The sequence below is a fragment of the Schistocerca gregaria genome, chromosome 7 (assembly GCF_023897955.1).
Source record: "Schistocerca gregaria isolate iqSchGreg1 chromosome 7, iqSchGreg1.2, whole genome shotgun sequence".
Taxonomy (NCBI): domain Eukaryota; kingdom Metazoa; phylum Arthropoda; class Insecta; order Orthoptera; family Acrididae; genus Schistocerca; species Schistocerca gregaria.
This window is the reverse complement of record NC_064926.1, coordinates 24947751-25091929: the sequence shown is the minus strand read 5'-3', so window position 1 is coordinate 25091929 and position 144179 is coordinate 24947751.

The window sequence follows — 144179 nt, the reverse complement described above, 5'->3', positions numbered from 1 at the left end:
CGATGTACTGTGGAGACCTCACGCCCCACGTGTTGAGCAATTCGGCGGTACGTCCACCCGGCCTCCCGCATGCCCACTATACGCCCTCGCTCAAAGTCCGTCAACTGCACATACGGTTCACGTCCACGCTGTCGCGGCATGCTACCAGTGTTAAAGACTGCGATGGAGCTCCGTATGCCACGGCAAACTGGCTGACACTGACGGCGGTGGTGCACAAATGCTGCGCAGCTAGCGCCATTCGACGGCCAACACCGCGGTTCCTGGTGTGTCCGCTGTGCCGTACGTGTGATCATTTGCTTGTACAGCCCTCTTGCAGTGTCCGGAGCAAGTATGGTGGGTCTGACACACCGGTGTCAATGTGTTCTATTTTCCATTTCCAGGAGTGTATGTAAGAACGCTGAGCGACAAGAAAGGCCCCAGTTCTCTCCAGAAGCTGATTAGCGCACCAGCTGTGCCGGGAGTCGCGTCGCATCGGTATCATTGATATAAACAGTCTCGGATGCAGTAAGAAGTTACTCTGGATACGCGTAACCATGAAATCGTTTTCGAGTGAAGTGTTAATTTTGGGATGACGTTAATGATCCAGCTTTAGTTTGCGTATGTCGTATTTTCAGGTGCTGCCGCAGGACAGACATTCTACCATTACTAGCGTGGCGTTTGATGAACATTATCATCAAATTATGGCGAGCATTCACTTAAACATTTAATTTGAACAGTTATAGTTGCATCAGCGCATTAGACTCTGAACTGCTCTGGTAGTTGGATTGTGTGGATTCTTTTTGGTCTGTCACTCAAAATATAGTGAACATTTTAGAGAGAATGGTTTTTGATTATGAATCCCAGACAATCTCCTAATTCCTCAGAGCTATTAGCTGTAGCTATAAATGTATTTCTCAGATGAAGTGGGCACTAGGAATTCTAATTACAGGCTTCACGTTTTGCTAATCACTTTCTGGTTGCCAATATTGTAGTTAGAGAGCCAGCGTTGAGAACGGCCAAAAACAGCATTAAATAAATAATAGGAACATTAATAATTATTCCACCCGCCGCCCCACACTATGTTCGACGAGAAGGCAGGACCCAGCACCTTTAACACAGAGTGCTAAATTAGTTGTTATAACTGGTAACCAGCAGTTATGTCTCTTCTACAAGGGCTAACCAACAGAGACTTTCCTGTCACTTCTGTGACAGTTTGCTATCTATACAATAAATAATTGCAAAGAGCAGGTTTTATGTATAATGGTCATAGGTACAGCATGCACTTGACACTAGGTTGGTAGTAAGACTCTATTTTGTAGACACTCTTTGTATTTGACATGCACCGAAGAATGGAGGTCACGAGAGAAGCAGTATGGCGCGATAAAATTCTGTGTTCATATGAACCTTACAGCCACCAAAATACATGTAAAACTGCAGCAAGCTTACAGTGAAGAGGCACAAAGTAATGCAACAGTTGCAGCCAAAGTTGTGCCGTATTTCAAAGCAGTATTTGCTGTCAGGAGGCTAGACGGAGAGCGGGAGAGGCGGGGTACAGAAAAGGAGAGAAGTTAAAAGTGCATCGGTGGAATAGAGGACTGTGTAGGGCGACTCAGCATCTCCCCTACATGGTGAGCAGCAACTACACTTTTCATAATATTATTAAAGCAGTGGTTAAATAGTTCAAGGAGATTAAGGCCAACTTGTCTGTGTTGAATAAGGTGGACTACGTGTTTTGGCTCCTGGTGCAGTCGGCCGTAAGGATCGGCAGGTGGCTTTATGTAACTTCAATGTAGTGTTGAAAATAAATTTCATATGGCAGTGTCTTCACAATTATGTAGGATCATACCCCCATGATACACGGTTGTTGCTGTTGGCTGTCATATTTTCCAAACTAAAGGCTGTGCCAGTAGAGACCAGGCACGAGGCGCTGATTATCTTTGCTGACTGAGACAGTGTGTGTCTGGAAACTATTATCACCAGTCACGAGTCAAGGCTCAGATGCATCATTATGATCCTGAAGGCAAACAAGTCAGCACAGTCTGGAAATTGCCCAATTTTCCAACACGAAAAGATAGGTGAAGGTTGTTCCATCTGCAGGGAAAGTGATGGTGAAGGCTGTCTTGGAATGCTTTACCAGTATGCAGTGCTCTCACATTACAGTTACAGCAGCATACTGCACATCGGTATTGGCTAAACTGATGTAACACACTGCAAGGAAAGGCCAGAAGTTTCTCTGACTGGATGGCAGCCCCACACCACAAATCAAGTCTTGCTTCCTGGAAAGACGTTCATTCTCAGATGAGGCAACTTTTCATCTATCATGAAGGGTTAATAGGCATAATGTTCAGATTTGGGGTTCGCAAGATCCTCACATTTTTATTTAACATGTTCGTGATAGCCCTAAACTAAACGTCTGGTATGGGCTAATTCACGACAGGACTGTTGAACCGTTCTTCTTTGCGGAACAAAGAGTGAATGGGTCTGTGTATCTGAACATATTGGAGCAGTTTGTGTACCCTCAGATACAAGACTTGCAACCCAACATCATTTTTCAACAAGATGGAGCTCCACCACGTTGGTCAACGACTGCTCGCAACTTCCTGGATATGAAATTTCACAATCGTTAGATCGGACATGTAGAGGTGTATTGATGATAAACAAATAAATTTTCTGAGATACTCTACAATGTGGTGCATTTATCATTGCCGGATCTGCTGTGGTTTTTCTTCCTGGGTCTTTAAAATCAGGGACTTTTGAGTGGGGCACCCTGTACATTATTTATTGTCCATGGTAGACAGTGCAGTGTTATCCACAAACTATTTCCTAACGCCATTCAGAGTGAACTTTCGTATGGTCAGCTTGCAGATTCGCTAACTACTTGTTATGGCCAACGAGTGAATGTGGTAGCAGCTAGGTATGAATTTTTTAACTGCAAGAAACGGTCAGAACAAACTTATTGCGAATGGGTAACAGATTTGTAGGGCATGACGAGGAAATGTAAATTCAAATGTGCTTGTGGTGCTTTATATTTGGATGTTATATTGCGTGATGTGATCGTGTACAGTGTTACTAATGTCAGAGAACAGATTTGGAAACAGTCCAGTCAATCATTTCAGCATCATTTCAGGTGCCGTGTCGGTCGAAAAATTTGAGTGGCCACAGATTCGTTGGGTAGAGTTGCCTCTTGGTTGTGACTGGCCCATTAAGCAACAACAGCTTGCGAGCGCCATGCCCAGTAAATGGTTCTCCATGCCACATAAACAGCTCGCTAAACAGGCCCACGGCAGTAAGTCATGGCCACGGTGTTATTCACGGCACAAGTGCCATGACTGCCGGTGCAGACAAGCACAGTGTTACGCCTGTGGAAAGAAAGGTCAGATACAATTGTATGCTTTCAGCGGAACACACTTAGGAATTTTGCCTACTCACACATATATAGTCACAAGGCCCACGTCATCAATGCCGTGAACTCCTAGCCTTCTGCAGGCATTAGTCAAACTGACAAAAGAACAGTTTCTTCAGTGCTATGCCGGTCCAGCGACCTTTTTGTTCATTTGTATATTAGAGGTAAACGAGTGAAATTTCAGTAGGATACGGGTGCTTCTGATACATTGCTGAATCGTAGCACATATGAAATGTTAGGCTCCCCGGGCCTATCTAAAATTAGCACGCACTTGACAGCTTACAATGGACATTCCCGTCCTCGGAAAATGTACTTTGCCTGCCCTGTATACCTCACATACGCTAACTAACTCTTACTGTGCTACAATAGTGATTGTAAGAACATTTTTGGCCTTGATTTATTTGATTTGTTTGGCTTTCAGATTCAGGACAATGTGTTGTCATTGTGTGCATTCAAAGGCTTCCAGATTCAGTACAATGTGTTGTCAGGGTCTGCATTCAATGCTTGCTGAAAGAATTTCCTGTACTTTTTTCTGGAGGTTTGGCGAGGCTCGCAATTATGTTGCACATACTACTATGAAAGACAATGCTCGTCCGGAATTTTGCCGGGCCAGAGCTGTTCCCATTGCATTACGGGACAAAGCCGACGCTGAACGTAAAGAACTGCTAGATAGCGGGGCTATTACGCCCATAAAAGCTAGTAAATGGACAAGTCCACAGGTTTTACTCCCCAAACCTTTAGGTTGCATTCACCTCTGTGCTGACTTTAAGTCTTATACAGTCAAGCCACAAACTGTAATTTAAATTTATCCATTGCCACGCCCAGAGGATCTCATGGACAGATTAGGCGCTGGCAGATACTTTTCAAAAATTGATTTCCACGACGCTTATCTTCAAATACCACTAGATAAAGCATCTCCAAAAGTGCGTGTTGTTATCACTCATTTAGGCTCGTTTAAATAATTGCGTTTGCTTTTTGGCAGTGCTTCCGCACCCACCATTTTCCAACGGCATTTGGAACAGCTGACTGCTAAAGTACCAAACTGTTCAAACTGTCTGGACGATACTGCTTTGTTTCGTGTGCGTGTTATCTTATGCAGGAATCGAAGTTAGACTGGAAAAGTGTGATTTTTTTTAAAACCTGAGTTACAATATCTCGGTCATCTCATAAACAGTCAAGGTGTACACCCTCTTCAGCGACATTTGTTAGCCATACGTGATCTGCAGTTCCGTGCAATGTCACAAAATTGCAATCAGTTTTAGGACTATTATATTCGGTTCATACCGAATGCTGCCCAAATCGCAGCTTCATTGCATCGTTTGTGTCGCAAGAATGTCCCCTTTGTTTGGACGGTGGTAAGAAGCTTTTCAATCACTTATAGATGCATTGCTCAGTGATCGATGCTTAGTTCACTTTGATCCTGACAAACCAGTTGTGTTCCAAGTTGACGCTTCCTCTTACGGAATCGGTGCAGTTCTTTCGCACACATTTGGTGATAAAGACAGGCTTATTGCTTTAGACCTCCCCCCATGAACCATGGACCTTGCCGTTGGTGGGGAGGCGTGCGTGCCTTAACGACACAGACAGCCGTACCGTCGGTGCAACCAAACGAAAGGGGGGGGGGGGGGGGGAGGTATCTGTATCTGTTGAGAGGCCAGACAAACGTGTGGTTCCTGAAGAAGGCAGCAGGCTTTTCAGTTGCTGCAGGGGAAACAGTCTGGATGATTGACTGATCTGGCCTTGTAACACTAAACAAAATGGCCTTGCTGGTCTGGTACTGCGAATGGCTGAAAGTAAGAGGAAACTACAACCGTAACTTATAACGAGGGTATGCAGCTAAACTGTATGGTTAAATGATGATGGCGTCCTCTTGGGTAAAATATTCTGGAGGTAAAATAGTCAACCATTCGGATCTCTGGGCGAGGACTATTCAAGAGGATGTCGTTATCAGGAGAAAGAAAACTGACGGTCTACAGATCGGAGCATGGAATATCAGATCCCTTAATCGGGCAGGTAGGTTAGAAAATTTAAAAAGGGAAATGGGTAGGTTAAAGTTAGATATAGTGGGAATTAGTGAAGTTCGGTGGCAGGGGGAACAAGACTTTCGGTCAGGCGAATACAGGATTATAAATACAAAATCAAATAGGGGTAATGCAGGAGTAGGTTTAATAATGAATAAAAAAATTGGAGTGCGGGTAAGCTACTACAAACAGCATAGTGAACGCACTATTGTGGCCAAGATAGATACGAAGCCCACACCTACTACAGTAGTACAAGTTTATTTGCCAACTAGCTCTGCGGATGACAAAGAAATTGAAGAAATGTATGATGAGATAAAAGAAATTATTCAGGTAGTGAATGGAGACGAAAATTTAATAGTCATGGGTGACTGGAATTCGACAGTAGGAAAAGGGAGAGAAGGAAACATAGTAAGTGAATATGGATTGGGGCTAAGAAATGAAAGAGGAAGCCGTCTGTTAGAATTTTGCACAGAGCATAACTTAATCATAGCTAACACTTGGTTCAAGAATCATAAAAGAAGGTTGTACACATGGAAGAATCCTGGAGATACTAAAAGATATCAGATATATTACATAATGGTAAGACAGAGGTTTAGGAACCAGGTTTTAAATTGTAAGACATTTCCAGGGGCAGATGTGGACTCTGACCACAATCTATTGGTTATGAACTGTAGATTAAAACTGAAGAAATTGCAAAAAGGTGGGAATTTAAGAAGATGGGACCTGGATAAACTGACTAAACCAGAGGTTGTACAGAGTCTCAGGGAGAGCATAAGGGAACAATTGACAGGAATGGGGGAAAGAAATACACTAAAGACGAATGGGTAGCTCTGAGGGATGAACTAGTGAAGGCAGCAGAGGATCAAGTAGGTAAAAAGACGAGGGCTAGTAGAAATCCTTGGGTAACAGAAGAAATATTGAATTTAATAGATGAAAGGAGAAAATATAAAAATGCAGTAACTGAAGCAGGCAAAAAGGAATACAAACGTCTCAAAAATGGGATCGACAGGAAGTGCAAAATGGCTAAGCAGGCATGGCTAGAGGACAAATGTAAGGATGTGGAGGCTTATCTCACTAGGGGTAAGATAGATACAGCCTACAGGAAAATTAAAGAGACCTTTGGAGAAAAGAGAGCCACCTCTATGAATATCAAGAGCTCAGATGGAAACCCAGTTCTAAGCAAAGAGGGGAAAGCAGAAAGGTGGAAGGAGTATATAGAGAGACTATACAAGGCCGCTGTACTTGAGGACAATATTATGGAAATGGAACAGGATGTAGATGAAGATGAAATGGGAGATACGATACTACTTGAAGAGTTTGACAGAGCACTGAAAGACCTGAGTCGAAATAAGGCCCCGGGAGTAGACAACATTCCATTAGAACTACTGACGGCCTTGGGAGAGCCATGTCCTGACAAAACTCTACCATCTGGTGAGCAAAATGTATGAGACAGGCGAAATTCCCTCAGACTTCAAGAAGAATATAATAACTGCAATCCCAAAGAAAGCAGGTGTTGACAGATGTGAAAATTACCGAACTATCAGTTTAATAAGTCACAGCTGCAAAATACTAACACGAATTATTTACAGACGAATGGAAAAACTGGTAGAAGCCGACCTCGGGGAAGATCAGTTTGGATTCCGTAAAAATGTTGGAACACGTGAGGCAATACTGATCTTACGACTTATCTTAGAAGAAAGATTAAGGAAAGGCAAAACTACGTTTCTAGCATTTGTAGACTTAGAGAAAGCTTCTGACAATGTTGACTGGCATACTCTCTTTCAAATTCTAAAGGTGGCTGGGGTAAAATACAGGGAGCGAAAGGCTAATTACAATTTGTACAGAAACGAGATGTCAGTTATAAGAGTTGAAGGGCATGAAAGGGAAGCAGTGCTTGGGAAGGAAGTGAGACAGGGTTGTAGTATCTCCCCGATGTTATTCAATCTGTATATTGAGCAAGCAGTAAAGGAAACAAAAGAAAAGTTCGGAGTAGGTATTAAAACCCAGGGAGAAGAAATAAAAACTTTGAGGTTCGCCGATGAAATTGTAATTCTGTCAGAGACAGCAAAGGACTTGGAAGAGCAGTTGAATGGAATGGACAGTGTCTTGAAAGGAGGGTATAAGATGAACATCAACAAAGGAAAAACGAGGATAATGGAATGTAGTCGAATTAAATCGGGTGATGCTGAGGGAATTAGATTAGGAAATGAGACCACTTAATGATGATGCTCGAAGTAGAGAGGATATCAAATGTAGACTGGTAATGGCAAGGAAAGCGTTTCTGAAGAAGAGAAATTTGTTAACATCGAGTATAGATTTAAATGTCAGGAAGTTGTTTCTGAAAGTATTTGTATGGAGTGTAGCCATGTATGGAAGTGAAACATGGACAATAAATAGTTTGGACAAGAAGAGAATAGAAGCTTTCGAAATGTGGTGCTACAGAAGAATGTTGAAGATTAGGTGGTTCAAAATGGCTCTGAGCACTATGGCACTCAACTGCTGTGGTCATCAGTCCCCTAGAACTTAGAACTACTTAAACCTAACTAACCTAAGGACATCACACACATCCATGCCCGAGGCAGGATTCGAACCTGCGACCGTAGCAGTCGCACGGTTCCGGACTGCGCGCCTAGAACCGCGAGACCACCGCGGCCGGCGAAGATTAGGTGGGTAGATCACGTAACTGATGAGGAGGTATTGAATAGGATTGGGGAGAAGAGAGGTTTGTGGCACAACTTGACTAGAAGAAGGGATCGGTTGGTAGGACATGTCCTGAGGCATCAGGGGATCACGAATTTAGCATTGGAGGGCAGCGTGGATGGTACAACTAGAAGAAGGAGACCAAGAGATGAATACCCTAAGCAGATTCAGAAGGATGTAGGTTGCAGTAGGTACTGGGAGATGAAGGAGATTGCACACGATAGATTAGCATGGAGAGCTGCATCAAACCAGTCTCAGGACTGAAGACCACAACAACAACAACAACAACATTGCTTTAGAGTCAAAAGTGTTGCCCAAAGCTCAGTGTGACAATTGAACAATAGAAAAAGAAGCATTGGCTATTATGTATGGTGTCAACAAATTCCACCACTATTTGTATGGCAGAAAATTCTACTTAGTGACGGATCACAAGCCAGTGCCGTCCTTGTTTCATCCGATGACGCCGGTTCCTGTACGAACTACCCCAAAAATATTAAGATGGGCTGTTGTTGCTGTCTGAATACTAATACGAGTGTATCATCTGACAGCTAAACACGGTAATGCGGACGCACTTCAGCGTCTTCCGGTTGACCCTGATACAGACTTTGACGCTTCTGCTGAACCTTGTTGTCACGTCGATGCTCAGGATTCTGATTTGCTTCAATCCTTTCCTCTGAACTATCAGAAAATTGCACTGGCCTCGGAAGGTAATATAGATTTGAACATTTTGCTAAAATGCATTCACAGATCTTGACCTCACTCTTAGTATAGTATAAAGAACTCTGTAGTGCGCCGATGCTCTGCATGTCGGCATAGCCTCGCTATACGGCAAGATGTGATTTTTGTTCAGAATGACAGTGGACAGTCACGTGTGTTGACCCCCAAAGATTTGCAAAACAGGTATTGCAGTTGCTTCCTCAAGGACACTGGGAGATTGTTCGTAAGAAACAGTAGGCGCGTTCACACTGTACTTCGCAGGGTGTGGACACAAGCGAAGAGAATGTAAGCGCAGCTGACGACTAGCTGTTGTACGAGCTCTGTAGTAGGGACTTAATAACTGTATTATTTCACTTGCATTACGAATTGTATATACTGAAGAGCTTGCTTTGTAATAAACTTCATTAGCACGATTTGCCAGAATTGCTGTCTAGCGATCCGAGAAGTAGGTTTCCTGGGCACCCCATATTCCACGAGTAGGCAGGACTCAACACAATAATGTTCATGTCTGGTTGCCAGCGGAAGCGTTTGAACTCAGAAGAGTGTTCATTGAGCCACTCTGCAGAAATTCTGCACGTGTGGGGTGTCGCGTTGTCCTGCTGGAATTGCCCAAGTCCGTCGGTATGCGCAATGGACATGAATGAATGCAGGTGTTCAGACAGGATGCTTACGTACAGGTGTCACCTATCAGAGTCGTACCTAGACGTATCAGGCGTCCCATACCACTCCAACTGCAAACGCCCCACACCGTTACGCAGCCTGCACCAGCTTGAACAGTCCCCTACTGACATTCAGTGTCCACGGATTCATGAGGTTGTCTCCATACTTGTACACGTTCATCCGCTCGATAGAATTTGAAACAATGCTCGTCCGACCAGGCAACATGTTTACAGTCATCAGCAGTCAAATGTCGGTGTTGACGGGCCCAGACGAGGCGTAAAGCTTTGTGTCGCGAAGGGTACACGAGAGGACCTTCGGCTCCGAAATCACATATCGAAGACATTTCGTTGAATTGTTCGCACGCTGACACTTGTTGATGGCCCAGGATTGAAATCTGCAGCAATTTGCGGGAGGGTTGCTGTTCTGCCACTTCAGTCGTCGTTGGTCCCGTTCTTGCAGGATCTTTTTCCGACAGCAGCGATGTCGGAGATTTGATGTTTTACCGAATTCCTGATATTGACACTGTGAAATGGTCGTACGGGAAGATGACCACTCCATCGCTAACCCGGAGATGCTGTGTCCCACCACGTTCAAACTCACTTAAATCTCGATAACCTGCCATTGTAGCGGCAGTAATCGATCTAGCAACTCCACCAGACGCTTTTTGTCTTATACAGGCGTTGCCGACGGCAGCGGCGTATTTTGCCAGTTTAAATATTTATGTATTTGAGTACGCATGTCTACACCAGTGTCTTTGGCGCTTCAGTGTGTATGACTTGTGCACAATTTTCTGGTTTCGTGTTTGACATTTTGTTAAAATTCCGTTTGTGGCCATTTAAATGAGACTATATCAGTGATTCTTTCTAGTGTGCTGATGTTAAAGTAGAACTGCTCATATTAGGCTGTGTTCAGAGCGGCACCAACAAAGAATCGGCAGTCGTAACCGCCAGAGGCCACCCGATGAAATCGGCCGACAAGTTGTTCACAGTGCGTCCGATCTTCTTCGTCACTTTTTGGCGGGATCGAGGAGGTTACGTGAGTTAGAATCTATTCTACGAAGGAGGTTAGTGGGCGGTGATGTCTGCTGCACTGAGATCGCGCGTGCAATGGAGAACAGATGTAATAAGATCGGCCGTCGTCGGCCGATGTCGGTCGTCGGCGGTATCCGGCGATGTCGGCGCCACTCTGACCTCAGCCAGTGAGAGTAAACCAGCTTTGTTTTGAACGCACAACGCGACTGCCGTGCTGGAAGTCGGGCCGCCTGTTTGACAGCTGCGCCACGTTGCCGTGCTGAACTCGTTGCCTCGGCTGCAGCAGCCCGTGGTCTCTGTGGGAGCCTGCTGTGTGACACAGGGGGGCCACGCCGGCGGCGCGTTATGAATGGGAAAACCGACCGGTTACAACTGACACCAGTGTTGTAATTCGGAATAACCAGTATTTTTCAGTATTTGTTTGGTCTCGGTTAGAACAGGTGCGTTTGTTTTTAATTTCTTACTTATAACAGGTAAAAAACCGAAATATGAATTAGCCACAGCAACAGCGCTAAAATTTTTGGTTTTTAAAGAAATCTCCTTTAAAGAACGGTTAATTTTTTTTCGTAAAATTTCCATTGTTTTTAAAATAGTGCTTTATTATAGAAAATGGGAAAAGGGTTCAGTGGTACCTGTATTACAACAAAGGCGACAGAGATGGCAACGAACACAAGGCATAAGAACTGGTAGAGCATTGCTGAACAGTGATGTACGTGTCGGCACGTGGCGCGGCCTGCTGGACGGCACACGGGCACGTGCAGACTGCCAGAGATGCTGCCACGTGGGCTGCAGGACAGCTTCTCGTGGTCATCAGTTGTACTACGGAACGGCACCATCCCCACACAGGAAGTATTTTACCGAGTGTGGCATCAGTGGAGCACAATGATCTACTTGCTTTAATAGACTAGAAAGAGGACACGCAATGAACTTGCGACATCGTATGGGGACAAAACTTACAATTGATTCATAGTTTGCAATAAAAGGTAGGTCATTGCTGCCTGTGTCAACATAGCATTCTTTTAAGCGCTTGGAGCCCTTGAAAACTGACAAATTAACATGAAAAATATTCTCCAACACTTTTCACCCTTTAGCACCTAATGCCCACATAGAAGTATGGTTCTCGATTCCAACATGACTTAAAGCAGAGTTTGAAAAAATTGGAATCAGCAAGAGAACAGTGGTAATATTTTGTAATATTCACCAACTTATCACTTTTCGAGGAAAGCAACCGACCGTGGATTTGCCTATTTAATTTAATATTTTGATTGTATGTAACTTAAGAATGAGCTCTGATTTCCCTTATTTTATTATGATGATCGTTTCTCCCTACTCCCTATGTAGGTCGGCGTCAACAAAATATTTTCGGATTCAGAGGAAAAAGTTGGTGATTCAAATCTCGTGAGAAGATTGAACCACAACGGAAAACCCCTTTGTTTTAATGATGTCCATTCCAGATCCCGTATGATGTCCGTGAAACTCTCCCCCTGTTTTCCGACAGTACAAACCGTGCTGCTGTGTTTTGAACTTTCTCGATGTACTCCGTTAACCCAGTCTGGTAACGATTCCAGACCGCGCAGAGCAGCATTACTACAAACGAGGACGGACAAGCGTAGTGTAGACAGTCACTTTAGTAAGTCTCCTGCACTTTCTAAGTGTCTTGCCAGTAAGACGCAGTCGTTGATTTGCCTTCCCCACAACGTTTTCTATGTGTTCTTTCCAATTTAAATTGTTCGCAATTGTAGTTCTTAGGTATTTAGTTGAATTTACGGCCTCAGATTAGACTGATTTATCACGTAACCGAAGCCTTAGCACTCATATGGATGACGTCACACTTTTCATTATTTAGGGTCAATTGCCAATATTCACTTCATTCAGATGTCTTTTCTAAATATTTTTGCTATTGGTTTTGATCTTCTCATCAGTTTACTAGACGATAAACGAAGCATCATCTGCAAACAACCTAAGAGGGCTGCTCATATGATCTCCTAAACCGTTTACACACATAACGAACAACAGAAGGCTCATAACACTACCGTGGGGAACGCCAGAGATCACTTCTGTTTTACTCGATGACTTTACGTCAGTTACCATTAACTGTCACCTCTCTGACACGAAATCACGAATCCAGTCACGTAACTGGGACGATATTCCATAAGCAAGCAACTTCACTAAAAGCCGCTGGTGTGATGAAGTGTCAAACGGTTTGTGGAAATCTAGAAACACGGAGTCGATCCGAGATCCTTTGTCAGTAGCACTCGACACTTTGCGTGTGTAAAAAGCTAGTTGTGTTAGACGCGAACGATGTCTTCTAAATCCGTGTTGCCCGTGGCCGGCGGCCTGTGTGTACGTGAGCCCGGGCCCGCCGTGGGCCGGCGGCCCCTGCTATCAGTGGGAAGATCGGCCGCTCCCAGGGCCGGCAGGCTGCGCCGCCTCCCACGCGCCGCCCCTCGCCGCCCGCCACTCTTCGGCTCGGCCCGCACCGCGCTTTCCGAGCCGCCGCCCACGCACGCCACCGCGCGACGCCGCCGGCGCCCGCGACCTCTCATTACGTCCGCCCCGTCTCACCGGCGCTCGCTTTCCGCCGTCCGAGCGCCTCAGAAAAAGAGAGTGTTTCGTGGCCCTGCTCAAAACTGGCAGTACCCGCAGTGAAAGTGGACGAGTCACACGGCGCGCGCCAACTACCGCTGCATGCGATCACAACTTACAGTGACCCCTAATTCGCTTCCATCGTAGGCTGTGCACCAACTGAAACTTCCCGGCAGATTAAAACTGTGTGCCGGACCGAGACTCGAACTCGGGACCATTGCGTTTCGCGGGCAAGTGCTCTACCATCTGAGCTACCCAAGCACGACTCACGACCCGTCCTCACAGCTTCAATTCTGCCAGTACCTCGTCTCCTACCTTGCAAACTTCACAGAAGCTTTTATGCAAACTTAGCAGAGCTAAGATATTGAACCAGAATTGAAGCTGTCAGGGCGGTGCGTGAGTCCTGCTAGGGTAGCTCAGATTGTAGAGCACTTGCCCGCGAAAGGCAAAGTGCCGAGTTCGAGTCTCGGTCCGGCACACAGTTTTAATTTCCCAGGAAGTTTCATGTCAGCGCACACTCCGCTGCAGAGTGAAACTCTCATTCTTCTGTGCAGCAGACGTCTGGGAGTGCGGAACGGGCAAACCCTGCGATGTGCTCAGGAGGGTGTGCTCTTCAGACACAAAGGAGTTTTTGGCGCTACACCAACCGTTGTTTCACTGTCGGTCCTTCGTATCCGGCCAGTAGATATTTCGGTAAGATATCATGCAGCTTCCTATTGGTTACGCAAAGGAGATGTGATAAAAGTTCAACATATCTTATACCAGAGGGTAATAAGTTGTCCCCTCCTCCTTATCTCGAAACCGGGTACATGTCAGAACCGCCGTGCACGATTTCGTACACAATGGTAAGGAAAGGAGGGCTACAGAATGATGCGTCAACTGTCGCCGCAGCAATAATGGACAGGATCATAAATTGTTAGTGAGCAAGTAACACGGCAGACAGAAGAGTTACTTAAGTTATATACCTCAAAACGTGTGGAAACTCATTACAAATGAGGCAGCAAGAAACAGAGTCCACCTATCGCAAGGTCAACATGGATGAAGCACGAACGAAGGTGCGGTACAGTAGTGGCTTCAAGAGCCAGTGAACCTAGTGGCTGCCGCCGACCGTCCTATATTGCAGCGGCAGAGGATGATCAAAGTACACTCCTGCTGAAAGTGTGGCTCAGCGGGCGCGCACCATTGGGTCCGTCAGATCCTGAGCGACCGCTCTCAACGTCGGACGCAGACTTACCATTCCTTTATCAACCTTGGTACGACATGGGATGTTACTGATACGTGTTACCACAAGAAATGGGCCGAAGAGTCCACGAGCATTTCCTGTGCATCCGAAAACACCTAGCCCTTGGCAATTTAACCCCAGTTAGGGCATAGTACACTATCTAACTGAACCCAGCCTATGTCCAGTTTACCTGTACAGGCTCAAAAGGAAAGAAAGCCACATCGGCTAAAGTAGTCATACACGACCATCAGATCACATTATCTTTAACTGTGACGCCTATAACTGAATGATGGAATCAATAGAGACTAACCAACAGCTTAAAAAAAAATGTTTAAATGGCTCTGAGCATCAGACCCCTAGAACGTAGAACTACTTAAACCTAACTAACATAAGGACATCACACACATCTATGCCCGAGGCAGATTCGAACCTGCGACTGGAGCAGTCGCGAGGTTCCAGACTGTAGCGCCTAGAACCACTCGGCCACCACGGCGGGCTCAACCGCTATAAGAACTTTTGAGAAATTACGGATGGTGGACAGTAACAGACAACGTTGCTGACCCCATTTCCTGGTATTAAAAAGATAACTGTAACAGGATACGTCCCATCCCTCTACAGCATCGCCGTAGAAGCGTCAATGTGAGAATTGCAGTGCGAGCGACTGCATCCTGTGTTGTGGACGATGTGATTGCGAGTGTTGCCTTAAATGACGCGGTTCTGCAACAAAGATGACAGCGCAACACGAGGCAGAAAGCGCAGAAACACGGCAGCCACACGTCGGCGTAGCTTCTAGTTCCATCTCGTCATGTCAGAGAGAGGTGACACATGAAGTGTAATACAGGGCAGTAGATAGTCCGTATCGCTTTCCGAGAATGTATTCAAACAAAAACTACGTGCCTGTTACAACAGAGATAAAATGGTATATATATTTATACTAACGGAAAAAATCGCAACACCCAAAGAATAATTAATGTGGAGTAATAAAATAATATTTAAGTAATTAACAATGCAAGATCACAGCTTAATGTAACCCAGAGTGTGAAATGCTGTTGCATTAACAACCTGTGTATTTGCTAGAATGTTGGACGCAATCATGCAAACGTGCAAGCACTGTGTTGCACAGGTGCCAGATGTCAATTTGTGGGATGGAGTGCCTGTTGCACTTGGTTGATCAATATAGGAATAGTTAACGCTGGCTGTGGATGACGCTGGAGTTGTTACCCGATGACATTCCACATGTGCGCCGTTGGAGACAGATCTGGTGATCGAGCGGGACAAGGCAACATGTCGACACCTTGTAGATCACGTTTGGCTCTACAGCAGTATGTGGGCGAGCGTTATGTAGCATAACAGGTCGGATCACCAGATTGACACATAAATTTGAGGTCAGCGTGCATGAGATAATCACGAGCGTTCTCCTGCTGTCATATTGTCACGAAGAAGTAGGTGTAATTAGGTGAATGACCAACACTAACTTAACGAAGTGTTATTCAGCACTTGCACATACAAGAGCTACAGAACATTCAAATACAATGATTCTTGACATTTATGGATACTTCTAGAATGTACTCGAACCGAATATAGAAATTAAAATTGTACAGCCCAGGTAAGTTCTGAACTCACGACCCGCCATGCAGCAGGTTAGCACCACAACCACTACACCACGGTGCTACTTTTTTTTAATTTTTTATACGGGTTACGAAACTGAATTGCATCTTGAAAACAATGTTAGAAAACTGTAAATTGTAATCCGAATTGATTACGGTGAAAATAACTCTCTCTATAATACTATTGACTGCATTAACGGAACGCAAAATATTGTTCCATTAGAATTTTAACAAAAGTGAAAGAGAAGCAAAAGTAAAAAGTAAGAGAGGAAAATAAACGTCTTCAGTGATGCACGTCTTTTGCATGAGAATAGTTTTTTCGTCCTATCCTTGTGCTGTGGCGTGACTCCTGTTACTTCTTGGGAAAACATGCTTTCTCGGGGTTCTGTTGAGGCCTTCACGGCTACCGTATCGGTCCCGGGGCACACTAAGTCCCCACCGTACTTCACCCTCAACAGCAATCCCCTACTTTGGCAGTCTATCTTGTTCGGTCGACTTCATATTATTAACCGATGCTTTGTTTCTGAAACAAAATTTACATCATATTTCCGAACTTCTTTTTATGCTCTTTGTTCCGGTATACTTTGAAGTATTCGTCTTTCATATATTCTCGATATTCTTGTAGATTGTCATTTCCTTTGTTGTTAACGACATAATTGACAAAATTTCCGAATAGCCACAAGATGACATTGTTTTTTCGTGGTGGAAAGGAAATTTCTTCTGGGAAGAGTATATCGTTTAGTGTGATTTCGCTTCCATCGGTCCGTTTGAGAAAAGCGACTTGCAATACAATGTCATTTCAAATATTCTTGTATCCATTACAGATGAAACGATGCTTTAAGGAGTCCAAATTGTGACATTTTTGTCACACATTGGTTGCTTGTAGTCCTACTGAATACAGTTTCTCATTGGTACTAATGATATTGTTGACAACTCTGTACCAAGACGCTTGCATTTCCGTAGTCAGTGTTTTGTTATTTATATTAGTCCATATTTTTTCCCAGTTTTTGTTGGGATACTTCAGCTCCATTTTATTTCGGTTTTCGCGTGATTGTAACTTCTCTACTTTATATTTACTGGTCCTCTTATTTTTGTCTGTTAAAATGCATGTCAAGTAGCTTAATTCTACATAAAAATCCTTAATATGCTTTAGGTTGTAATTTATGTTGTGGCGGCTGCATGCTTCCGGGTTTGAGAAGGTCAAATAGAGCGGCAGTTATGCTGTTCGGCTGTGTCTCTTCTTTTAATGAAGAGGGCAGTGTCTCTCCTCCGAAGGTCCGCCAGCCCCAGGCCTCCGTCTCCGGGTCTCGGTATAGTCGTTCCCACAGCTGCTCTAAAAATACGGCCTTTCCATACGTGTCGACAGACAGTGCTCATTATGGATTTCACTATGTCTGGAGGTGTTGGTAAAATCTGAGCGACATATGCAGCTTTCGAAAGAACTGCACAGTTTATTAGTTTAATTCTGAGCTTGATATTTAAGTCTCTCGTTTCATGCACTATTAAGCTGCCTCTGATTTTTCCTAACACCTGTTTCCAATTTGCAGCCGTTGTTCTTAATGGGCAACTGTAAAAAGTTATGGCCAAAGCAGTGTGGCGCTCCACCTTGTTTGTCCACGGTAGCTGCACATTGTCAAGACCCTGTAAATTTAAAAAGGAACTTTTCGTTTCATTTATCTCCGCACCAGTTGCCCTGCTATAAAGCAATAACTTGTCTGTCAGCTGGGCACAGTCATCATCGCTCCTTACTGGAACTCCCACATCGTCAGCGTATGCATTTGTAACCGTCTTCAGTCCAGGTATTGTTATGCCTTCCAAGGTTGTGTTCATAAGCCGTAAAAGGAGTTCCAGAGAAACCACATAAAACAACATGGAGAGGGGACTTCCCTGAGGAACTCCACTAGATATCAATATTTCATTAGTAAACTGTCCATTGATCGAGATTTTGGTTCGTATGCCTCTGACGATGTTAATTAAAACCGCTAAGTTGCCATCATTGAAACCTATGTGTTTCAAGGTTCTGAACAGATATCCGTAGTTCACTCTGTCAAACGCTTTAGCAAAATCAATGAAGGCAATGCCTCCATTCGCTGACGATGATGAGAAAATAGAAATAATGTCTCGATATTCACACACAGTCTTAAAAATGGTACGTCGAGGGGGAGACGTCTGGTGGCATCCAATGACTTTTTCTAAAATCGGTCCCATTTGTTCTTTAATTACACGTGCAACTACCTTGTAATCTGAGTTCATTAGACTCATCGGCCTCATTTTAGTAATATCTTTCGTGTCCGTACTCCTTCCCTTTGAAAATAGTACAGTTACACTTTCCTTGAAAGCAGAAGGAATTTCCTCTCCCATCAAGATGTCATTAACTACTTCCGTGAATTGGGAACCTATTAGGTGCCAAAAGGTCCTATAAAACTCCACAGGCAGGCCGTCTGGGTCTGGAGACTTACGTGAAGGTGAAGATTTGAGTATATCAAAAACCTCGCCATTCGTAATTTCTAACGTTAAGCCTCTGTTCTCCTCCTCTGTAACAACTGCCTCTATTCCGGAGTTCTGTAAAAACTCTTGTACTGAGTTGTCGTCAGTAGCATTTACAGAATATAATTGCTGAAAAAGTCTATGTGCTTCAGTCAAGATATCCCTTTTTTCTGTCAGGACTCTGTTATCTTCCGTTCTGAGGCTAGCAATAAAATTTCTTCTTCTGTTTTGTGTGTGTGTTATATCAAGTGGTAGATGGAGGTGTTTTCTGCCTCCACCGTCGTTCTAGTGTGTGATTTGATTTGTAGTCCCTCCAAATGTACCCTCTTGATACTTATCATTTTGGCTTTCACGTTTTTAATATTGATAAAGACGTCTTGAGACACTGGTTCGTCGTAAAGGTCTATTAAGTAAGAGTAGTAAAACTCCATTGTGTGTCTTGATCACATTGCCCTTTCTTTGGCGTAAGATATCAGCGCTGCTCTTATCTTTTTCTTAGCGGCCATAGTCCACCATTCAATAGTTGTTCTATATTTAGTACGCATCCTTATAACAGACTGCCAAGTTTCTTGCATCTTTAAAGCTAGAGCGTTTTCAGAGAGGGTATTGATATTTAATTTCCATAGTGGGCGACCCCAATATCTCTTTTACCTGGTTAATTTGATGCTGAACCGCACTCCGAGGTGGTCAGAGAAGGCAGCTGGTATCATCTCGATACTACTGACTTCAGTGTCTAAAAAGGGGGGGGGGGAGGGGTTACATATATTCTGTCAATTCTGCTCTGTGTAGCACCAGTGATATACGTAAAGCGAACCAGCGTCGGATATTTTATTTTCCACGCGTCAAACCACTTCATGTTGGTGACCAACGCCTGCAGTTCTTGGGTGAAGTTAAAATTTGGTCCCTGATCCTTTTTATTTAAAACGCATTTAAAATCTCCACCAATGACAATTTCTGCAGGGTTTTCTTCGAGTAGAAATAAAATGTCACTTTTAAAAATGGCTGCCCTCTCTCGTCTCGCATTGTTGCCTGAAGGTGCATATAGGTTTATAAAAGTGGTGTTAAAAATTTTGCAGCTAATTCCCCTCCCCGACTCTAAAAGGCACACGTTTGTCATCTCGATCCCTTCTTTAGCAAGGATGGCTGTTCCACATGCGTTTTCTGGAGCCACATTCAAGACGTCTTTGTACCCTGAAACATACAATTATTTGACATTAACTTTCTGCAGGAAGGCGATATCTGTATCTGACTGATACAGAAAGTCCTTCAGTGCAGCTACCTTTGCTTGACCTGAATTTTCTTTATGTTTAAGGTGGCCACGTTATATGTATGTTCCACTGTGAGACGCTACAAGACATTAAAAGGAGGACACGGTATTGGAGCCGCGTACAATAATTTCGGGTTAGATATATATAGTGTTACTTTATTTTACTTGTATTCCATTGACGGTTTTCCTTCTTTTTTCTATTTTTCTTTCTTCTTAGAGTTCAGTGTGACAATTTTCAATAAAAAAATTCTTCCTCAAAAACCCCTTCCACCCCCATTGCATCAGTCTGATCCTCCTTTTCGTCCGACCAGTTAAATCGTGACTCGGTGATGTCGTGTCCATGTCCTTATCGAAGTCGGGTTTCATTGTCCATATCTGATGTAGTATTGTCATGCAAGGGTTCATATGTTCCGTGTGGCGTGTCAGCCCGTTCTTGTCCCTTGTTCCGATCCGAAGATTCGCCGACCGCTTCCTTTTGTGTATCTTCGTCCTCCTTTTCGGTCTCCTGTATCTTCCTCAGCCGCTCTCTTAAAGGAGGGGCCAAATTCTCTGCAACTTGATGTGCTCTTCGTCTCTTTTTATTTTTTGATGATTTCGGTGAAATCGTCGGTGAAACCTTTGGTGAACTTCCTGGCGACTCCATGGAAGGTCGAGGAGAAGTCACCTGTCCCACCTTCGTGGCGGAAGATTTTTGAGCTCCGTTAATTTCGGAGACGGCCGTTGCTGCTGTTTCTACGACACGTGAGACGGGTGGTGTCATTGGTTCGTCTTCTTGCGCCCCTCCTTTTCCTTTGACGTCTCCTGAACCTGTCTGTGGTATCCTGTCATCTGTGTGGTTGTCAGTTTTCTGTTGTACCACTTCCAATTTATGTCCATCCAGTGTAGTTCCCTCTGGGATGTTGGCTCTTTCGTGTGTAACTACCGCGTCGTACTCTGCCATGTCTACATCAGGTATTATCGATGAAGCTTGTCGCTCGTTGGAAGAGTTGTCAGACTCAGAGGGTAAGCGCGGTGCGCCCTCAGTGACGTCATTACTGGCCAGATTCTGATTGTCCTCGTTAGTGAACTCCGCGGTGCTTCCCGTTTCCGTGCGCGCGTCGGAAGGTTCCGCCTGCTCTGCCATATTCTGCCGCGGCAGCATACGTCACTTGCATGCTAACAGCTTGTCCTGGGACAGCCGCCTCGTTAGTCGGTAACTGAGGAACCCGCCTTCTACTGCACTCACTTCTGACGTGCCCTGTGGCGTTACATAACGCACAAGTCCGTGGCTGCCCATCATAAATTATGAGAGCGCGATGGCCACAGATATTCAAGTAAGAAGGGATATGTCGTAAGAGCTCAATCTTAATCTGTCTAACTCCATTTAAAACCGGAAACATATATTGCTCCGACCATTTTTCTGAAATATTAGATACAACCCTACCACAGGGCTGAAGAGCAGCATTGATTGCTCCGACAGGGACCTCGAACGGCAGTTCGAAAACTCTCACTGTTCGAATGCCTAGCCCAGCATGGGAAACAAGAACGTCACTAACGGTTCCGTCTGCATGATTAAATTTCAATTTGCCACCACACTTGTCAACTATCGAGGAGCACAAATCAGAGGTAATCAATTGCAAAAAGACAGAATTGGAAACAAAAGATAGATGAACGCCAATAATTTCGTCTCCTGTGAACTTAACTGTTTCTGAAAGCCACCTTTTGATCTCAAAAGCCTTTGGTCTTTTACATGTCCAATCAAAAGTGAATCTAACCGTATCTCTTCTTTCACAGTTAATTTCGTTCATTGTGTCATTTTAAATCACTGAAAGATGCAAAGTAAACCAAGCGCTCTACTGACCTTCGTAACAGCCACACGGCCGCTGTTAACGCCAGCCCTCCTAGCGCTGCCGCCACACGTCCGTCCGGCTCGGCGGCCGAGCAGCGAATGTGCTACTCAGCTTCTTCTGCGACATTGCTCCGTCCTTAAGAGAACAGGGTCTCGGTGTTCCCTTAGTCCGGGAACGAGTCATTGGTCGTGCATACTCCGACTCCCAATGACTGATTCTCGCCCTCGCGGTGATCTTCTTTGAATTTCTTTTGCCGCTACCTCTTCATCACCTTTCCGCTTGTTGCCTGTTGCTGGAGCTTCGAATTGACCGTTGGTTGCAGGATCCTTGTAGGACTTCATTCGAAGAACGTGGATCGTATCTCTGGCCTTTCGTCGTCTTGTGTCTGGGTCGAAATCTTCAACTTCATAAGTAACATGAGATTTTGTCTTACAACCTTATAAGGTCCAAAGTCGCGCATGAGGAGCTTCTCAGAGAGGCCAACCTTTCGAACAGGAGTGAATATCCAAACCAGGTCATCAGGCTGGCAGACAACCACCTGCGATCGGTTTCTTGAGCCTGCAGCATGCGGAGTCGAGCTAACAGCCGAGCTCCCTCAGCTCTGGATAACACCTGGCCGATGAAGTCGTCGTCCACTTCATCAGGATGTAACGGAAACACAGCGTCCATCGGCGTTGTCGCCTCACGACCATGCCCCAGGAAAAATGGCGTAAATCCTGTGGTGTCTTGTTTGGCGGTGTTGTAGACAAACGTCACGTAAGGTAGCACCTCATCCCAGTTGCTCTGCTCAACACTGACGAACATTGATATCATGTCGGCCAAGCTCTTATTAAGGCGTTCAGTAAACCCGTTAGTTAGCGGATGGTAGACAGTCGTCATGTAATGATTAATGTTGCGCCGACGGTTTACCTCTGTCACAAGATTCGATTGAAAAACTTTCCCTCGATCCGTATTAAACGACCTTGGGGCACTGTGTTTTAATACAATCTCTTCTACGATGAATTTGGCTATCTCGAATGCTTCGGCTGTTTTCAAGGCTTTTGTAATCGCATAGCGCGGCAGATAATCAGTGCAAACAGTAATCCATCTATTGCTACTAGCAGACGTTGGAAATCGTCCGAGGAGGTCAATCCCAACACGCTGGATAGGCGTTTCGGCTGGTGGAATCGGTATGAGTCGGCCAGGATGTTTCTGAGGAACTGACTTTCTCCTCTGGTAATCTCGACAGTACGACACATAGTGACGGACACTCCTCAATGAACCTGGCCAGAAAAATCTCTTGCGGATCCTATCGTATGTCTTAATAAATCCTAAATATCCGGTCTGAGGTGTGTCATGGAATTTCTGTAGAACATATAGGCGCATGTGTGTAGCAATCAGTGGTAGTCACCTCTTCCCAAGCGGATCAAAGTTTTTCTTGCAAAGTCATCCGTGCACTACCTTAAATTGTCCTTTCACATCCTCTGACCGATTTAAGACAAGCATAATTTGAGATTCCTTGACGTCCTTCTTATGATGAGCAGAGAGAGATCCTTGACTGCAGCTAGACAGTCACTACCTTCATCAAAGTCTTGATGGTCTTGCACAGGTTTTCTTGAGAGACAGTCGGCATCTCGGTGTTTTCTTCCACTTTTGTATACTATGGTAATGTCATACTCTTGATGACGTAGTGCCCACCTGGTGAGTCATCTTGTTGGATCCTTAAGACCTGTCAACCAGCAAAGTAAATGATGGTCTGTAACAACTGTGAATGGCCTTCCATAGAGATACTGTCGAAATATGCACATGGCCCAGATCACAGCAAGACATTCTCCTTCTATAGTTAAGTACTTTCTCTCGGCTTTTGTAACTGTCCTAGATGCATAGGCTATAACCTCCTCTTTTCCATCCAAAGTTTGCACCAGAACAGCACCGATGCCATACTCACTGGCAATGTGTGTAGTTCTTTAGGTGCTCTCTCATCACAGAGACCAAGTACGGGGTCAGTCGTCAGAGCTTTTCGCAGCACATCGAAAGAATCTTGTTGAGCGCTACCCCAAAATAAATTTAGCATCGGCTTTTAACAACTCTTGGAGTGGCCTGGCTTTGATACAAAAGTCCTTTATAAAACGACGGTAATAAAAACATAAATCTCATCTCGTCTAGCATAATATTTGAGCGACCACAATCTATAACTGCCTGAGACGCTTTCAAAAAGTCCCATCCGAGAACGACGTTATGAATACAGTCTTGTTAAGACGATAAATTCTAAGGGCTGTATATGGCCACACGAATGACGCATCTTCCCGTAGGTTTTACATATTTCTCATTAGCCACCTTCAGCAGAGATGTTTTCTGTCGACGAATACGGATTTCTGCAAATGGCGACGACACTTCTCCGAAATGACTGAATACGATGCCCCAGAGTCCACGACAGTTTGGGTTGATCGGCCATCCTTGAGGATATCGTCCTAGTTTCCTATCATTTTTGTAGTGATCCATGGCGCACTCCAGGTCACACTCTTTAGTTTTCCAGGTTGCGGCAGCTAGGTGATCGGCTGGAGCTTCTAATCGGCGATGGAGACCTTGATCGGCGTGTTGGGGAGCGTCCTCTTCAGCGGCTAGCTTGCGGCGATGGTGACCTACGTCGTCCTATAACCACATCTTCTTGTTCATCTTCGTCGTCCCGGAGTTGGCGTCGGCTAAGATCGTTCTGCTGACTTCTGGCGCGAGCGTCATCAAATATCCGCCGCCTTTCTCGACAAAGCGCACCACATGTCCCAGTCGAATGGTTCAAATGGTTCTGAGCACTATGGAACTGAACATCTGAGGTCATCAGTCCCCTAGAACTTAGATCTACTTCAACCTAACTAACCTAAGGACATCACACACATCCATGTCCGAGGCAGGTTTCGAACCTGCGACAGTAGCGGTCGCGCGGTTCCAGACTGAAGAGGCTAGAACCGCTCGGTCACACCGGCCGGCTGTCCCGGGCGTCCGCAGTGGAAACATACTGGTCGGTTGTCCTGAGTCCGCCAGTCTTCCTTGGTGCACAAACAGGTTCCTCATGCGTCATTGTAGGAACGTAATCTCACCTCGGTCTCGGCTTTTTCACCGTTTCAAAGGGAAATGAAGGACGAGAGACTGGGTTCAATGTCTATTCCACTTCCTTCCTTAAGGCCTCTTGAAGCGTTTCGGTGTTGAGCTCGCCGTGAAATCCAAGTGCCTTCTGAACTTCCTCTCTCACTATCTGACAAAGAACACTTGTAAAATCAGTTTCCTCCTCCATCACAGACATTGATACGACGTTTGGAAGCCGTTAAAACTTCTTGCGTGTAATTCTTTTTTGGTGCATTGTCTCGATATACTGGCACGATTTTATGAAGTCGTCTACTGTCGAAACGGCCTTCAAGAGCAGGGGTTGATACATGTCCTCAGCAACACCCTTTATGAGATGTGCAACCTTATCTTCCTCCTTCATTCTAGAATCCACTGTTTTACACAACTCCGAGGCGTCTTTAATGTAGGATGCTGTAGTTTCTCCTGGACGCTGTGCCCTGCACTTTAATTTATCTTCAGCCTTGCACTTCTGTCGTTGTGTGACGCCGAAATACTTGCGCAGGAATACTTCCCAGCTTGTGAACTTCTCCTCGTTGTTCTCACACCATTGCTCGGCAGTGCCCACGAAGTAGAAAAAGACGTTAGCTAAACACACGGTGTCATCCCATTTGTTAAACTTGAATGTACGCTCTTATATCGTCAGCCACTTGTTTGGATCTTGGCCATCGTCACCATTGAACCCGGTGGCACACAGTCGCTGTCATCGTAACGTGCTCTTCTTCTTCTGTCTCTGATAGATTGCGATCTGTTGAATATGGCTCCAACTCGGCGGGGCCTGATGGGAGCCACTGTGTCGTCGATAATGTGCACCATCACAAGACCCAACACCCGGCGCCTCCATCAGAATAATGTCACGTAGAAGAAGGTGTAATTAGATGAATGACGAACAATAAGTTCACTTAACGAAGGTTTATTCAGCACTTGCGCATACAAGAGCGCGGAGCGAACTACCTCCAGCCACAACACATACGGTATACATACAGCTACAGAACATTCCAGTACAATGATTCTTGACATTTGTGGATACTTCTAGAATGTACTCGAACCGAATATAGAAATTAAAATTGTACAGTCCAGGTGAGTTTTGAACTCACGACCTTCCATGCAACAGTTTTTTTTCATTTGTATTTTTTCCATTTTTTATTTATTTTATTTATGTACATACACTCCTGGAAATTGAAATAAGAACACCGTGAATTCAATGTCCCAGGAAGGGGAAACTTTATTGACACATTCCTGGGGTCAGATACATCACATGATCACACTGACAGGACCACAGGCACATATACACAGGAAACAGAGCATGCACAATGTCGGCACTAGTACAGTGTATATCCACCTTTCGCAGCAATTCAGGCTGCTATTCTCCCATGGAGACGATCGTAGAGATGCTGGATGTAGTCATGTGGAACGGCTTGCCATGCCATTTCCACCTGGCGCTTCAGTTGGGCCAGCGTTCGTGCTGGACGTGCACACCGCGTGAGACGACGCTTCATCCAGTCCCAAACATGCTCAATGGGGGACAGATCCGGAGATCTTGTTGGTCAGGGTAGTTCACTTACACCTTCTACAGCACGTTGGGTGGCATGGGATACATGCGGACGTGCATTGTCCTGTTGGAACAGCAAGTTCCCTTGCCGGTCTAGGAATGGTAGATCGATGGGTTCGATGACGGTTTGGATGTACCATGCACTATTCAGTGTCCCCTCGACGATCACCAGAGGTGTACGGCCAGTGTAGGAGACCGCTCCCCACACCATGATGCCGGGTGTTGGCCCTGTGTGCCTCGGTCGTATGCAGTCCTGATTGTGGCGCTCACCTGCACGGCGCCAAACACGCATACGACCATCATTGGCACCAAGGCAGAAGCGACTCTCATCGCTGAAGACGACACGTCTCCATTCGTCCCTCCATTCACGCCTGTCGCGACACCACTGGAGGCGGGCTGCACGATGTTGGGGCATGAGCGGAAGACGGCCTAACGGTGTGCGGGACCGTAGCCCAGCTTCATGGAGACGGTTGCGAATGGTCCTCGCCGATACCCCAGGAGCAACAGTGTCCCTAATTTGCTGGGAAGTGGCGGTGCGGTCCCCTACGGCACTGCGTAGGATTCTACGGTCTTGCGTGCATCCGTGCGTTGCTGTGGTCCGGTCCCAGGTCGACGGGCACGTGCACCTTCCGCCGACCACTGGCGACAAAATCGATGTACTGTGGAGACCTCACGCCCCACGTGTTGAGCAATTCGGCGGTACGTCCACCTGGCCTCCCGCATGCCCACTATACGCCCTCGCTCAAAGTCCGTCAACTGCACATACGGTTCACGTCCACGCTGTCGCGGCATGCTACCAGTGTTAAAGACTGCGATGGAGCTCCGTATGCCACGGCAAACTGGCTCACACTGACGGCGGCGGTGCACAAATGCTGCGCAGCTAGCGCCATTCGACGGCCAACACCGCGTTTCCTGGTGTGTCCGCTGTGCCGTGCGTGTGATCATTGCTTGTACAGCCCTCTCGCAGTGTCCAGAGCAAGTATGGTGGGTCTGACACACCGGTGTCAATGTGTTCTTTTTTCCATTTCCAGGAGTGTATTAATGTACGAACATTCATAGTTAATCAAGCCTGCAAAACTATAACCGAATGAAGACACCATCGAAGATCGTAAACATAAATAACATGAAAATAAAGCCACCACTTCGTAGTCAGGCTTCCCAGCGACTGCGCCCACTGATAAAGATTGTTCAATATATGATCGTTTGCAGTTCGTTTTGACCTCATCTACGACTGCCTGGAACATCCCAGCTACACGGCGGGCAGTGAAAGGCACTCCAGAGGTAGTTTTCGAAGCATTGTCGATATCTGGTATGCCCGGAAATAGCATGATGTCTTTGTTGAGCCAGAAGTCAAGTAAATTCTTGCATCCGTCACGACAGAGGCACTGGACCACATGTCCACGTATCCAGGTGACAGAGTTGGTTCGAGTCGTGGGGTATAATGTCTCATCCGGAAACAATAACATGCGTGCAGATATATGCTCCGGCTTAACTCGCAAGAGATAAGCCAGCATCTGCCGCACTAGGTGCCAAACCGGTTCCGCCTCTCCACAGGTGAGGCGGTGCTCGTCAGAATCTACTGTATTGCAACCCACACAGTTGGGAGATTCCGCCATGTGGATATTGTAAAGACGTTCTTGCGTCACCAGCTTCCCATTAACGACTACGTACCATTGGGAAACAACATCATAATCAAGCATGGCATCGTGTACAGTCTTCTACACCACGCGCCACCGTACTTCAGGATATTTTGGTTTGACCACATTTAGGAGGCGGCGTTGCAGCATGTCGTGATACAGGCGTCGAGTTGTGGCCATTCGCGGTGTTGTGAACGCTACACAGTTAAGTATCATAACCAGTACACCACAGTGCTATTCAGCTTCTTTTGCGACAATATGAAATCGCACTCCAGACTATAATTCCTGGTCCAGTGTATCTAGCACACGCAGATGGGTTGGTTTCAGGTCCTCAACTGGCCTCCTTGTACCCAACATCCGGCCGTCACTGGCACCGAGGCAGAACCAGCTTTCCACTGAGCTGTCGCTCTCGCCCAACTCCATTGAAGTTGCAGTCAGTAAAAGGCACGCGGCAGGGAGTCCGGCTCGGAAATAACAGAGTTGTAACAGTTCCTTGTGTCACTGTGGTTCCAAATGCTGCTCAAATTGTTGCTAAGATGCGGTACGACGCGCTAGAGCCACATCATGGTCTTTGCTCCCGGTAGTTCCAAGTGGCAATCCAGAGGCCGCACTTTTTGCGACCGTAGATTGTGGTGACCACCGATGCCAGCAGTGGACAGTGGCCACATTCATGCAATATGGCAGAAGCAGCATCCAGTTTCTCGTAGCCCTATTACACGACCTCCTTCAAACTGAATGAGGTGTTGATAATGGCGTCTTAGTCCCCTTAAAGGCATTCTTTACTGTCATCAACTCACCACGTCCGACCTTACAGGTAGCTGACGCTCACGACTGCTGCAGCGTGTATTTTCATAGTGGCGCTATTAGGGCCGCTGTTAAGCGACTCGTGCGAAACCTGAACAGATATCACATTACTTATGTAGAAACATGCCTACGACATTTCGTTCATGTCACACTGCTTGTGGAGGCCCAGAACTCTACTCAACTATGTCCTATGTCCTATGCTTCTGGCGGCCGGCGCTCCACTGACTGCGTTCGATACCTCTGCAGGCCGCCACTCCACTGCACTTACAATGACATCGTTATAACTTTGAATGAACTTCGTGCATCTTCAGAAACCCTCGTGTGTAATCGGGTTTACGATATGCTCCCTCTTTGTTATTACTATACTGTGTTACTACCAGTCACATGGAGAAGGCGAAAAGATACACACGTCTAAATAATGTGACTGACTCAGTTATTTGTAAATTTGGCTCCGATTTTCTAATCAGTGAAATAACATCGCATAGCTTCCCAGTCGGTGATGTTTCATTTCGTTTTCTTCTCTGCTTGGCCATGGATTCTTCCGTGTCAGAAAACCACAGTCGTGCTACAGTGGTTTGAGAAGCATGAGGGTGAACTGATGTTGATGTCTTGCCCACCAGATTCGCCTGATCTCAATCCGATGGAACACACCTGGGGTGCTATCGGGCGCCTGCTGTGCGCCCGCAAACCACCGACCGCGTGAACATCTGATGCCACATACTCCGAAAACGTACCACGGAGGTCATTTCCTTACCGTGTCAACGTGCGTGGCGTAATGAAGTCCATGGTTCTCAAACTTTGTAAGTTTGTGATCGAGCTTCATAGCTTATTAATTTGACTGCAATGAAACGAATTGTGTAGCATGCTGCATTTACTCAGGTGTGAAGACGGACATCGTTGACGGAAATTAATTTCCTGATTGATAAACGTTTGTGGTTCGTGACTGGATTTATAATACAGTAATTCAAATAATTCCTGGATCACTGAAAAACCTCTCGCGACTATGTAGCAACACGTAAAGGTCATAATATTTTGGCTGAGTAGTGTGCGTGCTTAAAAATACCTTTTAGAAATATAACTCACTTCTATTGTACAGAACTATGCCGTCTGTGAATAACTTCACAGAGCTCCAGACGTTGTCTACCAGATCTAACATATAAGGTGGACCAGAACGATACCGACAACCTTCGACAGGTTGAAGTGAATGTCTTAAGGAACAAACTGGCACGAAACGAATTCCAGAAACGTCATCCCTTGACAACACAGATCTTCGAAGTTACATGGACAATGCGTACTGCTGAATTATGCCTTTGGTAGCAATCGTGAGTTTGTTGACGGATCGCAATCAGTCTTGTGACATGCGTGGACCCGTGCGACGCTATCCAACCCGTCACCGTGCGAGATAGCTCAGAGGATAACTGTTCAAATCCCTGTCCGGCCAACCATATTTAGGTCTGTCGCTATCATCCAAAAATAGCTTAAGGCAAATTCCGGGATGATTCTTTTGAAACGGTGCAGACGATTTCCTTCCCCATCCTTTCTCGCCCCGAGTTTAGTTCCATCTGTAATGATCTCGTTGTTGACTGTGTGTTAAACGCTAATTTTCCTCCCTTAAGAATGCTGTCAAGCGCGTTACGAGAAGTTCCCCTCGCCGCTTATCAGCGTATCAAAGTCACATTTGCTGCCGAAGGGTGATGTAGCGACAGACGTTGCCCCACATAATTTGGACGCTCTGAAGTTTCGTTGAATGACTTTTCCAGATATGTAGTCCTACCATGACTTCGTTCCTCGGGACACCCTCCACGGCTATCATTTTCTCACAGCGCGTGTACCATGAACGGTAGTGGCTCCACCACACTAGCACGTGGAGCGATGGGCGCTACTAACGCCTCTCACGGGGGCTGCCAGTTAAGAACAACCTGCTAATGTTTGCTAGCAGCAGATCCATTCAGTTTGTCTCTAAAAACAAGTTTTATTTACTGGACGATGGAGAGTAACTGTCTCGAAGAAGATCAGACACACAGCATTGACTTGCAGTCAGATGCCTACTGCCTTCTGCATCTCAAGAACGAACAGAGCAAGTTGGGTTTCACATCGTTGGTGCCTTCCGAAACCATCTTTCTTCCTGCCAGAGTAACTGCCCAGTCTCCAAAAAAGTAAAATAAACGAGCACAGAACTATCTCATAATTAGCGGCGCGTTATTATGATAACAGCTAAATGCTCGCTTGAATTTTAACCAGTTTTTAATCTGATCGCCAGGCGGAAAAGCTGTTTTTGACGTCAAAGTACGCAGCACAGGTTAACTGTAAGTGTGACCAACTCTCACTTGTTCATGTGATTAGTACTCACAAGCATGTCTTTCTCCTTTCTCTCTCTGTCTCTACCCCCGCCCTCTCTCTCTCTCTCTCTCTCTCTCTCTCTCTCTCTCTCTCTCTGTCTGTCTGTGTGTGTGTGTGTGTGTGTGTGTGTGTGTGTGTGTGTGTGTGTGTATCTATGCCTTTCGGAACGGTATCATGTTATACAAGGTTCATGCGTAATTATGTATTGTCGTCGGAAATGGCTTGGCTGTGCAACTTTACCTTGTCTTCTCTTATAGCTTTCCTAAAGTAATAGTCTTAACCCTAAAATAACTTTCGAGCTAGGAGACGCAGTTATTTAGACATTAGACTCTCGCTTGAGAGGATGCTGGTTCAAACTGTCGGCCGGCCAGCCAATAACTGCCGAGACAGTTTCTTTGAAAATGACGCGGCTGATTTCTTACACCGTCAGTAGTTTTGCTCAGTCTTTAACGATTTAACCATAACCTCACCCGTTCCTGAGTGGTACGCTGATGGTTTAAGGCTGTGCTCTGAAAATCTAAAGCACAGATTGTCTTATTTGCTGACTTCCACAAAACAAAAGAAAAACAATTAGTGGACGTAGCCAAGCAAATCTAACAGTACGAATTTACTGTCGTACATTCCATCCTAAAGATCTACACCCTGTAATGTAAACCGCGAAAATTAAGAAATATTTGGTAATCCGACAAAGCGCCATATACAATTCAAAATGCACTATGAACTTCGGAGATTGCAGGACTAATATAGTACTAAACGACCTCTGACAGTAACAGGTGAGCTTAGGGAGGAGTGTTTCTTACGTTCAAAATTGGATCCATTCGCATGGCCAGCGAACAGATTCACATGGTTGTTGTTGTTGTTGTTATTGTTGTTGTTGTGTTGTTGTGCTCTTCAGTCCGAAAACAGGGGGTGATGCAGCTCTCCACGCTACTTGTGCACTCTTATCTCGTGCAAACCTTTTCATCTCCAAATAATTGTTGAAACCTACATTCATTTCAACCTGCTTATTGTATTCCTCTTTTGATCTCCTACATCCTTTTTTTTCCGCACTTCCCTCCGTTACCAAAGTAAGTGCCGCAAGATGTATCCTATTAACTGATCTCTTCTTTTTGTCAGTTAATTTTTGTTCCCCAATTCGATTCTCTGTCTTCGGATTAGATACTCGAGCTACTCTTTTTCCATCTTCATAAATTTTCTTCTCTAATACTGACATGTACTGCAATTCTTCCTCTGTCAGACAGTGAATTATAGCTTTTGTAACGTTCCATCTTTCTGTTTATTTAGGTTTGATTTGTTTGATTGTTATTCTTTATTTCTATTATTCGGAATCTTTTTTTTATTATTAAATTGAGCCTGAAACTTACGTAATAAATACTTCGCGTGAAGTACGATTTGCAGCATAAACAAAAATTAATTTCGGAAATGTAATCCACTGAATATTAAAGTAAAGCTTTTGAACATCGCGCGTGACTGACTAGATACATTCAGAGGGTACGTACATCCGCGTGCGAGTGGTTGCGGTCTGATGAGAAATTTTCATTGTGAAATAATTTCGTCGTAACACACTCGGAGATTGCGAACGTACATTCAGAGTAGAGGCACGTACGTTCTATCATTCCCCGTGGCCTGGGTAAAAGAATGGCAATTATTTAAATCTAAGAGTATTTCTTTTGCATCGGACTAGTATTTTTATAAGAAAAAGAAGATTGCAGGTTCTGAATGTCTCGGCAAAACGAATCGGAAGTAATTTTAGCGGCCACGAAAGGAAAGTAGAGAGCACAATCACGTACCTCTATTGTTGAGCAGCGCCGTTTTGAAGATCTTCGGTTCCATCTAAAATTCGCCTTCTCTGCTTAACATAAATACTCCATAGGCATGGGAATAAGGCTTGTTGTGCGATGAAAATAATATAAAACACATCTTGCGTCTTTTAACTCATTCATTTACCACACACACACACACACACACACACTAGTAATTAGACAGTACGACATCCCACCAGCCCATCAGAACAAAAAGTAGTCGTTCATACAAGAAATAAAAAACGAAGGGCGAAATTGTTCCTATGTCTCTCAAAGATAAAAAGTTTACCAGATATTTCTCTGGTGTGTCACTGGAACAATTTTTCAGCACCTCTGCGATTAAATCACAATATTTTCAGTTCCTTTACATCGCCCCCTTGGGCGAATTGTCTGAAGAAATGTCAATTTTGCGGGCAATGAGCCCAAACACTTTGCACACTGGTAGTCCTTGACTGTTATTCACACGTAATGGGATTGCACTGTCAGTGTCTCTCTCCCGATCACTTCATTCTACAAACATGGTTTTGATGCCAGTTTTGACACATGACAATGAGGACAAAACATTTATATAAGGATACACAGAACACATGTAAAACACACATAAACTTACATACTATACACACAAAATTATTACATCGTCCTTGACACAAAATCATCACATTTGGATAATTGTTACATCCTCCTATTACCTTCTTTCTTCTCTCTTTTTTTTATTGTATACACAAAATTATTTTATTATTTCTTGGTACATCGCATTATACAAAGGTATTACATTGTTTTATACATAGTCTATCGCTATATAAACAGTCTTCTTTTACACTTGCTGCTCATAAAATTCATAATTCGTAAGTCTTTTTTTTTTTTATTAAAAAAAATTTTCAGGAAAGTCACATATTTATTAGAGTGTTCGGATCTAGATTGTGGGTTAATAGTCGTGTCTGGGGCAGCAAGAGGCGTTAGCTCTTGCTTAGAGTTGGTTCTGCTTTCCACTGCTTCTCTCTTCTACGCCAAGATCTGCTTAGTGACATCCTTTCCGTATTTTACTATTGTCTCGTCATGGGTAATATAAACATGTAACAAACAAAAATTCACATGGATTAATACTTAGTCTAACTTAATACTAATACATATATATACATATAAACATAGGCGTTGTTCAAAGGTAACGTGGGGCGTGAATCATGAGCTGGGGTAGTCAGACTTTATTTCGGGTTTCAGGAATCTGTGTTTCTACATGTCTTGGCACTTCGTTGGGTGTCCATTTAAACGTAGATTTTGCTTTGCATTTAAATTGTCCTTCTATGTTATGCCGTTAGCCAATAATGTGTCATGCACACAACTGTACTCGCAACAATCAGTTTGGTGGCGCGCTGCGCGCCGTGTGGAACTCGGCAGTTGCGCGGGCCCACCGCCGTAAAGCGATGCCGCGCGTCTCGGTCCAAACTTTTCAGTGTCTCGTGCAGTGTTCGCAGAGTTTGCAAAAAAAAAAACCAACCGCACTTGTTGGGAAGGGACCACTCGGTGCCTCCGAAGTCCACTGCACAAAGGTAAGTACTGCACTTCACTATTTGGCTAGCAACGGCACACTGTCCTATGTAGTGCACAAACACTTGTACCGCCGCAGTCTTCGTCGATTCACTATGTCTCTTTTACCTCGAAGGAAAAGGTTCGTGATATGAAACGTATTTTTACTTGTCTATTTGCATATAGCTCACAGGTTACTGACACTGAATAACATTGTCACACTGTCCTGTCCATTCAGAAACAAAACTGTAGCTCATGATATCACTAGCTTGTCTTTTATGATAAATGCCCACGTTCGTTATTTGTTCCAGCGATTTTTTACTGAACCTTGTCGGCGTACCTTTTTGCTCATAACATTTTTATTACATAAATTGGTAGGTGATTGTGTTCTCAGAAAGTACGTGCCTCTAATACTATATTTCGCGATCGTGACACTGTCTGACATCTCATAGAGCATAGGAGAACACGTTTGAGAACAACAGCACTTTTTTACTCTATGTCGTGCTACTGATGCACTTATGTATTGAAATAACAATACTAGGACATGATCGCACTATAAGTGCTTTTAGAAGTTGTCTCCAAATGAGGCAAAGTTTGTTCATTCTCTACCCGCGAGTTACTATGTGGGAGGGGGGATTCTTTCATCCTTTCGTCACCCAAGTTTGTAACAACGCATGGTACACACACATCATAAACATAAAGGAATAAAATAATAATAGGAAATGAGTAAACAGACATAAATAAATCACTATACATAAATTGCTAGTAGTACAAACAACAGATTAATAATGAACCTTGGCTGCTGTGCGCTACTGCCTCTAAAGTCTGTGCTCGCGTTTATGGTGTTTTTTTTGTGTTCATATTTGTGTTACTTCTTCTCCTTCCATCAAATATCTTCCGCTCAGATTGGTCAAAATATTATAAACACATAAAAAAATATAATCAATGTACTGCATCCCTCTAAAGTCAGCGTACATCCTTCGTATTTTCATACTAAAAAAATAGATTATTAAAATTCTTCGGCGTTACTGGGTATCACGTAGTGTGTTTCTCAGTGATCTTGGTAATGTTTTATTACGTCAATCGTCAGTCATAGTGACATTAATGTAACTTCATGACTTTTCCCCGCCGATTGAAGTCTCGCAGTATCTCGCCGAGCGCCACCTGTAAATAATTGTGTTTGTTTCGGCGTTACCTCATTTTTTCGGCTAGTTGGCTACCTGTAACTTACCTTATACATACTCCTTTATTTTTTTTAGGGACGGTGTTATGTTTGCTTCAGTTAACATTCACAGATTGTATCTCAACATCGTACTTGCATTCAAACATGTATATAAAGTTTAAAAAAATTATCTGTATGACAGTAAGATCACACAAGTTGTTATTCATGTATCCTATCTTTAGGTGCACTTCTCTTAGATCAAGTTACTGTGCGTATGGTATATATATATATATATATATATATATATATATATAGTACCCTACACTTTCATTAGCAGTTAGGAATCCTTTTTTATAATTGCAGCATACAAAAAAAATTTAAGGTCGTGTTTTGTGCGATATATTTATAGATAAAAACTCGTGGTGTGGATACGTCAAAGACACAAAATACTTTCTCAGCAACCTATCGTGTACTTGCGTCACAAATTTAACCTTTGTACCTTAGGGAGTCCAATATTTTTCTTTGTAACTTACCCTGTACCTTACTGCCTTGATACACAAGTGGCAAAAAAAAAAAAAAGAATAAATAATTTACATCTATTTTGCTGTGAGGTCTGTGCCAATTGTTCACTCCAGATACCTCCGTACATAAACTTAAAACTAAAATACCACTGTGACCAAACAAAAAACATTCCGTCAAAACTTACAAGTACACTTCGTGTTAAACATCGCTAGTCACCAACTGACGTGTATGTCCTAGCTTACCTGTGTCTTGCGTCCACGTTCACTGACAAATGTAAACAGGAACAGTGAAATGCTCTGATTCACTTAGCTGCATAAGATGTATTTTCTTTATCCTAATCGTGCTCGTTCCTTTTTTTTTACAGTAACTTATTTTATACTTGTGCATTATTAGATATGACGTATGATACTTAATTATAGTAGAATTTTCTTAAGTCTCTGTGTGCATACAGGCCTTTGATCTTACCACTGTGAGGGTATGCAAGTAAATAACAACCGTCGTGCGGAATATGTGCGATTACGTACGGACCAGTATATTTCATTTGCCACTTAGCGTTTTTCTTAGCTAGCAAGGAAGATTTCACGTGAGTTTTGAGTAACACCTTTTCTCTGATTGTAAATCTGGTAACACCATGTAGCCGTTTATCATAATGCTTCTTTCGGCATTGGGCCTGTTGTGTGATAGAGATTAATACTTGCCTTATTTTTTCATTTAGGTCGACGGGTTGTCTAGGTAAAGACGGGATAGGGTTTACCCATTCATTATTTTCTTTCTTATTGCATATTAGTTCTGACGGCGTAACTGCAGTGTCGTATATTGGGAGATTGCTTACCACCTGTTCAAAAACGTTTAAGTATTCAATCCATTTAGACTGCTTGTTGGCTACGTATGTCCTCATAAACCTATTCAATTCACGGAATATTCTTTCAATAGGGTTTGATTGCGGGCTAGACCAGGATATCAGTATTTGTTTAACCTGTTGTTCTTTCAGAAATTTTTTCCAAGCATGGCACGTAAAATTGGTTGCGTTATCTGTTAAGATCGCCTGTGGTTTCCCAACAGACGGGAAGTAGTCGTTTAGCATACGTCTGATAATAGGCTTAGCTGCAGTTGTTTTCGTGGCATATAATTTCACATACTTTGAAAATACATCATATACTCCAATAATATATTTTACACCTCCCCTGGCAGAGGGTAAAGGACCCATAGCATCTATGCATACTAGCTCTAGTGGGTTTTTTGGTAAAATAGGATGCAACTCTGTCTCGCAGTTCAGATTGACAGGCTTAACCTTCTGACAAATAATACAAGTTTTCAAAATTTGTTGTGTGCGTCGAAGCATATTGGGAAAGTAACAGTACATATTTAATTTCTTATAGCACTTGCGGGCACCGTAGTGTCCCCAAGCGTAGTGAGTATGCCAAATTAAACTTTTCTCATATGCTTCGGGCACACAAACGCACCATGTATCGCTGTACATGTTCCTCCTGTAAAATAATACATCCTTGTGTAATTTGTAATGTTGTCTTATGGGTAAAGGGGGGTTATTGTTTAACTGGAATCTAACTTTTCTCCACCGGTCATCTTCTTCCTGTAATTTGGCCATATTATTGCACATATCCAAAAAATATTTCCTGAATTTTGTGTCCTTGATGAGCATAACTTTAAATTCTGTGTTCTCTCCTACCAATTCTTCGGACTCTTGTGGTAATCTTGACAGTGCGTCGGCGATTACGTTATCCTTGCCATTCACATATATAATTTCAAAATCATAAGACTGCAAAAATAACGTCCACCGCGCAAGGCGATTGTGTAGCAACCTACAAGTGAGTAAAAAGCTTAATGCCTGATGGTCGCTGTAGATTCGTATATGTTTGCCAAATAGATAATAGTGGAATTTTTTAATAGCCCACAAAATAGAAAGGGCTTCCAATTCTGTTGTGGAATACCTGCGCTCGCATTCTGACAGAGTACGGCTAGCAACACTAATTATCTTAACATTGTCGGAGCTAGCGCCTATGTCCAGCTGAAATAGACAGGCTCCTAGTCCCGAAAATGAAGCATCCGCCGCTGTACAGAAATCTTTGCTCATGTCAGGATGTTCTAGTATTTTAGAATTAACCAAATCATGTTTTATTTTTTCAAACTCGGTCTGGCATTGAGGCGTCCAGATCCACTGTTTTTCCTTCTTTAAGAGGCCCAATAATGCAGGGCTATTGAGCAATTGGTTCGGCACGAACCTGCGAAAGAAAGAACACAATCCCACAAATGCCCTTAGCTGTCGTTTTGTGCACGGCGCGGGAAAGTTTTTTATGGCTAACAGTTTTTCTGGGTCGGGTCTTATCCCTGCCGGCGAAATTATGTGACCGAGAAATTTTATGTCTTTTCTCACAAATTTTGATTTGCTAAGGTTTGCTGTGACACCTGCCGCTGAAAACCTCTGTAACATTCTTTCCATAAGCTCTATATGTTCATCCCATGTAGGTGTTGCTATTAATATGTCATCTATATAAACTGTGAGTTTGTCAAGAAGGTCAGGTCCTAAAACAGTGTCGAGCGCAGTTAGGAAAACGCCGGCACTAACGTTCAATCCGAACGGTAGAACACAATACTGGTAGGACCTACCTGCAAATATGAATGCTGTATACTTCCTACTATCAGGTGATAGTGGGATTTGCCAATATGAACTACGGAGGTCTACACTAGTTAAATATTGCACCCCATGAAAACGCTGCAGCTGTTCTACCAGGTTTTCAGCTCGGGTGGTTACTGGAACTATAATCTTATTAATTTCCCTTGCGTCGAGAACGAGTCTCACCGAATTGTCGGCTTTCTTGACCGGTAATAGTGGACTGCAATAAGGCGATAATGAAGTCTCTATGATATTCCACGAGAGCATTTTCTTTATTTCTTGAGCCACTGCCTCTCTTTGTGACCAAGGTATAGAATAGGTATTCTTACAGAAAGTGTCGTGGGGCCGGACATCCATGCTATACTGATACGTCCTAATGACCCCGGGTCTTTTATCAAACACACGAGCATAGCGTAACAATACACTTCTAAGATCACCCTTCTGTTGTTGTGAGATTTCCGAGCATTCAGATATTTTCTGTTCAATTTCATGCTGCTCTACCTGCTGATACCACAGTTCACTCGAGTCGCTATTTCGTGAAGTATTGACCTTTAGGATTTGGATGTGTATATTTCGACAAGCTTTGTCGTTCCTACTCTTGACTTTTATTAAATCCACACTACAGCTCTTTCCGTTAATATATAAATGACACTTTCCAGATTCCAAGTCAATTTTAGCACACTTTTCCCTTAAGAAGTCCATGCCGAAAATGCACCGTTCTGTCAACCCTTCTACAACTAGAAAAATTGACTGAAAAACAATGTCTTCAATCTGCACTTCGACCATGGTTTGCATTTTAATTAACTTGGATTTACCGCCTATGGCTCCTAATATCCTACAATTTTGTACTGGATAGGTCGGTAAAGTCGTGTGGATATTAATCTCTTTAAATAGTGCCTTGGACATCACACTAATTTTCGCACCAGTATCTACAAGGATATGCGTAGGTACTTTTCCTACTACGGCCTGTAAATTAGCTTGTACTATACCATCACCTTCACATGACTGTGGTTCTTCCTCCTTGGTCAATAAATCACGCATATCCGTTTCATCTTGGTACCTGAGCAATTTACTTTCATGACAGCATGGATCGCCCCCACGGCAATCTATGGCCAACATTGGGGAGCATAATGAGGCCATGTTTAGTTTAACGCTCCACGGTTCATATCTGTTTGTGTTTCGTTTGCGACTTCAATTATGTTTACCCCTGACGTGTTGCTCCTTAGTTGAGTATTTCTGTCGTGGTTTTGCCCTGAGTTTAGCGGAATAGTGTCACCTAGCGTTTCTGATTGATAGGCTTGGCTGTTAGCAGGATATTGCCACTGCCTACTTTGATGATCTCCCGTGTGGTTGCGGCTAAATTCAGGCTGGAAATTATTATAACTATTTCCCCACTAGTTCCTATTGCCATTTCTGTACCAGTTACGTTTTCGGTCACCGGAATAACCAGAAAAATTCCTATCCCCGTTTTTTCTTTTTCTATTGTATTGCGGATGGCAGGTCTGATTGTAGCAGTTGTAATTCCCTCCCGAACTCGGGCCTGGCATCTGTGCTGTAGGGGCGCGATCGACAAAAGCCGGTCGCGATTCAGCCGCGCACGCTACATTGTTGACGCCGTAATGCGGCTGGGCGCTGTATAAGCTGGTTGCTACCGCTGCCACGAAAATTGTTTTGGTAGGCTTGATTTTGCCTAGCATCCTCATTAATTAAATCGATAGAATCTAATACAGATAGGAAATATTCGAGATTGCTCTCTGGTACTTGTACTAATTTTTCTCTGATACTGATCGGTAATTTTGCCTTCAGGATGCGCAGTACGTCTGTGTGTGTGACGGGCTCGTCCCAGAATCGCGTTTTGTTTAAGTATTTTTCAAAATACTTCCGGAGAGTGATCCAAATTTTGGATTGTATGGCTCCGGGTTAAACAGAGCTTTTCTCAATCTCTCTTGTACACCATGGGACCAATACTTAGATAAAAATGCAGCTTCAAATTGTTCTAATGTCTGACAATTTTCCGACATTTCCATTGCCCATATGGCACCATCCCCTTGAATATATCCAGTTACATACTGTATTTTTTGCTTTTCAGACCAGGTCTTAGGCAACACATTCTTAAATGACTTTATAAAAATTACCGGGTGGACGGATTTTTTTTTCTGGGATAAACACTTGAAACTGCCTGTGTTTTATAAGGCCTTCCTCTAACAGAACAGCCGACAAAGTTGGTTCGGTTGTCTGGTGTCTCTCTCGTTCGTCGCGGTAATGTTGATTACCGTAACGACCTTGGTTTGGTGAAAACATGGGTACATCGGGATAAAGATAACTGTTTGCTGCGTCGTCACTCTTACCTGTGCGTCTGTCATCAAATTCCTCTTCTGAATGTTGTTCTCTTTCGTTCTGTGTATGGTGTTTACTCTTTAGTTGCTTGTCTACATGTTTTTTCCAGTCAGGTAAGTCCTGTGTCAGAGTCTTTTGTAACTGAGCTAGGTCAGTTTGAAGTTTAGTTACAGACGTGTTTTGGGTAGTGTACACCTGTTAGTTATTGCTTTTTTCAGTTCTGTTTCTAATGTATGGTTGATATGTTTGTCTTTTTCCTCTAAAAATTCGTCAAACTGCTGTTTTTGTTGTTTCGTCATGTCATCAACTTTGTCTACAGCCTCCTGCATTTTGACACTAAGCTCGGTCTGTTGAAAACTCATAGCTTCAAAATTTTCGGTTAAGGTACGGATCTGTTCTGGCATATCCTTAACTGTGGATTTTAAGTTATCAATGTCTTGGCTCATGTAATTTAAATCTTCGCGTACTACCTCTATCACTTGATCTGCTACCTCTCTTTTAAGCTGGGTCAGTTGAGTCGTCAGATTATTTTGCATGTCGGTCAGGTTCTTCAAGTCATTGTCTATTTTGTCCATTTGTGTCGTTACACTGGCTATCTGGGTAGTGACAGCGTTTATCTGCGCTGTGACATTGTCTGTGTGAGCTTGCATTTGTGCTGCAACATTTTCTACAACTTGAGCTGCAAACTGCGACATTAAATTTGTCTGCATCTCTCTAAACATGCGTATAAGGTCTGTTTCTACTGGGTCTTGTGTATTGTCAGTATTCGTATTTGTTTCTGTAGTCGACATATTGTCGCCCGTCGCCTGCGACTGAGCACTGCCGGTAGCTGCGACTGAGTTTTCGGTATTCGCAGTACTTTCGGCCTCAAAGTTTTGTAAGGGTTGGACTATTGATTCCTCATCTGACGAATTATCCATGGTTTTTGTCTGAGATCTGAGTTTCACCATGCCGATTCACAACACAAAACAGCGTGCAGCCGAACTTCACTATCACTACAGCTAGTACTACACGAAAATAAATCACAGATGGCTTTGCACTCGTCCGTGAAAATTCACGTAGTAAAATATGTCTCTGGCAAAACAGAAGACTGATAAATGACTCTTACTTTTTTCGCGCTCAATCAATAAAAATTGTCCGCCATCTTGTGATGCATTTACATATAATTGAAAATGAACTAATGCAATTTTACGTAAACTAAAAAGAAATGGAAAAGAATTTGGAAAAAGGAATTGATGCGTTCTACGCAGTGGGTGTCGAAAAAATGAAAAAAAAAACTGTCCCACATTTACTTTCAACTAAAGCGAATTAGTGCTGTTGTTCTTACCTTACGTGTGTTTTCTGACGGTTTTGTAGTGAGAAGAATTAACATTAAATGGTCCAAAACTTTTTTCGAAAATTAGTAATTTCCATGTGGTTTTTCGTTTCTGGTACGTAGCTCGCATGACATGCAACAGAAACAATATGTTGTAGTGGCAATAATGGATGGCAAGAAAAAAAAACTTAAATATTTCAACTAACAATTCTACTGATTTTTACTGAAATTATGGTCATGGCACTCGGTCGCCATTGTAACGTTCCCTCTTTCTGTTTATTTAGGTTTGATTTGTTTGATTGTTATTCTTTATTTCTATTATTCGGAATCTTTTTTTTATTATTAAATTGAGCCTGAAACTTACGTAATAAATACTTCGCGTGAAGTACGATTTGCAGCATAAACAAAAATTAATTTCGGAAATGTAATCCACTGAATATTAAAGTAAAGCTTTTGAACATCGCGCGTGACTGACTAGATACATTCAGAGGGTACGTACATTCGCGTGCGAGTGGTTGCGGTCTGATGAGAAATTTTCATTGTGAAATAATTTCGTCGTAACACACTCGGAGATTGCGAACGTACATTCAGAGTAGAGGCACGTACGTTCTATCATTCCCCGTGGCCTGGGTAAAAGAATGGCAATTATTTAAATCTAAGAGTATTTCTTTTGCATCGGACTAGTATTTTTATAAGAAAAAGAAGATTGCAGGTTCTGAATGTCTCGGCAAAACGAATCGGAAGTAATTTTAGCGGCCACGAAAGGAAAGTAGAGAGCACAATCACGTACCTCTATTGTTGAGCAGCGCCGTTTTGAAGATCTTCGGTTCCATCTAAAACTCGCCTTCTCTGCTTAACATAAATACTCCATAGGCATGGGAATAAGGCTTGTTGTGCGATGAAAATAATATAAAACACATCTTGCGTCTTTTAACTCATTCATTTACCACACACACACACACACTAGTAATTAGACAGTACGACATCCCACCAGCCCATCAGAACAAAAAGTAGTCGTTCATACAAGAAATAAAAAACGAAGGGCGAAATTGTTCCTATGTCTCTCAAAGATAAAAAGTTTACCAGATATTTCTCTGGTGTGTCACTGGAACAATTTTTCGCACCTCTGCGATTAAATCACAATATTTTCAATTCCTTTACACTTTATTTCCTCTTCATGTGAAGTTTATTTCCCCTCGCGTGTTTTAATAACTCAAGGCGTCTTGGTTTTCTTCCTCTCTTTTATTATTGGTATTTTTCATCTCCCTCTGTGTCTCTCCTGACCATCGAAAAATCAACAGACTATGCTTAGCTGTTATTATTTGATTACACGAGTACTGAACAATCACTATCAATAGTCACATCTATTCAGTAATCAAGGTCTGTGTGTACAGAACGATTTCAAGTAGAACGAACTCATGAAAATAACTGCAGTAAAGGCAGATGCCAGGCTGACCTTCATTCAAAGAGGGTGTCAAATGAAACACTTTTCAGGCGTCTAGTTTCCAACCTAATTTTATTTGGAAACTAGTTTCAGCGTTTTACTTCGCCATCTTCAGGCCATGTGAACAGACAATAATGGTATCAGTATAAAATAGATAACCAAGAAATGGGCGTGCTGCAAGTCTTGTTTGTATACAGTGGTAAAATTAATAACGTAACAATACCAACCGGTTCAGGAAGTTACTTATAGTTACAGATAAATTAAGGAATAAAATAAGAGAACAGTGCACACCATGTTAACTTAAACTAGTGAGCAAAGTATATGGAATGCACTGTTCTTTTATTTTATTCCTTATTTTGTGTAATTATATGTAACTTCCTGTACTGGTTGGTACTGTTATGTTATTAAATTGCACCACGCCCCTTTTTTTATTATCTATTTCATACTGGTACAATTATTGTCTGTACAGAGGGCCTGAAGATGGCGTAGTAATACGCTGACACTAGCTGCCAAATAAAATAATTTAGAAACCAGATGGCTGATAGGTGTTGCATTTGACATCCTCTATCAAACAGCCGAATCCCGTAACCATTTTTAAAAAGATGAACATACAGACAATTCATTGGAAGAATCCTCAGTAAGTGAAGTCCACTCACGAAAGAGGTAGCTTAAGAAACCCTCGCTGAATCGACAGCTGCGAGTTACTGTCGAGTCTGGGTCGGTTACTCCGGTGGCAGGTCCTACACGAGTGGCGATGTGCATCAAGGTGTGGTGTTCGGTTCAAATTCCCACAGTCTACGTTCCTTGAAGAGTCACAAAATATATTGCTTCCTCCTACATACATCTCGCGAAATGATCACGAAGATAAAATTAGAGGGATTTCGAACTCACACGAAAGCCTGTTCTTCCAGCACATCATTTGCGACTGGAAGAGAAAAGGGGAGACACCTTCTATCACTCAACGAAAGGTGGCTTGCAGAATGTAGGTGTAGGAACAGGTGTCTGTAAATTAGCTCTAGTTTCCTGCTACACACAAATAAATATAAACTGCGTTATTTCTGTATAGCTACAGCTATTTTTTTTTTTTTTTTTTTACATTCTTCTCGAATGGGCGAACTAAGGACCTGGTGCGAGTTTTAATTCCTTATTCGTTTTTATTTTCTTCGACTGCCCTTTCACCTGTTCACTACGTTTTTGTTCCTGCCTTCTGATCACTTGATACCAGTTTTTTTTCACTCTTCTAACTTAATCCTTCCGTATTCGATACTTTTTCTGTAAACACTGCTTCGTCAACTTTTTCTTCAGCTTTTATATTGTTTTTTTTTCTAAATCCTTTTTTTACTTCATGAATCGAATTTACTGTTGACTTTTTATCCCACGAGTACTTTACGATATTTCTGGTTAATCTAATCTTGCATCCGATATAAATGTCCAAAAAAATATCAACCTTCTTTGTTGATTACTGTTGATAATGTTTTGTATATTGTGATAAATTTTATCAGCACTACGGAATTTCCAACTTTCCATAAATTTTGCTCAGAAAGTATAGCAGAGTCATCTGCAAATGTGTGACAATTAATTCCAGGTATGTTTGTATTTTCTTCCCAGCCTTATATTCATTCTGTGTTTCATTCCAAATTTTTACTATTTTTTCTAGAACCCAGTTCAAAAATGGTTCAAATGGCTCTGAGCACTATAGGACTTTGTGAGGTCATCAGTCCCCTAGAACTCAGAACTACTTGAACCTAAGTAACCTAAGGACATCACACACATCCATGCCCGAGGCAGGATCCGAACCTGCGACCGTAGCGGTCAGGCGGTTCCAGACTGAAGCGCCTAGAACCGCTCGGCCACCCTGGCCGGCCGAACACAGTTAGTGAGAGGTCATCACCTTTCCGTACGCCTGCGGTTATTTCGAATGGCTGAGATATTTCCCCGACATATTTTACTTTAGATATTGTGTTTCTAAGTGTTCCATGAATCAGATGTCCTAATTTAGACTTTACACCAAATTATCGGATTATTTACTCTATAGTTTGTCTGTGATAGGAATGACAGGCAATCCTGGCTGCGAAACTTCCTCGGCCGTCGGTATTCGAACGGCTACCTTGGTGCCGGCATCCGCCGTCGATTCACGGACTCACAGCCAGACCGGAGTGCGTCTGCTGGCGTCCTTCCCGCCACTAGCGACGGGCACCCACCTCGCTCACCGGGGAAGCGTGCCGGCTAACGCCGAACAAGCACGGCCTAAGGGAATGGAGATGTGTCTCCACCCGTCGAGGATGTTCATCTGTAAAATTCTGACTTGGTGTATAGTCACTGTTCGAATGACATCGAAGTTTTTCGTGGCGGCATCCTCGCATAAAATCTTCTCGGTACTCCGACCGCGTCAAATCGGAGTTAAAATTCTAGCTTTCGAAGAATTCTCTCCCGCTAAACGACCATCTTCTGACGAAGAAGAGGCTGTTCCTCAAGATTTATCTCGCATTTGGCGCTGTCTGAACATCGCGAAGATGTCTGAATATTTTTCCAACGAGGATATTACGTTAAATATCCTGCCGCCAATGATAACCAAGTAGCGTCGTAATCTGGACGTACAGCATCAGAGACAGCGCAAACTTCATGCCGGCCGTTTTGTTGATTGTGTGCGTGTGCAGGCTGACGAACAGCACGTCAAGTTACACGGTCGTTATTTTATCATCCGTCTTCACTCAGTTATCTACAACCTGCACCGAGACACAGAACTATGACAAAGATTTGGCTACGAATTGATATTTCTGTTGCATCATTTGATAATGTCGTCACTGTGGATTTTGGCACTGGACTTCTTCATTGTGGATCCACAAAAAATGGTGTGGCATGTCCTCTAATTACTGTTGTCAAGTGCGGTGTGTTTTAATCCCCCCACTGAAACTCCATATTTAATTATGGTGATGACGAATAAGAGAAGAACCTACGACAAAACAGTAACTTTAATTTTGAAACATATTTCTGCAAGTGGTGCACCTGTTAACTTACAATGTTTCCAGGAAATGGAAAAAAAAATTGTGGTAAGCTTCTATGTGACCAAACTGCTTAGGTGATCAGTCCCTACGCTTATTCAAGTAAAATCTATTCCTAACACATTTTCTAAATATCATGTACAAGTAAAATGTTTTTGTTTCTAGACACGCATTTCAACATTGTTACACTAGCAAATAAGAATTATTTCCAAGAATTGCTTTGACAAAGAAATATACATACAGAAGTATTGAGATATTATCCTACTAAATGGTACAAATGTTAAAGAAAGGAAAAACATCCAACATGATAATTTTTTATTCTTTGTTTTTATAAGGAGAAAATAAATAAAATATAGTTATTCTTTCATATTTATGAGGAGAAAATAAGTGGCATATTATTTCTTTATATACTGTCCATTTCAGAACTAATGACTTATTTTTATCGATAGTCTATTTTTTATTTAAGTCCATAGTCAATGACTGTTATTTTTTTTAGTTTATTAGCTGTCTGGTGAGCTTAACTTATTTAGTTTTTCACACGTTTCTTTTGCACAATTCCTACATCACATAATTTGATTTCACACATTCACATAATCCTATGAATGTTCAAGCATGAGGTTGGCGAATGTTTTTGCACGAACGTGATGGACTTGAACGAGATGGATGTGGGCAAGTATTTGATGTACAGCTTCGTTCGTCGTTCCTTGTTGGCTTCACAAAATCTCGTGGTTTACTGGCTTTGTATGCGTGAAAGTCATCGTTATGTGTCGTTGAAAGCGGTCGTTTTTCGTTGTAATACTTCTCAGACGACTAGTTTACAATAGGATTGGGATTTGGGAAGGTATGTCATCTATTCTTCACCCATATTCTTTCTTGGTCTCAATTTTGCGAATCTTCAACTTCTGTTCTTCCTGCTTCTTCTCTGCTTACTTGCTTCTTGGTTCTTCTCTGGGCAGGATATGGAAATATTTATTGGTAACTAGTCGCTTTGAAGCTCTCCTCCTAGTAACAGTTTGATAAATTGTTTGGGCGCATCATTTTTACTTTGTGGAAGTTCTTCTTCAGTTTCGTAAATCAGTGTGCTGTTTAATAGCTGTAGTGTGACTTTACGCATATTTTTTGCCAGCGGTGGCTTGCCCAAGCGGTCGGGCTTTTTTTTTGCTCAGTTCATTCAGGGCTCGGAGACCCTTGCGGCGTTCCGTCCCGCCGCGCCTCAACAGGGGTCTGTCACTGTGCGGCTCGGTGTTCCCTCCCAGCAGGGTTCCTCCTAGCAGGCAAATTTATTGCCCACGTTCTATACAAGGGCCTGCTGTTGATTTCGCTGTCCTTTCCCTTCTGTCGACGCTCCTGCTATGTACGAATAGTGTCTTGCTAATTACGTCCTTTTCTTTCTTGATACTTCTCGCGTTGCAACTTGTGGGTCGTTGCATCTCTTCCTTGCTGGAGTTTTTACAATGGTTCTTACAAAAAGTTTTACTTATAATCATCTAACATATATCTAGTACCTACTTGTTATACGCCTTCTTAAAAAGCTTTACAAATTTCGGCGCCCTTTCCATGTTACAATTCTAAGATATTTGGAGTCTTAAAGTCTACTCAAGAATCCTCAAATTCGTTTTTTTTATTTTTATGTAGTGTCATGGTGTATAGCATTTTAGTATTTCATGCTGTTAGACTATCTACGATTTATCCCTTCACCTTAATCTATGGTACTATTTGTGTTATTATTGAAACTACTTTCTTTTTCCCACCTTCCTCTCTCTTCATTCTTCTTTCTCCTGAGGATCTTATCTGCAACATAATCTTGAAATACTGTGCTGATTATTTACCAATAATAAAATTAATCTTCAAACTTTTTTATATGGCTCACATGGTGAAGTCCTAAGGTTTTGCCTGTTTTTGGGTTCATTAGTTCCACAGCATTATCATGAGCAATTCGGCTAATTATGACAGGTCCTTTGTATGCAGTGTAAAACTGATGTATTTTGTGTTTCTGTTTGCTGGAGAGATGGTGTGTTTTTACAAATACTTTCTGGCCTACTGAGAATGTTCTTTTAATTGCTGTTCTATCTCCTCTTTCTTTTCTTTTAATGGCTGCCTTTCTGATGTTGGAGAGTGCTGTTGCTATGATTTGTTTGTGCTGTCTACGTGGTACAATAGGAAATCTAACATTTTATCTGGTTATGTTTGGGGGGTTCAATATTTTTAAGTACAGTAACTCGAGGTAGTAGTGTAGTGCTATGTGGCATTTCATTTATTACTTCTTGAAAATCTTTAAGGTATATATCCCAAGTGTTGTGTCTTTTGCCTGCATATAATCGGCATAAAGTGCCTATGTCCTTCATAGATCGTTCTGCTGGATTTACGCTAGGTTGGTACTTAGATATGTAGACAGGTTTTATTTTGTGTTGTTTTAATGTGTTCTGCCATTGGACTGATTTGTATTGTGGGCCATTATCAGAAATTATTCCTTCCACTCGACCTACTTGTCTGAGAAAATCTTGTCTAAATGCTTTACTTATAGCAAGTCCTGTTGCTCGTTTTAATGGTGTCAAGGTAACATATTTAGAAGTAAGTTCCAAAACGACAAATATGAAAATATATCCATTTTTGTGCGTGGGAGGGGCCCCATCAAATCTGTTGCAGCTATTTGTTTTAATCTTTTAGGGATTATTGGAAACATAGGTGGTTTGGTTTGGAAAGTGACGTGTTTAGCCCTCATACATTTTTTGCATTTGACTAATACTGTTCTAATTCGTCTTTCCATATTAGGAAAATGGCTTGTTTGTTTTATTTTTAAAAAACATTTCTTTGGTCCAAAGTGGCCATTACTTAAATGTGTATACCATATGTACTTATTAATTAGTTCATCTGGGATATAAATTAGCCATTCATTCGTTGCAACATTTCGTCTAAAAAATAACACATTGTTTTTTACGAGATAGTGCTGTCGAATGTCTGGAAAATCTTTACTTCTCCACTTGTGTTTGATTCCTAGTATTTCGGGATCCTTGTCCTGTTCTTTGCCTATGTTTTTCAATGCTGTCGTAATGTAGTTTTCGAAAGGTACTTGTTTCATATAGTACATTGTAAACTGGTCTTCTGCTGCTTCCAAACCTATGTTTTTGGATGCACGCTGTGGACATCGTGATAAAGCATCTGCTAATACATTCGCTGGTATGTGTGTAATAGTGAAGTCAAATTCTTGTACTATTAACATCCATCTGGCTAACCTCCCATGAGTTAGTTTGGCGGATAACAGAAATTCTAATGCTTTGTGGTCAGTATATACTTTTGTTTTTCTTCCGAATAGGAAGTATCGAAAACGTTGGAAGCCTCATACAATGGCCAATGCTTCCAGCTCCGTGACTGAATAGTTTTTCTCGCTTTTTGTGAGTACCCGACTGGCAAAGGCAATTGTTCTATATGATCTTAGCCCTGCCTGTTCGTATTCTTGGAATAACACAACTCCTAAACCTGTTTTCACGCTATCAGTGGCCATACAAAAATTTTGTGTTAGATCAGAATGTGCTAAAATCGGTGCTGTTGTTAGTGCGTTTTTCACTTTTAAAAATTCTTCATTGGCCTGTTGATCCCATACCCATGGCGTGTTTTTTCCAGTCAGTGCACAAGGTGTGGTGTTGCGAGAGAGTCGATCCAAATAAATTTTTTATAGAATCCGGTGAGACCTAGAAATCCTCTGAGAGTTTTCTTATTATATGGAGGACAGAATTCTTTGATTGCTGTTAGTTTTTCTGGGTCAGGCATTACCCCTTTCTCGGAAATTATGTGTCCTAGAAATTTGACCTCTCGCCTTCCAAATTTGGATTTTGTTATATTTACTGTGACCCCATGCTCTTTCGTGATCTGTAAAAACTGATTTAATGTGTCGTTGTGATGTTCCCAAGAGGGTTCTGCTATAATTACTTCATCAACATAACATGTAATTTTTTGTAAAATTTCCGGACTGAGTATAGTATTAAATCCCCTGATAAACGCTGCTAATGATATGTTTAAACCAAATGGCAATCGTTTGAACTGGTAACATCTACCGAATACGATAAATGCTGTAAATTTTCTACATTCTGGGGCGAATTCTATCTGCCAGAAACTACTCCGTAAATCAATTGATGAAAATATCTTAGCACCGTGGAAGTTTTGTATCAATTCCTCTAATTTTTCTGGGCGATCCGTCTCAGTGATTATGATTGTGTTGATCTGTCTGGAATCAAGCACTAACCTGATGCTCCCATATCGTTTTTGTACAATATGGAGCGGACTGTTATATGTGGAGATAGCTGGTTCAATAATATCGTCATCTAACATTTTGGATATCTCCTGGAATAATTTATTCCTGTAGCTTAATGGGATTGTATAGGATGGCACTCTAAATGGTTTGTGCTGTTTTACTTCAAACTTGTACTGAAAGTGCTTAATACTGCCAGTCTTAGGTAAAAATACCTCTGCTTTATCTCGTAAAATATCCTCTAATTCTCTTTTACTGTGTTCCGAAATACCTTGAACTTCTTGTAATTTTTCGTCGATTTCTTTATGGACTTCTAACATGAGTTGAGGCGATTCCTTCTTTTGTGCATACCATTCTAATTCTTCATCCTCTTTCTCTCGCGTCATTCTTAATTGTTTGTTTATAACTGGTATTTCTTCTAATTTTAGCTTTTGCTCAAAGAGAAGTGTGACATTCCCGAATGTTACGCTACCTTTCCCCATATCTATTATCGCTCGTCTCTCGTTTAAAAAATCTGCACCTATAATCAAATCTACAGTTAGTTTAGGTATAATCACGAAGTTGGCTTCGATCTTTTGACCTTGGCACGAAAGAGTTAACCTTGTTTGTCTCGTAACTTCCGCAGCATTGTTTCTAATAGGACCTCTTACTTTAATGTTACGTGTTTTCAGAACTGGCAATTCCTCACTGGCATTACACTGCATGAATAAATTTTCTGAGATCGCAGTCAGTTCACTTCCGCTATCAATTAAAATATTGACTGGGATATGCTTTACCATAGCCTTCACAATTGGTTGAATTTGAAAGGGTTGGTTCTGTTCTTCTTCTTCTTGCATCAACGAATCCTCCACTGAATTATACGTGAGTCTTTTTAGAAATTTCCCTTGTGAATTCGAACTTTCTGTAGGATAAGCTTCGACTGCTACTTCTCTCTCTTTTATTTCCTCTTCTCTATTTCTTCCTTCATCTACGCTTTCTTCTACATCCTCTACTTTTTCCTCATCCTCGTCTATCTTCTCCTTCTTCGTCGCTACTTCCACATAATCGCATCTAAATGCTCTAATTATCGCTTCATAACTTCCTCCATTATATACGTTGGGTTGTGTGCCCACTAGTAACTTATTTTCAACTTCTGTCGACTGCGCATTATCCTCATTGAATTCGCTTTCCCTGGTTTTCATCTCAAATAGCTCTGCAATACTCATTACTTCGTCCTTTCCTCCTACATTCGTTGTGCATGCCTCTGGTAATTCATCTTCCTCGTCAGTATTCTCCCAATTAATTTCGTCCCAACACGATATTGTTGTTTTCATGTCTTCGTTTTCATCTGGTCCCTGCGGATTTGTTTCTTCCTTCTTCTCTTCTCGTGATAAGATTTTGATTTCTCTGTTCAAGGTGCTGCAATTGTCCTGGGTCGGTGCGTCATTCTCTTTGGCATGGGCGCTTAGCTGTCAGTTCCAACGTTTATCGGGTTTTGGTGGTCTTACCTCCACCTCTTCTATCTGTATACGCTTTTCTTGTTCAGCTTGTTGATAGTGGTTTCTTTGTTGATAATTTGTCGGTCTATTGGCTCTCCAGTACTCGTTCCGGTTGTTGTTATTCCCTCTGTAATAGTTGTTGCCGTTCCTGGGTGAATTATAGTTATTGCCATATTCTCTTCTAAATCCATAACCGGTTCTTTTTTGAAATCTATTGTCGTTTCTTGGTGCGAAGTTATCACGTGGTTCGTAATTATTATTTCTTCGTACTGTGTCTTGTGGATTCCACTGCTTTTTGCTTTCGTTTTCACGTGCGCTTCGTCTTTTTCTTGCGTCATCTTCCGTAAATATGAACTCTAGTTCCCTTAGAATACCTTTAAATGCTTCGACGTCATTGCCTCCGCGACCTACTAATGATTGCTGGTATTTCAATGGTAGCTTCATCGCGCATAATTTAATCAACTCTCCGCCACTGTATGGCACATCTAAGCATTGATTTTTGTTTGCCATTACTTCGAAAAATTTCACGGGACTCTTCTCTCCTGAATTTTCAAAATTTGGGTTCTGTAATAATTCGTACTTCACTCTGTTCTGTGCTTCGCTGGACCAATATCGTGAGAGAAACTTCTCTCTGAAATCTTCGTACGATCGGCCTGTCGCTGCAACATTCTGCATGGTTTCTGCGACTGTTCCTGACATGTGTGCACATATAAAGTCTAATTTGTGTGCTAGCGTCCAGTGTTCTGGTAATCCTACTCGGAATTGATCAATCAAAGTTCGTGGATGCAATGAGTTTCCTTCTCAAAAGTGTTGAAATTTTCTGACTGTGCGGAAATGATCGTTGTCGTACTTCGTCATAGTTCCATATGAAATTCGCGATTCTTCGCCACTTTTGTTTCTGATCATTTCTCTCGTCGTTCTTTCCTGTCGTGGTAGATCCATTGGATACTGTCCACTGTAACTTTCGCCTACCCTTGCGTAGTATCGTTGGAGTGGTACGCAATAATTTTCTTCCATCGATTGTGAACGTGTAGCTGAATGCATTGCACTGTACTCTTCGCGACCTGGCTTTCCATTGTCACGTATGTTAATTTCCGCCTGTGATTGGAATCGAAAATGCGTAATATCTTCGTTAATTGCTTGTTTTTCCTGTGCTGTTACAGATACGGATGTGGTTGCAGACTCAGTGCTTGTTCGATCCTGTTCACTACATTCTTCAATAGTTTGCAACAACTCTGTTCGCAATTTCTGAAACTGTCGCTTCGTTTGCGCTTCTATTTTGACCATGCGGTTATTATATCTTTTCAGCGCTGCTTTTTGATACGTTTGTGTAACACACTGTTTTCAACAATTTCACGCGCTGTACCTGCTGCTTGTCTAGTAATTACGTTTATCTGTTTCTTTAGTTTCTTGACTTCTCCCTGGGTGTTGTTACGTAATGTTTTGATCTCGTCCTGAGTGTCATTACGCAATGTTTGTACGTCCGCTTGTACCTTGTCAATATCTGTTCTCAATTGATTATGACCTTTTATTAAGTTTCCTATCACTTCTCGAGATTCTTTTGCCTCATCTTCAATATGACTTACGTGTAACTGAATTTTTTTGTTTTGTTCTTTAATCTCTCGCATTTGTCTCGTGGTTTCTGCATTCTGAATTTGAATTTGGTTCGCAATTTCTTTATTCTGCCTTGTCATGGTTTCCGTAATTTGTTGTAATAATTCTGCCAGAATGGTGGGTCCTATTGCGTTTTCTTCCGACGCCCTACGCTCTGTGTTTTCGCCCAAGTGTTGGTTCGCAACCGATTGCATTGACCTCTGCTCTGACACGTTTCTGCTCGCATTCCTTGTACTCTGTGGTGAGGGAGCTCTGATTACTTGTACTATGGGTTCTACGTATTCAAGACGCAAGTTAAAATCCTCATCGCCTGTCTCTCTACTTTCCTGCTCTGTCGTATGCTGACCTAGGTTTTCTGTGCCTTGGCGTACATTACCCTCGTTATGGTGCGTTATCTGTCCCATTTCTCGCAATACTGCATCGTCTGTTGTACTGTCCTCTATTCTCTGTCCATTTTCATGCTGGGTCTCTACCCCAATTCGGCAAAGGTCACGATCTGCATCGTCTGTTGTACTGTCCTCTATTCTCTGTCCATTTTCATGCTGGGTCTCTACCCCAATTCGGCAAAGGTCACGATCTGCCATTGCGAATTTTTCCGAATCCCTTATTTTCTGTTTTAAAAGCAATTCACGCGCCCTACTTCTCGTCAACATGCGCTCATACGATCTCACACGTTTCATAACCTTTTTGTTCACACGACTTGACACTACCAAGACTGACAATCCATTCACTTACTTGTTGGGACAGAACCAACTTGTCATCGATGTATCCGCCACCTGCGCGCTTGCATTGGAGAGAAAACTTAATTCTAACAATTTTCAAAACTCATAACTTAATTATGCTGTTGTCACTGATAGAATTCTCACTTTTTCTTGAATACTTTTACTATCTATCGCTGCAGCTACTGTTTTCGACTATGTAAAACTTTAAGAAAAAAATTTTTTTAATGTAAATATTTTTAGCAGGATATTGTTCTGACCTAATTAGGCATGTGGTCGACCTTCAATCATGGTATTTTATCATCCTGACAGGGTCGCCATTTTCTAAACATTCATGGTGGTGTCTGTTTGCACTATATCGTGTCTCCCTACCACTTTCGTGCAACGACGCTCTGAGCGTGTTTTTTAGGGAATTAACTAGTTTGAACATGGGACCTGTTGCTGGTAAGGAGACGCCAGACCACACATGACATGTAGAATTCAGAAGAGTTCAGTGAGACTAGCGATTATATAACCAAATACTTAATGATCTCAGCGTCAGCTCCACTGCACTCCCTGTAAACGAATCTTAATACTAACTAAATTTAGTGGAAAGGGTTCAAGGCTTTCCTATTTTTAGTTAGCTGGTAAAATAACGTCGAAAAAGCAGTTAAGTTTACCATTGGAAATTTTATTCTACTCACAAAACATCGTTTATAAATTGCACTATTGATAAAAGGAAATGTTTTAATACAGGATGGTAAAAACCAACTGCGTTCAACAAAAATGTGAACGAATATTCCCTGAATGGGTTTCCAAGTTCTACAATCGATCGAAGGATGACCTATGCCATATCACATCTATAATCTAGGTTTAATTTAAGTTTCACAAAAGAGAAAACTATCAAAATGGTCTACAGTGACCCTCAATTATCTTTAATAACTTATCTAACTTGTCGTAAATTACAGTGGCTGATGTGGCTTTTCAATAACTATATAAAAGAAAAATCATCGCGTTTCAGGTCTGTTCTTCAAGTGGCAAATGTGAACACCTTGAGTTTTAATTAACGATCGACACTAGTATTACGCAAAAAAAGAAAAGGGGTGTAACAGATGAGACTTCTGCAGTTCTGAGTGAAGCTTTATGCGCTGCTATGCGGCATCGCGTGCGTTCATTACCTTGTCGGTGTCTGTCAGGAGGGCGGCGGCCATCCAGCCATCCAGCCATCCAGCTCGCCGTCTCGGAACTAACTCTTTCCTCTAATTTCTCCTTACTACAATTTACTGAAGTTAGTTTAAAAAAAACTATCTGGCTATGTTTTCATCTGACCAATCAGGGTCTCAATGTTAACCTTAAGCTCCGTCTACAAAAATTCTGTCTTTCCAATGAGAAACGTTATACTTTTCGTGGTGGAGCAATGTTTTTAAAGTTTGCGACGTAACAGAGACGCTAAAAAGTCTCACGCTAAAACCTGCAGCTAGTGTGGTCCTTTTAGCGTTATCGTAAGATCTATACTGTTCTTCTGGAGGGCCCTATCTTTTAACATGTGCTGGGGGGTGGTCCTTGACGTACCTGAGACACGAAAAAGTGTCACGCTAAAACTTGCGGGCGGTAGTGGCCCTTTTTGTGTTATCGTAAGATCTATTGACAGGAATAGGGGAAAGAAATACCGTAGAAGAAGAGTGGGTAGCTCTGAGGGATGAAGTAGTGAAGGCAGCAGAGGATAAAGTAGGTAAAAAGACGAGGGCTGCTAGAAATCCTTGGGTAACAGAAGAAATATTGAATTTAATAGATGAAAGGAGAAAATATAAAAATGCAGTAAATGAAGCAGGCAAAAAGGAATACAGACGTCTCAAAAATGAGATCGACAGTAAGTGCAAAATGGCTAAACAGGGATGGCTAGAGGACAAATGTAAGGATGTAGAAGCTTATCTCACTAGGGGTAAGATAGATACTGCCTACAGGAAAATTAAAGAGACCTTCGGAGAGAAGAGAACCACTTGTATGAATATCAAGAGCTCAGGTGGCAACCCAGTTCTAAGCAAAGAAGGGAAGGCAGAAAGGTGGAAGGAGTATATAGAAGGTTTATACAAGGGTGATGTACTTGAGGACAATATTATGGAAATGGAAGAGGATGTAGATGAAGATGAAAAGGGAGGTAAGATACTGCGTGAAGAGTTTGACAGAGCACTGAAAGACCTGAGTCGAAACAAGGCCGCCGGAGTAGACAACATTCCATTAGAACTACTGACGGCCTTGGGAGAACCAGTCATGACAAAACTCTACCAGCCGGTCAGCAAGATGTATGAGACAGGCGAAATACCCTCAGACTTCAAGAAGAATATAATAATTCCAATCCCAGAGAAAGCAGGTGCTGACAGATGTGAAAATTACCGAACTATCAGTTTAATAAGCCACGGCTGCAAAATACTAACGCGAATTCTTTACAGACGAATGGAAAAACTGGTAGATGCGGACCTCGGGGAGGATCAGTTTGGATTCCGTCGAAATGTTGGAACACGTGAGGCAATACTGACCTTACGACTTATCTTAGAAGAAAGATTAAGAAAAGGCAAACCTACGTTTCTAGCATTTGTAGACTTAGAGAAAGCTTTTGACAATGTTGACTGGAATACTCTTTTCCAAATTCTGAAGGTGTCAGGGGTAAAATACAGGGAGCGAAAGGCTATTTACAATTTGTACAGAAACCAGATGGCAGTCATAAAAGTCGAGGGGCATGAAAGGGAAGCAGTGGTTGGGAAAGGAGTGCCACAGGGTTGTAGCCTCTCCCCGATGTTATTCAATCTGTATATTGAGCAAGCAGTAAAGGAAACAAAAGAAAAATTTGGAGTAGGTATTAAAATTCATGGAGACGAAGTAAAAACTTTGAGGTTCGCCGATGACATTGTAATTCTGTCAGAGACAGCAAAGGACTTGGAAGAGCAGTTGAAAGGAATGGACAGTGTCTTGAAAGGAGGATATAAGATGAACATCAACAAAAGCAAAACGAGGATAATGGAATGTAGTCCAATTAAATCGGATGATGCTGAGGGAATTAGAGAGACACTTCAAGTAGTAAAGGAGTTTTGCTATTTAGGAAGTAAAATAACTGATGATGGTCGAAGTAGAGAGGATATAAAATGTAGACTGGCAATGGCAAGGAAAGTGTTTCTGAAGAAGAGAAATTTGCTAACAGCGAGTATTGATTTAGGTGTCAGGAAGTCGTTTCTGAAAGTATTTGTGTGGAGTGTAGCCATGTATGGAAGTGAAACATGGACGATAACTAGTTTGGACAAGAAGAGAATAGAAGCTTTTGAAATGTGGTGCTACAGAAGAATACTGAAGATAAGGTGGATAGATCACGTAACTAATGAGGAGGTATTGAATAGGATTGGGGAGAAGAGAAGTTTGTGGCACAACTTGACTAGAAGAAGGGATCGGTTGGTAGGACATGTTTTGAGGCATCAAGGGATCACAAATTTAGCGTTGGAGGGTAGTGTGGAGGGTAAAAATCGTAGAGGGAGACCGAGAGATGAGTACACTAAGCAGATTCAGAAGAATGTAGGTTGCAGTAGGTACTGGGAGATGAAGCAGCTTGCACAGGATAGAGTAGCATGGAGAGCTGCATCAAACCAGTCTCAGGACTGAAGACAACAACAACAACAAGATCTATACTGTTTTTCTGGAGTGCTCTAGCTTTTAACATGGGCTGGGGGATGGTCCTTGACATACCTGAGACGCGAAAAAGCCTCACGCTAAAACGTGCGGGTGGCAGACTTACAGGTAGGCTGCCGACGTGGGTGTCCGTCCCTTATCGTAGGGCCTTCTGGCTTATCACGGTTCTGCTCTCGGCTTCTGTCCTCGTTTCTCCCCTCGGAACTGCGTCTGCCTCACGGTGGGAAGGTACGACATGCATTTAGGTATTCTTGTGTTAGTCTGTGGTATTCCATTTGCTCACTCGTTACTTGTATTACTTTGGTTAGTTTAATGTCACTATTTATTCGGAGCTATGTGACATACTAGTAGATTTGCTTATTATGTCAGGTTTTTCATGGAAGATGTTGGATTTTCCTGACACCTTACAATAATAATAACAGTTTGTTCCACACTAACATTAAAAATATGATTTTCGACGGAAAAACATCGTGCTGTGTTAAATGAACCCTGTGTCTTTTGAAAGAATTAATTCGGTATACAATCGAAGTTATCAATTCATTTTGAAACGCGAATCAGCTGCCTAGTAACTGTTACTGAGTATCTTTCGTGGGAACCCCTAAGTAACGCAGCTATACGATAGTATAGAATCTAAATTTATTAACGAAAGAGACTTTAAAAGCTTAGTGTAATCCCGAATGTAGATTGAAATTAACGCAAAGAGTGGACATTATGAACAAGTATCGACTGCAATAACAGATGGTGTTGCGTCGCCTCACTTTCACCAATCTCGGCGAGGTGAAGAATACTGGCTGGGCACAGAAAAAGCACTTTACACTTTGGACGCTGGTGGAAGTGCCAGTAGGCAGCAGTGGAAGCGTCACAGCCGGCCACGCGTGTCAGGGTCGCACTACTGCCGTGTACACAGAATGGTTCAGGAGCGCCGCACTGAGCACCGTGCAGGATCGCAACTACCGCTCTCGAGGACACACTGTTCGCTCATCTGTAGAGGTTAACATAGCCACGTCGTGCACATTGATTATAAAGTGTGCTGTTTTGCTTCAAGACAAATATCGACACAGAAAGTGCGACGAGCTCAATAGACTGTCAGCACGGTGATAATTGATGCGGTTGCCCTTGACACGGAAGTAGAGGGAGGCCAGCCAACAGTACTGCGATCAACAACACTGGGTAAGGAGTGACACCTCGTCGTCTTTACAAACGAGTCCCGGTTCACTGTCCAGCATCACAATGGATATATCCATGTGTGTAGGCTCTTGAGTGAACGAGTGTTATCAGACTGCATTCTAGGACGTCGCACGAGTTCGTCAGCTGGTACGATGATGTGGCGTGCCACTAGGTACAAAATTCGGTCCTTTCTGGTTCATATGACCTTTAATTTGAACAGGTGGCGATACATTTCAGATGGTGTTAAGGGACAGTAAGTGTGCCCTACATTTTACGTCTCCGTGATGTCACTTATCAACAAGATAACATAAAACCATATGTTTGGCCTTGCAGTCTTGAGCTACTTGGATTGAGAAGGCATTCGACTCATGCCCTAGCTACGAGGACTATTCGGAAACTAGAGTCAGATCCGGTGCAAAATGGAAAACACAGTGAAAATGTGACTGAAGCTTTGCACAGATGCGTGGGGCACTATGTCTAGTATGGCTGTCGATCGCGTCACGTCGCTCTTTTCACTTCTGAGCCGACAGCGAGAATGTAGAGATGGCTAGAAAGTAGAGCCTCCCGCCAAGTATGAGGGCCTGGTGAATGATTTCGCCTGAAGCTGTGCAACCCTCATAACATAACTGTCATGCGTTTCGTTCTACATGACAATTCTCATGTGCACTCTGCACGGGCAATGTAGACGCTCCTGCAGCGTTTTCGACAGGAAGTGTTTGATCATCCACAGTACATACCATACTCGACTCCCCCTGAGGTTCATACCTGCTCACATGAAACGCTGGCTATGCAGACAACATGTTGGCACAGACAACAAGCTATAGACCAGCGTAGAGAATTGGCAGAAAGCACAGGTGGCTGCCTTCTATGACGATGGTATTGAAAAGTTGGTACAAATGTATAACCCAGAATGGCGACTATGTAGATAAGTAGAAGGAAGTTGTAGCAACAACATTATTGATTGCTGTGTACAGATGTGAGCTGAGTTGGTGAGTCTTCGCTCACAGTTCCAAGCTGTGTTGGCTTCTGTCACACAGCTTGAGGCTGCTACCAAGGGGCATCACTGTGGGGTATGCGAGGGACATCAAGCATATCCCACGTGTCCCTCGATCTGCACATTGCTGTGGCTGCCTGCATTGAGGTTGATCCCTCATCTGTCGTCGAGTGAGAGATCATTCCAAAGTCTGACAGGCAGCAAAAGACTTTCCGAGGGGCTGATCACAGGGCCTCCCCAGTTAATTCACGAACAGGTTTCAGGCATTATCTGTGGTTGACGAAGTATCTGAGCCGGATACAGTCGTCCACCCTTTTCCAGAGAAAGCTTCTCGAACCACAAGGTCTAGACATTCGCTGAGGGTTGGTTTGCTGGTAGTTGGGAGTTCCAACATTAGGCGCGTAATGGGGCCCCTTAGGAATGTGGCTGCCAAGGAGGGGAAGGAAGCCAGCGTGCATACCGGGGGGAGTCATTCCGGATGTGGAAAGGGTGCTTCCGGATGCCATGAAGAGTACAGGATGCAGCCAGCTGCCAGTGGTGGCCCATGTCGGTACCAATGACGTGTGTAGCTTTGGATCGGAGGAGATTCTCTCTGGTTTCAGGCGGTCAGGGGAAAGAGTAAAGACTGCCAGTCCTGCTTGCGAGATTAATTCGGAGCTCACCATCTGCAGCATCGACGACAGAACCACAGAAATAGGGCAGGTAAAACACAGTGAAGTAGTTGTAGAATCGATCTGTATTGTAGTTGTAAATTGTCGTAGCTGTGTTGGGAAAGAACCAGAGCTCCAAGCCCTAATAGAAAGCACTGAAGCTCAATAGTTATAGGTACGGAAAGCTGGCTAAAGCCGGAAATAAGACCAGCCGAAATTTTTTCATACGACCTAACAGTGTTTAGAAAGTATAGATTAGATACAGTTGCTGGTGGAGTATTTATTGCTGTCAGAAGTAGTTTACCTTGTAATGAATTTGAAGTAGATAGTTCCTGCTAAATAGTATTATTCTTGACAATCGGACTAAACTATTAATTGGATCGTTTTACTGACTCCTCGACTCGGAAGATATAGTTGCTGAACAGTTCAAAGAAAACTTCAGTCTTATTTCAAATAGGTATCCCAATCATAGAGTTAGAGTCAGTGGTGATTTCAATCTACCCTCGGTATGCTGGAAAAATTATGTTTAATGCCAGCGGCAGGCATAAAACGTCAATCGATATTGTACTGAATGCTTTATCAGAAAATTATGTTGAACAATCAGTTCATGAGCCCACTCGAAGCGTAAATGGTTGCGAAAGCATACTTGACCTCTTAGCAACAAATAATTCTGGACAAACAGGGAGTATCATGATGGATACAGGGATGAGAAGAACGCAAAATCTCCAAGATTGGCCAAGTTCTGCAGAAGTTCTAAATATACCTCGCACTTCAATGCGAATGCTTTTAATAATTTACACAACGGAATTCTGCCTCGGGATCCGGCAGAAAACTCAAAGACATTCCGGTCATCTATAAAGAACACCAGTGGCAAGACGCAATCAATATCTTCACTGCGCGATAACAAAAGTGAAGTCACTAATGATAGTGTCACTAAAGCAGAGTTATTAAACACGGCTTTCCAAAACTCCTTCAGCAAAGAAGACGAAGTAAATATTCCTGAATTCCAACTAAGAACAACTGCCAAGATGAGAAACATAGAAGCAGATATACTCGGTGTAACAAAGCAGCTTAAATCACTTAATATAGGCAAGGCCTCCGGTCCAGACTGTATACCAGTCAGGTTCCTTTCAGAGTATGCTGTCACAATAGCTCCATATTCAGCAATTATATACAACCGCTCGCTCACAGAAAGTTCCGTACCTAAAGACTGGAAAATTGTTCAAGTTACACCCATACCAAAAAAGGGAAATAGGAGTCATCCGCTGATTTAGAGGCCTATATCACTAACGTCGATTTGCAGTAAGGTTTTGGAACATACACTGTGTTCGAAAATTAAGAATGACTTCGAAGAAAACTATTTATTGACACATAGCTAGCACGGATTCAGAAAATATCGTTCTTGTGAAACACAACTAGCTCTTTATACTCATGAAGTAATGAGTGCTACCGACAGGGGATGGCAAATTGATTCCATATTTTTAGTTTTCCAGAAGGCTTTCGACACCGTTCCTCACAAGCGTCTTCTAAGCAAACTGCGTGTCTATGGAAAATCGTCTCAGTGCTGCGACTGGATTCGTGATTTCTTGTAAGAAAGATCACATCTCGTAGTAATAGACGGGAAAGTCATCGAGTAAAACAGAAGTTGGGAGTTCCAACATTAGGCGCGTAATGGGGCTCCTTAGGAATGTCCGGCGTTCCCCAAGGAAGAGTTATAGGCCCTTTATTGTTGATGATCTATATTAACAACAAAGGACCCAATCTGAGCAGCCGTGTTAGATTGTTTGCAATTGATTCTGTCATTTACCGTCTTGTAAAGTCATCAGATGACCAAAGTCATCAGATAAGATACCTGTATGGTGCGAAAAGTGGCAATTGACCCTGAATAAAGAAAAGTGTGAAGTTACTCACATGAGTACTAAAAAAAAAAATCAGCTAAATTTCGATTACGCGATAAGTCACACAAATCTGAGGGATGTAAATTCAACTAAATACTTAGGGATTACAATTACAAATAACCTAAATTGGAACGATCACATAGATGATATTGTGGGTAGAGCAAACGAAAGACTACGATTCATTGGCAGAACACTTACAAGGTGCAACAGGTCTACCAAAGAGACTGCTTACACTACGCTTGTCCGCCCTATTCTGGAGTACTGCTGTGCGGTGTGGAATCTGCATCAGGTGGGACTGACGGGTGACATCGAAAAAGTACAAAGAAGGGCATCTCGTTTTGTATTATCGCGAAATAGGGGAGGTTGTATCATAGACATGATACGTGAATTGGAGTGGTAATCATTAAAACAAAGGCGTTTTTCATTGCGACGGGATCTTCTCGTGAAATTTCTATCACCAGTTTTCGCCTCAGACTGCGAAAACATTGTGTTGGCACCCACCGACATAGTGAGAAATGATCATCACGATAAAATAAAAGAAATCAGGGCTGGCACAGAAAAATTTAAGTGCTCCTTTTTCCCCCGCGCCGTTCGAGAGTGGAACGGTAGAGAGACTGCTTGAAGGTGGTTCATTGAACCCTCTGCCAGGCACTTTATTGTGAATAGCAGAGTAATCACGTAGATGTAGATGAACATTGGTTTCTATTTCCCGACCGATCACATCTTGCTTTCCGAATAGCCCTCGTAATAGTTTCTCCAGATGTCTCACACAATGAAGGCCGCTGACCGCGGTTGGACACTGGCTCACCACCAGTGGATGAAGTCTGTCACTGTGGCGAAGTACAGGGCTACTTTAAGTCACTTATGAATGTTCTCATTAAGAGAGTATTGGAGGACGATCTGTTTTAATTGTTAAAAACCATTCAAAAGCCAAAGATCATACAAAAAAAATTTTATTTAACGTAAACGGTTTCAACACTCTTCTCTGTAATGTTCTGGTCTTAGACATTTTTTAGTGAAACATATTCAGTTGAGTATGTCTGCAGCACACGTAAACAGAAATGTTGTTATGTTCAGTATTTGTGTCATATAACAATCATCTGTGAGCAATATGTATATCAACATGACTTTCTGGACAAGGTGCTGTGCGTTTTTAAATATTTTAGAGATGACAAACGTATATAAGGTGCAGTGTTTTATCAACTTGACATCTTATGCATCAAGTTCAGCGTAAAATGAACATGTTTTACTCAAAAAGTGTTTAAGACCTGAAGATGGCGAAAAGACTGTTGAAACAGGTTGACTTGAATAAAAAAATATTTTGTGCGATCTTGGTTTTTGAATGGTTTTTAACAAATGCGTTTTCAAAGCCTATATTTCTCGAAATATCATAGATATAAATATGATTGATGCATGAATAGAACCGTAAACTTACCAAGTTTATGTTTTACACTCTACAAAATTTCTGTGAGTGCCTGTTTGATCAAGTTCGTTCCATACTTTACTTGTCAGTAGTCACCACAACAGCATTAGTGACTTCTTATAGCTGTTCCAGTGTTGTTGCCAGTGAGCATAAGTAAACACGGTCCTTAATGTAGGCTCGAAGGAAAAGTCATAAGGTGTTAGTTATGTCGACCTAGTGGAAGGAGGGGGGGGGGGGGGCAAGGAATCAAAGTATCCTTACCAGTATGCCGAATCCACCGACGGGCAGGCAGCGACGACATCGATGCTAAAAAGGTAGGGTGCCCAGTCTTGTTGGAAGGTGAATCAGCATTAGAAACAACCACAACCGTGACATATCAAGGTTAAGAAGTACCTGCCACAGTCTTCTCACAGAAGAAAAACGAACTGTACAGCTTTATCTACGCAGCAGAGAAAACATTAACCTTCGGCGAATTTCGTTCATACGTCACAAGTTCATGAGAATATTCAGTGTCCCACACTCTCAGACTGTCGCGATTAACCTTTCCAGACAAACAGAAGGTTAGTTCGTCGCTGTGTATTACCTTGGAGGCAAAATGTTTATCCTCGAGTGTTTATTGCATCGTGATACAAAACTGAAGGTCATAACCTTGTGGTTTTATTTGTTGCGCGAGATGCACATGGAACTGTTCGAAATGCAAACGCCGTCGCAAAATCTTGCACAGAATTTCCTGCGGTATTCCCAGATCGTGGTTTGCTCGGACCTCTGATTTGTTTCTACTGGTTACCAAACTTTTTCTCACCTTCTCCGCGGCATACTCGGTCGGCCGATTCTTTTTCGTTTAAAGGGACAACCAGTGTTCCTAATTAACTATACCAACGCACAATTCTCCGTTTACATGGGGATTCTTTTCCATAATTCCTTCTGAATCTACGTTGCACTGTTGTAACAGATAAAATCTCCTATACTCCGACATAGAAAAACTCTTTTCTTCCTTTGTCGCCATTTTGACAAGGGACGCACTAACGCTAACCAGTGGTCACAATGCAAACTCGGCGAGTTTGCGGTTTTATTCATGTATCAATCATATTTGAACATGTAATATTTTGGAAAATATGTTGTTGTTGTTGTTGTTGTCTTCAGTCCTGAGACTGGTTTGATGCAGCTCTCCATGCTACTCTATCCTGTGCAAGCGGCTTCATCTCCCAGTACCTACTGCAACCTAAATCCTTCTGAATCTGCTTAGTGTATTCATCTCTTGGTCTCCCTCTACGATTTTTACCCTCCACGCTGGCCTCCAATGCTAAATTTGTGATCCCTTGATGCCTCAAAACATGTCCTACAAACCGGTCCCTTCTTCTAGTCAAGTTGTGCCACAAACTTCTCTTCTACCCAATCCTATTCAATACCTCCTCATTAGCTACGTGATCTACCCATCTAATCTTCAGCATTCTACTGTAGCACCACATTTCGAAAGCTTCTATTCTCTTCTTGTCCAAACTAGTTATCATCCATGTTTCACTTCCATACATGGCTACACTCCAAACAAATACTTTCAGAAACGACTTCCTGATATATAAATCTATATTCGATGTTAACAAATTTCTCTTCTTCAGAAATGCTTTCCTTGCCATTGCCAGTCTACATTTTATATCCTCTCTACTTCGACCATCATCAGTTATTTTACTTCCTATATAGCAAAACTGCTTTACTACTTTAAATGTCTCATTTCCTAATCTAATTCCCTCAGCATCACCCGATTTAATTTGACTACATTCCATTATCCTCGTTTTGCTTTTGTTGATGTTCATCTTATATCCTCTTTTCAAGACACTGTCCATTCCGTTCAACTGCTCTTCCAAGTCCTTTGCCGTCTCTGACAGAATTACGATATCATCGGCGAACCTCAAAGTTTTTACTTCGTCTCCAAATTTTTCTTTTGTTTCCTTTACTGCTTGCTCAATATACAGATTGAATAACATCGGGGAGAAGCTACAACCCTGTCTCACTCTTTTCCCGACCACTGCTTCCCTTTCATGCCCCTCGACTCTTATAACTGCTATCTAGTTTCTGTACAAATTGTAAATTGCCTTTCGCTCCCTGTATTTTACCCCTGCCACCTTCAGAACTTGAAAGGGAGTATTCCAGTCAACATCGTCAAAAGCTTTCTCTAAGTCTACAAATGCTAGAAACGTAGGTTTGCCTTTTCTTAATCTTTCTTCTAGGATAAGTCGTAAGGTCAGTATTGCCTCACGTGTTCCAACATTTCTACGGAATCCAAACTGATCCTCCCCGAGGTCCGCATCTACTAGTTTTTCCATTCGTCTGTAAAGAATTCGCGTTAGTATTTTGCAGCTGTGACTTATTAAACTGATAGTTCGGTAATTTTCACATCTGTCAGCACCTGGTTTCTTTGGGATTGCAGTTATTATATTCTTCTTGAAGTCTGAGGGTATTTCACCTGTCTCATACATCTTGCTCACCAGCTGGTATTTTGTCACGACTGGCTCTCCCAAGGCCGTCAGTAGTTCTAATGGAATGTTGTCTACTCCGGCGGCCTTGTTTCGACTCAGGTCTTTCAGTGCTCTGTCAAACTCTTCAAGTAGTATCGTATCTCCCATTTCATCTTCATCTACATCCTGTTCCATTTCCATAATATTGTCCTCAAGTACAGCGGCCTTGTATAGACTCTCTATATACTCCTTCAACCTTTCTGCCTTCCCTTCTTTGCTTAGAACTGGGTTGCCATCTGAGCTCTTGATATTCATACATGTGGTTCTCTTCTCTCCAATGGTCTCTTTAATTTTCCTGTAGGCGGTATCTATCTTACCCCTAGTGAGATAAGCTTCTACATCCTTACATTTGTCCTCTAGCCATCCCTGCTTAGCCATTTTGCACTTCCCCTTGATCTCATTTTTGAGACGTTTGAATTCCTTTTTGCCTGCTTCATTTACTGCATTTTATATTTTCTCCTTTCATCAATTAAATTCAATATTTCTTCTGTTATCCAAGGATTTCTAGCAGACCTCGTCTTTTTACCTACTTTATCCTCGCCTGCCTTTACTACTTCATCCCTCAGAGCTACCCATTCTTCTTCTACTGTGTTTCTTTCCCCCATTGCTGTCAATTGTTCCCTTATGCTCTCCTTGAAACTCTGTACAACCTCTGGTTCTTTCAGCTTATCCAGATCCCATGTCCTTAAATTCCCACCTTTTTGCAGTTTCTTCAGTTTTAACCTACAGGTCATAACCAATAGATTGTGGTCAGAGTCCACATCTGCCCCTGGAAATGTCCTATAATTTAAAACCTGATTCCTAAATCTCTGTCTTACCATTATATAATCTATCTGATACCTTTTAGTATCTCCAGGGTACTTCCATGTATACAACCTTCTTTTGTGATTCTTGAACCAAGTGTTAGCTATGATTAAGTTGTGCTCTGTGCAAAATTCTACCAGGCGGCTTCCACTTTCATTCCGTAGCCCCAGTCCATAATCACCTACTATGTTTCCTTCTCTCCCTTTTCCTACTGTCGAATTCCAGTCACCCATGACTATTAAATTTTCGTCTCCCTTCACTACCTGAATAATTTCTTTTATCTCATCATACATTTCATCAATTTCTTCATCATCTGCAGAGCTAGTTGGCATATAAACTTGTACTACTGTAGTAGGCATGGGCTTTGTGTCTATCTTGGCCACAATAATGCGTTCACTATGCTGTTTGTAGTAGCTTACCCGCACTCCTATTTTTTTATTCATTATTAAACCTACTCCTACATTACCCCTATTTGATTTTGTATTTATAACCCTGTATTCACATGACCAAAAGTCTTGTTCCTCCTGCCACCGTACTTCACTAATTCCCACTATATCTAACTTTAACCTATACATTTCCCTTTTTAAATTTTCTAACCTACCTGCCCGATTAAGGGATCTGACATTCCACACTCCGATCCGTAGAACGCCAGTTTTCTTTCTCCTGGTAACGACGTCCTCCTGAGTAGTCCCCGCCCGGAGATCAGAATGGGGGACTATTTTACCTCCCGAATATTTTACCCAAGAGGACGTCATCATCATTTAATCATACAGTAAAGCTGCATGTCCTCGGGAAAAATTACGGCTGTCGTTTCCCCTTGCTTTCAGCCGTTTCGCAGTATCAGCACAGCAAGGCCGTTTTGGTTAATGTTGCAAGGCCATATCAGCCAATCATCCAGACTGTTGCCCCTGCAACTACTGAAAAGGCTGCTGCCCCTCTTCAGGAACCACACGTTTGTCTGGCCTCTCAACAGATACCCCTCCGTTGTGGTTGCACCTACGGTACGGCCATCTGTATCGCTGAGGCACGCAAGCCTCCCCACCAACGGCAAGGTCCATGGTTCATGGGGGGCAAATATAGAACTTTGAAAACGAATGAATCTTTTACAGTAGCCCCTTATACTGGAGTGACGACATCCGAGCTCAGTTCGAGTCGGTTACCAGCGAGGTTAGAGGCGCCGTAGCATCAGGAGTGGCGGCTCTGTTTAAGAAATTTCGCCCCCTTGTATCCTAAAATCACTTACAATTTTAATTATGTATTCATCCGACTATACTGGATATGCACATTCAGCAAAATTTCCTTGTTTGGTGTTGGGATAATGGTGGCCACCAGAGTAAACACACTGACGGAGAAAAATCCCAACTCCAAGAAGGAGTAGCGCCACTATTAGGATGCAAATTAGGTTTGCCTTACTTACACGCTCTGACTGTCGTAAGCCTCAGTTACCTGTGAGATTAATATCAGTCAAGAGTGCATTTACTGCGACAAAGCAGCCACTATGAACACCTCAGTGAGTTGAAACGAGGTCGTGTAATCGCACTACGGGAAGCTGGATGTTCCTTCTGCGATACAGCAAGAAGACTCGCCAGGAATGTAGCCACTGCTTATGATTGGTGGCAGCGGTGGTCACGAGAAACTACGGTGACAAGAGGACCGGGCTCAAGGCGGCCACGTGGCATTGACGAGAGGGAGACCATCTTGGTCGGCGTATGCCTCTGGCTAATCGTACTGCGTCTGCGGCAGCAATCTGAGCACCAGTTGCAAATCAGTTACTTCAAGGACAGTTCTGAGCCAGATGCCCTGTGGCTGCATTCCACTGAACCGAAACCACCGTAATTTGCGACTTCATTTGTGTCAAGGGAGAACTCATTCGGGAGCAGTGTGTAAGGCCTGCAACCAACTTGCCTGCGCTCTAGACACACCGCACCTACATCTGGGGTTATGTCTGGACAGCGATATCGTGTGACAACAGAGGCACTCTGACTGAAAACTTGTAAGTCACTCTGGCGATTCGACCTGTTGTACTGTTATTCACAAACAGCATTCCTGGGGGTTTTCCAACAGGATAACGCTCGCCTACATACCGCCGTTGTAAGTTTATTTTATTTATTTAGCGTATGGTATTTAAGTACATTTCAGTACTGCATCACGTTATTCTACATTACATAACATTAGAAATATTCCCAGACAAACATCCAGTCGCATTTATTCAATGGATTTTTGGGATGCCACGATGAATTCTTGAAAGTCCCCACTGAACGCTCTAGCACTGCATTCTTCTCTGATGTGTTGGATGGTCTGCCGCAGTCACACGCTGGCGAAGACAGCAGTCCCCATTTGGAGAGTGAGTCAGCACGTCTTCCATACCCAGTTCTTAGTCGGTTCAGAGTTGACCAGATCTTGCGGGGCTCATCAAACCGAGGAACTGCCTTAGTAATACAAGGCATTAATTAGGTGGCAAATTGATTGAGGCATTTTGGGGCCATTCTCTTCTCCGAGAGTTGATGTCAGCCCCAGTGAGGCTGTCGAGAGCAAGAGGAGGATGTCTTGAACGAAGCTTCTGATCAGGTATATCGATGTGTACCGGTAGTTCAGGATTTGCTTCGATCTTGTTGTATTACCTGACGAAGGGTGCTACTGGTCGTATTTTACTCGTGGTATATGACGCAGGACAGGTAGTCAGTCACAGGTTAAGTGTAGACCTAACGGTTCCTGAAATGATGCGCATGGTGTTGTTCAGTTCGACATGGATTTTGTTCACGTGACTGCTGCTTAGACATACTGGTGCACAGTACTCCGCCGCAGAGTATACCCGGCTCAGCGCACACGTTATTGCCTTTGATCCCCAGGTGGCTGCGCAGAGTTTATGAATGAGGTTGTTTCTTGCTCTCACCGTGGCAGCTGATTTTCTAAGGTGTGGTTTAAATGACAAGGTTCTCTCTAATGATATCCTTAGGTACCACCGAGCGAGGTGGCGCAGTGGTTAGCACACTGGACTCGAATTCGGGAGGACGACGGTTCAATCCCGTCTCCGGCCATCCTGATTTAGGTTATCCGTGATTTCCCTAAATCGTTTCAGGCAAATGCCGGGATGGTTCCTTTGAAAGGGCACGGCCGATTTCCTTCCCAATCCTTCCCTTACCCGAGCCTGCGCTCCGTCTCTAATGACCTCGTTGTCGACGAGACGTTAAACACTAACCACCACCACCTTAGGTACCGAGGCTCCTTGTTGTGGTTGAGACGCGTGTCGTCAAGGTATACTTCCAGAGCTCTGTCGGCTTCGCTGCTATTGAGGTGGAAGCAAGTTACTTCTGTCTTCGTGGCGTTATGCCCAAGCCTCCATTTACGGAAGTATGCTACCAGGGCAGACAGATCGAATGACAAGGTTTGTTCCATTGCATCAAAATCGGTGTGCCTTGTTGCAATAGCCCAGTCATCTGCGTAGCCAAATTTCCTACAAGCCGTTTCTAACACGTCAGCAATGTACAGGCTGAAAAGCAGTGGGGCTTCTACCGAGCCTTGAGGCAAGCCATTTTAAACGAATTGCTGGCTACTGACTTTGTTTCCCAAGACGACCTGGTATCCTCAGGTACTAATCGTGTTACGAATAACCTTTGTCACTTTCTGCCAGGAAATTTCTTTTCATCAGCTTACAAACCAAGCTGTTGTGAGTGAACATGTTGTACAGAGTATCGACATGTTACCTCGGACTGCTCCATCACCAGATCAGTCTCCAGCCGATCACATTTGTGACGCCGTCAGACGACAACTCGAGCGTCATCTACAAACAGCGTTAACCGCCCAAGTGCAGCGGGCGCAGAACTCCACCCCACAAACCGACAACCGTTGCCTGCAAAACACAAAGCCGCTAAGTTTTCTTGCCTGCGTCGAACATTCTCGTGGTTACTGCGGTTGTCAATGTACCAGCGTTTCACTTTGCAATGGCTTATCTCGCGCTTACATTAACCTCAGATCTTGTAGTGTTCATCAGTTAAATATGTTACATAGACAAATGTTTTCCCAAAATATCATTATTCTACATCAAATATTTTTCGATTTGTGATTTTTTCCGTTGGTGTGTATCGGATAAGACTCAGGGCTTTGTGACAGACACTTCAACACATATGCGGGGAATTGATAGTTTCAGTTACAGACAAAGTCTACTTGAGATAAACCAGTTTTTGCAGTGGAGTTGGAAGTCCATTTTAAACAGGAATACCTCAGGGGCGCCCGGTGTGCAGTTTTAAGCGGCGTGCATTTCCGCAAGGTCCGGGCCCTGGCGCGCCCACACGGTAATCGCTCGCCTTCCCACTATTAGCGCCGGCCCTTTGTTGCGAGTGCATCCTCCCCCGCGCGTGGGAGCGCCGCTGCGGCGTCGCGGCCGACCTTCCGCTCCGAGGGCCGGGCGCAGACACACGGGTCAACTGTCCACTTCCTTCCTCCCCATACTTCCCAAGGACGTCGGCTTCTCCGCGGATTTCGTGTACAGTGCGCGGCACTGACACGTTATGTAAGTTACAGATTGGCGAGGGAAGCTACGTTTGGAGCGAGGTTCCTGACACTGTCAGCATTTGAAGAGAGTTCTGTCCGCTGGAAAATGACGACGTCTGACTCTCGACAATCTATGTTTACTAAAGTGAAGCTGCCGTTCTAAAATGGCGCCTTATCTGCGGCCATATAGGAGCAATACAGAGTGCCGCCTCATTATTGCCTGCCTATATTAAGAAGTGCACCTAAGTTTCAGTCTGGGTTTGTAACGTCACTTCTGAAACGTTTGCATTCTCTCTTCTTTCCGTTTTCTCAGATTCCGTGATCCACATTTATCAGTTTCTGAAATTGAGGCATATGCGTGATATTAGTAGACGTCTTTCAGGGAGGAAGCCTGTGGTAGTCTGCCTCTTGTATACCTCTCGCTTCGGCTGTCACCCCTTGAATCCATATGCTTCCCTGTGTTTACCAATAATCTCATTTCTGGTACTTCTCATTACTTCCGGCTACCTTTGGTTTGCTCTAAATCCATATCCTGTTCTCATTAGACTGTTCATTACATTCAACAGGCTGTGTAAGTGTTGCACACTTTCAGTTTCACTAAGGATCGAAGAGTCGGCAAAGAAGGGAATATACGAGAAACTGGCTGCGAGGAGGGACAGAATGATACACGTGTTGAGACGTCCGGGGCCGTCTTCCACGCGACTAGACGGATCCGCAGAGGGCAAAAACTGTACGAGGAGACAGGGGCTGGAACACATGGCAAAACACTGATAACATTGGCCGCATGTTCTGCTCTGAGATGAAGATGCTGGCAGGAGGGAGGCGTTTATGAGAGGCCCTATAAACCAAAGAGCGAAGATCCCACGCTACAACCTGCACCCAAAAAAAAAAAAATCTTGAGACATTTCAGATGATTTTGCACTGTCTACGAAACTATACCAACCTAGAAATATATAAAAATAACTTCCACAACAACATGGACTTAGTAAATCGAAATTACTAAATTTGTAGAAATGAGTAGTTGGCAAAAGCGGCATTATGCATTTTGCCAGTTTACTATTAGAAACGAGAACATAAAATGAACTGTATTTGCAGTGTAATATCGAAAAAACTCTTTTCGATGCGTTCGTGATAACACCTTTGAAATTATGAAACAGTCGCACAAATACCTAAGTACAATATTCCATTTACAAAACATGATGGCCGATAGTTTCAGTACGCAAGGCGCAGCTGCTTCGCGACTTCGTAGACGTGTCCACGACGACGCCTCTTCACAGCCCCATGCACTGTTGTCGTTTAAAGCCGTCAGGAGCGCTGCCGGATGTCAGCGATCTTCTTGACTCGACTGTGGGGGTTTCTTAGTAGTAAAGAATAAAGGAATTCATGCACGATGCAGCATTTTTAAAATACCTCAATGTTTACGCATTCAAATCTCTACAACTATGTGTTGTACAATGATAATTTTATATTCGTGTAGGTAAATAGAAGAGGAGGACAACAGGGTCATTAGAGACGAAGCTCGGACTGGGGAAGGGCAAGGAAGGAACTTTCAAAGGAACCTTCACGCCATTTGCCTGAAGCAATTTAGGGAAATCGTAGAGACCATAACCCAGGGTGGCCAGACGCCGGTTTGAAGCGCCGTCCTCCCGAACGCGAGTCCAGTACGGCAATCACTGCGCGACCTCGCTCGGTAGGTTCAGTCAGCGGCGTATGTGGATACTTCCTACGAAATATGTTGCGAATAGAGTTAGTAGCACAGACACAATAATTTTAAATGTCATCCATGATGCGGCAGTTTCTCACACATCTCACTGGTTATGTCGTCATATCTCCTGACCTATGATAAGGCAGCGATTGTTGCTTGACAGAACGGACATGTCGACCAAGCTTGGTTGAATTCGGTATAGTAGTTTAGGAAGCGATGTGGAAATGCACACACACACATATACAAATCCATCTTTATAATATTTATGGATATAAGTTAAATAATTATTTGGAAACAAAAAAAAGTTTGAATTATACATGCTTTCCACAGTTTTCTCAATTCATGATTATTGTTATCAGAATCGAAGAATGTGTAAAATGCTGCTTCCTCATTTATGGTTGGTGGTGACGCGATCGTCTACTCATTAACTGTCCTAGAGAATAAGTCAAGATTTGGGCTCTCTGTCAAGAAAATTGCTTCGTGTATCATATGTGTATTAAAGAAATGTAGATGGTGGCAGAGATCACATTTTCTTTGTGATATTATCGCCAGTAACGGATCTGGTTGTTGTTGTTGTTTCTGTTTTCACGGTGAATGCTCGTTTGACGCAGCTCTCCTATGCAAGCCTCGTCATCTTCACAACATAACTACAGCAATCTAGATCCATTTGAATTTGCTTACTGCATTCAAACCATTTTCTTCCCCTGCAATTTCTGCCCTCCATAGTTACTTCCATTACCAAATTGATTATTCTTTCATGCCTCGGGATGTGTCCTATCAATCGATCCCTTCTCTTAATCAATTTGTGCCATACATTTCGTTTTCCCCAATTCGATTCCACCCACTAGGGTGCAGCACACTCTTTATTTCAAAGAAAATATGGATACTAATTTAATCACTCTATAGTACACATTCCTGATCTACGACAGGACGACGTAAATTGTAGAGCACACTAAGATAGTATTCCGTGTAGTCCATGGTGAAGCAGATTGTCAGTAATCCGTAGAAACGCAATCCAAAACGTAGTTCAATTCAAATCTAGTACACAGCCAGGTCACGAAAAGACGGTGCAGGGCAGGAAGAGGATGCGGCATAGCACGATTCGAGGTGCCGTGCAGCCGCCCGGCGGCCGGGTTTCACCTCCGGCTCGACGCGAGCAGGCGGGACCGCCGGCGGCCGCAGGAGTCGTTGGTATCGGACGTCGCGAGGCATCGATCCCACCGTCAGTTGCCACACATACATTCCAAGACAACAAAAAAACGGAAAAACTACAAAGGCATTATCCGAACTGGACGGAAATCGGTAGGTGCGATATACATGTATAGACAAAAAATGATTGCAGTTTCAGAAAAATTAGATTAATTTCTGAAGAGAAAGAGATTCACAAATTGAGCAAGTCAGTAACGCGGTAGTCCTTCCCGTAAAGCTCCAAACATTCTGAACCGGAGAGAGATCTGGCTGCCTTGCTGGCCGAGCTAGGGTTTGGCAAGCACATTGGCAGGCAGTAGAAACTCTGGCCTGTGGGGGGGGGGGTTATCTTGCTGAAATGTAAGAGCTGGATGGCATGCGGCGGATTGGAAGAAAAAGCGGGTAGAGTATCGTCGTCGCACCGCTGTGGCGTAAGTGTGCCGTAGGGGTCCTGCAGTGGAAAGAAACGACACACAGCGCCGCCGCTGCCGGTTACGGGGCCGTGCAGTGGCCGCCCGTCACTTCGGAACCCCAGCGCAGTCTGTCTGGGTCGACTTCGCTGCTCATCGCTGCTCAGTGCGCACTCATTTTTATGTTTTTCGACTCTATAACAGCAGTTTGGATTTCATAAATGCTGTAAATAATCTTTCTACCGCTGATTTTCACTCTGCTGCCTTCAAAATTTCAAGGAGTGTAGTCCAGTCACCAATGTCAAAAACTTTCTCTACACCCACAAATGCTATTAATGTAGGTTCTCTTCTTCAACCTGTGTTGTAAATTAAGTCATACGGTTAATGTAGCATGCATTTTCTTACATCTCTGCGGAGCCCTAAATGACCTTCGCTGGGGTCGGCTTCTACTAATTTTTCCATTCTCCTACAAATAATTCGTGCCAATATTTTACAACCGTGATTTACTAAAGTGATAGTACGCTAATAAACTTATCGGAACCTGCCTTCTTTCGAATTTGATTTATTAGATTCTTCCTTAAGTCTGAGGGCATTTTGATTGTCTCGTATATTTTGCACACAAGATGGAATACTTTTGTCATGTTTGGCTCTACCAAGGAGCCTAATAATCCTCGGAAAATCTCATCTAGTCCAGTGCTCTTATTTTCAATAAGGCCTTTCAGTGCTCTATCACATTCTTCTCGCTGTATCACGTAACCCATATCATTTTCATCTGCTCCCTGTTCTCTTTCTGTGATATTCCTGTATATTCTACCCTTCCAAATTTCTGCATTCCCTTCTTTCCTTAGTAGTCGCTCTTACTATTCGTACACTTGCTTCCCTTTTCTACAAAGGCCTCTTTAATTTTATTTTAGGCAGCATCAATGATGCCGCTAGTTACGCATGCCTCTACAGCCTGGCATCTGTCCTTTGTTTATTCCTGGTTAGCCATTTTGCATGTTATGCCACACTCATTTTTTAGTCTTTTGTCTTCCCTTTTTGCCTTCGTCATTTTCACATTTCCTTCTATCATGTATTTAAGTCAATATCTCCGACATTATCCTTGAGATTTTTATTTGGTCGTATCTTTAAGCCTACCTGATTGCTTCCTTTCTTATTTCATCCATCAAAGCTGCCCATTCGTCTTCTATTGTATTCATTCCCTAATATTCCTTCATAAACTCTCAATACCCTCCGCTTCATTCAGTTCATTCAGATCGTATCCTTTATGTGGTAGTTTTGGTTTTTGCGAAGATGTCATAGAAATAATGACAGGTTGCGTCATTATTTTGGCTATTTTTCATGAGACTTGTTCTGATTTTGCTTGTTCTCATATGACAGTGACTGATCTGTATGAGAAGGAATGGTTGTTGGCTCAGCTTAACGTGATGCATCAATATTCTCAAAACATGTATAAAATAAAATATCGCACACAATACATTAAACCTTATCATTATTAATAGACGTTAGGTCCCCGTTAGATAGCTGTGACTGGCACTTAAACTCAACATATTCCACGCACCGCCGCATCCAAGCCACCCAAAGCGCCAAATGGCGTCGCATCGAGGCAAACATCGCCGGATAAGCTGGAGTTTTCTACGAGCAGGAATTTTGCACCGTATGGTACATAATGCGCCCGATGCAGTGCGTCATCCGCTCCATAATAATTGAAGAGTGAACGTGTTTTCCACCAGAATGTAATGCGTAGCACGCTTTGCGCCAGGTGTGGAACGGAAACACTTCTAGAAGAGTCTGGTGCATGATATTCTGCATTCTAGCGAACCAGTTGGTGCAGTTAAGGTAAAGTGCGTGTAAAAAAAAAAAGCTAGAAATAGTGCTATAAATGCTACAAGTGAGTTTTAGTGCCGAGGAAGGTAAACTGATTAATAGACGGGGTGTAAAACACGTATTGCTATTTCTCGACGTTTCTGGAGCAAATAATCTTCGCTGTCCATTATATGTTTAGCTATCAGCAAACCTAGGAGTTACTTTCGTTTCATCCATGCGATCCATCAATACCCGCGTGCCGACCGACCGCACAGAACTGTGAATCCTGCAGTGTTGGAATGTGCTGATACTCTCATTCGAGGTGATCGATGGATCGAAAACCACCTCGCTTCTCAGTACCAACGTCTCTGTTGCTAGTGCTGACATACCTGTTGTAACATTAAAAGACATATTGGGACATATTGAAGTATTCGATACTGTAGACTTTTAGGGGATGTCGATACAGATATGCAGAATGTAAAGGGAAACTTTGGTGATGTTTAAATATTGTACTGTGTCAATATTAGGACATTTTGCACAGAAAGAACAAAAATAGAATTAATGTAAATATATATTAGTGTTAGTAACCTATTTTCATTCAATTTTGTAATTATATTTCATTTTGTAAAAGAAAGACTCACTATTTGCTGTAGCTCTGATTAATTGTATAAATTATCAGTTTTGAGCTAAATTATTTCGTATAATATGGACAAGATACTTTTAAAAACTCACCAGCTAAAGAGAAAGTCTGTAAATGAACGTTTAATGCACACTTCTGGAACTTTCTATGGAGAAATTCTATATTGTTGTTGTTGTTGTTGTTGTTGTTGTGGTCTTCAGTCCTGAGACTGGTTTGATGCAGCTCTCCATGCAATTCTATATTATGATCGCAAAAATACGAAAACTTGTGAAAACTGTTTCATAACCTAATTTCGAAAGACGATTTGTATCAAGAAATATTGCTAAAAAGATTTATTTACGTTTTGAAACACGATTTAAATCATTTTACATATAAATAGTTGTTCTAAATCACTCAAGAAATATCCAGAATCAAATGTCAAGATATTTCTGGAAACATCGGTACAAATCTGGTGAAGGTTATCCAGAAGCTGGTAGAAAAATGTTATAAAATCTATTTGGAAATTATGCTTGTAAGAATTTATATGTACTGATCCTTTTACTTACTTTAATCTGTACTAAAATTCTGTAATGTCTAATTTAGTTTTAAGTCGTGAATTGCTATCGTATTGTAAAGAAAAGATTGTCAAAGACTCTCATTGTTTGGAAAGATATTAATACACCTAGGAGTTGTCAGTTGCCAGTTCGGATATGCAGTGCGGTTAGCTCGGAGAGTCAGTTGTTGAGTCTGTGAAGTCTGTCAGTTCTGTTTGTAAATAAACGTCTGTAATGAAGAATTACTTGTTGTCGTCAATATGAACTCAAGACCTTTTGCACGAAGCAGACACCTCCTAATGCAACGTTTTAATTTGGTTGAGGAAGCTGGGATCGCTATAAGTGCAAACAAATTGAAGTGGAACGTTTTAATTTGGTGTTGAGGAGCTGAAATGTTATAATTTGGTGGAGGAAGCAGAGGATATGACGACCACCCAGTGATTCTTCAAAATAAAATACGTCTCTTCTGGGATCACAAGAAGAAAATACGTCTGTTTTGGGACCACAAGAAGAGGATAAACGACGGACCAGTCATTCTTCAGAAGTAAATACGTCGATTCTGGGGTCACAAGAAGAGGAGTGAATCAACCGAGCGAAACCATCCTGGAATTGAAGAAATTTCGCAAAACACGGACACCAACGACCGCCGACGGACACTAAGATAAGTACCCGCTTCCTAAAATAATGAAAAAAGACGCAGATTTCAGTATTATCATTATTAATAGACGTTAGGTCCCCGTTAGATAGCTGTGACTGGCACTTAAACTCAACATATTCCACGCACCGCCGCATCCAAGCCACCCAAAGCGCCAAATGGCGTCGCATCGAGGCAAACATCGCCGGATAAGCTGGAGTTTTCTACGAGCAGGAATTTTGCACCGTATGGTACATAATGCGCCCGATGCAGTGCGTCATCCGCTCCATAATAATTGAAGAGTGAACGTGTTTTCCACCAGAATGTAATGCGTAGCACGCTTTGCGCCAGGTGTGGAACGGAAACACTTCTAGAAGAGTCTGGTGCATGATATTCTGCATTCTAGCGAACCAGTTGGTGCAGTTAAGGTAAAGTGCGTGTAAAAAAAAAAAGCTAGAAATAGTGCTATAAATGCTACAAGTGAGTTTTAGTGCCGAGGAAGGTAAACTGATTAATAGACGGGGTGTAAAACACGTATTGCTATTTCTCGACGTTTCTGGAGCAAATAATCTTCGCTGTCCATTATATGTTTAGCTATCAGCAAACCTAGGAGTTACTTTCGTTTCATCCATGCGATCCATCAATACCCGCGTGCCGACCGACCGCACAGAACTGTGAATCCTGCAGTGTTGGAATGTGCTGATACTCTCATTCGAGGTGATCGATGGATCGAAAACCACCTCGCTTCTCAGTACCAACGTCTCTGTTGCTAGTGCTGACATACCTGTTGTAACATTAAAAGACATATTGGGACATATTGAAGTATTCGATACTGTAGACTTTTAGGGGATGTCGATACAGATATGCAGAATGTAAAGGGAAACTTTGGTGATGTTTAAATATTGTACTGTGTCAATATTAGGACATTTTGCACAGAAAGAACAAAAATAGAATTAATGTAAATATATATTAGTGTTAGTAACCTATTTTCATTCAATTTTGTAATTATATTTCATTTTGTAAAAGAAAGACTCACTATTTGCTGTAGCTCTGATTAATTGTATAAATTATCAGTTTTGAGCTAAATTATTTCGTATAATATGGACAAGATACTTTTAAAAACTCACCAGCTAAAGAGAAAGTCTGTAAATGAACGTTTAATGCACACTTCTGGAACTTTCTATGGAGAAATTCTATATTGTTGTTGTTGTTGTTGTTGTTGTTGTGGTCTTCAGTCCTGAGACTGGTTTGATGCAGCTCTCCATGCAATTCTATATTATGATCGCAAAAATACGAAAACTTGTGAAAACTGTTTCATAACCTAATTTCGAAAGACGATTTGTATCAAGAAATATTGCTAAAAAGATTTATTTACGTTTTGAAACACGATTTAAATCATTTTACATATAAATAGTTGTTCTAAATCACTCAAGAAATATCCAGAATCAAATGTCAAGATATTTCTGGAAACATCGGTACAAATCTGGTGAAGGTTATCCAGAAGCTGGTAGAAAAATGTTATAAAATCTATTTGGAAATTATGCTTGTAAGAATTTATATGTACTGATCCTTTTACTTACTTTAATCTGTACTAAAATTCTGTAATGTCTAATTTAGTTTTAAGTCGTGAATTGCTATCGTATTGTAAAGAAAAGATTGTCAAAGACTCTCATTGTTTGGAAAGATATTAATACACCTAGGAGTTGTCAGTTGCCAGTTCGGATATGCAGTGCGGTTAACTCGGAGAGTCAGTTGTTGAGTCTGTGAAGTCTGTCAGTTCTGTTTGTAAATAAACGTCTGTAATGAAGAATTACTTGTTGTCGTCAATATGAACTCAAGACCTTTTGCACGAAGCAGACACCTCCTAATGCAACGTTTTAATTTGGTTGAGGAAGCTGGGATCGCTATAAGTGCAAACAAATTGAAGTGGAACGTTTTAATTTGGTGTTGAGGAGCTGAAATGTTATAATTTGGTGGAGGAAGCAGAGGATATGACGACCACCCAGTGATTCTTCAAAATAAAATACGTCTCTTCTGGGATCACAAGAAGAAAATACGTCTGTTTTGGGACCACAAGAAGAGGATAAACGACGGACCAGTCATTCTTCAGAAGTAAATACGTCGATTCTGGGGTCACAAGAAGAGGAGTGAATCAACCGAGCGAAACCATCCTGGAATTGAAGAAATTTCGCAAAACACGGACACCAACGACCGCCGACGGACACTAAGATAAGTACCCGCTTCCTAAAATAATGAAAAAAGACGCAGATTTCAGTATTGATAGCGGTGTAGCGAGTACACCTATTAGGCAAAGTGCTTCTGACAGTGTAGGAATGTTGGAAATGTTAAAACAAATGTTTTCAGAGTTAAACTCGAAGTTGGATAACACAAACTCAAAGATGGACGATTCTCGTGCCGAATTACGTCAACAAATTGAACAGACACAACAACAGATGGACAGGTCGATTTCGAAGGCTGTGTGTGATTTAAAATCAGAAATAAATTCAAATACAGAACAGATTGCTCACACTAATCAGGTTCTCGAAGAATGGCGAATTACTTTTGAGTCAAACCAAAAAGAACTTAGTTGTCGTGTGGACACGGTTGACAGCAAAATTTCTGTCCTTGAAACTGATTTAAGTAACGAAATTTCAAATAACCAGTCAAAACTTAAAAAAGTTGTTGATTTTGTAAATGAGGAAAATTCTCAATTGAGAAATGAATTTGACCAGACAAAGCGATTTTTTGAAAGCGAAATTGAATCTTTCAAATCTGATTCTGACAAAAAGGTCACAGAAATTTGCAGTAGAGTAGGTAATGTCGAAAAAACTGTAGACAGAAAATTTGTAGAAATACAAGAAACTATGTTGCAAAAAGGTTTTAGTAATAGTTGTAATGGGGTATGGGGAAATTTTCCCATTTAAACTTATCCCGGTGCCAAGAATATACACCCAAAAGACTTCATGCAATTCTGCAAGGAGCAGCTCACGTCCATAATGACAGACAGTGTTAAGATAAAATTTGTAAAGAAATTACTTGATGGTGAGGCGCTTTAGTGGGCCAATCAGAATTGTTCCGCGGAAATGTCCTTTGAAGATTTCGAAAAAAGTTTTCTAACCAAATTTTGGTCTGAAACTGAGCAAGCTCGAATCAAAAGTGAATTCTTGAATGGTCCTGGTTACAGAGAATCTGATGGGTCAATGAAAGCCTATTGTGAGAAACAGTTGCAAAAATTAGTGCATCTGGATAAGCCATTTGATGAGCTAACTCAAATTGATGCACTAAAACGGAGACTTCCGAAAAGAGTACAATGGGGTTTAGTATATGGTCCAGATGAGTCCATAGAACAATTCTTGAAATATGTGGACAAACTTGATAGAGCCTTTGAACAAAACAACAGATTTAACGACTTTGTAGGTTCATCACACAGAGGGTGGGAACCGAACCGTGGAAATAATAACAATAATAGTGAACGAAGAAACTTTAACGACAACAGGGATAATTATAATAGAAATGACAGAAGAAATTTTGGTAGGAATGATCAGCACTTTAATTCAAACAGAGAATGGGAAAATCGAAACAGGTCCTGGGGTAATGACACGAGAGAAGGTAACCCGAGGCAGGGAAACGACAGACATAGGCCTTTAAACGACTAAATGCTCCACTGGGAGTCTGTCAGTTTGGGGCAAGGAATTTTCAAAATCAGGCAGATTTCACCCGGAACAGACAGCACTATAATCAGAGACCTAACCAGTATAGACAGTATGCTTATGATCGATCTGTAGATAGAGGTAATGAAAAAAATAAATTTGACAGGAAATTTTGGAATGTCATCAGAGAAAATACTAGAAACAACTGTAATAGGAACCAGGCTACCTTTGATGAAGTAGGCTTAGAAGATGATATAATTGCAAATTTATATAATCAAGAAGAAGCACCTAATGCTGAAATGAAAGGTAAGGATAACTTTGATAATTTTGGATTGTACAAACTTATGTGTGGTGATGTTTTAGATGTAATTTGTCATAATGATGTTCGTACTGAAGTTTCTGGAAAGTCTGATATTCATGTGGATGTGGTTGGTGAAGATGGTGTTGTGAGTAATGTTGGTGATACTAGTAGTGTTTGTAGTGTAAGCTCAGGCAATGATGATGATAATGTTGATGTTAAGGCTAATGGTGATTATGTACTAGACGATTTTGATGGTGAATTGGATGGAATGGTTTATGTTGAAGTTAAGGAGGATGTTATAAGCAATAGTGTTGAGAATAGTTGTGCCAGGAACTCTAACTACATTCCACATGAGAATCAGATTGTGCCAATTCAGCTTAGTAATACATCAGGAGACAGGGGGGTTGATTGTGCTGATGCATCTGAGATTATTTTGAAATCTGTTTGGGACAAATTTAAAGATTACAGTGATGACAATGATGTTAAGATCAAGTTAAGGGAAATTTGTGAACCAGTTTCTGCTTTTAAGCCTAATGAAATCATCAAACAGGGTACTAGTCAGGATGTGTGTGAGGTAAATAGTAATCCAGACATTCCAGTAAATTCCAGTAGACCTAGATGTTTGAAGAAAGTATTGCCTAATAAAGAAAACCAAAATATGGAACAGAGGTATGATGAGATAGCAGAAGATCTTTTGTATGAAGAACAGGAAGAAAGGGAAAATACCACTATTGGTAGTCCATACATAAAAATTAAAGCTGCAGGTTGGGAAGGGTATTGTTTGATTGACACAGGGAGTCCAATTAGTGCCATTTCAAGCAAATTAAGAGATGTAATTAAGCATGATCCTGACTTTGTTGAATTACCAGTTGTTGGAATAAAAATTAGAGGCATTACCGGCAAACTGAGCAAAATCGTTAATAGACAGGTGTTGTTGTCCTTCAGTATAAATGATGTACAGTTTACTCAAGGATGTCTTGTAATAAGTGACCTAAATGAGAATGTACTGTTGGGTATGGACTGGATATTAAAAGCTAATGCAGCATTTGATTGCGAAAAGAGTTTGTTTACCTTTATTGATCCTAAGACGAGAGTATGTTCCAGTACTGACATGTCGGTTCAAAACTGTGCTGATAAGGGAATTGAAATTAGGGACGTTACATTTTCTAAAGACAGTGGTTATTGCGTAGAGGAAATTACTGAGGATTATGATGATGGAGAATATGGGGATATAGTTCAAGAAAAATTACGGGAATCAGATAATCTGAACCAAGAACAGAAGGTAGAGTTAGAAAGATTATTGTGGAATTACTGTGATGTTTTTGATGATAGACATGACAAAACATTGAAGCCTACTCAATTTAAAATTGAAGACTTGGTCCTTGTTAAAACACAAGAGAAGTCTAAAGCCATCAGTGGTGAATTAAAAAAGTTTTTTGACATATACATTGGACCTTTCAAGATTCAGGACAATCCTCATCCGAATGCTTACCGTCTAGTCTACCCAAATTCTGGCAGACTGTTTCGCCTACGAAACGTGACCGAACTGAAATTGTATAAAAAAATGTAAAAAAGTATTTTAGATAATAGATGTTTATAGACTTTTATATGTAATCTTACCAGGATATTTTTGTATACTTTGTTATGTTGTATTTATCTGATTCCTCAGGGGAGCATACATTCTTTGTGTGCTAAGTGTTTGGCGAGCACTAGGTCGCCTAGCTATGCAATTTTCATATTTCATTTTCGTATTCTGGCATTGCATCTTACACTTATTCTGTGATCCTGTATAATCAATTGTCTCCATCTGTCAGACTATCCTCTCTTAGCTTTAAGAAATTATTTAGAGTAAATTTTCTTGAGTAATTAGACTTTAGAGAATTCAAATTTCTGTGTCCTTAAAAACCGGTCCACCGACTATTAAATGCTTTTGCTAACGTTTAACTGGGTTTAACCACTGTATGCTGTATATTCATAGCGGACTGTGCTATTGCAGCCTGTGATAGCCTGCAGTGTATATGGAAACCATACGGACTGTGAAGATGAGACTGAAATACAGTGTGTGGCATTGAGGTATACCGACCTTTAAGGAAGAAGATCACCGACCTTCAAGAAAGAAGATCACCGGTCTTCAAGAAAGAAGACCCCAAAGATATGTGTAAAACTTTTCTGTTTTGTAATGTAAGGACATCAACCCTTCCGTGTTTTACGTGGAAGTGCTGATGGGGGGGTTGTGTAACATTACAGGACATATTGGGACATATTGAAGTATTCGATACTGTAGACTTTTAGGGGATGTCGATACAGATATGCAAAATGTAAAGGGAAACTTTGGTGATGTTTAAATATTGTACTGTGTCAATATTAGGACATTTTGCACAGAAAGAACAAAAATAGAATTAATGTAAATATATATTAGTGTTAGTAACCTATTTTCATTCAATTTTGTAATTATATTTCATTTTGTAAAAGAAAGACTCACTGTTTGCTGTAGCTCTGATTAATTGTATAAATTATCAGTTTTGAGCTAAATTATTTCGTATAATATGGACAAGATACTTTTAAAAACTCACCAGCTAAAGAGAAAGTCTGTAAATGAACGTTTAATGCACACTTCTGGAACTTTCTATGGAGAAGTTCTATATTATGATCGCAAAAATACGAAAACTTGTGAAAACTGTTTCATAACCTAATTTCGAAAGACGATTTGTATCAAGAAATATTGCTAAAAAGATTTATTTACGTTTTGAAACACGATTTAAATCATTTTACATATAAATAGTTGTTCTAAATCACTCAAGAAATATCCAGAATCAAATGTCAAGATATTTCTGGAAACATCGGTACAAATCTGGTGAAGGTTATCCAGAAGCTGGTAGAAAAATGTTATAAAATCTATTTGGAAATTATGCTTGTAAGAATTTATATGTACTGATCCTTTTACTTACTTTAATCTGTACTAAAATTCTGTAATGTCTAATTTAGTTTTAAGTCGTGAATTGCTATCGTATTGTAAAGAAAAGATTGTCAAAGACTCTCATTGTTTGGAAAGATATTAATACACCTAGGAGTTGTCAGTTGCCAGTTCGGATATGCAGTGCGGTTAACTCGGAGAGTCAGTTGTTGAGTCTGTGAAGTCTGTCAGTTCTGTTTGTAAATAAACGTCTGTAATGAAGAATTACTTGTTGTCGTCAATATGAACTCAAGACCTTTTGCACGAAGCAGACACCTCCTAATGCAACGTTTTAATTTGGTTGAGGAAGCTGGGATCGCTATAAGTGCAAACAAATTGAAGTGGAACGTTTTAATTTGGTGTTGAGGAGCTGAAATGTTATACTGTCCACCAGTTGAGAGTACTCAAAGGTGTGTCCGCTCTGATCATCGCCGCCTAACAGAAGACAGTAAAGAGCAACGAAAGACCGTCTGTGCGGAACTGCTCGTGACGATTTTCTGTCGAAGATCGTCACAGGCGACTGAATATGGGTTGACCACCGAGTTGGGAATAAAGCGGCAACCCGTGGAGTGGCCCCACACCGCCCCTCGCTGTCCGCAGCTCGTGGTCCAGTGGCCAGCGTTGCCACCTCTGGATCACGGGGTCCCGGGTCCGATTCCCGTTCGGCTCGGTGCTTTTCTGCACCCGGAGACTAGGCGTTTGTGTTGTCCTCGTCATGTCATCATCGTTCGGTAAGTGGCGAGACTCGAACTGGAAAGACTGCGAACTAGTACTGGCGCTGATGACGCCGATGTTGAGCGCCCTGCAAACCAACATCATCATCATCATCATTACCATCACCACCTTACATGCGCAGAAGAATTCGAAGCCGCACTTTCAGCCGATAAAGCGATGGCGACCGTCTCCTGGGACTCTGGGGGCTCATTCAGTTTGATGGCCTCCCTTATGGTGCAACGATCAACTCTGAAGTGTGCTGTGGTATCTTCATGAAATCGAAGAAACGACAGCAGCGTGTTCGTCACCACAAAAATGCAAATGGACTTCTTCTTCTCCGTGACAACGCAAGGCCTCACAGAAATCTACACAACAGGGAGGAGCTCACTAACTTCATTGGACTTTTCTTCCGCATCCGCCCTGCAGCCCGAATCTCGCACCTCCGACGCCCATCTGTCTTGCCCAATGAAACATTCACTATGCGGGAAACACTACGTGGATGATGGGCAGATTACTGACGCAGCGAGACGTCGGCCAGCAGAGTGGCGCCGTGCTGGTGTGCAGGGCCTCCCAGTGTCGCATTACTTACAGAATGCCCCTCGCAATTATCTCGTTCGAAACTCAGTAGGTACAAACAGTTAGAATCAAGCCATATGGTAGTTGCGCTTATTAAGTAACCATTCTAACAAGCTTAAAAACCGCCATTCTTACATTTTGGTATTCCATTAAGAAACGCAAAGCATACAATTCTTTAACGGGCGTGGTTTCTGCTACGTCCTCCGGCACCCGCCGGGGGGACAGGCTTTGGAACGGCGCAGTGTCACAGGTTGCCTAGTCAACGACGGTCAGCTCAAGAGGTCACAACAGCCGATGAACTACAGTGTGTCTATAAAGGAAGTTCTGTTTCAAAACACTGTAGAAGGAGAACCACAGCTCGGAAAGACATCCAACTTGAAGAGCATATTATTGATGTGCGGGGGGGGGGGGGGGGGGGGGGGGCGGGGGGGGGGGGGCGACGACGACAACGGCATGGAACAAAAAAAAACAGTCTTACGGGAAATTTCACGAATAGATGGTGCTGTAAGTCTAAGAACACGCTCTTTTACCAGAACGGTGGCTGTGCGTGAGTAGCCCTGCAGATTTTCCGGACACTGAGGAATATGATAAAACGCTTTGGTCCGATGTCTGCTAAGGGTCTGGAGAATACGATTACAAAATTCGAAAATACATGTTCTTTTGAAATGCAATGTGGCAGAGCGAGGAAACCAGTTGACCCGACAACTGTCGAAGATGCGGCCACAGCATTGCACGAAATGTCGAGCGATAGTGATCAAACAAACGTTCACTCTCGAATTTTTTGCTGGCATGGACGAGAACAATCCATGCAATGGAATGAAACATCTGTGAACAGAAGAAGCCAACGTACATCTCCAAGGACACGCAAATATGCAAAATTGCAGAATACGGGCAACGGAAAAATTCGCACGCAAATCAGCCACTACCGCTTCATTCTTAAAAGGTGACCGTGTAACGGTGTCGTTTATCGTTCGCTTTTCTCGAGGAGATGAGCCCTACTGTTGACTGTACTGTCACTGGTAAACGCCATGAAAGTCTCTTGCGTATTAACATCGTTCCAACCCTTCAACAGCATGGACGTGTGCGTAGGATCATTTCTACGGAAAATGGCGCTCCTGCGCACGTTGCACAGCCAGTGAAGCGGCTGCTACACACGCATTTTGGAAATTCTACAATTATAAACCGTCATCTTCCTACAGCCTGGCCGACCATATCTCCTGATCTTAATCCGTGTGACTTCCGGCTGTAGGATGATCTGAAAGATGTTGTACTCTTTGCTCCAATTACGACCGTAGCTGAACTGAAGATACATTTTACGCAAAAGTTTTCTGAACGTGACCTCCGAGACTTTCTGATCTGTTGTGGAACATGTTGTTTCTCGATTTTAGCTTGTGGCAGAAAATGGTAGACAGCACACTGAATATATCTTGCGCCAGTCTCACGACAGTTACAAATCGGGTTCATTTTGCTATTCATGCGGTGTTTGGCTCCAGAACGGTTACAAATCGAAGTCATTTTGCCTTTTATGTGGTTTTTGGCTTCCGGAGAATGAAAAACGATTTTTCCCGTCCGATGTGGTACGACATTGAAGAGATGGATGGGATTGCTGAACTAACATAGCCGAGCTATTGACTGCCGACCTTGTGTTGTCATACTTCATTAAACAGCACGGGTAGTGTACTTTGCAACTCAAACCACAGCCGTCGTATTCCGATTCATCTGTCATTTATAGCCGACCCCATTTACGTTACGATGCTTACAGCGCCATCTATTGGTAAAATTTTCGTTTAACTATTTCTGTTCCCTGACGTTTCTCCCTGAGTCAATAACATGACGTTCATATTTGATGTAATTCTTAGCAATGGTTTTCTTTCTACAGCGTTTAGAAACTCGAAACTTAACTACGGGTGCCTTTTACATTGCAACGCCTTTGGCAGGTGCCATTCATTGGCCGGATGACGTCACGTTACATGGAAAGCCAATGACGAAGCAGACCGTCGTCCCGGCTGGCGGCAGCCGATGACACGGGCAGATCGCACTCACCCACGTGGCAGTGCAGCCAACGCCGCCAGGCCTCTGCAGCCACTCTACTCTCAGTACACACTGAGGAGTCCGCAGTGTGACGAGTCCACAGTGCGAGTGCCAGCGAGCTGCCTCCTACGGCAGTCATCGGAGAGCGATGGACCTCAAGGAATTCATCTCGAAATGCGACTCGAGAGATACAGACTTTTCATGGGAACTATCAGACTTGTTATGCATGTCTAGCGCATCAGACAATGTATGACCTGCTATATAACAACAGGCAGTCGCGGTCTTATTCACTGGAAGTTACCTGTTCCGTGTAGTTTTATTTGTTTCTAGTTATACCAAAGCTATATGTTCTGTTCGTTCTAGTAAACGCAGTAATTGTTCTTGGATTATTAATTTGTGTAGTTGTCCTCGACACTGCACTGGCACAGTTCTATTGAGGTGACAGGCTATTGTGCAACTCCTCGGTGCTGTGGTTTGTATCTTCCGCTTCTCCTGCAGCGTTTTTCTCCAGTGAAGTGCATTGACACTGTGGTCATGAACGACACGGTATTTTCTGTTTCTGTTTTCACGATTCGCTCAGGATAGACTTTTGCACCTCGTCGGACGTTGGTTACGCTTTCCAAAGTGCGAATTCTTATCGCGTGTGCTTCCTTACAGATGGCGGAGTCTGCGGAGTTTTCTGCTGCGAGGTGTACTCTCCCTCAGCCCCTGCAGACTACGCTTGCCCGGCTACTTGGGAGTCGAGTGACACCACAAGCTAGACGTTTGGCGTCCACACCCTGCGTTCCCCTCATTTGACGCAGCGTGGGACCGGAGGACCTGCCATGTGGACCGACGGATCGACGCTTCGCTGCTTAACAATCTTACGGTGATTCAACAAAACGAACATTTTTTTACTGTACACAGCTGCTGCTCCTGTGTTTGTACTTGTCAAGCAACTTTTTGTGGGTAAGCAACCGGATGAATTAAGTTATACAGACATAACGTGTAAACTAAGCGCATATTTTAAGAGAAATATTCCTGTGGCGGCAGCATGCCATAAATTTTTCCCAGCTTGTAAAAAATCTGCACAATCACATAGTGAATGAATTTCCTCCTTGCAGAGCGTAATTTGTGACTGTCAGCTTACATGTGGAAGTACGAACTGCACCTTGTCTCATGCAGACATTTTTCTTGTCCGTGCTCCGAACTCAGGGCTCCAGAATGATCTCCTTTGACTGGACCACCCTTGTTTAAATGATTGTTTATCAGGGGTGCTTGCTTTCGAACAAACTGAAAGCTGTGCATTGGCATTTCGATGTGTTTCTCTTGGTCGGGTCGTCTGCGCCAGACCTCTTGACCTCCGATCAGCCCCCCCCCCCCCCCCCCCCACTCCCCCTTCCTGTGATGGTCGTCGCCCTCTGGGTGTCGGACTACGCCTCAGAAAGGGAGCGCAGTTTCACCTACTGATTACTCACCACTGTGATCCAGAGCTATGCTTCGGAACAAGGACTCACTGTCTCCCGATAATTGATCATTGTCTGTTAAATCGTGTGTCTAGTGCTTCATCCACCATGACAGGTGGTCTTGTGCTTTTCAACATCTGCAATGCATCTTTCGCAGCGAATGGCTCATAAGGCTGAAATATGTTAACGAGTATTGCACCGCACCATTCCTTCTGGTTTTACAGGAACAGCCCGTCAGACTTGGGAAACTGGGTTTTATGGGTATGACTTTGAAAATAAGGTTTCCATCTTCATTTACAACGTTCCCATGGTGATACTGCTCAACTTTTTGTTCTTTTGCACACTCTATTGAGCATAATATGGATAACGATAAAACTATTTGTTCTACTGATAACGCTGTTGAAAATGAAGTGCCTTCAGTTCTTGAACATTTTGGTAATGTGATCATTGTGAACATGGACATTGATGGACGTACTGTTAAATTTCAGTTATATACTGGATCTCCTAAGTGTACTACTATTAATGCGAATCCTTATGCTTTAATTCAAGCACATTGGGAAATTATGATAACTATAAACTACTCGTTATGGTAGTTGTCACGTGTATGTGCAAGTACCATTCATCCAGCGTGCGAGTGCAGCCTCTTGTCTTGCACTCGCTCACGTCACCCAACTTTTGGGCCTTGATCTCTTCCAGCATCTGAGTTTCTGTGGCCACAATTCAAACATCTCTCGCATGTGGCCGACATTGGTGCTCTATCATCTTCTTCCCCACCTGGACTCGAGCTGCTGATGCTAGGGTATCCGTTCCCCTTTCAGTTGTGGGGGCCATTTCAGGATGCAAAGTGGACGGTCATTCTGGGTGCTTCCACCGAGTAGCCGTACATCACACAACAGAACAACCCACGGATGCTCCACGTCGCCCGGGCACGACAGTGAATCCACTCAGTGGGCCGGCTTCCTCGCCACACCGACTCAGGCTCCGATGCTTACTGCGTGTTGAAGGGTCTTTCGTCATCCTAAGCGGCTCACTGTGTATGCCTCTACCACGGTACCTCGGACAGACTCGCCAGCTGCTTTCTCCATCTGCCTCCGGCCCCCACGCAGAGTCCTTCAGGTGGACGCCTCTCTTCATTTCTGCTCTCCTTCCAGATTCTCTTCCTTCAGGAGCACATTTCCACTTGGAGGGTCTCATGACCAGTGCCTGCCGTCCGCATCTGCACTCCGCCACTGCTGTGCTGGGAGCTGGTGGCTCGTGCTACGAAAGCACTCCGTATGTGCCTCAGAGCGACGGTGTGCCCCACCCTTCCGCCGCTGCACCAACCCTAGTCGCCATGCTTCGCTTCCTCTTCTGTGAGGGGGAGGGACGTTTACGGCCTCTGGCGCCTGCGGGTCGATATCCCTTCCTACGACGATGTGTCACCAGTTGCATAATCAGCAGGTGCGGCCGTTTCGAAAGGTTGATAGCGACGGCCACTTCAAGAAGGTACTGCAGCCGACGCAACTACACTGTCACGCCTTCGGTGGACGCCAATCACTCGCCGGATGACATCATACTACACGGAGAGCCAACGAGCAAGCAGCCTGGCTTCCTGGCTGGCGACAGCCATGACGCAGTGTACTCATCCAATATAAACAACGCCACCGGGCCACTACAGGCATTCTGCGCTAAGTCCACAGGGAGTTCACAGTGATTTCACGAAGCGACCGTTACATACTTGGTGTCCAGCTAAGAAATGAGCGACCTGTGGTACTACCGCTACTACAGTGTAGCAGTACGTCGCCTCGGAACGTAACTTGGTAGCTAGCGTCTTGTAATGGGGACTATCAGGCTTGCCTAGACGCAGACTTAGTTATAGGAAGTTATTTTTTCCAGGAAATACTACTTCTGTTCTACATTTTGTGTACCTGACTTATTTATTTGTTTAGTCCTCCTCGATACTACACTGGTGCAGTCGTATTGAGGTGACGTGCTGCTGGACAGATAGCCACGTCACAACAGTTTCTTCATACTTAACCGAGTTTTTGTAGACAGGATAGTGAGTTACAGATGTCATAAAGACTAATGAAAAGTCCTATTTTATTTTTTAGCAAAATATTGCAATCTATGTGACACTTCACACGTGCAAATATTCACATAACAACGAATTTTCTTGCTCTGTAACAGATTATAACGATAAACGGCGTAACAGATATTTTCTCCCTGGTCAATTATGTTTCACTGATTAGGAAATAGGCACAATTTCTACCAACTATGCACTATATAGCCACGTCTGCTACAAGAAAAGCGACGTAGCTAAGGACGCTGAGGCGCGATATAAATACATTTCTCATGGGTTAACTGGCTTTCTAAATACGTACTGTAAGGGCCAAATTAGTCCTATGACATTTTTTTAAGTTACAATATAACTTCTCGACACAGAAGCTGTAGGGAGACCTTAAATTTTATCTCTAAGTGTGTTGGTAATAGTGTACCGTATTTGATCATAATATGTCGGATGGTCCACTGTTACAGCTGCACCGGAAACGGCTAAGTAGAGGGCAATGAAACAAACAAATAATCCTAATAAACATAGCCCCGGAAAAGAATATTTTCACCGGTATGTCGCATTAAAGAGTACATGAACAGCTTATGACAGTGTCCTCAATGATACAAGATGCGTACCTGCAGTTTAGGAAGAACACATTACAAGTGTCACACGTGGAAGGCTGGCTTCAGCATGTCTCCTCATCGGTGCCAGAACATGTCCACAAGCCCTAGGTGAGACAAAATGCAGTGACAACCACCCACAGTGCGTTTCCGGAATTCATTGACGCTATCAACGGGGCTGCAGTACACCAAAGCTTTCAATCCTCACACAAAAAATCCAGCAGACTCAAATCGGGGGACCTGGGTGACCACGGCCGATAAACGTTTTGTCGAAGATTCATGCTATGTGTTCCCGTATGTATGTTATGTATTTCACCATAAAGAAATCAGCCAAACCGAAGCATAAATGTAGCTTTAGTCATTAACAGTGTTTTGACATTGGCATGATCATTATACTTCGTATCGAATAAATTATCGATTTCCGTACCTACGTTTATTAGGATTATTTGCTTTTTACTGTTGTCTAATCATACCTTTCGTTTTTTGGTTTGTACCTACAATAGTCAAACACCCTATATCATTCGGACATTCTTATCTAATAGCAGAAGTTTTGACTTTATTTAACTAGTGAGCTACCCCCGTGCATCTGAGATTCTCCACACACGGCGAGTTTTAGCTCGACGCATGGCCATTATGCCCGCTGGATCGTTCGTATTCGCTACACCAATCCGCCACTATTCTAGCAGCGCTGTTATGAACTCGTTCGAAGGCTCGCGGTTCACCAAACCGAGTCCCACCGCTGCAACAATACTCTAGAAATGAGCCAACGAGCGTCCTGCACGTAATTTCTTTTACATAAGCACTCCACTTTGACAGCGCCTTTAAACAAATGTAAGTGTTCCGTCACCTTCTCTAATACTGATTTTAACTGTTCGTCCCGTTTCGTGTTGCCTTTTAGTGTTACTCCCGAAAATTTAAACGTCGCGAAATATCTCAGGGTGTTCGTCTGAGGAGTGTTGCAGTCGGATACTACCCGATGCTTCGACTTTTTTATGGGATGTATCTTGGATGGTTACATTTAAAGAGAGCTACCATTCGTTATAGCAAATTCAAATTTTGTTCAAGTATTTCTGCATTTCTTTACTATCATTCAACTGCGATAACCTCTCGTAGACAAGAAAGACGTTTTACAGTGCTACTGATCGCATCTGATGGATTGTATATGTATGCTAACAACATTAGAAATTCTGTTACTCTGGGGCAGGCCGAGGTTACTTTCGTTTATGTGCAACATTTGCCGTCTTTTAAAGCATATCGGGTTATAATAGGCAAATATTACTCGATCCTATCACATATCAATGAAGATACACTGTGTTTTGCAATATAATCAAGCCAATGAGACATTAGAAATCCTACAACGCCAGGAGGTACCGGTATCTTCGTTTGGCGCTTAAATATTTTTATTCCACATATTTAAAATAATGTTGAAGTTTTTAAATAAAATTCTATGAATTCTGTAATATTAATTGTGCTAAAACTATACAAGAGATTGTCTCTGACAAAGATGTAAACACTTTGCTTTGTATACTATCTCTGTTCTTCGTTGTGTGCAGACTTAGCGGGACGTGATTGTGAGTGGCACTTGGGTCATCTGTGAAACTACAGAAAGCAGAGTATTGATTGTTGTGTTTCTCCAAAATTATGCCGTTATAATACGTCAAATGTTGCAAAAAATGAAATGTTTAAAAATTCAGGTATTGTATTGTGGGACTGGGGACCAAGAAACGACGGAGAGGCTTCGTCCTCGACGTAGCCTTCAGTGCTACACAACGCCACAACAGGCTACAGCAGTCCACCCACCCCACCGCGCCGCCCCACACCGACCCCTGTGTCCCAGTGTTACTGTGCGGTTCGGTAGACCTCCCCCCCCCCCCCCCCCCCCCGGGTAACGTCTCACAGCAGACGAGTATGATTCCAATGTTAGCGTGGTAGAGTAATTATGGTGTACGCGTACGTGGGGACAGTGTTTGCGCAGCAATCACCGACATAGTGTATATGAGGCGCAATAGAGGGAACCAGGCCGCAACGCCGAGGCAGATGGAAATCCGCCTTAAAAACCATCCTCAGACTGGCCGGCACACCGAGCCTCCACACTGATCCGGGGACGGATTCCTGTCAGCCACCCGCACGCCTTCCCATCCGGAAAGCAGCGCGTTAGACCGCGCGGCTAACCGGACGGCCAAATCCATGTACTTTACTTCGTTTAGTATTTCGAAATTTACCAGATATCTATAACTCTTCCATCCGTTAATTTTCTCTTCACTGGAAGAGAACCGCTGCGGCAAATGATGATAACGAAGTATATATGAAGATAATCAGGTATGTAAAACTTCATATTTTCGTAATGCATATGTGTCCTTCGGTACAACCCACTACAGAATAATGCTTAACGTCCGGTCTGGGAGCACGTAATTGTAATAAACAGCGCTAAGGAAGCGCATTACAGCGTTTGCTCGTTGGTTAGTGGTCCACGATATGGTACAATGTCGAATCCTGTTCGCGTGCATCTGCTGTTTGGAAGATGTCGTGTACAAATGAATTAAGCTGTTTTTCACCCAAGTGCTTTTTCCTTTCTTTAAATCCGTGATTATTCTCTGAGAGAAACTTGTACTGCTCTAGGATCGTCATAATGTTTGAGTTTACAGTGACGTGACGCCCCCTAACACTGTGCTGGTCCTCCTTTTGCCCTGGTAGTGCAGCAACTCGACGTCCCATGGATTTTGCGCACCAACTGACTTCTCGACTGTGCGGTTCATGTCCGGCGATGTGGATGGCAGAATGATTCGCTCCAGTTCCCCAGAGTGTTCTGCAAACCAATCGCTAACAATTGCAGCCAGTGACACGACGCATTTGTTATCTATAAAATTTCCATCATTGTCTGAGAACATCAAGTCCATGAATGGTTGCAATTGGTTTCCAGGTAGCCGTACACTACAATTTCCAATCAGACGACCCAGGCCATTGCTTGTAAATACAGCCAGCTCCGGCACGGAGCGTCAACCAGGTTGCACGCTGCCTCGTTGACAACTTGGGTGCATGCCAGACAAGAAATCTTCCATCAGTCCTTACCAACTGGAATCGGGGTTGGTGTGCTTTCCAGCCGTCTAGGGTGCAACCGACACGGTGACGAGCCCACGAGGGGCGCTGCACGCGGCGCCGTGCCGCTAGCAGAGGCAGTCGTACCGGTCATCTGCTGCCATGGCCTATTAGCGTCAAATTTCGCCGGACTGACCTAACGGTTTCGTTCGTCGTACGTCCCACATCGATTCCTGCGGTTATTTCGCGCTGTGTTACCACTGACAACTCTACGCAAACGCCGCTGCTCTCGGTCGATAAGTGGAGGTTGTCGGCCATTGCGTTGTCCTTAGTGGGAAGTAATGCCTGAAATTTGGTATTCTCGGCACACTCTTGACACTGTGGATCTCGGAATATTGAATTCCCTAATGACATCGCAAATGGAATGTCCCTTGCGTCTAGCTCCAACCGTCATTCCGCCTTCAAAGTCTGTTAATTCCCATTGTGCGACCGTAATCACGTCGGAAAGCTTTTCAAATGATTCACCTGAGTACAAATGAGAGCTCCGCCAGTGCACTATCCGGTTATACTGTGCGTAAGCGATACCACCGCCACCTGTGTATGCGCACATCGCTATCCAACGACTTTTGTCATCTCAGCCTAGTTCATGCTCCAGGATCCTGCAACAGACTGACGTTAGCGTATTGCTCTGTAATTCTTGCATCCGTTCTTATACCGTTTTGGTAAAAATGTGTGATCTGAGCTCTTTTCCAGTAATGCTGGATCATGGACTGCGCAACAAATTCTAAGAAATATAAGCCGTTACATGGTCAATGCAGTAACCTATTAAATGTAAAATGTAACTGAATTTCGGTCTCTGGCTAGGGGCTCGTCGCTGTCGGTAGCCTTAATTGTTTTTTTCACTATCTGTCATTAGCGCACTTATTGCGACGGACCTACGTCGGTGTGGTAGACTCCTCATGGATGAGTACATTCTTAAATGTGGAGTTTAATGTTTGAATTTCATTTCTGCTGTCTTAAGTTTGAATACCAGAAAGATCCACGGGAGGCTGAATAAAAGGTTTAGGTAAGTTCGTTAACTTTATATGTAAGTAGAACTAGTTACGATTTTCTGATGGATACTTGCGTCTTTAACAACTTACACAGAAACCAGACTGCAGTTACAAGTATCGAAGGACATGATAGGGAGGCAACGGTTCAGACAGCGTTCTATACTACCCGCAGTGTCATTCAATGTATGCAATCGAAGAAGCAGTAAAAGAAACAAAGGATAAATTTTGAAAAGGAGATAACGTTTAGGGAGAATAAATTAAAACTTTGAGGCTCTTCTATTGCATTGGCCCTGCTAGAGCTAATGAACGGAGTAAATAGTGTCTTGAAAAGAAGTTATAACACGGACATCAACAAAAATAAAACAAGAGTAATTGAATGGAGTCGAGTTAAATCAAAGGAATCCGAGAGAACATGATTAGGAAATAATATGCTGAAAGGAGTACATGTGTTTGCTAGTTGGGTAGCAATATATGAGACGATGGCCGAGGTAGGGTGTATAAATTAAAACTGGCAATAGCAAGAAAAACGTTTTTGGAAAAGGAACTTTCTTACCATCGAATACGAATATAAATTTAAATGTTAGGAAGGCTCTACTGAAGGTATTTGTCTGGAGTGTAGCCTTGTACCAAAATAAAACGTGGACAATAAACAATGCAGACAAGAAGACAACAGAAGCTTTTGAAGTATGGTCCTACAGGACAATGCTGAAATTAGATAGTTTGATCAAATTGCTAATGAGAAGGTACGGCATCGCATTTGGAGAAAGGAAATAAGAATCGTTGCTGGAGAACACAACTAGCCAGAAACATTTTAAAAAAAAAGTTTTATTTTAAGGCCATCGGCAGTTTCGGGTTATCAGTTCTAACTTCAGATGCCTTAATTCGTCTGATTACAGCAAAATATACATTAGTAATTAAAACTTCAGGGCTAAAAGGCCGTGGTCCAATAGCAGAATTACTTCTCCCTGACGTTTCGTTGCCAGCTGCGGGCAACATCACCTGAGGTGAGTCTACGACTGGCTGCTAGGCCGTGGAGGTCCTGTTTATATAGAGCGCGTAGAGGGCGCCACCACTCGTCTCGTGTTGTCAACAGTAAAACTGTCTCTGGCTGGCGTCATTACTCTCGATCGAAAGTAATCGATTGTCACATCTTTGGTACAAAGTCGATCACCATATCTAACTTCAAGCCTTCTTCTTTCCTGTTAAAATTATTGTGGTGTTTAAAAATCTCTACAGCCTCTCTACACATACGTGCATAATAATGCGATGTCTTAGCTAGCACGCTCGTCTCACTAAATTTTATTTCATGGTCCTCCGTTTCAAAAACATGTTCCGCTACAGCCGATTTGTGCGTGTGTCCCAGACGACAGTTCCTTTTGTGTTCAGTTAGGCGAGTATTGATACCTCTTTTTGTGGTTTCAATGTAAACCTTCCTATGTAAACCTTCCCACCTTTACATTGGGCAGAATGCGGTCGAAGAACAGCGCTTTTAGGTCAGAGGGTCGCTTCTAATCCCGTGAGGAAAAAAAAACCTCTGCAACAGCATGATAGGGCAGCAGGGCTAGTGGCGGATTTATGGTGCCAGGAGCGGCGGTTTATGCATGGGTGTGAGGACATGTTAGCAGCGGGTAGGTGACTGGGCACCGACGATGCCTCCTGGGCCAGCTTCATCGTCAGCGTATCTGTAACATGCTGATGTCGTTATAACATAGGTCAGTTTGATCGTAAAATCGGATGCTCAGTGTAGGATATCAAATCGGTTTTGTTTGCCTCCTTGTGCGTGATACGCTTGCCTGGCGTTGCTGATCTGTGGGCTGCATGGGCGGAGCTGCCAATACCAGTCAGATTTGCTGTGATACAGGGGATCGCCGATGTTGTGTTGTTTCTGTGATTAGTTTAAGGTCGCAATTAGTCGTTAAGAGTCCCTATGGAAAAGCGTTTTTGGGTGGTTATGCCTCCGCCTGTGGTTCTAATGGTATTTGTCTAGATTTAGTACGAAGCGGTTGTTCGAATCTCTCGAGTTCCAGTACCGCGTTATAGCTACTTTCTGAAATACTTGCAAGAGTGTCTCGAGGGGAAATTCATTGTACATGTCGGCGGTGTGTGTGCATCGTGGGGCATCTGTATATGTAAATAACAATGTCTATTGGTTTTTTGTAATGCGTACAAAACTGGAGTTTTATTCGGATCTTTATGAAATTTTGCATATTTTACCTTCACGACAAGACTATGTACATAAGATTTCGTAATTTGACTTCTGGTGGGAGAATGAAGACAATTAATGACAAAATTAAATGCCTAACAAACGAAATATATCATGGTAAACTGACTGTCGCCTCGTGAACGCCGACCGAAGTGGCCGAGCGGTTCTACGCCCTTCAGTCTAGAGTCGCGTGACCGCTACGGTCAGGTTCACATCCTGCCTCGGGCATTGATGTGTGTGATGTCCTTCGGTTAGTTAGGTTTAAGTAGTTTTAAGTTCTAGGGTACTGATGACCTCAGCAGTTAACCCCCATAATGCTCAGAGCCATTTGAACCATTTGAACCCCCGTGAACCATGGACCTTGACGTTGGTGGGGGGGCTTGCGTGCCTCAGCGATACAGATAGCCGTGCCGAAGATACAACCACAACGGAGGGGTATCTGTTGAGAGGCCAGACAAACGTGTGGTTCCTGAAGAGGGGCAGCAGCCTTTTCAGTAGTTGCAGGGGCAACAGTCTGGATGATTGACTGATCTGGCCTTGTAACACCAACCAAAACAACCTTGCTGTGCTGGTACTGCGAACGGCTGAAAGCAAGGGGAAACCACAGCCGTAATTTTTCCCGAGGACATGCAGCTTTACTGTATGATTAAATGATGATGACGTCCTCTTGGGTAAAATATTCGGGAGGTAAAATAGTCCCCCATTAGGATCTCCGGGAAGGGACTACTCAAGAGGACGTCGTTATCAGGAGAAAGAAAACTGGCGTTCTACGGATCGGAGCGTGGAAGGTTAGATCCCTTAATCAGGCAGGTAGGTTAGAAAATTTAAAAAGGGAAATGTATAGGTTAAAGTTATATATAGTGGGAATTAGTGAAGTTCGGTGGCAGGAGAAACAAGACTTTTGGTCAGGTGAATACTGGGTTATAAATACAAAATCAAATGGGGGTAATACAGGAAGATGTTTAATAATGAATAAAAAATAGGAGTGCCGGTAAGCTACTACAAACAGCATAGTGAACGCATTATTGTGTCCAAGACAGACACTGAGGCCATGCCTACTACAGTACAACAAGTTTAAATGCCAACTAGATCTGCAGATGACGAAGAAATTGAAGAAATGTATGATGAAATAAAAGAAATTATTCAGGTAGTGAAGGGAGACGAAAATTAAATAGTGATGAGTGACTGGAATTCGGTAGTAGGAAAAGGGAGAGAAGGAAACGTAGTAGGTGAATATGGGTTGGGGCTAAGAAATGACAGAGGAAGCCGCCTGGTAGAAGTTTGCACAGAGCATAACTTAATCATAGCTAACACTTGGTTTAAGAATCATAAAAGAAGACTGTATACATGGAAAAAGTCTGGAGATACAGACAGGTTTCAAATAGATTATGTACTGGTAAGACAGAGATTTAGGAACCAGGTTTTAAATTATAAAACATTTCCAGGGGCAGATGTGGACTCTGGCCACAATCTATTGGTTATGAACTGTAGATTAAAACTGAAGAAACTGCAAAAAGATGGGAATTTAAGGAGATGGGACCTGGATAAAATGACAGAACTAGAGGTTGTAGAGAGTTTCAGGCAGAGGATTAGGGAACGATTGACAAGAATGGGGGAACGAAATACAGTAGAAAAAGAATGGGTAGCTTTGACAGATGAAAGAGTGAAAGCAGCAGAAGATCTAGTAGGTAAAAAGACGAGGGCTAGTAGAAATCCTTGGGTTACAGAATATATATTGAATTTCATTGATGAAAGGAGAAAATATGAAAATGCAGTAAATGAATCAGGCAAAAAGGAATAAAAACGTCTCGAAAATGAGATCGACAGGAAGTGCAAAACGGCTAAGCAGGGATGGCTAGAGGACTAGGACTTGCTGCCTACAGGAAAATTAAAGAGACCTTTGGAGAAAAGGGAACCACTTGTATGAATATCAAGTAAAACCCAGTTCTAAGCAAAGAAGGGAAAGCAAAAACGTGGAAGGAGTATACAGAGGTTCTATACAAGGGCGATGCACTTGAGGACAATATTATGGAAATGGGAGAGGATGTAGATGTAGATGAAGATGAAATGCGTGAGGAGTTTGACAGAGCACTGAAAGACCTGAGTCGAAACAAGGCCCCCGGGAGTAGACCACATTCCATTCGAACCACTGACAACTTTGGGAGAGCCAGTCCTGACAAAACTCTACCATCTGGTGAACAAGATGTATGAGACAGGTGAAATACCCTCAGACTTCAGGAAGAATATAATAATTCCAATCCCAAAGAAAGCAGGTGTTGACAGATGTGAAAATTACCGAACTATCAGTTTCATAAGTCACGGCTGCAAAATACTAATGCGAATTCTTTACAGACGAATGGAAAAGCTGGTAGAAGCCGACGTAGCGGAAGATCAGTTTGGATTCCGTAGAAATATTGGAACACTTGAGGCACTACTGACCCTACGAGTTATCTTAGAAGCTAGATTAAGGGAAGGCAAACCAAAGTTTCTAGCATTTTTAGACTTAGAGATACCTTTTGACAATGTTGACTGGAATACTCTCTTTCAAATTCTGAAAGTGGCAGGGGTTAAATTCAGGGAGCGCAAGGCTATTTACAATTTGTACAGAAACCAGATGGCAGTTATAAGAGTCGAAGGACATGAAAGGGAAGCAGTGGTTGGGAAGGGAGTGAGACAGAGTTGTAGCTTCTCCCAGATGTTTTTCAGTCTGTATATTGAGCAAGCAGTAAAGGAAACTAAAGAAAAATTCGGAGTAGGTATTAAAATCCATGGAGACGAAATAAAAACTTTGCGGTTTGTCGATGATATTGTAATTCTGTCAGAGACAGCATAGGACTTGTAAGAGCAGTTGAATGGAATGGATAGTGTCTTGAAAGGTGGGTATAAGCTGAACATCAACAAAAGTGAAACGAGGAGAATGGAATGTAGTCGAATTAAGTCGGGTGATGCTGAGGGAATGAGATTAGGAAATGAGACACTTAAAGTAGTAAAGGAGTTTTGCTATTTGGGGAGCAAAATAACTGATGATGGTCGAAGTATAGAGGATATAAAATGTAGACTGGCAATGGCAAGGAAAGTGTTTCTGAAGAAGAGAAATTTGCTAACAGCGAGTATTGATTTAAGTGTCAGGAAGTCGTTTCTGAAAGTATTTGTGTGGAGTGTAGCCATGTATGGAAGTGAAACATGGACGATAAACAGTTTGGACAAGAAGAGAATAGAAGCTTTCGAAATGTGGAGTTACGGAAGAATGCTGAAGATTAGATGGGTAGATCACATAACTAATGAGGAAGTATTGAATAGGATTGAGGAGAAGAGAAGTTTGTGGCACAACTTGACCAGAAGAAGGGATCGGTTGGTAGAACATGTTCTGAGGCATCAAGGGATCACCAATTTGGTATTGGAGGGCTGTGTGGAGGATAAAAATCGTAGAGGGAGACCAAGAGATGAATACACTAAGCAGATTCAGAAGGATGTAGGTTGCAGTAGGTACTGTGAGATGAAGAAGCTTGCACACGACAGAGTGGCATGGAGAGCTGCATCAAACCAGTCTCAGGACTGAAGACCACAACATCAACAACAACAACAACAACAACAAACTGACTGTAGTTTCTACCGCGAGAACAAATTGCAGTGGCAATTCCCGTGTTGGGGACAGTACAGTCAGCTCTCACTAGATCTTGAGACGAGCGAAGGCTCAAGATTTTTACAGAAACATGGTTGCAAACTCTTATTTGTTGATTAGTTGCCATTGTTACATATGACATATACCATAGAAAATATTGTAATCCGTGATTCATGGTTATTGTTGTTGTTAAAATCCACAGTGCCGCACAAACGCTAAGGCACGTGATGAAAAAAGTACCAACAAAATGTACTAGATCGCGGGCGATCAAAAGCTGGAACAGAACCCGGAAATTCCCGAACGTTGACGTAAACTGTTCGAAAAATCCGAGACGTGCTCGAACAGAATCCCACTTGAAACAGTGGAAACTGAGCTGAAACAATGAAGACGAATACTCTAAAAACACAATAAGATGCTTATCGTAAAATTTAATCTTTTCATGTAGATGAATTTCATTCGTAGCATTCTGTTGATACCTGGTGATTCAAATATTCCCTTCGATTTAAAGCGACTGCTGTTCGCATGCAACTTGCATTCGCTATGATTATCAACAAGGCACAGGGCCAGTCACTCTGTGCGACACATGTTAAACATCCCGTACAAAGCCTGGCACTGTAGTTACTTTCTTGTAATTCCTAGAACTTTTTTCTGTTTGACCTGCAGACGGCGCAGGCATGCTTGAGTTGCGTAACTCCACACTGCAGTTATATACGCCGTTATTGGTCTAATAAGAATCACGTACGGGGTATTTTACAATTCATGTTACACACTTGTAACTTAGTAGATCAACTTTTAAACAGAAACATATATCCGGAAACGTCACCTACGCTACAGAGCGTCAAAGTTACAGGCGCCGGCGCCTGTAAATGTATGTCTATACAGACTGGTTCCCTGACGATGTTACAAACTTTCTAGGATGATGGAGAAGGATAAAAGTATCACACCGAGGAAAAGGTCCATCTAGTCTCTCTATTGGAAACGAACGATTCGAAAAGTATACGAGAAAACCGTTCTGACCCGTCTGACTGTGGAATACGTCTGCTGGTACTGTTGTTGTTAAGATTGTAGGGTAGACAACTTTCAGAGGTGGTAGTATGCACCAAATGAAGGAAAAGTGTCTAGTAAACACGCATACCTGAGGGGTTATGAGTACTTGTTCATCTTCGCTACTGTGGATAATCTCCTCTATTGAACAAGAGCTCATAGCTCTTAACGGTATGCATTTTAGAATGCGTATTTTCTGGACGTTTTTCCTTGCTTCGGTCTGTACTCCACCTCTGAAAGCTGCCTGTTCCACAACCTTAGCAACAACAGTAACAGTGCATATATTGCACTGTCAGAGGTATCAGAATGGTTTTCGCTTATAACTTTCGAGTCGTTTGTTAAAGGGACCCTTACCTAAAATTGATTCACTTATTTTTCTTCGTCATCCTAGCAAGTCTGCAACATCATCACGGGATCCCATGTATATACATATACTTACATCCGCTGGTACCTGTAATAGCGTCGATGGATGACGTTTCCGGACGAGGGTTCCTTTGTAAAACTTCATCTACTAATTCCTCTCTACGGTCTCAAGAAGTGTGTAACATGACATTTAAAACGCTGTATATCGACGTCAACGCCCTGTTATTTAGTGCATTTTGCGTGTTAAGCATTAGACAGGGTTGTCTGAGCCACGCGTGTGCTCTGTTGGTCAGGTATTGTACGAGTTTGTGGTCCCTCCAAGTCAATTATCAGTCCAGCCAGGTACCTTGACTTTCTCATGGAACAATATTGGGCGTGTATATGGTGTAATTTGTCTGCAACGTCGGGGTTTGTGCTATTGTTATGCACGGATAAAGAGCTCGCATAGGACAGACTATCATGTAAAGGTAATTCGAAGCAGTGTTTGGACTGAAGATCACAACAACGATATGAAACGGTCTTAGAACACGAGGACTATTAGCAAAGTAAGGTACAATAGGTCCGGAAATGGAAACCACAGTGAAAGTGGGAAATGTATTTGCAGCAGTTTGTTACACGTTCCAGCTATTTCTCTACGTAGTCGCCACTCCGATTTAAACATTTGTCGTAGAGCTGAACCAATTTTCCAACACAATCGTCATAGAAGGCAACCGCCTGTGCTTTCGACCACTTCTGTAGGCTGGTCTGTAGTTCACTGTCTGTGCCAAAATGTTGTCTTCATAGCCATCGGTTCATGTGAGCAAAGATCAGGGGGAGCTAATTCCGGGCTGTACCGTGGTTGACCAAATCATTGGCCACCGAAAACGCTGCCGTGTGCGGCCTAGATGTCTCACGAAGAAGGAAATACATGACGGGCACGTTGCATGAAATGAGAGGAAACCTCTCAGCGGGTAGCCGTACTTGGCGGCAGACACTATTGCTCTAGGCATCCTTACGTGCTCACTGTGGGCTCAGAACTGAAAAGAGCGACGTGACGCGATCGACAGCCATACTACAGACACTGCACACCACATTTGCGCAAAGCTTCATCGGATTTTCACGTTTTTTTTCCGTTTGGCGACCGAACGGAGCGCACTTTCGGAGCAGGCCTCGTACGATTTGCAACGGCTGCATCTGTGTCTGTAGCGACTGGGAAGGGATCGTTTCCCACAGCCGCGGCCACGGACGCAGCGGGGCGGCCCGCCCCACAGCCCCTGCGGGCGGCAGGTGGCCAGCTGCCGGGCTGTGGGCTCCAGCAGGTGGCGGCTGCAGCCTCCGCTGCTTTGTCCTCGCTCAGCCACAACACGGCCCGCATACAGCCAGGCCACACAAACATCCGGCCCGCCTTCCTAGCCCCTGTACACAATGAACCATAATTAATAGCGAAAACTCACACGAGTGAAAATATACCTGTAGCATAACGCAAGGTGACAATTAATTAATGATCATATTTACAATGGCACCACAATGTATTGGCACACTTATCACTACATACACACTGCAAACAAATAAAGGTGATGCCAAGACACTTATATTCATTTAAATGTACAGTTGTAAACATAGGGTTCTTCTAATATAATTGCTTTCCCACAGCAAAGATATTAGTTTACAAAAAGAAATCCGTTCCTCTACACATGAAAAAGTATTGGCACACTTACATAAAAATGAACTGCAGGTATCTCTAACTCAGGTACCACAATTCTAGTAGCCTGTGTGGATACCGCTGGCATTGACTTGGCACGGAGTGAACCAAGCTACGAGTAATGTCTGCTGAGTTCTTCGACCATTCCTCTAACAACACCTTCTGATACTCCCGCTTCCCAGCAGAACGACGTTTCCGAACTTCTGTATCCAAATGCGTCCAAAGATGCTCAATGAGGTTAAGATAAGGCCTCTGTGTTGGAGTGAAAATCCTTCTTGGAGCATTATATAATAACCACTCCCTAGTCCTCAGAGCCGTATGGTTGGTTGGTTGGTTGATTTGGGGTAGAGGACCAAACAGCAAGGTTAAAAAATGGTTCAAATGACTCTGAGCACGATGGGACTTAACATCTGAGGTCATCAGTCCCCTAGAACTTAGAACTACTTAAACCTAATTAACCTAAGGACATCACACATATCCATGCCCGAGGCAGGATTCGAACCTGCGACCGTGGCGGTCGCGCGGTTCCAGACTGAAGCGTCTAGAACCGCTCGGCCACTCCGTCCCGCAAACAGTGAGGTCATCAGTCTAATCGGATTAGGGAAGAAAGCCAACCACGCCCTTTCAAAGGAACCATCCTGGTATTTGCCTGTAGCGATTTAGGGAAGGGAAACCACGGAAAACCTAAATCAGGTTGGCCGTACGTGCGTCTGAAACGTCTTCCTTCTAAATGCGTTTCCAGCGTGCTAACCACAGCGCCACCTCGCTCAGTGGAGCCGTATGTTTAGGGTCGTTGTCTTGTTGAAAGTAGAAAACGTCATCAAGAGCCAGTTTTTGTGCACTGCTAAGCAAGTGGCTTCGCAACACATCAATATATTTACGATGGTCCACGACACCGTCAATACCTACCAAGTCACCGACACCAGGAGCAGCCACGCATTCCCAGATTATTATGCTTCCTGCCTCCATTTTTTACTGTAGTTATGACGTGTTGTGATTGGACCTCTATATCTGGTTTGCGCTACACTTTGCAAAATTCAGTCGATTTATCGACTTAGTCTTTGGCGAACTGCAAGCTTTTTCTTCGGTTAACTTCCACAATAAATGGCTCCTTTCTGGGAGATCTGGCATGAATACCGGCTGCGTTCGAAACATTCCCACCAGTTTGAGCACCGACCTGCTTGTTGGGCGTTGACTAGATGTCCGATGCAAACGACTCTGCACTTTTGAAAGACTCTTTTTATACAAGACGAACTAAACTTCGACACGCCCTACGTGTAAAAACTCCTGGACGTCCGGATCTGTGTCTATTGTCTGTTGTTGCAGTTTCTTGAAACTTCCTGATTGCCCGTACTAATGTATAATTCACAGAAAGCTCTTTACGAATCTTACGGTAACTTTCATCCTGCGAATGCAGTAAAACCGCCTTGTTTCGGGAACGACACGGAATTCTGCTTCCGTGCCACGTGAATGCCTTTTACACTGCCCGTCAGGCAAACGATTGAACTCTTTTGTCAAACCTCGTACAGTGTGCCAATGCAGAGAAAATTCTCATTTAAATGGTTTCATGCGTTTCTGTTGTGTTGAGAATATATTTTAATCTACTAATTATTTCCTTTAATCAATCAGAGTTAATGGTGTACATACAATGTTCCTACTACATATAATGTTCCCATTTGGTATTAGATACGACGTCCGTGCCAGTACTTTTTGGTGTCACAGTATATATTAAGGGTAATTTTACTCGTGTAAAATAACAGGTATAAAACTGAAGCAGTAAGAACTATGTACCAAGTACAGGAGAACAACAAACAATGTCAATTTCTTGAAAATTACAGACTTTAGTTATCATCTATAGAATCACATGTGTTCTTGGTTGCAAACTAACACTTCAACCATAATTTTTGTAACTTCTGATATCAACTGCATTTCATTTCTTATAGCTCCCTCCAGAACCTGTAAGCTGTTTGGTTTATTGACATAGACTTTAGACTTTAAGTAACTCCATAAAAAAATTGGTGCAGTTATGTCTACGGAACAGGGGGCCACTCACTGTCATAAAACCTCGAAGTCACACGACTGGGAAATGTCCTTGCAACAATTTCCCTGTTTAACAACTTGTGTAGTTTTTTGAACAGTCTTGCTGAAAGACTATGTCCCAAAACTTGGGATTGCGACGTTGTAACACAGGAAAACTAAATGTAAGCATTTGTCTGTTTGAGCGGCACTAGCAGTGACAGCAGAATCATATTCGTTTTCGAAATATATGAACCAATACTGATATTACGCACCACACAGTAACGTTTGTTCTATGTAAAGGGCGTTCATATATTCTCATAGATTTTTACTAGCCCATAATCTCACATTTTGTTTACGTGTCGGATAAACTGAAGAGTATTTCATGTCATTCTGAGCCTCTCTCCAAAATCCTGATCGGCAAAGTCAAAACCAGCCGTGGTGCTGCTCAGCGCCCAACCATTTTGGAAATCAGGTGGGTCCAGCTTGTGGGGTGCCTGGCGCTTACAAGAAAACGAAATCAGGTATCTTCTCAGGATACTGCGCGCTGCTTCCCAGTTGAAACCGTTTTCTTGTGGCGGCCTACCTGCAGTTTTCTTTGGGCTGTTTCTGAACGCAGGTCCGACACTTTCAGCGGTTTCTTCATTGCGCACAGATCTGTGTCAACCCGTACGTTTAGCACAAACTACATTTCCACTGGCTTTCAATATATAACAGAACTAACTTTCGAGAAGGACATGCACGCCACTGAAAATTGCGTGAAGCCTCGTTTGAGCAGCGATAACTGAGTATTTGCTAGCAAAATAAAATTCCATTATTACTGCTCACTCTTGTGTATTCAACCTTTGAGTGTTACACCAACGAATTTCTCAGATGTTGTTCCTTACCTTCCCCTGAAAAGCAAGGAAAAGAAAGAGAAACAAGTTAGTACCACAGAAATGTCAATGTAAAGGTGGCCATTAAGTAATTAATTGTCACCCTGCACAAGCAAAAACGTTTCGGTAAGTGTGGGTCTGCAAATGAATCGTTAGCGAGATAATACTGAAAGCGTGGTTACAAGCCACTGCTGACTGCAGGATGAAATACTGTACTAGCTGGTAGAAATGTATTTGAAAAGAAAACCGCAACATTAAATACCAACTAATTCGGTTCACATTTCGCCCTTGACCGACATAAACAATAAATACTGCTTCAGCACGTCACGTGACACACTTTACTACACAGTCGTACTTCTTAAAGCAGGTGTTCTATGTGCCATGGTCGTAGTGCACCCAGGAGACTCTGATCACCATTTAGTCTCAGATCACAATTTAGTCATGATGAAAAGTCGGTTGAAGTTTAAGAGACTACTCAGAAAGAAACAATGCGTAAAGAATACGGAAGTACTAATCAAGGAAGAGATACGCCTGAAGTCCTCTGGGGCTACAGATACTGCGACAGTGAACAGCTCAGCAGCCAGTTCAGTTGAGGGGAAATGATTCTCTCTACCAGTGTCAGTCACAGAAGTTGAAAAAAAAAAGAAAAAAAAAGAACGTAGGCACCTCGAAGAAAACTTGGACAACGAAAGAAATACGAAAGAACGAAGTACAAAAACGTTAAGGGAAATCCAGGAATACAGAAGTACGAATCACTTAGGAATGAAATAAATAGAAAGCCCAGGGAAGCTAATGAGAAATGGCTCTGTCACAAATGTAATAAAATCGAAACAGAAAAGATTGTCGGAACGACAGATTCAGCAAACAGAAAAGTCAAAACAACCTTTGCTGAAATAAAAAGCAAGGGAGGTGACATTAAAAATGCAATGGGAATTCCACTGTTAAACGCAGAGGAGAGAGCGGATCGGTGGAAAGAGTACAATGAAGGCCTCGATGAGGGAGACAACTTGTCTGATGATGTGATACAAGAAGAAATAAGAGTCGCCAGGGAAGGGATGGGGTCCAGTATTAGAAGCTGAATTTAAAAGAGCTTTGGAGGACTTACGATGCAATATGGCAGAAGGAATAGATGACATTCCATCAGAATTTCTAACATTATTGGGGAAAGTGGCAACAAACCGACTGTTCAAGTTGGTATGTAGAATATGAGTCTGGCCACAAATCGTTTACTTTCGAAAACTGTCATCTACACAATTCCGAAGACTACAAGAGCTGAAAAATGGGAGAATTATCGTATACTCAGATTAATAGCTCGTGCATCCAAGACATTGACAAGAATAATACTCGGAAGAATGAAAAATAAAATTAAAGATCTGTTAGATGACGATCAGTTTGGCTTTAGCAAGGGTAAAGGCACCAGAAATATGTGGAAAACACTGACAAGAGGAAGGTTAGGATGACAGTGCATGCGTTAACACATCAGGGAATGATTTCCTTGGTAGAGTGAGCTGTAGAGGATGAAAACTGTAGAGGAAGAAAGAGATTGGAATACATCTAGCAAATAATTAAGGAGACAGATTGCAGCGAGTGGCGCACCGAGGTGAAGAGGTCGGCACAGGAGCGGAATTCGTGGCGGACCGCATCAAACCAGTAAGAAGATTGATTAAAAAAAGGAATATGAGTTACCAATTATTTCCAGGTCAACGTAAATCTTACAAGACTGCCTGTCCATGATGGACCCGTACTGGCACATCAGATGTAGTCTTACAACAGCAACCAAGTGTCATCAGTGAAATTTGAACTCAATTACGCAAGGACTTCATTGAAAATTTAAGGTTTTAAATACGTTTGTACTAACTAGAACAACACAGGGTTATTCAAAATGAGTGGGACAGAAACAAAAGTATTCCTGTGTATACAGGAACAAAAATTCAAATGGCTCTAAGCGCTATGGGACTTAACTTCTGAGGTCAACAGTCCCCTAGAACTACTTAAACCTAACTAACCTAAGGACATCACACACATCCATGCCCGAGGCAGGATTCGAACCAGCGACCGTAGCAGTCGATCGGTTCCGGACTGAAGCGACAGAAATACACACCGGTATTGAAATGTTAACCCTCATAGTTGCTATGGACATTCGCAGACGTTCGAATTGGGCTCCATGTGCGACAGGCAGATGTCGGTCCAGAGTTGTCGCTTGGAAGTGGCACACTGCAATCCCCGTCCACGCCTCGACCTGCGCAGACCACCGTCATTCATGAACCGGGCTAAAGTACTGAAGAATGTCTTTTTTTTATCTACCCGGAATTTCACTGTAGACGGTGCAAGTCGTCAGTGCAGGGCCCGTGAGACCGCGTCTGCGTCTGCACCGCCATCTGCTTCCTGTAACGGCTCACGACGAATGTCTACACACCCGTAAACATGTCAAGTTTTGTACGTACCAACTACGATTTGTGAACAGCATTAGTTTTCTGTTATCATTTGAAGAAAAGTGCTGCAGAATCGCATCGAATGATTTTCGAAGCCTTCGACGAACAAGCTCTTGGGAAAAGACAGTGTTTCAAGTGGTTCAAAAACTTCAAAAGTGGTAATTTTGACGTGAGAAACGACGAGCGAGGGAAACCACCGAAAGAGTTCGAAGGAAACGAATTGCAGGCCTTATTGGATGAAGATGATACTCATACTCAACAGAACTCGCGGAACAATTGAATGTGACGCAAAAAGCCGTTTCACTTCGGTTGAAAGCAATGGGAAAGATGCAGAAGGCGGGACAATGGGTTCCGCATGAACTGAATGAAAGACAGCCAACAAATCGAAAGGCCACTTTTGAAGCGCTGCTCGCCAGATAAAAAAAAGTCGTTTGTATATCGGATAGTGACAGGTGATGAAAAATGGATATATTTTGAGAAACCTAAGCGTCGTAAATCATGGGTGAATCCAGGCAAACCATCGTCATTCACTCCAAGACCAAATCGTTTGAAAGAAGACAATGCTCTGTGTTCGATGGGATTAGAAGGATGTCATCTATTATGAGCTGTTAAAATCTGGTGAAATCGTTGACACTGATCGCTGCCAAGAGTAAATGATCGATTTAAACCAAGCGTTACGTGAAAAAGACCGGAATATGGAGAACGGCAACACAAAGTCATATGATAACGCCCTATCACACACTGAAAACCGGTCAGGGAAACGATCGAGCCGTTCAGTTGGGAAATACTAGATCATACGGCTTATTGTCCAGTCTTGGCGCGGTGGCCGCGCGGTTCTAGGCGCTACAGTCTGGAACCGCGCGACCGCTACGGTCGCAGTTTCTAATCCTGCCTCGGGCATGGATGTGTGCGATGTCCTTAGGTTAGTTAGGTTTAAGTAGTTCTAGGGGACTGTTGACCTCAGAAGTTAAGTCCCATAGTGCTCAGGGCCATTTGAACCAGACTTAACTCCGTCCGATTGTCATCTATTTGCGCCACTGGGACACTCTCTCGCTGAACGACGCTTCAATTCGTAAGAAAATGTACGAAAATGGCTCACTGACTGGTTTACTTCAAAAGAAGAACTGCTTTTTTGGCGTGGCATTCGTATCCTGCCGGAGAGGTGGGAGAAATGTATAAATAGATATGGAGATTATTTTAAATAAAACATTGTCTATCTGTTTCATACTACAGACGTGTGATTAGTCGAATCAAATTCCCGTTTCATAGTTCTATACCTGGTAAATATTACTGGCTGTCCTGTTGGGGCTGTTTTATAAAGGGAAAAACAATAAGGCAGCGACAGCCCGTTAGAATGGTAATCTGGTCAGCCAAATGCTGGTCACTGACCTACGTGCTGAGTGAACCTCTACCTCTTCCACGTCACAGGTTTTTGTGTGACGAAACCAGGCTTAACACTAGGAACCAATATGGCCGATCCGCCACTGGTTACGATAGCCGGTCATTGCCTTCATTCCCACAAAGTCAGCGGGGAGCTGCAGTATTTATGTCCGCCTGAACCAGCCCATCAGCTTTCGGCCGGGCGGGCAGTGTGTGATGCCGAGAACACCGAGCGCGAAAAACGGACACTTAAGTCTTTCCGTGCAAGCTCTGTTTTCCCGTATTATATTAAGATGATCCTTTGTCCCTATGTAGGTGGGTCTCAAGAAAATATTTCAACACTCCGAGGAGGAAGTTGCTGATTTCAATTTCATGGGTGTCAGATGGGCTGCTGAAGACGAAGATGAAGACGGACAATCAGAAGAGAGCAGCCAGTTCCATGATTCCGTAGAAGCAGCTTTTCTAAAGGGAATAGGGGAAGAGTGCTGAAGTATCGTATTGTACAGCTGCCGCGCGGGATTAGCTGAGCGGTCTAGGTCGCTGCAGTCATGGACTGTGCGGCTGGTCCCGGCAGAGGTTCGAGTCCTCCCTCGGGCATGTGTGTGTGTGTGTGTTTGTCCTTAGGATAATTTAGGTTAAGTAGTGTGTAAGCTTAGGGACTGATGACCTTAGCAGTTAAGTCCCATAAGATTTTACACACACTTGAACATTTTCGTATGGCACAGCAAGATTTGTAAGTAGCCGTGTGACCTTTAATTTTCACTCGCGGGCTTCCCTACATCCTTAGATTTGAACATAATTTCGGAGTTAGCTCCGCTGTAGTGTTCAGTAAGGGACTGTAGGCCCAACCGTTAACTCCACTAATATGGATGCAGTACGGTCTAGTTGAGCATTCCGACCGGGAACTGCGTCACATCCAGTAAATTATTGGGTTTACCATAACAAAGGATATTTCGCCAACCGGTGCAGTGAGATTGTCTTGCTTAGGAGTAGTAAAATGACGTTAACGTCTTGAGAATAAGCCAGAATAGGCATAAGGTTTTTCTTGTAAATAAGATACTTATAGAGTAAATGTATTATTATGATTAAGGACGATAGAAGTAGTATGTCCATCGTTAATTACAGGTAGGCATCATGCATGATTTAAGGTCATAGCTGAGTGCGGAGTATTAGGTGATGTAATCTGGGAGAGTATGTCTCCCAGAAAAAGTAGTTAACAAGTACTACTCGGTTCCTTAAGATAGGTTTATTCAGTGGTACAGCGCCGCTGAAGTGCCACTGAAGAGTCACGTCTCTACTGCTTGGTCAAGCTTTACTATTTTCACTTCATTCGGCGTTGTGAAAAGGTGCCATTCCTTTCATAGCAGTTAAAATGTCTATAGTTATTAAACCCTTCGCTACTTAGTGATGTCTGTAGCAGACCTCGAGCAAAGAAAAATGTGCTAACACGATTCAGAATTACCCCTATTCCCTTCGATCCTGCGAGTAGTTCAGTTTGGATGAATGATACAGTGACTAAATGTTCGTTCCTACTTTCAACGTCCTGGGTAAAATAAGTAATCTAAAATGAGTCTGTTCTTTGGGTGAATGGTTCCAAGTCTCTGCCAACGCAGCTTTGTCAATTCTAAAATATTAGTGCCTAGCCAGAGAGGTCACCTGTACAACTCGTTCGTGATGTAGAACAAAGGGTGTTTTGACGAAGTTGGTAAGGGCGCGGAAAGCTTTTTTGGCGAGTTTTCCCCATTCACAGCTACGCACGGGAGGAGGACGGAAATCGGCAGGGCAGGCAGTTACAGGCCACGTATCAGGTGAGACAGGTGTGGCCGCGTTCCACTTTAGATTTTGTGTTATGCACATGCTCACATTCTTAACGTAGATCGTTTCTAGATTGGTTAACGGCTTTTCTTTTACGGAATATACTCCTACTGATGTTTCAAAGCTCACATACGTTGATGAGCCAAAACATAACGACCCCCTGTTTAATAGGTTGTTTGTCACTCTTTCGAACGAAATAGATCACTGATTCTACGTATCAGGGTTCCGATGGCTTGTTGGTAGGTTTGTGGCGCTAGACGTTTACACACAGGTCACGTAATTCGCGAAAATCACGGGCCGCTGATAAAGAGACCAAGATAGGCCTCATAAGATTTATATCAGGCGAATTTGGTCTCCGAAACACCGAGGTGGGTTCACTATAATGCTCCTCAAACCACTGTAGTACGGTCTGGCTTCGAGATAGGGACAATTATGCTGCTGAAAGGTGACATCGCCGTCGGGGAAGACATCAAGCATGAAGGGGTACACGTGGTTCGCAGCTGTCAGCGTGTCGCAGATAACTATCAAGGTCCCACACAAGCGCAGGAAAATGTCTCCCACAGCGTAATACTGCTTCCACCAGCCTGCGTCCGTGGCGCACTGCACGTTTCGAGGCGCCGTTCGCCTCGATAACGGCGTTTCTGGAGTCGACCATTGAGTCAATGTGGCGATAATGTGAGTCACCCGAAGCGCCGACACGTTTACTTTGATCGACGGTCGAATCCCGACGGTCCCATGCCCACTGGGATCATAATTGACGGTGTGAACACGTAGGGGTGGTCTGCTGCGGAGCTCCAGGTTCAACAGTGTGCCCCGAAACACCTGTGCGTGTACCAGCACTATGCTCTTTCACCAGAGATGATACAGATCGGCATCTATCCTACTTTACAGAGCAGACGAGCTTCCGAACCTTATTTTCCGTGAAGAGTCGTTGAAGACCAACCATTTAGCGCCTAGTGTACTTTCACTGTCCGTCTACTAGCACGTCAACACTCGACTAGCTTCGCCATTTCCAAGATCCTAGTTTATAGTCTCTGTGAAATAATAATCTGCCGTTTGTCAAAGTCGCTCGCCTCAATGCAATTCCGCATTGCAGCCCATACCTTCGCTAGTGGAGGCCTGCTTCGCTTACATACACTCCTGGAAATTGAAATAAGAACACCGTGAATTCATTGTCCCAGGAAAGGGAAACTTTATTGACACATTCCTGGGGTCAGATACATCACATGATCACACTGACAGAACCACAGGCACATAGACACAGGCAACAGAGCATGCACAATGTCGGCACTAGTACAGTGTATATCCACCTTTCGCAGCAATGCAGGCTGCTATTCTCCCATGGAGACGATCGTAGAGATGCTGGATGTACTCCTGTGGAACGGCTTGCCATGCCATTTCCACCTGGCGCCTCAGTTGGACCAGCGTTCGTGCTGGACGTGCAGACCGCGTGAGACGACGCTTCATCCAGTCCCAAACATGCTCAATGGGGGACAGATCCGGAGATCTTGCTGGCCAGGGTAGTTGACTTACACCTTCTAGAGCACGTTGGGTGGCACAGGATACATGCGGACGTGCATTGTCCTGTTGGAACAGCAAGTTCCCTTGCCGGTCTAGGAATGGTAGAACGATGGGTTCGATGACGGTTTGGATGTACCGTGCACTATTCAGCGTCCCCTCGACGATTACCAGAGGTGTACGGCCAGTGTAGGAGATCGCTCCCCACACCATGATGCCGGGTGTTGGCCCTGTGTGCCTCGGTCGTATGCAGTCCTGATTGTGGCGCTCACCTGCACGGCGCCAAACACGCATACGACCATCATTGGCACCAAGGCAGAAGCGACTCTCATCGCCGAAGACGTCTCCATTCGTTCCTCCATTCACGCCTGTCGCGACACCACTGGAGGCGGGCTGCACGATGTTGGGGCGTGAGCGGAAGACGGCCTAACGGTGTGCGGGACCGTAGCCCAGCTTCATGGAGACGGTTGCGAATGGTCCTCGCCGATACCCCAGCAGCAACAGTGTCCCTAATTTGCTGGGAAGTGGCGGTGCGGTGCCCTACGGCACTGCGTAGGATCCTACGGTCTTGGCGTGCATCCGTGCGTCGCTGTGGTCCGGTTCCAGGTCGACGGGCACATGCACCTTCCGCCGACCACTGGCGACAACATCGATGTACTGTGGAGACCTCACGCCCCACGTGTTGAGCAATTCGGCGGTACGTCCACCCGGCCTCCCGCATGCCCACTATACGCCCTCGCTCAAAGTCCGTTAACTGCACATACGGTTCACGTCCACGCTGTCGCGGCATGCTACCAGTGTTAAAGACTGCGATGGAGCTCCGTATGCCACGGCAAAGTGGCTGACACTGACGGCGGCGGTGCACAAATGCTGCGCAGCTAGCGCCATTCGACGGCCAACACCGCGGTTCCTGGTGTGTCCGCTGTGCCGTGCTTGTGATCATTGCTTGTACAGCCCTCTCGCAGTGTCCGGAGCAAGTATGGTGGGTCTGACACACCGGTTTCAATGTGTTCTTTTTTCCATTTCCAGGAGTGTAGTTTCGCTACCGCGTCACGCCCGCAACGCCACCGGGCGACATCCATCGTCATGGTGGGCAGTGGTCGTGATATTTTGGCTGTTCACTGTATATACAAGTCAGACATTTATAAGTACTTTTCGGTCATTCTCATGAAAGCTTTTTGTGTAGGCCCGTTGGGGCCACGTGTACTGGCTATACATTGAAAGTGGACATTTAGACAACGATTATTGATACAAACCATTTCTCAGTGACGAGCAATAATTTTCGTAAATCAATGCGCTTCACAGGAGTTCGCTGCTTATAGCCAGTTTTGCGTTAATGTACTTAATATTTATGAATGCACATGCCTTTTTGCGGTTGGCAGTTAACGTGTATCACGGTCTGAAGTACTTTGTATAAGATACAGAGCATTAGAAAAGGCTTTGCTTAATCAAATGACGCGCTCCACGCGAGCTACTGTACGTTCTCTATCAGGATTTCAATCGGTCTTCATGGTGTTAGTGCATTGCTGCTCAGCCACGTGTCCCTCCGGCATTCACAGTGCTAACACTGGATTAACTGATAGTATCCAATAGTGACAGATGGTCAGAGCCCCGATTTTCTGTGAGTTAACAATTTTTCTAAACTTAGACGTGTTTTAGCACTGCATGTCGTACCATTATACTGAATGATTTTACAAAAGGATGTACGGATGGACGATTCTTATATATATTTCTCGTCCCAGAATCTACCTATGCTTGTAGTATTCTCTGTATTTGTATACAGAAATCATAATTTGAATTATAGTATATATATACAAATTCTTCTAAGATAAATTATTAGCAGGAACCACTCCCGTTTTAAATCGCAAGTGTATTTAAGGATCTTTTATATCGTGAATAAATCAAATGTGTTGATTTATGATTACCGTTGAGATTCAGTTCACGAGTCCCCAATTACACCACGATTCCATTATGGTAAATTGTAAATTGCATCACGTGTTAAATATATTTGCTTTTAGAAAAGTAAATTGTTGTATGCATACTGATTTTCGGTCAGATAAATAAATTTATAGCCGTTCTCGCTAGCTGTGTGGGTCTAAAAGCCACGTGTTTTCTGTTGCAGGTCAGTGAACAGACGAACATCCACAATAATTTCTACAAATAGTCGACCCTTCCATATTTTGTTGATGCAATTGATATTCAAATGCAGTCAGAGTGTTTCCTCCACCTATTTATTCATGACAGTGTGTTGTGCCTGACGACTCGCTTCTTTGTACTAATAGTTTCCTCTATGGGCTGATTTAAAAATAATATTCCCTCTGACTGCCGGCAGCGTTGGCCGTGCGGTTCTATGCGCTTCAGTCCGGAACCGCCAGACTGCTACCGTCGCAGGCTCGAATCCTGCCTCGGCCATGGATGTGTGTGATGTCCTTAGGTTAGTTATGTTTAAGTAGTTCTAAGTTCTAGGGGACTGATGACCTCAGATGTTAAGACCCATAGTGCTCAGAGCCATTTTCCCTCTGACTCCTTTAAAGAGAAATTACACCTACCTTTCATCTATCACTATAATACACAGACAGGTTACAATTGTCTCGAAACATCAAAAGTGCTGAGATACTCCATGGATGTGAGATGATCATTAGCCATCATGAAATGGCTAATGATGGGGGTACTGGACCAGAGTGCATTGTTGGCAGATGTATCCAAGATGGTGATGACATCATCCAAGATGGCGATCTGTAGACTTGACAACAGCACAGGATGTCATCCAAGCTGACGGCCATGACGTCAGCAGATGATGTGACCATCGTCCAAGATGGCGACATTTGGCAGGAAAGTGACACGTCCCCTGCCACACCCCCCTGACAGGAATTTTGAATTTTGGCGGGAAAATGAATTATGTGCTTCTATAGGTCACCTGGCAGTCCCCCACCCCAACCCCTTTCCGGCTTTTTGCACGATGGCGCGTAGTCCTCTTGGAAAATGGGAGAGAATTTCTAATTTTTGAGGGAATTTTGCTCTAAGACCTTACTCCTGCAGCTGAGGGGAGTCAGTATGGTGTTGCCCCCACTAGAACTGCTCATGATGTCATTCAACTCGAATATAATTTGTTTCAATTTGTATAACATTGTTTAAAATTAGTTGAAATTTGTTAAAACATGTTGAAATTGGTTGAAATTTGTTTAAATTTATTATCTAACTACTTTGCATCGAGATGTATTCAAGATACATTACACAATGCAAGGAAACATTTGTCTCTGCTGGAACTGTCTGTCATGTCTAAAATCTACGTATAAGATCAATCCCACAAGAGACAACTGTTTCTGATTCAGAAGGCCAAAGAACTGAGCTTGTTCACGAGTTCACTGCTAGAGGGTGCCATGATAGGTCACGTGATCATGCAGTTCAGTCTATAGGAGCACAGCATCATGATGGCGTCACGTGTTTTTCTCAGCTGCACGTGTGCCCCAGTGTCCTCGTCTCCCCAGAGGTCTGGAGGGGAAAATGGTGGGAAAAAGACTCAGCCTGTTCTGTGCTGCTGGAGAGAGGAAGGAGTGTACTTTATTTGTTTTTGGAACAATTTATTTAGGGACGGATTTCACATAATTTATTTATTACGCTGATACAAGACACTCACCCTGACGTGCTTGTGGTCACACTATACAGTTTCCAGACCTGGAAACTACTCGTAAATATTGCAGTACACTGATGTGCAGAGACGGTAACAACTTATCAATTACTGAAATAATGCAGTATACAGAATACAGATGTGCAAACTACTCGTAGATCACTGAAAGAATGAATGTATAACCCAATCCAGACACGCTCACAACACTTAAACACCCAGTCACTCAGTACACGTAAAAGAACGCAATTTATAAGCAAAACGAACCCTAGTCCTACTTGGTGGAAAGCCCAGGTGCACCCTCCTAACACAATTAAACCACCAGAGGTGTATGGAATTAATGGGAAATTAAAAATGGGGTACCCTTTCCTGGACTCGAACCCTGGTGCTTCTGCATAGAAAGCCCAAGTGCACTCCCTAACACATGGAAACTGTCCGGATGCAGGAGGGGAAGGTTAGGTTAGTGTACTTTATTTATTTTGATCGAGAAACTGACGCAAATATCTATCCTAATTGTGGAATTAATCACAAAGATCTGTCCTAATTACACAACTATATGCATGCATAGCGCTGCACAAGGATGGCATAAAATCGCAATACATCGGAAAAACTGACGATACCATACAACTGGTGTTATCCTGCTGGGAAGAAATTTCGCAATATCACTAGAAGCCAGCGACAGAAATACTCAGACTTTACCCAACACCTTCAAGCTGATGGGAAAAAGGCTGAGGTGTAAGGTAGTATCTCTTTTTTTTTTTTTTTTTGGTGGAAAATATGTTCAACTGATGAGACACTCATGTTGGACATAGAGGAGATTAAAAAGTGTATTACCTGTAAGCATACAGCATCCATCGCTCTTTGACACCAGAGTTCGCTACAGACGCCTACTAAAAATCACCCTAATACTCAGCTAACCGAAGCCAATACCTCAATCACAGCTGATGGAAAAAATGCGTCACAGTTTAAATTACACTTTGAAATTGTCGTGAAAGAAACCAGCACATGTACAAGGGAAAATCATCATCCTAAAAGACTGCAGAGGAGGCGGTAGTTGAACAGGCATTCTGCTCAATGTACAGTCACAAACTGCCGGAAATCAGTGCCCTCCCTCCCTCCAACCACCTACGGTATGAATGGATGGAGGCCTCCCTCCCTCCAACCACCTACGGTATGAATCGATGGAAGGAGGGAGGGAGGGAGCTACTCCGCCTCTCAACACGTGCTGCACGCTGTCCGCCTTTAGACGATAGTCTTCGCCAATAATAAAGCGGGTATAGTAAACTAAACAACAGGAGATAAAAGAACGTCTGTCCCGAATGCATCTTGGTCATCTAAAGTGTAGTGACTCAACCGCCCCTAATGCATAGAGCGCGCAGCTGCAGCGAAGATCTGTCACAGACTAGCCAGGTCCCCAAAGCCTCCAATAGGCCTCTTGTTCTGGGATGGAAAACACGTTTGTTTAACGTCACATAGGGCGCTCCAGCTATGACTGGGGCAGACCCGCGGTCCCATAGAGAAGTCGCCCGCCGTTCTGCACTGTTTCGACACATTTCTCTAAATGAATGAAGATTTATGCGATGTACTCCATTCCTTTGTCACATCTTGGGTATAACCATGATGATTCTAAGTTAATGATAACTGTTTGTGCGACACTGCAGTCCCCATGTATACATCTGCTTGACAGATGTCCTGTTTACAGGGTTAGTGGCAGCATGACATGTAATTTCACATGTCTGATGCCGCTGCTATGCGTTTATCTGTTTCATTGTAAGAGGTATTCTCCAAGACCAATGATGATTTTATATAGGACTGATGCGAGCGTAGTATAATTTCTGAACCGTGATAGAGCATGAAGAGTGGATGTTATACATCTCTGGAAAGCTACATATCACAGAGAATCGATATTTTAAGGAAGTGCTTCTTCATTTTACGGTTTGTTACCATAGTTCATCATAGAGAAACCTGCAGGAAGGATGTATGTGATGCGCAGGAAATATATTTCTTATAATAGAATGATAACAACACTGCATTGCACTTGACTAATAGGTCAGAAACTGAAACGATCTAACATTATAGCCTACTTTAAGTGAAGAACCGAGTAGCCTTAGGAGTGTGTGTGTGTTTATGTTCCCTCTTAGCAGTACCCTCCTTGTTCTGATCCCAGACACTAGGAGAATAATTTAACATTGATAGTGTAGTTGATTTATGTGGAATGCTTTGAACTCCGTCCATCTAAAGCTCCATCATGCATAAAAACAACCCATTTCTTGTTCTTCTTAACTGTCTGCTATTACATGTACTGCTATACAGCAGTAAGGGGTGCTAACCTCCTCGACATGGGAGCATCTAGAGAAATCTTGTGCACTTGGGTAGGCGAGGAGTCGGCAAGCTCCAATCATTCACTAGACACGAATGTAGCAGTCTAATTCTGGTCAGCTGCAGACTCAATCAGTAACGGTACTGCAGATTGGATTGGTCAAAGACAGTGCTAGGGTGTCTTTCAGTCTCTAATTTTATCCTAAGACTGCAAGAATGCTCTGTGACTCTCATCCGCATAGATGGCTCTGAGCACTTTGGTACTCAACTGCTGTGGTCATCAGTCCCCTAGAACTTAGAACTACTTAAACCTAACTAACCTAATGACATCACACACATCCATGCCGGAGGCAGGATTCGAACCTGCGACCGTAGCAGTCGCACGGTTCCGGACTGCGCGCCTAGAACCGCGAGACCACTGCGGCCGGCATCCGCATAGAGATAGATCTTAAATTATGCACTATGCTCGAGGTGGCAGAAATATAAACAGTGCTGTATGGTATACTTTGGTGGTGTATAAATGACACTTGCAAAGTAGAGGAGAGACGGTTTAGTAATTACATGGAAATTGGGAAACATACTGTTGCATCATTGGTTGGTATTGAAATTACTGTAAAATCGCTAAAATTGTTCAGACTATCAACTGTAAAGCTTATTATTAGAGTACATCGGCGGAGTCTTCTCCAGCCCATCCGACCACTGGTACGCTGTTGGTTACCACATAATGATTGACTGGCATCGCTTGCATGAGTTGGAGAAATAGTTTTGGTATAGGGGTAAAATCTTCTGGGGATGGCTAGCATCGAAGCAGTGATTGCATAAATGATTGCAATATGAGGAATCAGTCGAAACGGAATGCTAGCCACCAGCTATTCCGTCGCTGTGGCAGATGATTTTAAATGTAGAGGTTGTCGATCACTTTTGGACAACAATTTGGAGACTCTCCACAATGCCGCCAAACTCTTTTAGTTTCCTGTCTTTTCTTTAAAATCATCCAGTGTGTATGGTGTGTTATGGTAGCAGTAGTAGCAACATGATTTATACGATCGTGTTAATGTCAGTTTAGAAGCTGACACAGACCTTTAAGTCGTGGTGAAAAAATGTATGGCAGTGTGCAAAAGCTTGTTACAGCAGAAAACCCAATGTTTCTAACAACGACACAGGGTCACAGGGAGCGTCTCTTGCGACTTATTGTATAGTTTGTGGAATACGGTCATCCTCCTACAGTACAGGCAATGCAACTTTACACTCTTCTGTGCAATTCATCAGTACCTGTATATTTAATAGAATCGTTACATGTGCTCAATGCCGGCATGCAGATAATTGATAATTTTTCTCTGCTGGATGGTACAGAATAACAACGACAGAATGTTTGGGTGGCAGATGTGAATGGATTCTGACGGATGCGGCGATGTTGAGGCTTCCTACTTTTCCCGGCAAGAAACACCACCGCAACAGTTCCCACCGCCGTCGTGTTGCTGAAGCAGGCTTCATTTGACGCTGACCTTGCACGCCTTACACGGGTGGTGGAGCTTGTTCCCACTTCCACCGGGTGGTCAAAACATTCCTACGGCATTAACTCAGCCAACTCTGTTTCTAAACAGGTTACAGAATGTTGTCGATATTGCTGTGTCCGACTTCTGGGTAAAATTGCTAAAACTGATCTCGCTGTCAACTGCACTGTCTTTTATAGTACATCGGTCCATATCAATGGGATCTTTCCAATCCCGACTGTCAACTGGATTACCCCATAATCATTGAGCGACACCACTCCGTTGAGATGGAGGGAGCATTGACAGAACACTGGATATCTGCTACTTGTCACTGTGGAAGATGGGATTAAATGTAGAGTTCATCACCTTAATACAGTTGTTTGGATGCGTTCCTCATTCATACAGACTCGTCCTATTTATATATGCTGCGATACAGTACACATGTTTTAATTTTTATATTGTTTCACTAATAAGATAACAGTACCTCTTTTTATTTGTGTTACCTCACGCGTGATGTGATTAGCGTCTTCCGGCGATGGTTAACACTGGAACAGTAATCATGTACATGACTGCAAAATTAAGGAACAATGCTTTTCGAAATGGAGCATCGAGACATCCGCTACCCTTTCGACGGGAAGACGAGATCAACTGTACAGGTAATCACCATAGTTGTCGGAAGCGCTCTACAATACGCAGACTCTTCCAGTTTCCATATTTTGGGATGTCTTCCACATTTTTGTCAATCAGAAACATCGTGTCTGTGTTTTATCTCTACCAGACTGTGGTGTTGCAGCTGTACAGTTTATGCCATGGGATGTTCAGTTTTCTGTGAGAACCAGAGGATCGAAGCAGCAGCAGCTGACATGAGTCATGGTAGATAAAAACAAAGCATATGGCGGTGTATACTGTTTAGATGTGTTGCAACCGAAAAAAAAACAATGTATTAAACTGCTTATGAAGGAGCAATACAGGAACCCTCTCGTGTGATTGATAGGCTGTTGGGTATGGTCATCCTACAGAACAGGTGTTTAAACTTTACACCGGTCTGCGGAAGCGACTTCTATCACGAACCACGTGCTCCAATGAAACAGTACCTGTATATTTAATACGATCACATGTTTGAGTGGTAGACAAGAATGCACCCTGAAAGACAAAAGGGACTCATTTCCAGAAATGAGAGCGCCACGAATATGATTCATCAGTGGCTGTAATCATTAAAAGATGTCTCTAGAGGATCCAACGCAAGTAAGTGGTTGAATGCACAGACTTGATTCCAAATCGCTGACAGCATTTCTGCCAGAAAGCGTAACACTATCAGTTGCTTGTGTGTTTACCTGTAGACTCAAGAATGCATTTTATGAATTGTGACAGGAACGTAGTCGTGAGGATTGTGTTCTTAAAAGCATGGACCTTACGCAAATTGTATGTTGTGGGCTGTATAATCCCTCTGTGGTCAGTTTCAGATGTCATTTCTCAATAGTGTTCCTAGAAAAGAACATCGTGTTCCCTCCACGGATTCCAATTTGCCCTACCTGGTGAGTGTAATGCAACTACAGAAAAAACAATAACAAAAATCACACGCCATGCAAAGTCACTCTCATGATCAATTTAATTTCGTAATAATTAGGACATTCTGCGGTGATCGGTAGTTTTCGCATCAAAATAGTGGAAGTTTCTTTTTCATGATTATTTTCAGGGTGGGCATGTGTCTGCTGATCATTTGTGATTAGTGTCGGTACACTTCGCTGGACATCACTAAATAATGAGATGCGAGTGTAGTCGAATGTAAAAAACTATATCGATTGTGCTCATAAAACTACATGAAAATGGACTTTGTCTATTTTCGTGGAAAGAGGACATTTGTTATCGTCGCGAATGTTTTTTTCCTTTATTTAATAGTTGCTTTATTATACGAGTCAAGTTGATGTTAAATAGTCCAGCGCAGAACAGCGGGCGACTTTTCTACGAGACCGGTGGTCTGGCCTAGTTATAGCAGTAGCGTCCTACGTGACGTTAAACAAAAGTGTTTTCCATCCCAGAACAAGAGGCCTGTTGGAGTCGTTGGGGACCTGTCTAGTCTGTGACAGAACGTCGCTACAGCTGCGCGCCCTATGCATTAGGGGTGTTTGTGTCACTACACTTTAGATGACCAAGATGCATTCGGGACAGACGTTCTTTTATCTCCTATTATTTAGTTAACTATACCCGCTTTATTATTGGCGAAGACTACAGTCTAAAGGCGGACAGCGTGCAGCACGTGTTGTGAGGCGGAGTAGCTCCCTCCTTCCCTCCCTCCATCCATCCATACCTTAGGTGGAGTGAGGGAGGGCATCGATTTTCATCAGTTTGTGATTGTTCATCGAGACGAACGCCTGTTCAACTACCGCTTCCTCTGCAGTCTTTTAATACGACGATTTTCCCCTGTACATGTGCTGCATTATGACCAGTTCGTTACAAATTCTGTTTTTTTCGCGACAGTTTCAAAGTGTAATTAGAACTGTGACGCATTTTTTACATCAGCTGTGATTGAGGTATGGCTTTGGTTAGCTGACTAGTAGGGTCATTTTTAGTAGGCGTCTGTAGCGAACTCTGATGTCAAAGAACGATAGATGCTGTATGATTACAGGTAATACACTTTTTAATCTCATATCTGTCCAACACCAGCATCTCGTCAGTTGAACATATTTCCCGACAAAAAGAATAAAGATAGTACCTTACACGTCAGCCTTTTGCCCGCCAGCTTCTAGGTGTAGGTTAGAGTTTGAGTATTTCTGTCGCTGGTTTCTAGTGATACTGCGGAATTTTTTCCCAGCTGGATAACATCAATTGTATGGTATCGTCGGTGTTTGCGCTATATTGCGCTTTTATGCGTCCTTGTGTAGCACTATGCATATAGTTGTGAAACTAGGCCCGATATTTCTGATTAATTACGTAATTAGGATCGATATTTGCGTTAGTTTCTCGGCCCAAATAAATAATGTACACTAACCTAACCTTCCCCTCCCTCATTTGGACATTTTGCATATGTTAGGGGGTGCACTTGGGCTTTTCACAGAGGAACACCACGGTGCGGGTCCCAGGAAGGGCACCGCCATTTTTAACTTCCCGTCAATTCCAAGTGCCTCTGGTGGTTTAATTGTGTTAGGGGGGGTACACTTGGGCTTTCAGACAAGGAGGACCAGGGTCGCTAAGACATTGCCTTTTTTACGTGCTCTGAGTTTTGTGCTCTGCATTATTATCCGGTGTTTAAGTGTTGTGAGCGTGTTTGCATAGCGTTACTCATGCATTCTTTCAGTGACCTACGAGTAGTTTGCACGTCAGTATGCTGTATACTGGATTATTTCGGTAATGTACTAGTTGTTTGCGTCTCTGTACATCAGTGTACTGCATTATTTATGAGTGGTTTCGAGCTATGTAAACTGTATATTGTGACCACAAGCACGTCAGGATGAGTGTTTTGTATCAACATAATAAATAAACTATGTGAAATCCGTCCCTAAGTAATTTTTTTCCAAAAATAAAGTACACTGAAATCTGGATTGGCAGGACAGTGTGGATCAGGTAGTGGAAAGGGACCGAGGTCAATTACTGTTAGTTATACGACTACAACTTCATTCCTCAAACCAAGGCACACTTTTCTCTTTAAAACAAGAATATCAATACACGGCTAAGGGCCCAAGTAACTTCTCCAGCATAAGTTGAAATGATTGCTTTTAAAACACCAGGATTTAGAGTAACGGCTGAAGGCCTTACTTAAGCAGAATTTCAATGTCTTCTCGTCTAAATGCCAAAATAATACTTCAGATCAGCTAAGGAAATTCTTTAAATGCCATGCATTTACAAATTCTGGCTAAAGGCCATATTAAGGAAAATTCAAGTTATTTTTTTTGGCTGAAAGCCCATTAAAAAATAATTCTTTAGATAATAAATGAGAGACTTCAAAAAATGGTTCAAATGGCTCTGAGCACTATGGGACTTAACTTCTGAGGTCATCAGTCCCCTAGAACATAGAACTACTTAAACCTAAATAACCTAGGGACATCACACGCATCCATGCCCCAGGGAGGATTCGAACCTGCGACCGTAGCGATCGCGCGGTTCCAGACTGTAACGCCTAGAACCGCTGGGCCACCCCGGCCTTTACACAGTACAACAGAGAAACATCTTAAGAAAACGTGAAGTATCTTGTCGGCTGAAGGCCCAAACAACTACTCAATACTAATTAAAGACAACCTTAAGATAAACATTTACATAATACGGCTGAAGGCCGTTTCAAGAATTCAAAATAATTGAAGAGAAACCACACAGACGAGGACTTACATATTAAAGCCACAGATTCTGAAAGTAACGCAGCCGAAGGCCTGAATACAGAGCAATAAGAATTTTCAATGAAACGCGGCTGAAGGCCTAATCCTAAAGTTGTTATGGAGTTCGGCTGAAGGCCATACACTAAACATAAAAGCAGACAACGTTAATACACGGCTGAAGGCCTGGCACAGTTCCTGCGACCAAACAGAATGACAAACAACTAACAGTGGTGCTCAGAAGCGTTCCTAGGGTCGGCCTGGAGAGGAAACTCTAACCACAGTTTAGGTGGGACAGGCAGCCAAGCGTAACACCGAACAGTCAGGTGGCGGCACAACCTAGGGACGGCTCAGGAACCGACCAACAGCCTAATCAATTCTCTTCCATCTGAGCCGGCCGGGGTGGCCGAGCGGTTCCAGGCGCTACGGTCGCAGGCTCGAATTCTGCCTCGGGCATGGATGTGTGTGATGTTCTTAGGTTAGTTAGGTTTAAGTAGTTCTGAGTTCTAGGGGACTGATTACCTTAGAAGTTAAGTCCCATAGCGCTCAGAGCCATTTGAACCTTCCACCTCGCAGGTCTATTTCGACTGACCGACTAACTACTCCAGTACACAGACAGCATTCATCTGCTCAGTGGGAATCACAGAAGCTACACACGGTTCCACGTAAACACACTTGCACAAGAACTCAAACAATCATGAAAGCAATCCCTGTGGAGCACCAAGGACGAATCAATTCGACACACATAGAGTTTCCACAAGCGGTCTGCTACCAAACACACGTCGTCCGATGAGACGATCAACCGAACAACCAACCAATGGTGTGATAAAACTTTTGCATTTCCTTTATGTTTTCGTCTTCTTTAAAGGCAAAGAGAGAAGATGAAGCGGTAGAGCCTATGCCTACCGTCATGTATTTTTGACTTTCAGTTGTTAAAAAAACAGTATTTTTTCTGGTACCAGTAGGAGGAAGGAAGGATTCGCGCTCAGCTAGTGAACGAGTGAGAAGCACGCCATTTTTAGCGAGTAATTGCAGACCGCCATTTTGGGGTCGCTATGAATAAGTGAGGAGTATGTATTTCATATGTGCACCGTTTAGAACAATACAGTATTGTTTTATTAACAGAAAGGTCGTGTGAGTTGTTATTTCAAATAGTACAATAATTACAAAAACTGAAGCCCGCCTGTGTACTTTGGAAAACTAGGATGATCCGATAAGCTTAATGGGAACACGGTAAGGACTTCAAAGGGGAACACGGCGACCAAACGTAGCATTATAAAGAATGGTAAGCACAAATCTACAGCGGAGAAAGAAACTACTTCGCCCTGCAAAATAATATGAACTAATTCGAACTTATTTCCAGGCATAGCACAGCTTACTGTGCTTGTCATTCATGACGAAAAATTAATCTCATTAATTCAATACATTTTAAAAAGCCACGCATTTCAACATTTTATTATCATCTATTCCATTATTTTATCATATTATAAATTGGGGACAGGTGACAGGCACGATACGTAGTGGGCAAAACTGTAAGTACTAGTATTGTTAGGGAAATGAATATACATGTATGTTAACAATTTCTTTATGTTCCATGTACGCTGATGATGTGACGGAGACGGTGACGTGATACTGAAGAAATAGTATCAAAAGGAAATAATAAATAAATTAGAAGGAAGAAGGCGACAATACCAAGAGCACACAACAAAGCACAATAGAGGAAGTACCATTTACAAGATAACAATCAGGTAGGACCGCGCAATGCATATAGAGATTGCGTTCCCAGTAGACCTATTAGAAAATCCATCCACCTTTCCTAAAATCCAGAACCAAAAGCTTCAGAAATTAACGGTATTGTAGTCAAGTAGAGATAATGACATTTCTCTATTAGTACGGAAAATATATTGATTGAAGAACAGTTGAGACTACAGTTACATGCAACTGTATACGCATTTTTCGCGTGAGAAGTAGAGCAGTAGTAAAATCTTAAAAGAGAAAATTTTTATTTTGATAACTGCGCTGGTATAACGATCTCTATAATGGAGGGTCAAAACAATAAGGAAATGCCATTCGAAAATCAGAATGCCAATGTAGTGGATGTTCATTAGTAAAATGCAACAATGAAGGGTTTGGAACTGTTTAGCGGTGATTATTTGGATGCTGGGCGCGACATGCCATTGTTGCATTCAACTCCCGTGAATACAGAACATTTAATTACAAGCAATACGTTAATTACAGTAGACGCAACTGATGGCACATCGAGGCAAGAGAATACTTTAAATGAGAGCAGTACGAGTAGTACGGACGCAGATGCTGACAGGCGCAGGCCGGAAGTGAATACGGAAGATATGCAAGCCTTATTTCGAGCCTTAGCAGAATCCATACAAACAAGCATGAATGCAATGAAGGCAGACATAAATTCAAAAATGTCGGGTTTAGAGACTGAAATGTCAAGTTTACAAACGATACAAGCAGACATGACTAATATGAAAGCAGACATGACCACAGTAAAGTACGAGATCGAGAAGGTTAATACAAACATGACACACATTTAAGACGAGGTAAAAAATTTGCGCACAGAACTCAATAGTCTGGACGCGAAGTTCACACAGCAGATTTTACAAATCTCCACGGAGGTGGATAGGAAAATTAATGAACAAGTACAAATTTCGGTTCATGATATGGGTGAGAAATTAAAAGGCATAATGGGCAAAAAATTTGAAACACTAACACACACGTATCGACAGGAGCTATCCGGAATTAGAGAAACCCAAGAGAATTTACAGGCAATGCAAAAGAATACGCAGGTCAACTTAGACAATGTACAATCAGAAGTAGCGAAACTACATTCTTTCTGTGACGACCTGCCAGAAGATGTAGAAAAAATCACATTGGAGGTAGGATTACTCAAGTTAGAAAACAAGAGGATCAACTCATACATTGTGCAGCTTTATGAATCGGTAAAGAGCAATGGAAAGGACGAAAATATAACGTTCGCAGAAAAATGCGTACGTGAACAGCGTACCTATGTGAAAGCGGTAAAGGAAGTAATGGGGGACAAAGAAGAAGAAATCTTAAAACGCGTAGGACATGCTATCAGACAGTTAGGACAACGGTTAAGAGACGAAATAGTTAATAAACAAAGTACGGTAATATCATCGCCGGGGGCGGTAAGCGGAGCGACAAACAGCCATCCGCCAGTGGGACAAATCAGTGGCGGACAAGAATGCCCAACCCACGCCGCCCGACCGCATGTCGTCGCGCGACGCGAGCAACGGGCAAAACTTTGCTGACACAAATGTACCATCACCGCAGGGAAATGCTGTTCCGCCGTCCTGGACAGCGTTGTTAATGGACGAGAGCTTAATAAAACATCGGCAGTTCTCAAATGAGAAAAAGCGAACGCACCCGGTAGTGTTTGTCCGAGCCTTTAGAAATGTACTGCCCAGATTAAATATGTAGTAGGATACACCGAGGGTGATGCCCTTTTGTGGACTACGGAGATGTCAGAACTTTGCGAGACATATGATCAGTTTGAGAATGCATTTTTAGATAAATACTGGTCAACAGCTATCCAGGAGAGATTAAGACGAGAAGTATTTACCCCAGTACCATATCATTCAAAATTCGGGGGGCTAAGAAGCTATTTTGACCCGTTACTGGAATAATCCGATACCTCATGTCGATGTACTGAAAATCTTAAACAACAAGTTACCTGCAAATGTTAGGGAAAAATTAATAACTGTTCCCCAATATGATCTCGAGTATTTTCTTTCAGTGCTCGACTCAATAGATCTGATTCATGAGGATGGGCAAGACACGCGTAATTATTGTAACGGTAATGGGCACAACCTAAACGGGAAGAACTATGGTAACGGCAATGGCTTTGGAAATTATAACGGTCGTGTGCGTATGAATGAATGGCATCCGTATGCACCGCCGCGCCACAACGGAAATCCGTACAATCGGTCTACCCATCAGCCACAGGGTGACCAAAGGTACGAAACTAAATATCAGCCCCATAGGTACGGCAATGGGCAATAAAATAGAAATTCGAGGGAAAACTTCGACAATAGGCGACAAGGAAATGCAAATTACCGGGAATGGAATATGCAACACAGGGATCCGAGAGATAACAGACAGCCCGTACAGTCAAATCGAAACAACCGGGACACGAACTGGCGAGCACGCGAACATTCGGTAAACATAGTAGAAGTGACGGCAGAAAATGAAACAATACCTTTACCGGCTCCAGGAAATAATAATCGAGCGTGACTAGAGGAAGAAGGAATGAACTGTCAGTGTGCCACAGCACTAATACGAGCGACTTAAACACTAAAACGAACAGGAACGGAAAGGAGGAAGCAGACACTGAAACAAACCTACACATACAGCGTATCCGGAATCTATTTTTAAGGTATGATAAGGTCGCAGAAATGAAAGAAGACTTGTTTATCGAAGAGAAAGAAACAACACGCAAGGTGAGTGAAATTATTCAAGCAACAATAAAGGTAAAGGTGGGAAACATAGATGTACTAGTTGTTTTGGATACTGGCGCGTCGACAAGCCTAACGTCTACTAGCTTGTTCAAAGAGATAGCGAGGGAAGTAAATGTTCCCACGCTACCTGTAGAGAACTGTAAGATCGTAACGGCGATGGGAAGTAAATCTAAAGTTATAAAATTACAGGCCAGCATACCCATTAGCATATGTGTGTAATTTTGCAGTGTACTTTCTTGTTGGTAGACAAACTTATAGTGAACTGTATACTTGGTATGGAGGTGTTCAGAAGATATGGGATAAAAATAGATATCGGCAGCGGGGAACGCCAATTTCGTGTAGGGGAGCGCACACTGATTGTGGACTTAATAACTACAATGGCAAATCAGATTAGGCCGATACCAGACATTAATGTTAGACTTGTTTACCCTTAATCCTTAATGGCAAAGGAGATGGAACTTGATAACGATGGTAGGGTGATCCTCGATGAGCAAGTAGTAGACAGTAAAATAAGTAAATCCACTTGTCTTAACAATGAACAGCGAAGTGAACTGACAAAATTACTCTTCAAATATCATAACATTTTTCGTAAACAACCTAGTGTTATTAAGGGATATGAGTATAAAATGGAAGTATAACCGCATGAAACATATTGTAGAACGTCATATGGCACCCCTTGGGCAAACAAAGAAAGATGCAGTAAGAAAAGAAATCGAGCGTATGATTAGGTGGAGGGTTATTGAAACATCGCACTCACCTTACTGCAGTCCGATTCTCTCTGTTGGTAAAACTGACGGAACGGTGCGGTTGGTTTCAGACGCGAGGGAAATAAACAAAATCATCGTTCCTCTAAGAACAAGGCCAGAGAATCTAGAAGAGCAGCTATTAACGTTTCATGGCGTTAAGTATTTAACATCCCTTGATTTGAAGGCTTCGTACTGGCAAATTTTATTACATGAAGAGAGTAGAAAGTATACAGCTTTCATAAATGCCGGGAGGAGCTACCAATTTAGGGTGCTGCCTTTCGGATTAAATGTGAGCGCTGGTGTATTTATTGAAGCGTTAGATAGGGTACTTGGACCGGAACTGCTTAGCCAGGTTACACTCTACGTTGATGATCTATTAATGCAACATGGGATGAACATGTAAGTATTTTGGAAAGAATTTTTCAAAAATTTGATGAATACAATGTCACAGTTAACTTAAAAAGTCTGAATTCGGAAAGGAAAAAATAAAATTCTTAGGGCATACTATTTCACCAGTAGGAATTCTACCTGACCCCAGTAAACTAGATGCGATACGGAATTTCCCAACTCCCTATACTAAGAAACAATTAAAAGGTTTTCTAGGAATGGCCTCGTTTTTCAGGAAGTTTCTGCCACAACAATTGTTGAACAGTAGTTCACTATTAATCTTACTGCGTAAAAACCACAGTTGGTTGTGGAGTAAAGAATGTGAAAATGATTTTCAGCAGATTAAGCAGGCGCTGATTAACGCGCCTATCCTGAAACACCCAAATATGGAATTGGATTTTCGTTTAAGCACCGATGCTAGTTACCAGGGGCTCGGTGTGTGCCTGTTTCAAATAATAACAAAGGATGGTAAGGAGGAAGTCAATGTAATCAGTGTTGCCAGTAGAATCCTCACAGAATGTGAAAGATCTTATTCCGTAACTGAGCTAGAAGCGTTAGCAGTAGTTTGGGCGTTTCGTAAATTTCAGTATTACCTTTGGGGAAAACATACCAAAGTTTACTGTCATCATCAAGCCTTGTCCTTTCTTCTGACTTGCAAGTTGTTACATAAGAGAATAGCGAGGTGGTGCATGTATGTCCAAGAGTTTGATTTTGTGATAGTGTACATAAAAGGGGAACAGAATGTTTTGGCAGATGCACTATCACGGTTACCTCAAGGTCTTACCGATTTCCATGAGTTAGAGGAACAAACATCAGACTTCAAGGTGCTTTTAATAAATGATGGAACTTTTAAACGATATTATATTAAAATGTGCAAAAACACGCAACGTTTACAGGAAAAAGACCCGAGATGGAGCAAGGTAAGGAAAAAATTGCAGGCTAGAAAACACTAACATAATGGCATCCTCTTTCACAGAAGAGATCGACGAATGGATAAGTGGTGTGTGTGCATACCTCAGGAATACGTGGAAAACTTAATTCAACACACGCCCCGCACATGCGGGCACTATGGAGTGCTAAAGTGTGCCGCCAAAATTTCTACGTATTGTTATTTCCCTAATATGATGCGACGTATAAAGCAAGTAATCAGACCCTGTGCGGTGTGTCAAAAGGTCAAACATCAGAATAGGGCATGTCTTAACGTACTAAACCCAATAATACCAAAGCAACCTGTATCTATTGACGCCGTAGGACCTTATCCCCAAGCCCGGGGCGGAGTTAATGCATCGTAGTCCTGTATGATGTTTTTAGTAAGTATCTCCAGCTGTACGCAGTCAAAACAGTTAGGTCAGGGCCAATTATAAGGCGAATCCTGGAAGACTACATACCACGCATTGGGAAACCGCTAAGCACTCCTAACTGATAACGCCTCAAATTTTACATGTGATCAATGGAAATCATTTTTAAAATCACAAAACATAGTCATATTTTAGTATCCAAGTTCCACCCGGAAGCAACTACCGTCGAACGGTGCTTCCGTGAATTTAATAGGTTTATCCGCACATATATACCACAGAACCAAAGGAAATGTATAGAATACGTGGGTCCGTTTCAGCACATAGTAAATCACCTACCACACACATCAACAGGGCACACACCGGCCGAACTAATGCTTGAAAAGGTGGAGCTAGATGAATGGGCAAAACCGATACCTAAATTACGGCACAAAGACGTAATCTTAGATGAGAAAGTACGGCGAGCGATAATAACATTGGAAGAGCAAGCTCAAATAAGGAAAAGAATTTACGACAGGAAATTAAAAAACCTAACAGAATTCCAGATTGTACAGGAAGTACTACTAAGAACGCATCCGAAATCATCGAAATTAAAGGCATTGAACAAAAAATGGCAATTGTTATATGTTGGTCCGTATATCATTGTTGACAAGCCACATCTGGGGTGCTACTTGATAGGAAGATTTGCGGAAATTTATGAAATGAAAATTCAAATCTCATTCTGTCCTTATCTATTGATCAGTAAAACGCAAGAAGGTAGGAGGTTTGTCGCTCTTTGACGAATAAATCGACTGGCGCTCGGTTCCTCTCCAGCTAGGGGGTACAATATTTATATTTCCGGTACCCTCTCCCTCTTCTACTATTCTGCTTAATCAATAAGGAATGTTCAATTTTCTTTTACTGTCTAACATGCAGAGAGTGAGATGCAGCCTAGTGAAAATAAATTTTCCTTGTATTTTGGTATTGTACTTTCTTAAGACTTACACAGCGCGCGAGCTTTAAGCGAGAGGCATGAGCGATGAGGTATGAGCCGTGCTGCCGCGCTTAAAGCAGAGCGTACTTCAACAATTATATACGAAGCGACTAACAGCTAATCGTAGGGGCCAAGTAGGCAAAAAGCAAGGTTGAGTTCAATGTCCCCTGTACGATGCGCAAAGACACACTGTGCACCGCGACGGAAACCATTCTAGAATTTAAGCGAATCGGCATCCACACCGCGCAACCAGCTGGACAAAACGGAAGCGACACGAAGTGGGGTACCTATCAGCTAGTTACTCTGACGTAGATGAGCAACACAAACTAAACGAATAGAGACATTTATTCCTCTCGGCGACTACAGTGAAAGAGAACTAATTTTAAGAGTAAATCATTAAGTTAAGCATAATGCAGCTGTAAGAAAATGAGCGCATTGACGCAAGTAAACTATAAAGAGAGTAGAATACGCTAAAATTGTGAACTTAACACAATCCATTGAACGTACATAGTTATACTTATTTCTCAGTATTCAACGTAGAAGAGAGTAAACACATGAAATGACCTATCCGACTATACACAACAGGATTAAGACAAGTTGAAAAGGGAAGTAACAACATGTACACTTGAAAGAACGCGATTAGCACATAACTTAAGAACTAAGCGACTTACATACAACACATAAGTGAGCGACGATGTGAAAGGTGTGTGCGTGTGACTGAGACGTAAAGTATAAAATAAGATACCGTACAAGATTTAGCGAGAGGAGTAGTTGTACACTTCTAGAACTACACTTCTTTACAGGCATTAGAAGTAGTGAGCTTAATGTACAGGGAGAATACATATCCACAAATTTGTTACTACAGAACTCACCTATGTTAGTTGCTATTAATTACACGATACCTTATAGTATAAGCAGCAAAATAAAGCTGTAAACATGAAATGAACAACACGCGTGAGATAACTAAGCAAATAAAAAAAAATACGCACACAGCGTAATTACATGAACTTAAAACGAAATAGCTGAGGTAAGAACTGTGTTTGAAACGCGATATGGAGAAATAAATGAAATTTCACTGCTGGATAATATTTTGAAGTAGAGAGAGTGTGAAAGGTTTTATTAGATTCGATTGAAGGTATTAATTAGTTAATCTACGTTTGTGGTGACATACCATGCATGGAATGAATCTAGGAAGAGAATGAAAGTGTATTAGAGTAATATGAGTTTATTTATATTTGTGGGAAGAAATAAATAGGCCGGTGGTTCTAGTGTGAGAACCGTGTAGGTAGTACATGGGTATAAATGACGATTTATGTGAAATATTTTTAATGAATAATTATCGGGGTATACGGCGATGAATATGAAGATTAATATTACAAGGGTACCTAGGAAAGGGCCACGAAGACGACGTAAGAAAGAATACACTATATAGTTTTAAGTCTTAGAATGAATGGATAGTTTTAAGTCTTAGAATGAATGGAGTGTCTTGAAAGGAGGATATAAGATGAACATCAACAAAAGCAAAACGACGATAATGGAATGTAGTCGAATTAAGTGGGGGATGCTGAGGGAATTAGATTAGGAAATGAGACACTTAAAGTAGTAAAGGAGTTTTGCTATTTGGGTAGCAAAATAACTGACGATGGCCGAAGTAGAGAGGATATAAAATGTAGACTGGCAATGGCAAGGAAAGCGTTTCTGAAGAAGAGAAATTTGTTAACATCGAGTATAGATTTAAGTGTCAGGAAGTCATTTCTGAAAGTATTTGTATGGAGTGTAGCCATGTATGGAAGTGAAACATGGACGATAAATAGTTTGGACAAGAAGAGAATAGAAGCTTTCGAAATGTGGTGCTACAGAAGAATGCTGAAGATTAGATGGGTACATCACATAACTAATGAGGAAGTATTGAATAGGATTGGGGAGAAGAGAAGTTTGTGGCACAACTTGACCAGAAGAAGGGATTGGTTGGTAGGACATGTTCTGAGGCATCAAGGGATCACCAATTTAGTATTGGAGGGCTGTGTGGGGGGTAAAAATCGTAGAGGGAGACCAAGAGATGAATACACTAAGCAGATTCAGAAGGATGTAGGTTGCAGTAGGTACTGGGAGATGAAGAAGCTTGCACAGGATAGAGTAGCATGGAGAGCTGCATCAAACCAGTCTCAGGACTGAAGACAACAACAACAAAAACAATGAATGGTTGTATGAGTGTGGAAAGCAAAGTACGATGATGCATGTACGGTAAGTAATTATGAAAACGAACATCACGAAGAAGCCAGTGAGGAGTATAGAAGAAACAGTTAAGTCGATAGTAACAATGGTACATGACAACATTTAAAACACACCACAGCACAGTGATTTGCTACACAGACATCAGAATGTAAAACAACCTAGTATGAAAAATATTTCGTTAGCGACTAACTGTTACAGCTCGAGAAACTATAAGGTTAGTATAAATGAAAATATGATACACGATTCGTGTGAGGAATGAACACAAAATGCAGTGAAACAATATTTTCTACACTGAGTTCTTGACGCACGCAGGAGCGAAAGCATTATTTTAGCACACACGCGTTCTTATTTAGTGATAATGAATTATGAGTGGAGCTACACATGACAAAAATACGGTAAAATTATCGGTCACACGTCACAAAGGCTAACATGAAAATGTTGTCGAATCAATAAGGCAGAAATATGGCTTGAAATACGTGTTCACGAATGTGGAATATTACGACGATTAACAAGCAGTAATGAAGTCAGGATTGTCAAGGCATAAAACATCTCCCACACTCGCTCACAAACGTGCACTTGTAAATATTACACATAGTATGAAGATTTATCAAATGCCAAGGATAGAATAAGTACACTAACGACGCACTACAAATAGCAATCCTAGAAGTAGCTTGATCTCTGAAGCAGACCTTAGCGAATCCTGTTTTCCATGTAGTGAGTAGTGCTGGAACGTATTTTCTATGTGTATTTGTGATGGTAAAAACGCGCAGGAGGTTGGGCCTGCAAGTCAAGAGAAAAGCAAAAATTCAGAACAAATGAGAGATTCCTTCTAATTTACTTATTAGTGTGTAAAGATGGATTATGCCTAACATGGAACCCATATAGGAAATGTGAATGTGGCTTGTACATTTGTGTGTCAACTTTACTATTGGCAATGTCGATGTCTATGAAAATATGTATGTAGTATTTTCTATTGTTGTGGATGTAAAAAACGCGCAGGAGGTCGGTCCTGCAAGACAATAACAAGAAAGAGCAAACATTCAGAACAAGTGCAAGATTCCTTCTAATTTACTATTTCTGTGTCAGATGCTGCTTAACTTAGAGTCCATATACGAAATGTTAATGTGAATTGGACATTTATTTGCCAACTATATTATTGTTAATGTCGATGTCTATGTAAAATGTATGTATGTATGTACTCTTTTCTTCTTTTCTATGTGTAGTTGTGGACGTAAAAACGCGCAGGAGGTGGGTCCTGCAAGACAAGAATAGGAAATGCCAATATTCAGAATTAATGAAAGATACCTCCGGATTTACATATTAGTGTGTAAGAGGGTGCAACGCGACGGATGAGTAAAATACTCGCACGTGTGAAATGATACAGAAGTATTAAGGACTAATAATATTGAAAATAACGGCTCAGGCGTAATATGAGTAAGCGCTACAGTCTAGAAAAGTGAATACAGAGTGTGTGATACTTGTGCGACGGGGATATCAGAGGAAATCCGTATAACCACGAGCTGAGGTGTGAGAACCGCTGAACTATAATGCACGACGGAGATAATGCCGTATCCTGCAGCGCGGCTCTTACCTTCAATGTCACTGGCCGAAAACCTCGCCCAGGCGCGAGATGAGGTACTGGTGTTCTTCGGGTTGAGCGTTGGAGCTGAATCCGTCGTATCCAGTCTCCGGACTGGAGGGCATATACAACACCGACTTCACGAGCCTGGGGAGACATTACAGCGTGTGCGCGGGCACTGCTGCTGCTCACTGCGTCGTGGGCGTTAAACAATGAGCTGCTGCTGACCGTAAGTGCATTGAACAATGAGGTAACGTGTGCCGAAAGGACAGCTTCTCAGAACGACTAATGAACCAAAAGCCAAGGAGAAAAGCAATTATTAAAATATAGTGAAAGGACAATTTAAGAAATGTAACATTTTCACCATGGTAATACTGCTTAACAAATGTAAGGAGAAATAAGAGACTACGACGTTAGCACGCCATGGACGTGGATATGTAATATGAATATATGAGAATGTAATTACGTGGTATAAGTACATGCGAATGTATTTATATATATATATATGAATTTGTAATAGCCGATAAAATGAGCTTTGTAGATATACTAGTAGTAGCATAAGGGTATTAAAACTCCATTGACGTGCACCAAGTGATTTAACTATGAGCCCCAAGTTTAATAAGGCTACTACTGTATACTGTCTCCCTAAATAAAGAGACTTACTTCCGACAGTATACAGTGGGGGGGGGGGGGGGGAATTTGTGATTAACCTTTTGCATTTCCTTTATGTTTTCGTCTACTTTAAAGGCAAAGAGAGAAGATGAAGCGGTAGTCCATCATAGAGCCTATGCCTACCGTCATGTATTTTTTGACTTTCAGTTGTTAAAAAAACAGTATTTTTTCTGGTACCAGTAGGAGGAAGGAAGGATTCGCGCTCAGCTAGTGAACGAATGAGAAGCACGCCATTTTTAGCGAGTAATTGCAGACCGCCATTTTGGGGTCGCTATGAATAAGTGAGGAGTATGTATTTCATATGTGCACCGTTTAGAACAATACAGTATTGTTTTATTAACAGAAAGGTCGTGTGAGTTGTTATTTCAAATAGTACAATAATTACAAAAACTGAAGCCCGCCTGTGTACTTTGGAAAACTAGGATGATCCGATAAGCTTAATGGGAACACGGTAAGGACTTCAAAGGGGAACACGGCGACCAAACGTAGCATTATAAAGAATGGTAAGCACAAATCTACAGCGGAGAAAGAAACTACTTCGCCCTGCAAAATAATATGAACTAATTCGAACTTATTTCCAGGCATAGCACAGCTTACTGTGCTTGTCATTCATGACGAAAAATTAATCTCATTAATTCAATACATTTTAAAAAGCCACGCATTTCAACATTTTATTATCATCTATTCCATTATTTTATTATATTATAACGGGTTCATGGTGTGGGTTCCTGTAGTCATGTCCTAGTTCATGAACCACGGGCAACGTATGAGTGGCCAAGTAAGTGGTCCCGACAGTCGGGATACCAGTTACTTTGGAATAAGGCTGGGCATCTCGGACATATTCTGAGTCGTGGTCACGTTTGTGCTCATACGGCAAAGACTACCAAATCCACTGGATAGGCCCTCAACCGTTAGGGTTAAAACCCAATGGGACTCGGGGCAAGTAAGCTAGCAACCTGCTTCCCTGGTACTTTAAATATGATGCTGGCAACAATCAGAGCAAAATGCCTTGGACCTTTGGAGGTGACGGAGTCCCACCTCTAACTGACAAACCAGGGACTCCTAAGATACGACTTGGCAAACAAATGGTAATGAGCTGGAGAGATAGTAATATCAATGGGGGCTACTCTGGGAAGAAGGTAGAGCTGGCAGAGGCTGCAGGTAAGATGGGGCTGGACGTTTTAGCTGTTAGGGACATTCGGGTAAGGGGTGAGAATGAAGAGGAAGTGGGAGAATACAAGGTCTACCTGTCAGGAGTCAAAGCAGGAATAGCACAATGGGGTGTAGGGCTTTATATCAAGAAAGAAATGGAACCCAGCGTAGTTGCAATAAGGTATGTAAACGAACGACTGATGTGGATAGATTTGACAGTGTCTAGCAAGAAAATTATGATTGTGTCAGTATATTTGCATTGTGAAGGGACAGATCAAGATAAGATGGATAGTTTTTATGAGGCACTCAGTGATGTAGTTGTTAGAGTAAAGGACAAGGACAGTGTCTGCTCGTGGGTGATTTTAACGCCAGGTTTGGAAATCGAACAGAAGGGTATGAAAAGGTTATGGCTAAATTTGGAGAGGATATGGAGGCCAACAGGAACAGGAAACAACTCTTGGATTTCTGTGCCAGTATGGGCTTAGTAATGACATATTCCTTTTTTAAACATAAGAACATTCGCCAGTATACTTGGGAAGGCAGGGGAACCAGATCTGTCATTGACTATATAATAACAGATCAGGAATTCAGGAAGGCTGTGAGGTACACACGTGTATTCAGGGGATTCTTTGATGACACTGATCATTATTTAATCTGCAGTGAAATTGGAATTGTGAGCCCGAAAGTGCAGGAGGTCAGGTCCATATGTAGGAGGATAATAGTGGAGAAACTTCAAGATAAGGAAATCAGGCACAGTTACATGACAGCGATCTCAGAGAGGTACCAGTTAGTTGAATGTAGTCAATTACAGTCACTGGAAAAGGAATGGACAAGGTACAGGGACACAGTACTAGAAGTGGCTAAAGAATGTCTTGGAACAGTAGTGTGTAAAAGTAGGATGAAGCAAACTGCTTGGTGGAATGACACAGTCAAGGAAGTCTGTAAAAGGAAAAAGAAGGCGTATCAAAAATGTCTACATACTAGAACTCAGGTAGACAGAGAAAGTTATGTTGAAGAAAGAAACAAAGCCAAACAGATAATTGCAGCATCCAAGAAGAAATCTTGGGAAGACTTTGGAAACAGGTTGGAGACTATGGGTCAAGCTGCTGGAAAACCATTCTGGAGTGTAATTAGCAGTCTTCGAAAGGGAGATAAGAAGGAAATGACAAGTATTTTGGGCAGGTCAGGAAAACTGCTGGTGAATCTTGTGGATGCCTTGGGCAGATGGAGGGAATATTTTGAAGAGTTGCTCAATGTAGGTGAAAATACGATCAGTAATGTTTCAGATTTTGAGGTAGAATGGGATAGGAATGATAATAGGATCACATTTGAGGAAGTGGAGAAAATGGTCAATAGATTGCAGTGCAATAAAGCAGCTGGGGTGGATGAAATTATGTCAGAACTCATCAAATACAATGGAATGGCAGGTCTTAAATGGCTACACAGGATAATTGAATTGTCCTGGGAGTCGGGACAGGTTCCGTCAGACTGGACAAAAGCAGTAATCACACCAATCTTTAAACATGGAAACAGAAAAGATTGTAACAGCTACAGAGGTATCTCTTTAATCAGCGTTGTGGGTAAAATCTTCTCAGCTATTGTTGAAAGGAAAGTGCGAGTATTAGTTGAGGACCAATTGGATGAAAATCAGTGTGGGTTTAGGCCTCTCAGAGGTTGTCAGGACCAGATCTTTAGCTTACGGCAAATAATGGAGAAGTGTTATGAGTGGAACTGGGAATTGTATCTATGCTTTATAGATCTAGAAAAGGCACGTGATCTGGTTCCTAGGAGGAAGTTATTGTCTGTTCTGCGAGATTATGGAATAGAAGGAGAACTTTTGCAAGCAATTAAAGGTCTTTACATGGATAGTCAGGCAGCAGCTAGAGTTGACAGTAAATTGAGTTCATGGTTCAGAGTAGTTTCAGGGGTAAGACAAGGCTGCAAACTGTCTCCACTGTTGTTCATATTATTTATGGATCATATGTTGAAAGCAATAGACTGGCTGGGTGAGATTAAGATATGTGAACACAAAATAAGCAGTCTTGCATATGCGAATGACTTAGTTGTGATGGCAGATTCGATTGAAAGTTTGCAAAGTAATATTTCAGAGCTAGATCAGAAATGTAAGGACTATGGTATGAAGATTAGCATCTCCAAAACGAAAGTAATGTCAGTGCGAAAGAAATATAAACGGATTGAGTGCCAAATAGGAGGAACAAAGTTAGAACAGGTGGACGGTTTCAAGTACTTAGGATGCATATTCTCACAGGATGGCAACATAGTGAAAGAACTGGAATCA